At 35.3% G+C, this 124,196-nt stretch overlaps 13 protein-coding genes, 3 long non-coding RNA genes and 1 other non-coding gene across 36 annotated transcripts in view; 11 read left to right on the top strand and 6 right to left on the bottom strand.

The window, feature by feature from the left end:
• LOC113709412 (starch synthase 3, chloroplastic/amyloplastic) overlaps positions 1 to 2,913 on the top strand; it is a 14,106-nt gene extending 11,193 nt beyond the window's left edge. The window contains exons 13-16 of one of the 3 annotated variants that reach the window (XR_011821472.1): positions 1 to 35; positions 119 to 230; positions 975 to 1,138; positions 1,711 to 1,780. The exon at positions 1 to 35 is cut by the window's left edge and continues 97 nt beyond it. Coding sequence is in view for 2 of the 3 variants with exons in the window: in XM_027232174.2 (XP_027087975.2) it covers positions 1 to 35; positions 119 to 230; positions 1,711 to 1,834; positions 2,213 to 2,342 (401 nt within the window). In the remaining variant the exon portion in view is untranslated. Of the gene's footprint in view, positions 36 to 118; positions 231 to 974; positions 1,139 to 1,710; positions 1,835 to 2,212 lie in introns of those variants that run through there. The other 2 variants (XM_027232174.2, XM_072066231.1) reach the window with 2 other exon arrangements.
• Positions 2,914 to 7,077: 4,164 nt separating this feature from the next.
• On the top strand, positions 7,078 to 8,707 carry LOC113709266 (uncharacterized). Its single transcript, XM_027231989.2, has one exon. The coding sequence runs from the start codon at positions 7,550 to 7,552 to the stop codon at positions 8,171 to 8,173; it is 624 nt and encodes a 207-aa protein (XP_027087790.2). The 5' UTR covers positions 7,078 to 7,549; the 3' UTR covers positions 8,174 to 8,707.
• Positions 8,708 to 26,928: 18,221 nt separating this feature from the next.
• Positions 26,929 to 30,140, top strand: LOC113710746 (autophagy-related protein 8C). Of its 6 annotated transcripts, none has more exons than XM_027233868.2 (7): positions 26,929 to 27,133; positions 27,247 to 27,354; positions 27,526 to 27,594; positions 28,427 to 28,482; positions 28,586 to 28,638; positions 29,624 to 29,742; positions 29,823 to 30,140. In XM_027233868.2, exons 3-7 carry the CDS (start codon positions 27,558 to 27,560, stop codon positions 29,924 to 29,926), a joined length of 369 nt encoding a protein of 122 aa, XP_027089669.1. In that variant the 5' UTR covers positions 26,929 to 27,133; positions 27,247 to 27,354; positions 27,526 to 27,557; the 3' UTR covers positions 29,927 to 30,140. The 6 variants fall into 6 exon arrangements, with proteins under 6 accessions (XP_027089669.1, XP_071922269.1, XP_071922270.1 ...); XM_072066168.1 differs by having other exon boundaries at positions 26,929 to 27,129; XM_027233866.2 differs by having other exon boundaries at positions 26,930 to 27,133; positions 27,247 to 27,329.
• Positions 30,141 to 32,581: 2,441 nt separating this feature from the next.
• Positions 32,582 to 35,445, bottom strand: LOC113709501 (uncharacterized). The gene is made up of 2 exons (XM_027232275.2): positions 34,021 to 35,445; positions 32,582 to 33,335 (listed from the first exon to the last, which is right to left on the bottom strand). Exons 1-2 carry the CDS (start codon positions 35,443 to 35,445, stop codon positions 32,946 to 32,948), a joined length of 1,815 nt encoding a protein of 604 aa, XP_027088076.1. The 3' UTR covers positions 32,582 to 32,945.
• Positions 35,446 to 36,201: 756 nt separating this feature from the next.
• On the top strand, positions 36,202 to 39,281 carry LOC113709500 (uncharacterized). Of its 4 annotated transcripts, XR_011821550.1 has the most exons (5): positions 36,202 to 36,340; positions 37,954 to 38,070; positions 38,278 to 38,491; positions 38,753 to 38,865; positions 38,957 to 39,281. It is a non-coding gene; the product is annotated as an uncharacterized lncRNA (long non-coding RNA). The 4 variants fall into 4 exon arrangements; XR_011821549.1 differs by having other exon boundaries at positions 37,954 to 38,491; XR_011821551.1 differs by having other exon boundaries at positions 36,205 to 36,340; positions 37,921 to 38,491.
• Positions 39,282 to 62,126: 22,845 nt separating this feature from the next.
• Positions 62,127 to 65,371, bottom strand: LOC140014516 (uncharacterized). 3 transcript variants are annotated; one of them, XM_072065448.1, is made up of 4 exons: positions 65,187 to 65,371; positions 63,575 to 64,655; positions 62,814 to 62,992; positions 62,127 to 62,724 (listed from the first exon to the last, which is right to left on the bottom strand). In XM_072065448.1, the coding sequence occupies exons 2-4, from the start codon at positions 64,650 to 64,652 to the stop codon at positions 62,137 to 62,139; spliced, it is 1,845 nt and encodes a 614-aa protein (XP_071921549.1). In that variant the 5' UTR covers positions 64,653 to 64,655; positions 65,187 to 65,371; the 3' UTR covers positions 62,127 to 62,136. The 3 variants fall into 3 exon arrangements, with proteins under 3 accessions (XP_071921549.1, XP_071921550.1, XP_071921548.1); XM_072065449.1 differs by having other exon boundaries at positions 62,814 to 63,661; XM_072065447.1 differs by having other exon boundaries at positions 62,814 to 64,655.
• Positions 65,372 to 69,296: 3,925 nt separating this feature from the next.
• Positions 69,297 to 75,837, top strand: LOC113710155 (arogenate dehydratase/prephenate dehydratase 1, chloroplastic). 6 transcript variants are annotated; one of them, XM_072066499.1, is made up of 13 exons: positions 69,318 to 70,192; positions 70,506 to 70,562; positions 71,099 to 71,166; positions 71,239 to 71,331; positions 71,417 to 71,430; positions 71,515 to 71,617; positions 72,029 to 72,109; positions 72,177 to 72,272; positions 73,673 to 73,750; positions 73,826 to 73,915; positions 74,002 to 74,069; positions 74,899 to 74,980; positions 75,430 to 75,837. In XM_072066499.1, exons 1-13 carry the CDS (start codon positions 69,898 to 69,900, stop codon positions 75,484 to 75,486), a joined length of 1,182 nt encoding a protein of 393 aa, XP_071922600.1. In that variant the 5' UTR covers positions 69,318 to 69,897; the 3' UTR covers positions 75,487 to 75,837. The 6 variants fall into 6 exon arrangements, with proteins under 6 accessions (XP_071922599.1, XP_071922600.1, XP_071922598.1 ...); XM_072066497.1 differs by having other exon boundaries at positions 69,323 to 70,192; positions 71,417 to 71,617; XM_072066501.1 differs by having other exon boundaries at positions 70,058 to 70,192; positions 70,445 to 70,562; positions 71,417 to 71,617.
• A 387-nt stretch (positions 75,838 to 76,224) lies between these two features.
• On the bottom strand, positions 76,225 to 79,523 carry LOC113710157 (lactoylglutathione lyase GLX1-like). 2 transcript variants are annotated; one of them, XM_027232997.2, is made up of 9 exons: positions 79,365 to 79,523; positions 78,584 to 78,708; positions 78,346 to 78,470; positions 77,849 to 77,913; positions 77,553 to 77,765; positions 77,362 to 77,409; positions 77,160 to 77,267; positions 76,918 to 77,070; positions 76,225 to 76,483 (listed from the first exon to the last, which is right to left on the bottom strand). In XM_027232997.2, exons 2-9 carry the CDS (start codon positions 78,700 to 78,702, stop codon positions 76,433 to 76,435), a joined length of 882 nt encoding a protein of 293 aa, XP_027088798.1. In that variant the 5' UTR covers positions 78,703 to 78,708; positions 79,365 to 79,523; the 3' UTR covers positions 76,225 to 76,432. The 2 variants fall into 2 exon arrangements, with proteins under 2 accessions (XP_027088798.1, XP_071922603.1); XM_072066502.1 differs by having other exon boundaries at positions 78,584 to 78,713; positions 79,365 to 79,520.
• A 1,984-nt stretch (positions 79,524 to 81,507) lies between these two features.
• LOC140014541 (uncharacterized) lies at positions 81,508 to 83,787 on the bottom strand. The gene is made up of 2 exons (XR_011821317.1): positions 83,080 to 83,787; positions 81,508 to 81,851 (listed from the first exon to the last, which is right to left on the bottom strand). It is a non-coding gene; the product is annotated as an uncharacterized lncRNA (long non-coding RNA).
• A 2,826-nt stretch (positions 83,788 to 86,613) lies between these two features.
• LOC113710732 (5'-adenylylsulfate reductase 3, chloroplastic) lies at positions 86,614 to 89,421 on the top strand. Its single transcript, XM_027233847.2, has 5 exons — positions 86,614 to 86,846; positions 86,939 to 87,103; positions 87,215 to 87,341; positions 87,922 to 88,726; positions 88,829 to 89,421. Exons 1-5 carry the CDS (start codon positions 86,777 to 86,779, stop codon positions 89,057 to 89,059), a joined length of 1,398 nt encoding a protein of 465 aa, XP_027089648.1. The 5' UTR covers positions 86,614 to 86,776; the 3' UTR covers positions 89,060 to 89,421.
• A 2,081-nt stretch (positions 89,422 to 91,502) lies between these two features.
• On the bottom strand, positions 91,503 to 92,000 carry LOC140014547 (uncharacterized). Its single transcript, XR_011821336.1, has 2 exons — positions 91,917 to 92,000; positions 91,503 to 91,823 (listed from the first exon to the last, which is right to left on the bottom strand). It is a non-coding gene; the product is annotated as an uncharacterized lncRNA (long non-coding RNA).
• Positions 92,001 to 95,895: 3,895 nt separating this feature from the next.
• Positions 95,896 to 99,192, top strand: LOC113710273 (glucan endo-1,3-beta-glucosidase 1-like). The gene is made up of 5 exons (XM_027233187.2): positions 95,896 to 96,030; positions 96,135 to 97,415; positions 98,214 to 98,241; positions 98,420 to 98,604; positions 98,695 to 99,192. The coding sequence occupies exons 1-4, from the start codon at positions 95,952 to 95,954 to the stop codon at positions 98,589 to 98,591; spliced, it is 1,560 nt and encodes a 519-aa protein (XP_027088988.1). The 5' UTR covers positions 95,896 to 95,951; the 3' UTR covers positions 98,592 to 98,604; positions 98,695 to 99,192.
• Positions 99,193 to 99,335: 143 nt separating this feature from the next.
• Positions 99,336 to 103,844, top strand: LOC113709307 (uncharacterized). 2 transcript variants are annotated; one of them, XM_027232049.2, is made up of 4 exons: positions 99,336 to 100,972; positions 102,119 to 102,267; positions 102,392 to 102,502; positions 102,898 to 103,844. In XM_027232049.2, exons 1-4 carry the CDS (start codon positions 100,432 to 100,434, stop codon positions 103,489 to 103,491), a joined length of 1,395 nt encoding a protein of 464 aa, XP_027087850.1. In that variant the 5' UTR covers positions 99,336 to 100,431; the 3' UTR covers positions 103,492 to 103,844. The 2 variants fall into 2 exon arrangements, with proteins under 2 accessions (XP_027087850.1, XP_027087851.1); XM_027232050.2 differs by having other exon boundaries at positions 102,122 to 102,267.
• Positions 103,845 to 104,624: 780 nt separating this feature from the next.
• TRNAF-GAA (transfer RNA phenylalanine (anticodon GAA)) lies at positions 104,625 to 104,697 on the bottom strand. The gene has a single exon. It is a non-coding gene; the product is annotated as a tRNA-Phe (tRNA).
• Positions 104,698 to 109,111: 4,414 nt separating this feature from the next.
• LOC113709306 (L-ascorbate oxidase homolog) lies at positions 109,112 to 113,572 on the top strand. The gene is made up of 8 exons (XM_027232048.2): positions 109,112 to 109,619; positions 109,750 to 109,859; positions 111,440 to 111,710; positions 111,820 to 111,922; positions 112,015 to 112,360; positions 112,536 to 112,901; positions 112,983 to 113,061; positions 113,171 to 113,572. Exons 1-8 carry the CDS (start codon positions 109,470 to 109,472, stop codon positions 113,384 to 113,386), a joined length of 1,641 nt encoding a protein of 546 aa, XP_027087849.1. The 5' UTR covers positions 109,112 to 109,469; the 3' UTR covers positions 113,387 to 113,572.
• Positions 113,573 to 116,597: 3,025 nt separating this feature from the next.
• LOC113709350 (uncharacterized) lies at positions 116,598 to 118,957 on the top strand. Its single transcript, XM_027232097.2, has 6 exons — positions 116,598 to 116,926; positions 117,029 to 117,105; positions 117,262 to 117,298; positions 118,069 to 118,336; positions 118,421 to 118,529; positions 118,628 to 118,957. The coding sequence occupies exons 1-6, from the start codon at positions 116,707 to 116,709 to the stop codon at positions 118,796 to 118,798; spliced, it is 882 nt and encodes a 293-aa protein (XP_027087898.1). The 5' UTR covers positions 116,598 to 116,706; the 3' UTR covers positions 118,799 to 118,957.
• Positions 118,958 to 123,056: 4,099 nt separating this feature from the next.
• Positions 123,057 to 124,196, top strand: part of LOC113709460 (uncharacterized) — a 4,029-nt gene continuing 2,889 nt past the window's right edge. The window contains exons 1-2 of the mRNA XM_027232231.2: positions 123,057 to 123,570; positions 124,184 to 124,196. The exon at positions 124,184 to 124,196 is cut by the window's right edge and continues 644 nt beyond it. Coding sequence (XP_027088032.1) covers positions 123,169 to 123,570; positions 124,184 to 124,196 — 415 coding nt within the window. The 5' untranslated portion in view covers positions 123,057 to 123,168. The remainder of the gene's footprint in view (positions 123,571 to 124,183) is intronic.

A 124,196-nucleotide genomic window follows, 5' to 3' on the forward strand; every position in this document is an offset into this window, starting at 1 on the left:
TTTGCCTGACCTACGATGAACCTCTGTCTCACTTGGTATTCACTTGTGGAACTTCCTCTCCAGTTTCACATATATTTTCCAGTTGCACTTGTATTAAATGGTTCATTTGAAATTGCAGATTTATGCTGGTGCAGATTTTATTTTGGTCCCTTCAATTTTTGAGCCATGTGGACTCACTCAACTTACAGCAATGAGATATGGTTCGATCCCTGTTGTTCGTAAAACTGGAGGTGTGTGGATAAATTCTGGTCTTCTGATATTTCTGGTGATAGAAAATGGTGACTTTAATCTGTTACCTTTTCTTTTTGCTGAATCCTTGTGTTTGGGAGGTTTCTTTTTCTGTTGTTTTTTTTTTCTGAAAGTTATTATTGAACTGAGCCACCAAACTTTGGCTCAGTGGACACCAAAAAGAGATCAAGTCCCTCTTTGGGTTGTAGGTTGGGGGTTCGAAACGCACCTGTAGTGAAAAAAATTCAAAGGAGGTGCCAGAGCACTCCTTTGGTTTAGTCGGGTCTGTACAGCTGCTAGCTTCTTATACAGCCTCTTTTAGGCTCCCTCTCCCTGTAGAATATGATAGATTAGGTTGTAGGTATGTTATCGTTGCAGCAAAAAAAAAAAAAAAGAAAAGTTATTATAGAACTGTCTATTGCATTCTAGGAGTTCAGTCGAAAGTTTTTGCGACTCTATTATGATTAGGATATTGCTCTCTCTCAGAAACTTTGCCGAACAAATTTCTATTCAAATGGAACTGCTATGCCACCATGATATTTTTTGGTTCGTCTAAAGTTCTGCTCTATTTTTTCTTTTTTCTCTTTCTTTTTCATCTTTGAATTTAATCTCCTCAAAGAAATTTTTCTGTACGGCATAGTTTTGGAAGATTAGGACAAAAAGAAAGCAGGAGAAAAGAAAAGAGAATCTTGCTGAATCATTACCCATCTTGTTTGGGTGTTCACTAACAAGATGTGGCCTTGTAGGACAAGAGTCGACGTGCAGTGATCCCATTTCTGCTCTTTTATTCCTTCACTAAACAAGTAAGAGTGAAAGTGGCAGGCTTTCTCTTCAAATAACTTTTCTTTGCTCCCAAATGAGCTGCAAATGTGTAAAGGATCTCTACACCAGCAGCACAAAAAATTTCAAGGCAAGACCTTTCACAGTTAGGATGTCTTGCAAATTGCTGTTGCAAACCTCATCTATTCCATTGTTTTTTTTTTCTTTTAAATTTTCTTTGAAACTGATAATTTTCTAATTTCAGTGAAAGGGCCAATCATTTTAAATAACAATCATCTTGAGTTTAACAAGTTGTAAAATGTGCTTTTCCCTGAATCAAATGAAGCAAATTTGGTTTGAACTGGCGACTTGCATGTATAATGAGATCTCTGTTGTGCCAATTTGAATGTTGTCCTTTTATGGCCACAAGAATTTTGCCTCTGTCATATGTCCAGTAGTTGTGTGACATCACCTGCAGCTTGTAATCCACCTTGAGGTTCCCTAGCATAATTTCCCAAATCTGGAATTCTGGGTACTCCCACTGTGAGGTATTTAGGCAATGTGTCAGATCATATTTAAGCTTTTCAAGTGACTAAATTCTTTTCTTTCTATGTCATGAAACTTTACTAGAACTGGAATGTTGAGTTCCTTAATCTGCATTTATGGCAGTTTTTGATCTTGGATTTTATTTTACATTGACTGTCTTTTTCTGCATCATTCTAGGGCTTTACGACACTGTATTTGATGTTGACCATGACAAAGAAAGAGCACAAGCTTGTGCTTTGGAACCAAATGGATTCAGTTTTGATGGAGCAGATGCTGCTGGCATTGATTACGCACTCAATAGGTAAAATTAACCCGATCCTATTGGGTTGGAGTCCAAATTTGGCACTCATTCCTGCAGTGATAGTATGCCTATTTTCTTCATATAAATAGGAATAGTTAGATCCTTTTTCTCTTTACTTCCTTTTGGAACTTCGTGGGCCAGTCAGAAAGATTAGGCAAGACAATTCTAATGTTTGAGCGTCCAAGTGCTGTCGTAAAATGCTCTACGATTTTTATTTCCATATCAAAAAATGGAACAAGAAAAAATAGTAAAGGAAACTATGCTGTGGGAACAGAAATGTGTTTAAGGGGAAGATAGGAAGCAAGAAATAAGGGGCCTACTTAATTGCTAGTTAACTTGGTTATGAGATGTAACTTGCTTCCTGTTTCTGTTTCTCAGAGCTTTGTCTGCTTGGAATGATGGCCGAGACTGGTTCAATTCGTTGTGCAAACGAGTAATGGAGCAAGACTGGTCTTGGAATCGCCCTGCTCTTGATTACTTGGAGCTCTATCATGCAGCTCTAAAGTAAAACAAGAAATAGTGAGATGGTTCAACCTGCAGAATGGGATGGGCAAACGGTTTAGTACAGAGAGATGGATGTACAGTTGAATACTGGTTCCTGGTCTAGTTTTGCTTCAACACAGACAGCAATGTAGGGCTGCATATAATTCCATTTACTGTAAATAAAGCAAAGGCAGTGCCAGTTGAAATTATGGATGTGGTTCCTGCAAGTTGTGCAGCATACAGGAACACAGCTGAGGTCAGATAATGTAGTCTTAGTACATGGTACATATTATTATCAACAATCCAATAACGACAAAGTTTTTTGGGGGCATCATTACGAGAAGGGTGGCAAATTATTGAGGAGAAGTTTGGCGTTGCCATTTTGAGCTTGATTTCAGATATAGGATTAACAATATCGATTTGTACAGAGATTGAGAATTTTTTTTTTCTGTTCCTCTACCAAAAAACGAAAAAAGTGTTCTTTTTTTGTTTCTTGGTGTATGTTAAGAGTTCGTGTTGGTGGCACCAGTCATTCTAAGGTTTTGACCGGATAAAAAGTTGGCAGGCATGAAATGTAGATTTGCAGCCTTCGTTTCCTCTATGGCCCCCAAGGTTCTACTTTCTTCTGCACTTCATTTGTCAAATGCTGTAGACTTTAGAGTTGCTCTTAAGTTCCCATTTCTACACCCACTTTGCCAGTAGTCTCCCACCTTCAAGAATATCAGCTTAATGGGGTTGGCACTTGGCACTCTAATCTTTCCCAGAATATTATCATTTCCAAAAACACTTTTCCAAATATTGTCCAAAGCAATTTGATAGCCCACATTTCCTCCCCGTGGAGAAATTGTAATCTATCCTTTTCTTGACTTTTAGCATCTTTCCCCATCAATCAATCAGCACGATTCATGACACGACGAAGAAGCATGTGTTGTCCACAAACATGAAACCTCAATTGCACCAAATGGTCAATAATCTTCTCTGATTCAATCATTTATGCGTTTTTGCTAGATTTGCTTGCCTTTTCCTTTTCCCTTTTTTTTTTTTTTGTTATTTTTTGGGTAATATGCTAGATTTACTTTCGCGGTGTGCTGTCTGATACGATTTATCTACATGCACGTACGACATAATGCAGCAACCAGAAAAACGGGGAAAAAAGAAGAAGAAGAGGGTGCAATAGAGATGTTCTAACAGAGAATTAGAGATTGTAAACGCCTGATGGAGTGGACTAAAAAACATTGAAAGAGATTAAAGGTGGATGGGTACATGGCAAAATCTAAATTTGAAGTGACATGAGAGAATATATCAAAGAGTGAATAATTAACAGAATCATCCAAGAATGTCGTACGAGCACAATGGCAGAACCTGAGAAGGTTAATGCTTCTTAGTCATGAGTATTGATAATACATACATATTGATATTGGGCAATCGAATCTTTACTGATATATATATTGGGGTAATCGAATCTTACTGATACATGTTTGAGTGATCGAATCTTAGTTTATTAACCTCACAAACTTTCAAGTAATAGAAAGTTTTGGCTAGCACTGAAGCGACCAACTCTCTGTGAAAATGATAGTTGTGATTTGTGAAGTCGACTGTTGACAGAAGTTGGCATATTCAGTGGACGATTTCTCTATTGGCTTTAAGGGACTCCCACCTTTTCTCTTTGCATACTTCTCTATATGTTATGATGACGAGAAAGGATAAATCTATATCTTTATGTTATGGTGACCAGAAAGGATAAATCTGTATTAATGTTGTCCACGAAAATCAAGTTAGTAGTAGATAGTACGTGTTGTGCTAAATTAATGAAATGGTTACTGTGATTAACAGAGCCAATGAGTTGGTGCGCTTTGATTATTTACAGTTAATGTGATGCATCTTGGCTCTTGGGTGTGGCAGTAATGAAGACAACTTTCTTAGGAAAAACTGTGATGCTGAACCAGTTAACTGTATCTATCAAAATTTAGTTTAAATTCTCTAGAAGTTTGGCTGGACTCTCATCAGTTTCGAACTTGAACAAGCATTTGCTGTAAATCACTTGAGAAGCTTATTTTCTTGCATGCACTAAATTAAGCCGTACTTTAGGCTTATCAATCGTGCTTAGTAACTTTGCTCATTTTACACTTGAACTACCTACAAACGTTTTATCCACCCCATCTTTTTAAGACCTAACACTAAAATAGAAATACTGATGTTAAATGTATCTTAATTTCGAATCAAACTCCGAAACCTTTCAAGTCTTCATTGATGTTACATGTAATTCCAAGTCGCAGGTGTAACTTGAGGCTTTGAGGGAAGGTGAAATTAGTGTCTACTATACATGTATATGGACTCGGGGCACGGACGGCAACCGTCCCTGCCAATTTTGGTCATTATCAACACCATGTAACTTTCTTTGTACATCGTGTAACTTTTTTTTCACAAGATGTATTTTCACAACAGATAGTGGTGGGACCCACACTTGGCACGGAAATCGAGTTACATGGTGTAATCTCAGCCGCACAAAATTTTGAGGGCCAAGACCGTGCAGGGACGGTCATACTGATGACCGTCCCTGCCCCAAATCCCATGTATATACTAGTTAAGTAGTGATAGGGTGGGAGCATAAGGCAGTGGGACAAAGATGTTTAGGTATGACATGAAGAGCATTTGTCTGAGCTCATTTGCATGTAGATTAATTTGGTTCATGAAAGCTAGTGGGCATCTGGTGTCATTGAGTATGACTCATGAGGCAGGTTCAGTCATATTTGGTATTATTACTTATTGGACCCAAAAGAAAGCTATATATATATATATGGCCCCTCAACGTCATTATCTCAAATTGCATTTACAAGCAATAGTAATTCTTTTTCTTCTCCTCCTTTTTTTTTTTTTTCAAAAATTTGAGGCACTACCTTGCTTATTTATAAGGGATATTTTCAGAAACCTCCCTTTAGATTTCTAACAATTTCACTAAACTCCCTTCAGATTTGAAAAATTACACTTAACTCCTTTGACATAGTAAAATTTCTATCGTCGAAAATTTTCCTTTTTTCTTTTCGATGCCGCATGCATGAACTTTAGACATGAATAGCTGGTCCCAATATGGGGGGGGGGGGGGGGAACACACACACACATTCCACCATGGATATACATACTGTCTTGTTACCACCAGTTCTCAAATCAATGTTGCAAATGCATACAAGAACATTTTCACTCCAAAATCGCCATTAGAAAGGTGCCAGTGGACCACCTCTTTCACGAAAAGGAGAGGGAAAAAAAAGAAGTGCCACTTAATTAAGTGGCATAAACTGTTGTTTTTGCCTTGTTAAGGTTGTTCAGTGATAGAGATTTGAATGCTTTCTTTCACCATCTCAGTCCACAGATAACATAAAAAATGTTCGTCACAAATCATATTTAATATCACCTCGCTGTTAAGTGTCGACATGATTGAAAATTATTGGTAAACCGGTAGACAAAAATACAAATTGGGTAAGAGTCACTCAACTGCAAACATACTCTAATTGCACTAGCATTTTCATGCACAAAAAAATGTTGAGCAAAGTTGACCCACACAACCTATTGTGATGTCTCCATCCATATAAAGGGTATCTTGCTGATCCAAAGTTGAGAAGACCCATCCTTCAACCCCTGTCCCCCCTGACATATAATTTCCACCACATTTTTTATGAAAATTCACAGTACCCTAGTTCACCATTAGGTAAAAAAAAAAAAAATCTAAACTTTGGAAATAATTTTTTAAAAAAAATTTGATTATGTGACCCTGTTCATTTCTCCTGGTATATGTTGTGCTGTCATATGAGCAACGCTATAATCCCAAAACTGAGGACTTTCTTGATGATAGTGTGAAATTTCTCCATCTCTATGAATCTAAGGCCTAATTAAGAAGCTGACTGAACAATCATCTCAGCAAATAATCCAAAAACCCAGGAGCATTGAAGAATGAAGAGTAACTAATAGTCGAGATATATCCACAGCAGGGCCAGTAGTGATGGATCAAACCAAAACACACACACACACCACAAATCTCAATGCAGCATCAGCCAACCAAATGCTTTTACTGCATTAGCACCTTCTCCTAGGCACAAAAAGAAACTATAATTCATTTCATTTCATGGCTGGCCTTTCTCTGGTTTAATGCAAAGTCTTTTATTAACTACGACTAACTACGACTGAGAGTTGGATAAGGGCAGAGGGAAGAGAAGGCTGCCTGCTACAGAATTCAGTGTGAGGTTGGCTGCATCCACCAAGTGTTCTTTTCCACCTTACCCAATCACACACCAGACTTTTTTGATACTTCAGAGGAATTTATAGCCTTTGATAATGTCTATGTATTTAAGCACATTTATGGCCTTGTACTAAATTACTAATAACCTATTGCAATCAATGGATTCCATCAATGTCAACAGAAACCAAAAAAAAAAAAATCCCTACATCAAGAGTGGGAAAAAATTGGTGCCACGACAGTTGGCTATATGGTCTTTCCTGTGCCTCCTCCTAAGTCCAGAATGCCCTTATCCTGATGCCCCTCACCACCGCTTCCCTAGTGTGTCTATCTCTTCTCTTGTCCCATATGGTAGCTACAACTTCCTGTGGGCGTTTTTAGACCCCTTTTTCGTACTACCAAGAAAGCAGCTTTCAATATCAAAACTGTTTCCAGTTACATGAGAAAGTGGTAGTATGTATGAACCATAACATAAAGGTACAACAACAAATTGCGGGAACTGAGATTCTGATCCCTTTTCCTTTTTTTCCCCTTTAACTCGGCTTTTTATTTATTTCAGTTACGTATTCTTCTGATCTGATCTGATGGCCAAGATAGTTCACAGCCCATGTCATTTACTAGTATTTCTGTGGTGATTGTCTTTTTCCCACTGATACCGCAGCAGACTCGTTTTGAAGTCCCCTTGAAATCTGTGAATTATTTTGGAGTTTTGCATGCCAGAGAGGTGGTATTAGTTTCTGGGGCTAGCTAGCTCTCACAAAACTTCTTACTCCTACTTTTCTTTTTTGGTTGGTTCTGTGAAGAGGTGCACCAAAACCCGTTTCTTTCTTTCTCTTTTTTCATTTCCTATTTACCTGCTGAGCCAAAGCACATCAAGCTAGATTCCATCCTCACCCTCCTCCTGACCCATCACGCCAAAAACCCAACCCTTCGTCCTATATATTTCATGTGTTTCGGTGGCGGTGGGGATATTGGGAATTCATCATTTCCCTATCCTTTTCTTGATGTTTTGGGTCTTAAAGTCTGAAGGGCTTTTGACAATGGCTGAGTTTTGCACTGGGGGAGATGGAAAGAAGGAGTCAATGTTGGAAGAACAAGATATGCAAGAAGAAGATGTGTGGGGAGCGATGAGGGAAAGAGACAGCTCAGGTTTGAAGTCCAGAAAAGCTAAGGAGTCTCCATCTGCATGCCGCATTCCTCCTCTTCCAAGAGTGGTTCCGAGAGTTCCCAGCGGCAGCTTTGATCCCCGGGCGGCGGTGGAGCTGGTGGTGCATCAACGTTATCATCACCCTAACCAATCATCTGCTCCTTTGGACATTCCCAACTGGTCCGAAATCTATGGTACCAGCAAGAATTCACCGGATATCAACAGCCACTCGAGGAAAGGTGCATGTGCTGTGAAGACTGATGATCATGGCCGTCTTTCTGCTGATTCTGCGAAGTGTGATGATGATGATGATGATAGCGAGGAAATGATCCCACCGCATGAAATTATTTCAAGGAGGATGGCAAGGAATCCAGTTGTTTCTTACTCCATGTGTGAAGGAGTTGGGAGGACTCTCAAAGGAAGAGACCTTTGCACATTGAGGAATGCCATTTTGGCAAAAACTGGTTTCCTAGAGTCATAATCTTTTCACTAGATCGTCTTCCTGACAGGCTCTTCCATCACCGTCATTTTCATGAATAAGGAAGGGAATCAGAAAAATGCCTCCATTAAACCAATATCATCATCCTCTCAAAAAAGAAAAAATATCATCATCATCATCACGAGTCCTTTTCATTGGCTCTTATCATTAGATCAAGGGCCCAATGTTTTCTTTTCTTTTTAAATTTTAGTTGCATGACTAAATAGGATTAGGATTTATAAAAAAAAAAAAAAAAAAAATTCATGCTGGAAGAGGTGAAAGGGGGGCATAGGTTTTTTGTCACCTTTCCCTTGAACAGCTTCTTGTGACAGAGAAAACAGTTTTAGAATCTGGAATTTTGTCGGGAAGATTTGTATCCAGCATCCAGATATCATATATATATATATATATATATATATATATATGAAAAGAATTTAGTGCTGACTAGCTTATTGTACTCTCCCTACATTGCAAATTTTTTTCATTGATTTTTCTTTTACTTTATGTATTAATCCTACTTATCATTTGCAGTTGGTATATTCTCCGAGCCACAACAAAGAACAACAGAATCCTTATGTACTTATTTATCTCATTGTCTGCGCATAATTATCATTGAGTTGGTCTCTCTCTATATCCCCAAACAAAAATATAGACAGGCATGTAATTAAGGACTACATTTGTTCGGAGGTTAAATATTTAAATGGTTTCACAATGTCCTGCTTGAAGATAGATAGTTTCTTGTGGATTTTATGGTGTTTAACCAGATAATTCCCAAAAGACTAGTTTCCAAGCACACGTGATGTATGTTTTACCCTTGTAAAAACTATGGATATGGAAGGTTCCAAAAAAAAAAAAAAACTATGGATATGGATATGAGTGTTAAAGATATAGCTGACTAATTAAGCACCGATAGCTAGCAGCAATAGGAAACTGTATCTTTCCATTTAACAACAAAGGGAATGGATTGTGGAAGTGAATAAACGCTGTTAATTATGACCGAACAACAACTTTTTATGTGTGGTCCGACAAATTATTTGTAAGTTACATTAGTCCCCAAAAGCGTTGAGATGTTTTAGTTTGAGAGTTGCCACCATCTTTTATCAAAATAAAGAGGTCATAATATGAGATGATCTTGCCATTGACAGTTAGGGAAGTTCTTGTTTTGGTGTTTTTTTTTTTTTTGTGGTGAAAACTAATTGAATGAAGCATGTACTGCTTCGAAATGGGTATTCTTCACAGCCAAGAATCATGTATGTCTAATGTAGCATGTCACTAAGCCTAGTTACATGTGAACTCGTTGGCTGGATAATTCTGTTTGCCTTTTCGCCCTAGCTCTAATTCTATATCGATGGGGGAAAAAAAAGGCAAGAGATGTGCACTATCTTGTTTTCTTCGTCATCTCTCTATGTGGATCACATTCAGTTTCTGATGTGGGAAGGCAATCGGAAGCTTTGAACTTAAAAAATTGGCTTAAAGATCACACGCAGAGAGTAGGACACAAAGCTCGAGTCTCTTGCCAGATGCCTCGCCAGGCAGCTCGATCACCATTTTTGCTGATGAATATTTGTTGACATGTGTCAAGCATGCACAATAATAAAATCCTACCCGTGAAAAGTATATAACTGAGTATAGCGGTAAATAGGTTCGTCTTCATGCGAATTAAAAAAATTGTTTTCTTTTAAGCAAAAATTAAATGGGGAGTTTTTGCGCAGAATGAAAATAAATTAATTCACTTAATCAAAAATAATTAAATAAAAAAATAAATTAAAATTAATCAATAATAAAAAGATCTCTGGCCAAGGATAAACTTTAGAAGTGAGTCACACAATTGCTCATTAATACAATAATAATCTTAGTTATTCATTAATAAATAGGTTATTATTGCCAACAAACTCTGACAATCAACTTGGTACGACCATTAACTATTTCTCTAATCAGCAAACAACCCTAGGTATGACCATAGGATTCAATTTCCTAGTTGTCTTAAAAACAAGAAAAACACTATTTTAATCAATAAAAATAGTACGATGGTTCATTTAACTTAGATCATATGTTTACCTGACACAAGTTCAATCATACTAGTTACTACTAATTTAAGGTAGTCAAACAATTATAGATTAAATGTCTTAATTGGGAGTAGGTTATTCCGTTAATTCAAATACCGGTCTCTTGATATTCAACCAAAGTAACAATCATGAGAAATTAAATCAGAAAATATATAAATATCAATGAATAAAAGAAACTAATAAATTCAATTTCATATCGCAGTTGTAATTGAATCAAATCTTCCGTTGTCCCTTGACTAGAAAGAGAGAATTAATTGTTCCTCATTGAAGAAAAATTCCACGCGTAAGTGTCAAGAATTATAAAAGTCATGCGGCCAAGAAGAGAAGCAAAAGTCATTGTTTTACTTCTTGGAAAGAAAAAAGGAAAAAGTCTCCACCCTACTTCTAAATTGCTTTCTACTGATCTAGTTGTTAGGATAAAATCCCTACTCTTACCGGGATAGAATAGAATAATTTGGACTAACTCCTACTCTAATATGGACTAATCAATTTGTTTCACATGAAGGGCACTCTTGTATTAGGAAAGAATCCCACCAACATCCAAATTAGAATAGGAAACCTCAATGAATGCCAAATCCAGAATTTCCCGGACTTCGAAGGCTGGACTTAGGTGTGCCCATACTGAACTGGTTAAGAGTCTTTTGCTGGAAAATTTCCTCATTTAACCCCTTTTTACTCTTTTTCATTTCAAATTCCTACCATCAAAATTAACAGTCAAATATAAATAGAATCTATCAAATAATGTAATATTTGATCAAAATCACAAGAAAATAATTGCAAATTTGCTAACTAATATGCACCCTATCATTTGTGTCTACCGCTTTGTAGCCTTTGTATGCAAACATATCATACACCGGGCAATGTTAGCTACAAATCTTTTCCCCTGAAGTGAATTGAACACTAGGTAAAGCACAGAATGCACTCTTGATTGCAAGTTATTGATGCGGTAACGAAAGCGCAGCAAACATCCTTCAAAAGATAAACGTTGCATGAATGGACTTCAAATATAATACCGTACAAAGGAAAAACGTTAGGCGAACATGAGTCAATGATTCATAAAAACGAGAAAAACTCTCAATAATTGAAATAATCATTTAATATTCCATTGATATTTGATAAAAGAATAATGATTACAAAAACCCCTATATATACCTATTTATAGAGTTTATTTCCAAAGTCCCCTTGTTTAGAAGAAATATGCCTAGTGTGATGCTTTTTTACAAATTATTACCTTTTTAATCTTTTTTATGCAACTTGAACTTCCATCTTGAATGTTGTGAGACCTCGTATCAACAAACCTCCTCCTTGTTCTAAGGGATAATATCATAAACCTGCTCTAAGATTTATGACAATTACATTTAGCTCCCTTCGCCTCTAAAAAATTATGCATACCTTTCCTGAATAGTAGTTGTGGGTTTTATGTGGCTGATGTAAGGGAAAAATTTCATATCAATACCTCAAATTTTCATTATGGAGTTTGTATAGTTAAATCAAATTATTCAATGAATATATTTTTGTTTTTCTCCTACTCTTGAATAGTCTTGCCTTAGGCCTAAATCATTTCCTCCATATTCCTTTGGCCAAATTTACAATTTAATATTTGTGTTTGCAACTGTTTATTAAACTTTGATAAAAAAAAAAAATGAGAACAAATAGAAAGAGTAAGAGATGAGTCAATTAAAAAGCATGATTAACACTGAAATTTGTGAGACATGGAGATTTGGATTATGGAAAGGATAAGAAAACTTGTATAGGGAAAAAAAGTGGATTGAAACTATAGGAAAAAAGTAGCATGGGAGTGATACAGTATTTGGTGATGGGCAGACTCTTGGTGATATGTTTTTTAAGTTTGATAGGCATTTTATTACTTTTTGTAAAGTTTGGGAAGATTATTATAATCATTTAGAGTCCTTAAAAAAGCATTGTCAGTACAATATTTGAATATAGAGGTGTGCAACATGAGATTATTAGAAATCTTGGAAGAGGTTTTTGAAATTATTCTTTACTATAATACTATTCACTTTTTTCTACCTCATAATTATTGATTTCCACATTTGCACTTGAAATGCAAATGTAGAAAGCAAAATTCTAGGATGAAAAATAAAAAAAAAAAAACCGAGGCAATAAACATAGGAAAAAACTCTAATTTGATTAACGCTTAATTATTGTAAAATGATTATAGCATTTTCATTTTTTATGAGTAACTTTTTTTAAAAAAAACATAGGAAAAAACTCTAATTTGATTAACGCTTAATTATTGTAAAATGATTATAGCATTTTCATTTTTTATGAGTAACTTTTTTTTAAAAAAAAAAAGTTTGGTAGTGGAATGATGGGACTTAAGAAGCGAAAAGAGTATAGGGAGATCAAAAGTCAGGATCTCTAATTCTTGGAAGTAACATGATGATTATTTCCAAAAAACCCAATATCGAATCCTATTGGCTTAATATAAAGGAACTTGAATGGTTGAAGAGTTTAAAATATAAAATACATCTTAATTATAATATCTTATCTGTTAATCAAATGTGGAATCTTATGTTTGTTGCCCTTTTTTTTGCTTTGGATTTGGTTTTTGGGCATTTGAATTTTGAGTACGAACTAAGTAAGATTACAGCAATGAGAATGTTCATTTAAGTGAGACCTTCCTGCATTTAAAATGGGAGCTTACGTGGCATAAAAAAGATAAAAACGGTAATAATTTACAAAAGAACATCATGCTGGGAATGTTTTTTTCTAAAAAGGATTACTTCAGAAATAAACTCCCTATTTATAGACTAAAAAGTCATGGACTAAAAAGGATACAAAAACATAAGAAAAAACCTTAAATGAACTAAACTTGTGCCTAACCATCGTGGAAGCTCAGACAATGTCCAACTTAGGGCTGCAAACGAACCGAGCCGCTCGCGAGCGGTTTAAGTCGAATTGATCAATATCGAGCTCGAACTGGCTCGAGTTAAATTCGAGCTCGAACTCGAGCTCAAAATATTAAACTCGTTAACTCGCGAGTTCGAGTCAATATATATATATATATATATATATTTTAATTTTAATTATATATATATATATATTTTTTATTTTGATAGTAAAATTACATATATATCCTTAATATTTTATTATTTATTAAAAAAATATTATTTTATCTATTTTTTTAAAAAATAAAATAATTATTTTTTATTTTTTTCGAGCTCGAACTTTAAATTGTCAGCTCATCAAGCTCGAGCTCGAGTTCGAGTTCGAGTTCAATAAAAATAAGTTAAGACTCGATTCGATTAGGCCAAAACTCGACTTGGATCGGCTCATTTGCAACCCTAGTCCAACTCAAAATTCGACTTGAAGTCCGGCACTGGACTTCATCGGAACCAACCTTAGGACCGGAGCCGCAGACAGATCCACGAGACCTCACTAAGGGATCCGTCTTAGTAAACAGCCATCGGAACATTTTTCCTTTGCCAGCACGTCAAGCGCTCCAATTACAACCAACAATAATAATAAAATTATCAATTAAAATAGACAAAACTACGTATAAAAATATAAAATTTACCCTACATAATTTCTCGAGATACAGACGTAGGATCCTTGAACTTAGGGGTTCTCGTTCTGTATCCGTTAAGGGTTTAAATCCTTGCACTCGTGACTCGTCCTTATATTCAAAAGGTATGCAGTACTGCACTCGTTTAGTCTATAGGTGGGTTTCTTTCCCCCTGAAATCTTATGCTGGCATACACCTTGCCATTCACTTTAGCGTCTCTCCCACTATTAATTAATTGTTATCGAGTTTTTGAAGCCCAAAAAGTACGACCAGTCACACAGGTGTCTCGGTAAAATGTTAAAGACTGGGTTAGGATGATTGCCTCACAAAGGTCTAACACTTTCATGGGTTAGTTATTGTTTGGCACTTGGGCTTATAGGATAATCTTGAATCCTAGATAACTCAAATATCCTCCTGCAATAATTTAGTAGTTTACTCTTTTTTTTTTTTATTATTAAACCTCCCACCCTTCTCTACAACCTTTCCATCCCATTCAAACTTTCAATCTCATAGCAAGAAAAACTCTAATAGTGCATTTGGGAGGAGAGATTTGATCAGAAAAGAAAAGAAAGTAACCGAGGGAATTGATTTTCCACTCTTTGGGAGGTTTTTTATGTCAGAAAAGAAAAGAAACGGACTGATTTGATCAGATTCATTTTGAAGCTATAGTAGAGAAAAGCTTTCCGCCCATTTTGCCCCGATTTGGACAGAAATTGGAAAGTGGCTACAAATTTTTTTCAAAATGCCAATTATGTCCTTAAATGGTTATTGAATAAATTTTTAATGACATGTATATCCAAAATCTTTCCACTTCTTTCTTTAAACTCCCAAACAACATCAAAATCTCTTCTTTTCTTTTCTCATCCTTTCTTTTCTTTCATAACTTAAGGTTTCTTTTCTTTTCTTTTCTATCCTAAACTCCCAAACTAGCTATAAGTCTAGTAGTTTACTGCTTCTTACAGGAAACTAGGCGTATCTTATTTCTTTTTCTTTTAATGAAAGATATGGTTGTGTTATTTATTTCAGCAATTGATAGTGGCATTCCTAAGTTCGTTAATAACATATCCTTTATTTTTTTAAGCATGTTCTCACAATAACCAAGTAGTAATTTTTGCCCCCCACTGCAATTAATACCGCTCCATATTCTTAATTAGCATGCAATTTCAATGAAGGATTACGGTATTTTTTACTTTTTACATCGAAACAAAAACTCGAGTATGGTGTCGATAACAAATTTTCGGTGTGCCAACATGAATTTCAATCTCGTTTATATTTGCAATCATTCCATTTTTTTTTAAAGGGTAAAGTTGCTAACTGAAGTAAATGACAATGTAAAAAGAAGTTTACACGGTTTGATTGTGCATAGAAATGAAGATGCAGCGAAACGAAGTGTGGAGCTGAAAGATTAGGAAGCACACATATAAATTGTGGTTGAGATACAAAGAAATATGTTACTGGTACTTGTCTATGTTGCCTAATCTTAAACGAATGGATTCTCCTGAAGTTTTCCTTATCTCAAGTTTTCTGCAGAGAAATCTTAGAAACACTATCTAATAAGTACTATTAGTTACAGGTATCAAACCTAAACCTGAGGACAGAAGAAGTGAAATGAGCTGTATACACTTTTCCATATCTAGCATTTCCTTAGCTGATTATTTCAGTGTTTCTGGTCTTGTGCCCATGGTTCAAAGTAGTGGTAGCGGTTGCGGTCGTGGTCTCGGCGAGACGCAAATTTTTGAAATATTTAATATTCTAAAAATTATAAAAAAATATGATAAAAAATAATTAAAAAAATTAGTAAAAATAATAAAAATTCGAGCTGACTCGGGGTGACTCGGCCGTTTCTATCCGTCTTGAAGACGTCTCAGCCTAATTCTAGGCGATTCATTATTTCAGAGTCATCTCGTCCCGATATCGGATCGAAAAGCCCCGTTCCAATGACGACTCAGCCGAATCTTTGAAGCATGCTTGTGATAGAGTGCTGCAACTTGATCCATTGGTCTCCTATCTTTCAAAGAAGAGATTATTTTACTGAAACAAGAAAATAGGATATGATCATGATGTCTAGGCTCTGTAGCTAATGGTGATAATGGACATATCACGGGAATTGATCTCTCTCTTACCATGATTTAAACTTTAAATTTGTAAAAGATTTCCCTATTGGCATCTACATGATCTTGTGAACTTGTACATTCCAAACTTTGAATGTATATCATGTCTCCGACTCTCCTTAAAAAGATTCTTATGCAGGGTAATTCCATCTGCAACCAAGTGAATGTAGGATAGATTGTAAAGCTGACACAGGTACGCAGCGAACTCCAAGCTCCATGTTTCACGTTTTGTTCTGATTATAAGAAAACAAAATTCCTGTTTGCCATAGAAACGTATTACTAAACTACTTAACACGTAAAACCGGAAATGACTTTTCAACACCTGGTAGGATCTTAGCTTATAAGGGACAATATGAAAATTCTACTTAGAATAATGTCAATTGAGCTTTCATGATCACAGAAACTTAATTATTTGCTGTTGTAATAACACTCTTTCTTTATCACATAATGAAATCTTAGTTCTTTAAAAGGAAGTCAAATTTTGTATGGTAGACACATTTATTTTGTCCAACTGAGGCCATCAAATTACAATATATTGCACCAACATACAAAATGATGCATATGGCTATATCTAACAGAGCTGCAGCTTGAGGAGAAGTTCTGTGTCAAATTCAATGAAGAAACTAATTTGCTAGATTGTAATGGGGTGGAACTATCTGATGCACCACACCTGCAGCTACATTTGACTAGAGATGCGGTAGAATTTCCACGTCTCCTTGGAGAATCAGAGAGATTCAGAGGCACTGAAGAAAAAAAAAAAATCACTCCATGGTATTAAATTTTAAGTAGGCAAGAACAATGTGCTGTTCTCTTCCAAGATAATAATACTAGTTTCTGGTATCGTTGAGGCTGTTCAAGCTGCCTGTAATATATAGCCCCTGCCAAGACACAGAAAAACTATTTGTAGAAGACTTCAGTATTTGGAGGTCTGTAAACTATTACTAGTATAATTCTTTCTTAATGTGAAGATCAAGCTTAGATCTAAATGACACTAATTTCTTGGGAATGCATGCTTTCAGAAAGCTGTAATTAATGGTTATGGATCTCTTCAAACACAAGCTATACTCATTCTGACTTCCATACTGGTTACCTTGTAGCATCTCTGAAAATCCTCTCTACCACAGGTAATCGTAATTTTTCTTTTATATCTTCTAAGGTAGTAGATATGGTTTTTAATTGAAGCTGTTTTAAATGTTATTGTCTTTGCCCTTATTTTCCTTACATGCGGCTTAAACATATGATTGATATTCAAGCATGCTTGATACAAAGTCATAAACGGATACAAGAAACAGATGACATGACCATGTTGGTGAAGATTCAAGATTTGAACAGAATATATATATAGTGTTGAAGAAAAATAAATAAATTTTTTTGAATTGCTAGACTTCTCAATGGGGATCAACCTGGCTTTTGCGTTATATCTGCTGTACATTTACATTAATGGCAGTAATATAACAGGAAAATTTTAAGCTAGAAAAATGAAAAGATGAAAACTGAATCCCTTGCAGTGATTTAACTTCAAAATGAAATTTTATTGCTATATTGACTGACAAAATTTCAAGGAAATTTCAAGTCTAAAAATCACTTAAAGCTTAGATAAAGAATCAGTTGCAGATTACGCCAAAGTTGAGGACTCCTATAGGGTACGAACAGCAAGAATTATGTTAAGATGGGCCATGGGACAGGCTAAATGGTAAAAATGGCAATAAGACCTAAAACTAGAGCATTTGAATTATTATTTTCTGGAGCTTTTGTAAAAAAATGTGTTTGTAACGATTTAATAGATGTGAGATAAAAAAGTGATTATGAAATGTGTCCACAAAGAATGTAAATATTTTTTGAGAAAAAATGGTAATCCAAACAAGGATAGAACTGTACTATTGTATCGGTGATCACCTCGTTTATTTATTTCCAAAATAAAATTGAAGATTACTGTCAATAAACTCACAAATATTTTAGATAACATCACTGAGAATGACAGAATTAGGCGCTGTTCCTTCATTCAGTGCAACTGTGCAAGTACATTGCAGAAACATATATAATGTTCCAAATTTCCATTGTCTCCTTTCGTCCATTGTGGGGTCAATGCTCAATATAAGTGCAGGCCCTAGTTTTGTTCAGGAATCACTCAGCAGTTTACCTTCTGAGAATTCGAGATGTCGTAAATTAGTTAACAGCATAATGGGGAGCTGTACCTTTTATAATTCAGTGTACCTTTTTCCTCCCACGTTTTTTCATTAAGAAGGTGTTCATCACTTCTTGACTGATTCCTGTGCTGTTTCAAGGGATGGAGCCCCAAATGCTTTATGCAACATGATGCTGTGTAGTAAAATTGCCCTTGCATTGTGGGTGCTATGTTTTTGTCATTGTCTTTCTATTGTCAGCATCATAATTAGGCATCACGCATGCTTGAGAATACATTTTGAAACAAGCAAATGATCTCCATGATCACTAGTCATAATCGATGGATCACTGGCCTTTTCACACACACACACACACATATATATATGTATACATATATCTATTTTTCGTTTGGTTTGAACTACACATCTGATTTACAGGCTTATAATATATGTCACCTTAATCATGACTTCTAAAATGTCATGGATATTCGCATTGGAGATGAGGACTGCCATGTTAGTGCTGAACAGTTGAGACTAAATCAATATGGGGAGAGTTTAATTCCCATCAAACTGCATGCACGCGTGCAGATGAATCTCACACGACATGCAACTGTGACTCCTATGTTGCTGCAATATTGTAAACGACAAAACTTGTGCTCAGAAGCTAAACACAGTGAATAGATAAAGATGGTCATTATTATCTTGGATTTGCATTATAGATATTGCATATGGTTCACTTTTGCAAACTTTTTCCCCTTAAGTTAGCTATAATAATGAGAATTAAAAAACAGAAACAAACAGAATCTTCCACCTGCCACACCACTTTCTAAAAAAAAAAAAAAAGTGGACAACCCTTATGGGGTAAGCAAATTAATGCAACGCCAAAGCATTGTCAATTCCAGCTTCATTTCCACCAACTACATGACAATACCCTTTCTCATAATGGGAAATCGTGGTTAACTCTCTTCACGGCTTGAATAAAGTCATGATCAATAATTCTTAATATTTTAGTAAAAGAAAGACCAGTAGAAACTAAAAGAAAGTTGAAAGATGGTACATGTTTCCATTGCCAAGAGCTACTTGTGGGTCAGATGCATACTCAATTTACAATTGCTGCTCAACTGCATAAGTAAGCAAGGAGCTTCTCTGATACGCTTCTAGGTTCTCTTGCATTCAACTGATGATTCCCAGTCCTGAGGAGTGACAAAATACATCATGGTTGATTGATTTAAAGTTTTTGCCGTAAGATTACGCCAGATGTTCCAGCTTAAGCACCCCGAATATTGCCTGCTGCTTCCACTTTCTGCTATATTGCCTGCTGCTTCCACTTTCTGCTATATTGCTACGAGATTATACTCCTCCTGTGTTCGTTGCCTGGAAGCAGATAGAGAAGGAAGAACAAAGAAACCTCTTTTGCAACTTGGTAAGTAAGTAAGCTGGTTGATGCAAGTTTTGAAGGCCTATATGGAGTAGTACTAAGCTAGTATAGAGATACATTTGATGAATTCAATACCTGATGAGAGATTCCATGTACAGCTAGCTCAAGATTTTGTAACAAGCAGAGAAATGTTGTTGTGATAATTAGCAGTAGAAGCCATACGTGATATTGGCACGGCTCAATCAAATAACGGGGCTCTATGCACAAGAGAGCACGGTTTTCTAATTGAACCGCACCAATATCCCGTATTATTGATGTGCTAACTATCACTAAACCCGCCTTCTGTTTTAGTTGGACGTTCCTGCAAACAACGCAAGTAACAACTGATTCAATTTCAATGTGAAGGAACATGACAGCCTTCTTCATATTATAACTGATGCAAGGGTGAACAAAGAGGGACTACACACAATCCTTGTGACCACAGATAAGCCAACATACGCTGAGAAGACCTAATCAAATTTTGTGATAGTAGTAAACAATATAATGGCTTGTGACCCTCTTCTAGGAACTTTGTGTCTGGGAAGGAATTAGTACATGTCCACGAAAAGTCAAGAGAAATACAGGAGGAGAAGGAGGAGGGGGACAATATGAGAAGAAAGGAGCAAATTATTTGGGATGAGATATAAGAGAAGCTGGGCATTGAATTTGCCAACAACCCAACAGCAAAAAGGCGGTTGGGGATATTTACTCAAAAGCTAAGAAACGATGAAAAAGCTCACTGAAACAAATCTGGAGCTTTCAATTATGCATTTATGAGGTCGGAAAAAGGCATATTGGTGGCCATGACGCCTGCATTTGAATTTCAAACCCATCAAAGGTTCTTTGGTCGGTATATTTACTCACCTATACTGCTGCTCACTAAACTGTTTAATTCCTGGGACGGTTTCTATCAGCCTTCAATTGCATCCCAGCAATCTACGAATTGAAAACCAAGCTTGATAGCTACCGGGCTTCTTTCTTTAGCTTTGCTAACAAAACATAATAATAGTGTTCTTAGAAGTGATGTTAGAGTCCAAGGGATGATTTTTATCCAAATTGCTTGTCGCTAACAAAATGTCTACTGGTCCGCATACTACTGTCTTACTGTTGGAAGACTTGTTGCCTTTCCACACACAGCAACATTTCATTATAGTTTTCACTAGTTGCACGCATCATGAAGTGCAAGAACCCCATCCCACCCCCATAGACACAGATACAATAAATCAGCATCTTGATGTTACGAAAAGAGTTAGAAATATGTTAAGTGTTTATCACTCTATACCAGTGGCAGTAATAACGAATAAATACACTAGTCCTCTATAGTGCAACTATTTACCTTATAAAAATTAAGGATTGTATGGATGAATAATTTGTAAGTACCATGTAAGTGACCTAAGGTTCTTAAAACCTATTCTGAACTGTGGTGATAATCGAAGTCAAAATTATCTAAATTTTTTCCTTTAAATAAAAAACTACGTGTTCTTACCAGTGGCAGTAACTAATAAAAACAAAGTGGTTCTCCATCGAGTAACAATTTTTTGATTGAAATTAATATTTGTTAGAAACAAAATTCAGTGCTAAGAGTTGGAAAATCAAATGAGGAATGTTGTACCTTTTTTTTTTTCATTGTCTGAAGTACTACTGATCAGATTTGCGTGGGAGAAGTATTGAAGTGGTCAAACAAATAAGCTACGTACATTTTTATTACTTGTCTTGTATCTGAATTAGCTGCGAATTAATAATATGACAGGCGATGGCCCCCTTAAGAAGGTGGAATACTAGAAGAGACCCAAAAAAGAGCAAAAAGGAGTTTCTGAAACAGGCATAGTTATCGATGAGATGAATTAAATTCTACAGAGTACGGTATACTACTTTTGAAGAAGATCCAAGGGTCTGGTATTTATTTCGATTAGGTCCTCCACAGAAAGCAAACAGATTAGATCCAGAATGGACCAGCGGCAGGAGCGGTTGCAGGTTATATACATTTTGCAATCGTTCCTGAAGGTTATATGCATTTTGCACACAGCATAACTCTCTTTTTACATGATGTAACTTACTTTCAACAACCTGTAATTTTAGAATAAAATTTTGTGAGTCCCACACATGTTGTTAAAAATGAAGTACAAGATAAGATCTGAATCGTACAATTTTTTTTTATCAAATCTTGACCGTGAACTACTTAGAGACGATCTGCCTGATGACCGTACCTGCCACAAATACATCCAGAATGCCGTAACAGTGAGCCATGATGGAAATAGAGAAAAATGCAGTTTTATTCCCTTAAAAGGTTTTAGTCCTTAGAGTTTTGGCAAAAGTAAATCTAGTTGTTCGTGTTTAGCACATGTGCAGTTTTAGTCCTTAAGGTTTTCGCAAGAGTAAATTTGGTCTCCAATTTAAAGCAGATTTTGGACATTTAAAGAATTTTTTCCAATTTACAACAGAATTTAGTCACGTCTAGTCATGTGTCTGTTAAATTAAATTTCAAAATAAAGAAGCAAACTAGTAGCTAAATTTAAACAACAAAATTAAGAACTAATAACTCACGTGCTAACTAACAAATTAGTAAAAAACGAAGAAAATTTTTAAACTAAAAAACTAAAACTAGTCAGAATACCCTGTTCATCCATCAAGAACTCCTCTTCACTTTCTATCCCCACTGCCCCCAAGCAAAAAATCGCAAGACCTTGTTTGGATTGCTTGTTTCCGTCGGAAAATATTGTCGTTTTTCGTGATCACATTTTCCTATCACCTTTTTCCCTCACATATATCAAATCGTTAATTTTTCCATGAAAAATGACGGAAAATGCAATCCAAACACAATTTCTCATATAGATTAACAAATTTCTTTTTTTTTGTTTCTTAATTAATTAACTACTTATGTGCCATCAAGTGAGTTATTCTTATTCTTATTGTTTAGATTACCTGCTATATTGCTTCTTCTTTAAGATGTTTAATTCAACAAACATGTGATAACACGTGATTGATTCCATTAACATTTGAGAAAATCAATCAATTGCCCTAAATCTACTTCAAATTGGTAACATTAGGAACCAAATTTATTTTTGCCGAAACTTTTAAGGACTCAAACTACACCAGATAACAAACATTAATGATTAGATTTATTTTTACCAAAACCTTAGCGACCAAAATTGCACAAGTGCTAAATATTGAAGATCAAAATTGCATTTCTCCTAATAGAAACATCCCAAACCAGCTAGAATCCTGCACAAGTTCACACATCTTCTTGTTTAATTCCTGGATCTATGAGAATGACAAAATGATAACCAAACCATAAATTGGGACTTTCTGAGTGTGAACACTGCCTTGACCAGCTTCAGAGACGTATTTAAGTCTTTCTGTGAACGAAATTTGACATGTGAAAATACAGAATTTGGGCTACATCATCATCAGCAGTTAACTTTTGTTGTCATGTTTGCATTGGAAATCCCTGGTGGAGTAAAATACTTTCGGTGCAGTATGTCTTGTTGTGACCTTAAACTCTTCAATTATTTCATTTGTCCTACAGCATTATTTCGCACAGCCAAAAAAGAAAAAAAAAATGATGATCTCAACAATCGTCAGTTTTAATTATCAGTTCCAAATGTGAAACCAGAGATGAGATGAGGTGAGAATCTTGACACATCTCCTTACCATTTTATGGAACTTTTGGATTATTATGTCCTTGCCATCTACTGATAAGCTTTAAAGGAAAGTGTATAAACAATCAAATATCTATCCCTTGAAAATTTTCCTTGTACTCTAATCCAAAATTATTTTTTTCTAATTTGCTTATGCGTATCAAACATCAGTACTACATCAGATGCTGAGTTGTGAGAGTAGAGCAATTAGATGGCATCCAAGTTAGAGATTAAAGCAATGGTTGTTTGTTTTTTTTTTTTTTTTTTTTTAAGGGCAAGTTACATCCACCATTGACAGGGAAATGGTCTTCCTCTTCCTTCATTGAACCAGTACAGTCCTATTATATCTCATCATCATAAAAGTTTACAAAAAAAAATCAAAATCAAAATCAAAATCAGGATCAAGATTAAAGAAAGAAACACCAGCTGCTTATGCTCATGAGCAGTGACCTTATCCATCCAATAAAAGCCCCACAGAGTTGTCCCTCTCTTGATGTGGGTTCGTGTTGACATCTCCAAGTAGCATCTTTACACGGCACAACATCTAATGAATGATTATTTCCCCTTTAATACCATGAGACCATATCAAGTTCTTGCTGATATCTGGCATCCTTGGTGGTACTTAACTGCGGTTTTTGTAACTTAGAAATTAAAACGAAATTTAGCCCCTGATCCCTCAAATCTTATTGTAAAAGAAGTGAATCAAGAAACCTGGAAAGAAATAGGTATAGAAAACAAAGAGAAGTACTGTTATTATATATTTGTTACAGATATTGGACAAGTAATCAATCAAAATACATCATACTTATCCCAACGCACTAACATGGTGATGCATTTCCTAATTATGTAAAACTTTGTTCTCTGCTCCTTTGCAAAAGCAAGGCACCTTTTTCTCAAGCTTGACGAATCTTCCACCTGAGGCTGTTGTCTCCCATCTTCTTCTGATGGTCTAGAAGACCAATGGCCCATTCTTCTAGTAAACTATTTTTTCACACTGAAACTTTACTGTCCCAAGCTTACATGTTGAGAAGTAATCAAAGTATATGATACTTAAAGGAGGCCACGGAGGAGGTTCAAGACTTCAAGGGCGGCCATTAATAACGCATATAAATTTTACAGTTGAAACTAGTACCATAAATAGTTTGAAATTGTGATTTGGATTATGGTAATCTGCAGGGAGTTTTATTAAAAGTGGGTGCTTAGCTGGATTTCCTAAGTAATTTGAACCGCTTCAATATCCATCACTGAGGTACAGGCATGAGAGTACCAAGAATTTTTGTTTTGGGTAGATAAATGTGTGGATGGGTTCAATTCCAATTACTACTACAGGTCATGGGATGCTTCCGGTATCATTAGGTCACTTATGGAGTTATCACGGATCGTCAACCAACACAGCACTAGTAAGTAGTAACGGTAATGAGATTCGAACATACGAACAAACTTTCGAGAGGAAGTGGTACGTTTTTACCAATTTAACTAATTTTTTTTTTTTGTTGAGAAAGTGACGCGTTCTTACCAATTAAACAAATTTGTGTTGTCACCAAGAATTCTTTATTACTACGAGGGATGCAAATTATAAGTTGATTAATTTACATAAATGTATCCTAATCTCATTTTATGACCGTGGGCTGTCAGTTACGTTTGTTTTCCTCCTAATCCCATTTTGACTTGACACATTTGTCTTTGACAAAAAAAAATTATTAACGAAGAATACGCAGATCATACTTGTACTATGTTTGAACAATTTCTTGCTCCTCACCGTGAGTGAAATGGTTGAGCTTTTGATCTGTGGTCCAACCGTTTGGTTCATTTCATATTTCAATTATTTTATTCATTTTAGTAGTAAATATTTTGGATGCCACTGAATACAAAAAAAAAAAAAAGAAGAAACTAATTGAGAAAAGCAAAAACAGTTCGTTGGTTTAATTTTTACCGGTTTAACCAGTTTTTGACCGAATTTGCCAAATTCTTTTATTTTACAGGTTAATATGGAACTGAATTGATGCCATTGCCACTTCGCGATTGACCAGTTGGTCTGGTCCGATTTTTCAAAACTTTGAATTATTTGTATAAATCTCGTAAATTCAAATACTACTACTTTCTCATGTTCAACTTTTCTTGGGGAACGAGAATACCTGCAATACTACTACGAGAGTTCTACTAAAACAAATGAAAACAAGCACACTCTTTAAGGAAAATTTTTTTATGTTTTTTATGAATACAATTTTTAATTATTTTTTATTTACATATATAAAATTGCTACAATATATTTTTTCTACAAAAGCTCTAAAAATAGCAATTCAAACAGCCCTTGTACGTTTAATAACAACTTAAATGAAATTAAATATAAACGGGGAGAATAAATTATTGGTATTAATAGAAAGCAACATATATTTCATTGGGAGGGGCTTCTTTAATATGCTTTGCTAAAAATACTAATGTTAAATTTATGATTTCGCCTGAAAAAATCATTTTCGTCTTTGTCGATGCAAACTTTTAAATCATAACAGGCTCAACAAATTTGTGATAATCCTTCAACAATTTTTAACTGAAGACTTGTAATTATCGGGTAGATATCTTTAAGAATGTGATTTTTGAAGGTCTGTTATTTCCTCTCTTCCACAATATATTTTTTCTTCTTGAATTAATTATTTCATGGTCATCTAATAAAAACATTCTTTTTGAAACTATGGGCAAAATTTTATTAACCTAATTTCTGAAAACACAAATGGTTGGATGGTTTCTTATTTCGAAAGAACCTGGCTTCCCCCTTAGATCTTCGCTTCGTCTTGCATTCTGTTTTTTCTCATGTTTTTTATTAGCTTAAGAAAAAAGAACAAGATTCATAGAACCAAAGAGTTTAGAGAAAAAATAACAATAAATACTTTTGGACAGAAGATTAATTTTTTTTAAAAAATTGCTATAATATCATAATTCTTTTTGTGGTTTGATTTATATGAGTTAAAACAATGATTGAGAAGATAAAATAATAATCGAAAAACATGTTTTCAATATAAATAAAGGCCTTCTTCTTAACTAATTTATGAAACATGATTTTAGCTTTTGATTTTCAAAAAATTATTTTATTGTGTTCCAATCCCTGTTTGGATTGTCATTTTCTGTCGGAAAATTGGGTCGTTTTCTGTGATCACATTTCCCTATTGCATTTTTCCCTCACATACGTCAAATCGCTACAGTAATTTTTCAATGAAAAATCATGGAAAATGCAATCCAAACGGTACCAATGGTGCAAAACGGTACCAATGGTGCAATCCAAACGGTACCAATGGTGAAAAATCATGGAAAATGCAATCCAAACGGTACCAACGGTACCAATGGATTGTCATTTTAGATTTTTTGGTGCAAAAAAAATTGAAAATGAGAAGCAGTTCGCTTTTAGATTCTAATTGTAACTTATATTTTCATGCGGACAATCAAATTTGAACATAAGCACTAAACTACAAAAGGTTATATAAGCTTTCATGGTCTCCCTACATTTTTCCTAATTTTATCCCATTTCCAGATTCATCTGTGTGCCTCTTTTCTTCTTTTTTTTTTTTCTTCTCATCCAAAATTCAATCTTTACAAGAAAAGAAAATAATTATATAAAAATTATTTAAATAGCACAAAAATTCATTTATGTAACATATAACGGTAACTTGGTCATCTTTTGTCAAAATTAACTTTTTAAACTTTTTTGAGAATACTTAAGCATTTATTAAAATAACTTAAATGTCTAATTTTCAAGAATCAATTTGCAAAGTCAACTTTTATGAAATCAGAATTAGTTGGGAACAAGTCCAAAATTTTTCCCACCCAAGTTATCACCTATCGCCTTGGCCCACCATATATATATAAGTTTCTTGAATCCGAGACTATTGAATTGACAATTCGCAGCACGCAAAAGCAAAATGGTACTCAATCTGGGGACAAAGCACCGACGTCGTCTGACCGTCTAACTCTCCATAAACGACAGCGTATCATCTTCTTCCAAATTCCAATCCAAGTTGTACACAGGAAAATCTTCCGGAGTCTGTCAGTTTCCTTCTAAAACGAAACTTCTAGTCGGTTTCGTGTGAGTAAGTTCAGTAATCCCAAATCCCAATTTTTCCCTTTTTTCTTTTTTATTTATTTTGAACTAATTCTCCCTTCCTGTATTTAGCTGAAATTTCTGATTTTCCTATTTTATTAGATTATCTTTCTGGATTTTGACAGCAGCCCTCCCAATTACTTAATAGTTTCATCAATCAAAAGCCCTTTTGTCTCTCTTCTTCGGTAAGTGAGAAAGAAACCCTTTTGCGTAAGTTGCCTGTTTTCTCCGTTTTCGTGAGAATAAAAATCATAGAGATTGGATTTTTCTTAGTTTATTTGTTTGATGTATTTAAAGCTATACTCGGCTTATTTTTATGCGGGTATTCGAAAAGTTTTGTGGATTTTTTTGTGATGTTGTTTAAGTGTTTGAGATTTGCAGAAAGAAATCATCAAAGTTTGAGTCTTGCTACCATGGCCAAGAGCTCCTTCAAGCTTGAACACCCCTTGGGTAAATATTCTTGTCTTTGTTCGAAGAGTACTTTTATTTTTAATTATTAATTTCTTTGGAAGCCGACGAATTTGTTTGTAGTTGATTTTAGTGATAATGGGTTTGTGCTACGTTGATGATTTTTTTTTTTTTTTTTTAAGTTTGGCTGTGATTCATCTATCCTACTAATTTGACATTCAGTCGCTTTCGTGGATATTGTGAAGATTATTCTAGGTGTATATCACTGGCCTAGTTTGTGGCAAGAGTGGTATTTGACATAGGGTTTTGTTTCCATATAACTGAAGTTTCTCGCTTATGAACATAATTCAGAGCTATAAATTTTGGTTCTATCTTTTTTAAGTTAACTACCTGAAGTTTATTGTTTTCCTTAATTGGAGAATGGGGATTGAGAACTCTTCATTCCCCTTCCTTCTGTTTACTTGTCCATTTTGGAAAAAATGTATGTCGCAGGGTTGTTGTGGTATAACAGCTGAAATATGAATAAAGTTAATCCATGAAGGTTTTTAGCTGGTAGTATAGTTAATACATATAGTTCAGAAAGCATGGAAAAGGAAACTTTTTTGTTTTCCTCAACTTACTTTTAACCTTCTGTTTTTTCTTTTAATTTTTTGGCTATTGCATGCCTCACAAGCAAGAGATATGCATCTGCTATGTAATCATTGTTCATTGTTGTTTTGTAAACTTGTTCTCATATCATTTTCAAGGAAATTATTGCAACTTTATTGAAGTTCAAATTCCCTGGGTTATCTGATTCTCTGTGTGCCTTCTCTTTAAATTGGAGGATTGAACTCTGCCTTTGTTGTTAACTAAATCTTTTTCTTCTGTATGTCAGAAAGGAGGCAGGCAGAGTCTTCTCGCATCAGACAGAAGTACCCTGATAGGATTCCGGTAAGATCTTTTGTCTGGTCAATACAGGATATTGGTGATTTGTGGCTTTATAGCAATAAGTAATGTATAGTTTCGAGCCTTTCTGACGTTGTTTCTGATATAGGTGATTGTTGAGAAGGCTGAAAGAAGTGATATTCCTGACATTGACAAGAAGAAGTATGTTATCCTTTGTTCCCTTCATTGCATGTGCCTGTTTTCCCAGTTTAAGCATTGAAGTGTCTTCATTCAGAATTGATGACTAGGTCATTAAATGTAATCTATCACAAAAATGGGCAATCTTCATTCAGCATTGATGACTAGGCCATTTAAGTCTTAGGTTAGGAAATTTCTTGAACCACCTATGTGAGATCTTTGCTGATGCTTCTTCAACAATAATTTTTCAATAACCGAATTTAAGACACAATTTTGATGCTGTTTGTTTTCACTTTATATGGTCCATGATGAGCAGTGTACTTTCGTTGCTTCGAATGTAGCTTAAGCTGTGGTTAACAGTAATATGTTCACCATTGGGACGCTTGTTTGTATTCATCTCAAACTTTAAAAGGAGATCATGATTATATCATTTGAGAACGGCAAGGTCTGTAGTTCTTCCTGATAAGTTGTTGAAAAACATATAGTCCCTCCTAGAAAACATCAATGCTCTTGGCATTTTTTCTGGATTTGCTGATTGCCTGAAAATACGTGTTGGGCAGTTTTTGTAAGTTTGGCAGCTTAATAATTGTTTAATATGGCCAAACTGAATGTTTCATTGTTCTTTCTGCTTTATATTCTCTAGTCCTTAGTGTAATGGATAAAGTAGAAGATGTTTTTGAAGCCCCACTCAGTTGCATTTTCCATGCTGCCTGCTGAATTTGGGCCATTTGATTCCTACAGCTGTAATTAGGGAAAAAAATTATGGGAAGTTGAGAAATCATTGCACGCTTGTGGAGTTTGAAATCTATACTTTGTATTTCCTGAGTGAACAGTTGGACATGGTAAATAATCCTGTATTGACATGAGTGAAGAGTCTTAAGGTTGTTTTTGGAAATCACTTGGATTTATCACATTCAAAGATCAGTCCTCGTTGTTGTAGTGAATATTACATAACTTTGGTCTTATGCATCGATTATCCACTCATGTCCATCCTACCTTTTGCATGCAGATACCTTGTCCCTGCTGACTTGACTGTTGGCCAGTTTGTTTACGTTGTCCGGAAAAGGATCAAGCTCAGTGCTGAGAAGGCTATATTTGTTTTTGTCAAGAACACACTCCCTCCCACTGGTTAGCTCTACCCTTTTGCATGTTTGATACTACTAGCGTTTGTCTTGAGCTGTTCAGTGAGTAACGTCTGTTTCTTACAGCTGCTCTGATGTCTGCAATTTATGAGGAAAACAAGGATGAAGATGGTTTTCTTTACATGACTTACAGCGGCGAGAACACATTCGGATTCCCTGAAGTGCAGTGACATCCAAGTTCTGTAAATAGAGTCCGGAAGTGTAAATTTCCGCTATCCCCTACATATGGCAAATGTCTTGCATGCTTTACGTTGTTATCTACGGTCTGATTCTGCCTAAATTGGATCAGTTGCATCATTTCTTTCCTTTCGAAATGTTTGATTACACTTTGTCTTAATGAATTTACCTAATATATATATATATAAGGGATAGCATTGAATTTAATATCAATTTGTCTTGATGTCTCCTGCTTTGTCTGTTCTGCATTGCAAAGAAAGTATAAAAACGTATACGGACCGCCAGAGAGAGTTGGTGTTTTATGTATATGAACAAAAGCGTGACGCAGTAACTGCCTTTTGGATAAGCAGCAGCCCTTTTCAGTCTGTTGGGAGGACAAAACTATAATGGTTTAGCAGTGCAAATCACCAGTACGTCAAAAGGGCAGCTTACCTTCATATTTCATTGAAGCTCCTCCAACCACCCCAGTTGGTTTTGGGCGCGGTAGGTGAAGTTGGTGTTAATTTACTTTCTCGTTTCCTGCAACTGTGTTAGGCATCTGGCCCAGCCTTTCACAAAAAAACATTGATCAAATTCTGCCTCGGAAGTAAAGGAATATCGCAAGAATAAAGTGAAAGGGGGCTGCTGATTACATTTAACATGACGATGATAAAGTTGCCTACAAGATTACAAGAGATTGATTGGCTTCCAGGTCGAGAATTAAAGCAAGTTTACGGGCAGAAGAACGAGCCAATTGGCTTTCGATCATGTGGAAGAGTTTTTCTTTTGGCATTTGTTCTTGACCCACCTAAAACTCAGTGAGGTGCCGCTCTTAAGCTTTTGCGCGCCAGCAGCGGCTATGGATTTGGCTCTACTGAATCCTGAGGCCGGTTTCTTGTTATTTCCAGCGTCCTTGGTTGCAGCGGAGGTGTCACCTTCGTCCATGGCACCAATTCCTCCAGCACCCCATTGATCTGCCCAGCTCGGTCCGTCAGTAGCCATTTTTTTCTTTTCTGGATCTAAAAACACAGAATTCAAGTGAGTCCACGCAAAAATCAGGTCATCAAGTCTTTAGCATCCGGACACCAGGCTTGTTATTGAGGAAAGAAGAGATGGTATATGATAAACCTAAACCTCTGCTTTCCTGAATGGAATATATATATATATACTGAAGCCAATAACGAATTGCAAGATACATACATAATAATAGTAATGAAAGTTGAAGAGGAAGGCCCTAAAATGATCCAAAGATCTCGAGAAGAATTGGAAAGATATACAGAAAGAAACTCTAAAGGGAATTAATTACCTTGCTTGGACTTTAATCTGGAGGGCTGCTGATTCCTCCTATCCTATGAAGAAGAAGAAAGCGAGAAGAGTTGATGATGAAAAGCTTTACGGGAAGATGGAGAGATTTAGGCCTTAAATCGTAGGTTGCTTAGTGGGGAGGTTGTACCTTTGCATGTGGATAGGCTGGCTCGTAATTTGTCCGATATTTATTTATTTATTTTTATATATATATAAAAAAAAAAAGACATGCCAACTCACGAATTACCACCTCTTGAAGCAAAGTTTGTACGGCATTGTTTTCCCCTTTTTTTTTTTATCTTTATATTACTGTATTAGTAGCAATAGTACCAACCGTATCCACCATTTCGACATAATGGCCCTGTTTTGTATTTGAAAACAGTGGGGGATGCCTCTTTCTTCTTCTGATTTGCTGCTTTCATTTCATATATTATTATTGTTTTCCCCAACATAGGATAAATTGGGTTAGTACAAATGGTCAATTTAGTGAGTACCAAAATACTATATTATACGATACTAATGTTTACTAGATGACTAATGTTTACGTCTCAAAATTTAATATGAATATATCACTATTTGCCTACTTAACAAAAAAAAAAATTTTTTTGTTGTGGTATATATAGTGCTTTGAAAAAAAAAAAAAAACCTCGATTGCTAATTTTGTCAAGTAAACATTGAACTTGTTCTCGTAAACATGAACGGGAAGCCTAGTTTCACAGAGATTATAGGCTGGCTATCTTCAGTTCACCCACCAGCCCTCATCAGCTTACAAAGACAAGTTGACTTATAATTGGCAAGTCGTTGATCTACTCTCAGCATTGATGATACGTTTTTTTCCTTTTTTGGTCAAACATTGATGATACGTTGCTAGGTTCAACTTGCCATCAATCGTCATTCTATGTGATTTGTTCAAATCCAAGGGATGTCCTTCCAATCGGTGACCTTTTTGGTTCAAAGGTGGTTTAGTTCTCTCCTGTTCCCAATGAACGAGTTGGGTTGTTCCCTTTTCCGTGATATAACAGTAAGAGTACGTGTAGATCATTGATGATTAACAGGAAAAAAAAAATTGTCATCCCTGTCCTGTAAGTTTTCGCCATACAAAAACAGCTGCAATCTCTATCTGAAGATAAACCAGTATAGGCTGGTAGCAGATCACAACCTTAATTAAAAAAAAAAAACTTTTCATTTTTTGTTTTGCGTTTTGTTGAGCTTTCTATTAGTGTTTTTTTTTTTTTTGGGTGCTAATCATGCTTTTGAAAGTACTTTGATATTGAACATAGTTTAGAGTTCATTCATACCTGGGGCTTGAATTATCACAGCAGTGAGTGGTACCTCCTCCAAGTTCCAATGGTCAGAAAAGCATGTAAGACATACAACAGCATACTCTATCATTGTAATCAAAAGTAGAAAGATCATTAGGAACAAGAATTCAAAGTCAAGTAAAGTAGTGTTCTGTGATATGAGGTTGCTGCATTGAAAAGCATGCCTGCCATTCCTTTCCTTTTTATCATTCAGCAAAGTTGTTGGTCACATTAGTGCATGGAACTGCTAGTAGTATCTTGTTCCTCGTCCAACAACTTGACTGCCCTTATGATTTAATAATCCATCTACAACAATAAGTCTATATGGTCTTCTTCTTCTTTTTTTCTCCCTCAAATCAAGAACCATAAAACCATATTCAGGTGTTTCCATCAACTTCGTGAGTATCTTCTTCAGATGCATATTCTATCATTTAGCTCTTCTAGTAGACTTGGACTTTTTCATTTTCCTACTTTTCTCCTCAACCCTACTCCAACTATATCCATTTGGTATAGCAAATGGATCTGATTGCTGCCCACCATTACACAAACTGCCATTCTGCTGCTGCTTATTCCCCGTAGAACTTGACCGACCACTGCTCCTCGATAGCCATGAAAAGGATGACGATGATGATGAGGATGATGATGATGAAAATGAGTAGTAATTACCCTCTGTACCATCGTCCTCAGAGCTTCTTCCACCATTAACAAAATGTCTAGGACTCGAGAATGGGGTGTAGAACTGTTCAATTGGTTGCAGCTCAACGAACTTGGTAAATGTTATTACCACCCTCACTGTTGGAACCACCGGAATTGCAACCTGCAGTCCCCACCAATGACACACCAACCAACCACCGTTGGATCAGTACAATCATCAATCGAAACAGTCAGCTAAACGAATCACATAGGTCTATATTTATTGAACCGATTTTGTAAGACCAAAATTGAACAGAAACCATTGGACCAAACCAATCAATTTTCAGTTAAAAGAATCGCATAGGTCTGTATTGAACCGATTTTGTAAAACCAAAATTGAACATAAACCATCGGACCGGACCAAACCAATCAATTTGCTAAATTGGACGAGCTGCGTTAAAGCGACAATACTATGGACTATGGAGTAATCTATTCCACCAGATTGGGAAAGTCGGCCCCACACAAAATCCTTAAGACTGTCGGGGAACTAGGACCCACAAGATAGATGATACCCCATAGAATGAGTACACGTCATCATGCAAGTGGGTCCGACAAAAGCTTCAATTGTCTCCAGGGTTCAAGTATGTTAAAGGTGTTTTACTTGTGCATCAAAAGAAGAAATAAAGCAAATTCAGCAGCTCCATCAAAATTCAAAAACCGATGATTAACGCTTTCAAGGAAAATTAAAAAAAATTTTGGTAAGATTCAAGGAAAATTAATTAATAAGCAAAATTAAAGCCTCCAAAACAACAGATCATGTGGGTCCGTTAAAGATGTGGCTGACAGATTTGCCCTTTAGCAGCATTTACCTTCACGGGGAACGTGCCGGGAGGAAACGTCGTCGTTAGGAGCTCCCTCATCCGCCTAACGGCTTTCACTTTGTTAGCTAGGATGTCGAGTAACGGCAGCAGCTCCTCCGTCTTCAACGGGAACTGTTCCGTTAACCAAATTAACGGCCGTAAATTCTTCACGTACTCCTTCTCCTTCGTCTGTGGAGGCGGCGCTAATGATATTGAAGCGGCCGCGGACGGCGGCAACCTCCTCCTAGTCTCTGGAATGATATCCACACTCTTCCTTGACACCATCACTCGCTCCCGCTCATCCCTCACGAAGCTACTGTGCCTTCTCGCTTGCCAATCATCGCCGGAAACACTAAACCGCGGATTCTCTGCTACCAGAAATCCTTCTTCCGAATCCTCGTCGAGCTCTAAGTCTAGCGGTAGAATTTGCTCGCTTCCATCGACTGCGGTGATTTTTCGTGACCGAAAACTGAAAATCACGTTGTGCACTTCGTAAACCCTAGCTTTCCATTCTCCTACATTCTCTGTCTTCTCTTGCCGTCTCCAATTAGTACGGCTAACGAGCTCTGCCTTGGTCACATCCATTCCAGGCCTATACACGCTCGTTTGATTGCAGAAGCTGGCAATGTCGGCATCGCTCAACGGAGTCCCACCATTTTCGAAGGCGTCGAAAATTTTCTTCTCGTCGTGGTTCAAGACGAGCAGTGAACCAGAAGGAATGTCGAGGCTTTGATCGCCGTCTCCGATGAAGAGAAAGCTTTGATTAGCGCGCTGGATTTTCAATCCGTCGTAGCCGGCGAGCGAAGTATCTGCTCGGAGATTCCCGTCGCGTTTCCAGATCTTATAGGTGTCGGAAGGGGCGACTTTTCCAATGAACGGAACGATAGAGCTCTCGAAGTGGAAGGAGATTTCCATGTAGAAGTCACGCATTCGGCGGAGAGCAGCTACTAGGCGGGGAAGGCGGCGGCGCCACTTGGACCAGGAGGACATGTGATGGTGCTGAAGGAGAGTTATCACGATCTCCGAGCAACGGCGGAGGAGAGCTTCGTGAAGCGGATTCCATCCGGCGGCATTCTGGAGTGAAATGTCAGCTCCAGCCACAGCGAGGGTGCGGACGGCGAAGACGTCATTGAGGCGGACGGCGAGATGGAGGGGAGTTTCTCGGTGGCGGTTGTCGCGGCGGTCAAGGACGGCGGAGATTTGGTCAGCGAGTTTCTCTTGAGAGAGCGAGTCGGACTCGGTAAGAACACGAGTTGGGTCGGTGAGTCGCGGTAAAGAAGAAACGATTTTCGAGAGACTAGAATGGTCGCCAGTTGCTACGGCATAGTGGACTGGACTGTGAATGTAGTCTTCGGGCTTCAACGTCGTCGTTGACGAAGATGACGAAGAAGAAGTCGAAGACGACGCCGTAGAATTGCCTGAAGATTTCGACATTTTGGGACATCAACAGTTTTTCTTCGGCGGGATATGAATGCAAGAAATGGTGGAGTGTGTATTCGGTATAGAATGTTTTTGAAGATGGAAAGGCTAGGGATAGGGATAAATAAGTCTTTTCCTGTTCTCCTCGGGGACACCGGGTTTAGAAGTCCAATTAACTTCTTGAATTCCCATAAGCAAAACAAATATTTACGATAGTTTCAAAAAATAAATAAATAAATATTTACGATAATTTCTCATATACATGTATATTATATATATATATATGGACAGTGCTACAGTGCCTATAGTTATGGTAACGATATTAGGGAAACCTGCTATTATAGGTTTCTATTACCTTTAGTGACAGATCAAATCTTTTAGTGACTTTTTAAATATTATATTAAAATAATTAATATTAACTTTAGTAAGTTTTTAATTAAAACTAGTAAGTATATGCCTGAAAGATAAGATTTAGTCAGAAATAAAAATTTACACTTTGAGTAATTTAATTTACTTATTATTTGATAAAATTTACTTATGTTTAAATTAAACTTACCAATACTGAAAGTAAAAAATGTACATATTTAAGTAAAAAAACGGTTTTGGGTTCCTGAAAACGGTTTTGGGTATCACCTTTCTCTTTAAAGTTATCTACCTTCTTCTTATTCAGTTCCCAGTTCCAATGATACGATTGAATTCCCAGGCAAAGGTTTCCACTTTGATCCACACTTTCTCTTTGTTACAATTGAATAAATCTTCTCACTTCAAAATTTTCATCTTTAGTTCACACTTTGCTTCTATCCTTTCTCATCGTTCGGTTGGGTTTGAGTGCTGCCATATGCAAACACAACAAAAGGGTTAGCGACGGTGGTAGCCAGCCAAAGAGCATATGAAAAATAGCAGTGACGAGGTTAGATCATCATGTTCTCTTGAAATCGTTTGATTATATTGCTGTAATTTATTTATATTTCATTTGTTTTGTTTGTCAAGATTTTCTTGGGAAATCAAGGCTGAGAATTTGAAGATTTTATTGCAATTTTGGGGCCGAAAATGTCCGTTGAAACATCTAGGAAATGGTTGTAGTTTTGATTGTCTACGGGTAAAATATGTTTAATAGCCATGTGAAACATCTAGGAAAGGACTTGAGACCAGGCGTTTAAGTTAAATGTGATTAATTTGTGAATGCATATAAGATGTTTGGTGAAATGTCAAAGAGAAATTTGTATGTTGTGATTGCTACTCTGTGCGGGTGAGAATTACTAATATATTAGTAACTCAACATGAGCTTTATAACTTGAATTCTTCAGGCAAGAGAGGTTTCTCCCGTTTTGGAATTCTAAGTTGATACGCTTGATGGAGCATATGTTATTGAACTGAACTGATCTAGAATCATTGTTGCGAATCTGTTGTTTCTATGGAAATTTATTATCAGCCTCTTGAATTTTTTACTCCATTGTAACGTCTGCAATGCCACGGAAATTTGGCCATTATTACTCTTGTAAATCTGTGTTGCAGAAGCAATTCTTATTACCATCCTATGATACATGTAGATTTTGTAGAATCACATCTTCCCTCTTCTTCAGTCAGGAAAGGAGAGAAAATTCATAGAACAGTTTCCGACCATCAATCAATTATGGTGTTATACATACTTCATATTTTTGCATTTTTTTGTTTATTTTTCTTTTGAATGGTGTTGCATGGGGCAAACCTGCAGAATCCAGTGGTCTTTGAGCAAAGGATTGTCAAATACTGGTTGTTGATACATATAGACACAATCAATTATATCACCGTCTTTGCTCTGTCATGAGAAAAATTTTTGAATTTCATTGTAAAGAGCCAAAGGCATTCAACATAATCTAATCTACCTACCCGCAAATTTGTGACTTTCATTGAACTAAGGATTAGATTATGCTGGTTGTTTCGATATTTTGGACATGTGAATAACTCATCTTCCTCCTAAAAAATTACTAATACGTAAACCCTTACCGGGAGAGTCAAAATAGCTTGTTAATGCCATTGCTATATCATAACGATTAGACTGGAACATAAATCTGTTGAATGGGTTGATTGGAACAAAATTCAGATGAATGGTTTATATGAGAATTGAGGTTTTCAATTAGTTTGATGATGGTTTGTAATATAGAGAGAATGGAGTTCTAATCATAAAATACCTAGAAAAGAAACGGGTTGCCAAGTCGAGAAGATAAGTAAGTTTTTAATTCAAACTAGTAAGTATATGCCTGAAAGATAAGTTTTAGTCAGAAATAGAAATTTACACTTTGAGTAATTTAATTTACTTATTATTTGACAAAATTTACTTATGTTTAAACTAAACTTACTAATACTAAAAGTAAAAAATTTACATATTTAAGTGAAAAAATCACCGGGTTTCTAAAAATGATTTTGGGTTCCTGAAAACGGTTTTGGGTTGCTGAAACACTTTTGGGTATCACCTATCTCTTTAAAGTCATCTGTCTTCTTCTTATTTAGTTCTCAATTCCAACGATACGATTGAATTCCCAGGCAAAGGTTTCCACTTTGGTCCATACTTTCTCTTGGTCCAATTGTTGTTGCTACAAAGGGACAAAAGGCAAAACAGTCCACTCACAAGCGAAAGCGAAGACGATGCAAAAATGGCAAGTAATCACCTACTCTTAAAATTGACTTATTCTACGGTTAGAATAGCTTTGCAAAACCAGATATGAATGAGCAATGCTAAATTTCATCCACTCATTGGCTTTATGTTAGAAGGCCAAAAATGTTAGTTATATATGTACACTTCATATACGCCTTTATAAATTCAATCTTATTGTTTATGGATTGTGCTTGGCAATTTTTTTCCCGCAGGTCATTTGGACATGATAGACGAAAATGTACTAAAGTGTGCACAGATGCATATGAAACTCACAATTATGATCATGTTGGGGCACCCAATAACGTTGAGAATGTAAATTTGAATCTGATAGGATCATCCGATGGCCTATTGCAATCAGATTCACAGCATGGATGCAATAAGGAATTAATGGATAGTAATTGGTTTCAGATCATTCCTCCTGGTCAGGTAATGTATAGCTTGCTTTTATTTATTTTTGTGTGAAGGCATGAAATATAATGGTGCTCTATTTGCATTTGTATAGGCATTAATGTGGGCATGCAATCCTTCATTAATCCAGAGTCATGTACAAAACACTAGCTTGTTAGGAGATGAAAAGTATTTAGGTACATTTTTCCTTCTTCACGCCTAAGTTTTATGTTATTTATTTGCTATGATTATGTGTTGTTGTGGCCTTTTTTTAATACAAATCTTATGATGGTTTTGTAGTGAATGAACCAGATTTCAGCCAAGACCATTAAGGAATTTTATTCTTGAGAGAGTACAAATGTTTTTGCACGTCTTTGCTCAAAGCTTTTAGGATGATTTAAGTTTCTTCGAATGTAGTTTAATGCGTTTTGATTGTAAATCTGAACATAATCTCCTTAGTTTGCAATTTCTGGTGTTTACTTGTTTTAATGTGAATAATTTCAGCTTGCTTGGAAAAAAGTTTGGTGATCAAATTTCAGATATTGTTAGCATCCAAGTGCTCTTGGGTTTGTAAACCAGAAATGTCAATCCAAACTGAAGCTTTTGATAGTGATATCAGAGCCCTTGATGCTGGTGATCAAATTCTCAAATCAAGTTACTAGCCTTTTGATTGCTTCAGATTTCTGAAGCCAAAGTCTTTGTGCTCTAAATTCAGTTCTTGGCCATGCAATCTTGTCATGCTTAGATAGCTATATCTAGTGTCCTGCCAGCTTAATTTTGATGCGTAAGTATCAATTATTAAAAGTTAGATTCATTCTGATGCTCAAAATGAGCCGTTTTCTCCTATTTTGAAATACCAATTTCATATCAAATGTCTTGTGCATGTAGATTTTGCTGTTTACTTCAAATTGGACTGGCTTACTTGACGAGCAGAACTCGAAAAGCAACTCAAATACTCATGTTATACAATACTCAGCACACGATTTTTTAGGCTTTAAAACGTCATTAATGAAAGTTACCCATTCGGTTGTTTAGGAATGTTAGGAGATTCGTCAAATTCAAATGACGATGCCTGAAACTTGTACTTATCCCCAAATTTGTGTTGTAGTACAGTATCAAGATCTTGCACCAATTCCATTCACCTATAAAAATTATGATTATCATAAAATGACATTTTATAATAATTTACATACTATTTGCCAATTAAAAGCAAGTTTCATAAAAAATGTGCATGTAAATCCATATTGTGAATGATACGAAATATATTTGAAACTCACGAAACTTAATATATGGATAAATTTACTATAATTTTAAAAGATTACGCTACATTAGATACGATCACTTTACCTTTTATACTTGTGACCTAGAAAATAAATTTATTAAAACACATAACATTTATAAATGATACATGCATTTATTAAAATGCTTAAAACGCAAAACATTTATGAATGAAACATACAATCATTATTATACATTTATGTTACCAACAACTACTAACTATAATATTAAGTTTCAACCATTAATAAAAAAATCTTAGCACTAGTTTAAATAAACTTCTTAATACTTGTTTCATATAAGTTTCTTTAAGTAATATAGTAAATTTATGCCACAAACTAGTAAGTTTTGATGATTAACCAAATTATTATTCTTTCAACAAGATTTACTATTAATCTATAAAAACTTACTATTACTTGAACTAAACTTACTCCCCACAAAACTAAGTTTCGAATGTATAGTAGTAATTTAATTTTTAAAAAAAGTAACTTTCATTTTTATTTCGATTTACTTTTTGAAACATAAATAGGATAACACTTATATGACCATTTTCGATTTATTTTTTATTTACTTTTAGCGGCCATTTGATTATTTGATAGGCCTATCCACCTAAATAGGATAACATTTAAAAATAAGAAAGTAAGTTTTCCATCTAAAATAGTAAGTTAACAGTAATAAATTAGTAACTTTTATACTTCAAAATGTAAATTGGAATAAATATTAAACTTACTTTTTAAATAAATAAATTACTACTTTATATCCCAAACTTACTTTTTATAGTGTAAGTTTAATTCATGTAATAGTAAGTTTTAATACATAAATAGTAATTCTTACTGATAACATGGTAAAATTGATTAATAATCAAAATTTACTGATTTATGAGACACATGTACTATTTTACTTTAAAACATATTTCAAACTAGTGTTAGGGAATTTATTTGAAATAACGATAAGATGTTTTATTAATGATTAATTTTTAGTACCTTAGTTAGTAAGTACTCATAATATACCTGTATAATACAAGATTATAGTTAACATTTAAAAAAATTTATTTACATATTTTAAAATACTATGGAAAAAAGTTTGACTTTTCACATAATCTCGTAAAATATGTAATAAAATTTTGTCGTATTATAAGTTTTTAATTATTTTCAATTTTTGAAAAGTTTGAAAGTTTGGATAATAATAACAACAAATCTTCCTAGTTATATATAGAATATTACTTGTTTATATATCAAAATTTTTATAAATTAACACCTATGAATATAATAAGATGATAAAGTTTTAATAAATTTACATCTGAGACACAAGAAATAATAAGAGTAAAAGCCTAAACAAAATGAGAAATAATATAATAACAAAAATTATAAATTTAGTATAACAATTAATATAAGAAAATTAAATTAAATTTAGAAGGTAAATTAAATAACAATGTCAAGGTTAGAGGTCATGGTAAATGTTACAAATTTTAGGAGAAATTATGTACTGTAAAAATGGTTTAATAATTTTCTATTAAGCATAACTATTGCATACAAAAGGAAAAGATATTTGATTTTATTTTGCTTTGATTAGAAGAACTTGTACTAGTAATAAAAGAAATTTCAATTCAACAATCAACGTGTACATGATTACAGTAATTTTTTAGTCATTTAGACTAATATGTGTCATAAAGTAGTCAGATTTAGTCGTTTGTGAATTCATAATTTTAACAGTTTACATAAAATTCATCTATTAAAAATTATGATTATTATAAAATGCCCTTTTATAATAATTTACTTACCATTTGCCAATAAAAAAAGAGTTTGATAGAAAACATATGGATACAAATCCATAATGTAAATGATACAAAGTATGTTTGAAAGTCACAAAACTTAACATATGGGTAATTTTACTATAATTTTCAAAGATTATTCTATGTTAATACAACTTTAATTTTTATACTTGTGACCCAGAAAATAAATTTATTAAGATTTTACCATTTTATTAAATTCATAGGCATTAATATATGAAAATTGCGTACCATTTTATTATATTCATCGGTGTCCATATATGGAAATTGTGATGTATAGATACGTGCAATTCTATATATAACTCAAAAGATTTTTTTTTACTGTCATCCAAACTTTTTAACCTTTTACAAATTCAAAAATAATTCAAAATTTATAATATGACAAATTATTCTTACATATTTTATAAGGTCATATGCAAAAAAAAAGTTTTCATAGTTTATTTAAAATGCTTAAAACATATAACATTTATAAATGATACGTACAATTGTGTATCATACATTTACATTACGAATAATTACTAACTATAATACTAAGTTTCAATTATTAATAAAAAATCTTAGCATTATTTCAAATAAACTTCCTAATACTTGTTCCATATAAGTTTCTTTAAGTAAAATAGTAAATTTATGCCATAAACTAGTAAGTTTTGATGATTAACCCAAATTTACTATTCTATCAACAATATTTACTATTAGTCTATAAAAACTTACTATTATTTGAACTAAACTTACTCTCCAAAAAGTAAGTTTTAGATATAGAGTAGTTTTCTACTTAAAAAAAAAAGTAAGTTCCATATTTCTTCAAATTTACTTTTTGAGACATAAAAGTTACTAATTTCTTGAGTTAACTTACTATCTTTAATGTAAAACTTACTAACCATATTTTTAGGTACTATTTTATTTAGATGACCAGTATAACAGGTAATCAAATGGTCGCTAAAAGTGTTTTTACCTGTTATATCAGGTAAAAACAGTTTCGTTATCATAACGCTCGTTACTTCAGACTTTTCCTATATATATACACACGTGTATATGTGTATATGTGTGAGTGTGTGTGTCTTCACCTCCAATTTCGGGTATAAGATTCGATTCGGAACTTGATAAACATAAAAGGCTCTGACGACTCTAACAAGTAATTATCAATATAATATTAAATAGCTTGTCTTCTTGTTTTACCACTTTTGAATTGGTGTATTTTCACGTCAAAGCTTAATTTTAATTAAACTAATCTTGTTTTATAGAGACTGTGAGAGGGTTTTACTAACATAAAACAACAAAGTAAAAGAATGTGAGAAAAAAGCTTGTTATAATGCAAAGTTTGAGTGTGTTTGCATAGAAGATTATTTGGAAAACTTTTACAGTGTGATGTGTGCAAAATTAAAAAGTGTTGAAAAATTAGAAAAAAAATCTATTGAAAAAGTGTATTTTATAATGTAATCAAAAATTTTTTCTTAATAATAACGAATCCAAAAAAAGTTATTCTGAACTCTTTTTTTTTTTTGTAATGACATTCAAGTTTTAATAGTAAAATGACAATAATTACTTTTTTGAAAAAAAAAAAAAGAAATTTTGAGAGTAAACAAAGATAGTTATAGTGCAACATTTTTTTGGAGAATTATAAACTTCTTAATAAACATAAGTTTTGTAATATAGACATTTTTTCATGAACTCAATTACCGAGTGTCCAACTTCTAATCAATTGGCCATGTATAAATTTTTTTTTTTTTTTAAAAGAAATAGCATGTGTGTTTGGATAGGAGATTTTTTGAAATTTTATTTGGAATAATTATTATTATACTATTTTTTATGATATGACAATGTGAGACACAAAAAAAATGATCAAGAAGATAAAATGGTTGACACCAAAATGTATTTATGATGCAAAGAAATAATAGTTTTTTGTAATTAACTTTTCTTGTCTAACATAATAATTACTAGATTAGTGATTAGTGCACCGAGAGGTCTGAGAGCTTTTGTTAAATGCAAAGGGACAAAAAGAGGGCAAACTCGACCTCGTAAGTAGAGGGGAGCACAGGCCTACAGTAGAGTCGGCCAATGAGGTGGACTTTTATGGGTGTAGGAAATGTCAGATTGGGTACTCATCCTCCTCAACTCAGGCATGGACAGTTGTACCAGTTCCACAGTACTTTTTCAGCGTCCTCTGCAATTCTATTTTGTCGTTTTTGTTGCTTTTAAACTTTTCCACATTAACGTTCTCTTCAGTCTTCCCACCTATTTTTTAAAATTTTTACTTGCAGGTTTTAAAAATTGTATAGGTTCTCTTTTTGTTTCCCTGAATTGCACCGAAATGCGAAACATTATTGGAAGATTGTGTCCGGTGATGTGATTTAAGGTAAGCCAACAATCACGTGCTTCTTGGACAGCTCCAAGTCTGTTCTTTCTTACACGTGGAGCAGTACTAAACTTGCTTCACATTAAATTATTGAGCAATCGAGTTTCTCAAAGGGAAAAGGACTGGAGTTTTGGATTGCAATTTTCTAGTTTTTTTTTTTTGTATAAAATTATATTATAGCAATTTGATATATATATATATATATATATGAGATAAAAAAATGATAAAAAATATTTTTACAGAAGATGTAGAGATTTTTTTGATAGAAAATCCCTTTCCAAAGAAGGCTTGTTTTGTAGGGTTTCGTCCAATCCAATCGCTCTATATTTTTAAATTTTTTTTATACAAATACATCATAATATTATATGAAATATATGTTAAATAATTTATTCATATATATATATATAAATCACTTTAACTCAAATACAATAATGTAATGTAATTATATATCAAATAAGAAAAAAAGTACAACAATCAGATCGAATCATACCAAACTTCAACTGCACTGGCCTTGTACCCAAATGGTTAAAAACATGATTTTAAACAAAACATTTTTAACAAATTTTTTTATATTTTTAATTTTTTAATTTTATATATGTCATGTGCAGAAAAAAGTGTTATAGTAAATATTTTAAATACCTATTTGGCAAACAAGTTTTTGCTCAAGTTTGTTTTCTACAAGTTTTTTTAACAACTCTATCTATAGTAATCTCAAAAAACTCAAAATTTTTAAATTATACATTTCAAAATATCCAAAAACTTTTACACACTTCAAAAATTTTTCCTACAACTTCTACCGTAAGTTTTAGATATACACCCAAAAAACTCATTTGCCAAACGAGACCAATATTCTTTCAAAATACATGCTTGATTTTTATGACATGAAAGCCAATTCAGTTCTAGCTTCAGCCTTTTATGCTCAGACTTTCGAAATTGAATCCTAACTACTTTTTTACTTTATTGGTTTATTGATTTTTTTTTTTGAGTTTATTGGTTTATTGACCATATTTTTCTAAAATAAGAATATCCTTCAAAAAATGTAGTTGTTCAACCACTATTCCTCGTTAATTTATGAGTCTGACTTAGGGATTAAAGAACAAAAAATGGCTTATAATGTTCATATATATTTTATACACCTAAAATTTAAGACTTGGGATTGTAGTACACCTTAATTGACAGTAGTATCATTAATTGTATGCGCAGTCAAGTTTCCAATATCAGAACTATCTTCATTAGGTTCAACCAAAGCCTAAATAATTCTCGGCGCATCCCTTTCAAATATGATTGATTTACTCTAAAACCCCATTATGAATGCCTTCTATTGCAGCAAAGGCTTCAGCATTCTCTGGTCTTTGAATCACTAGAAATTTTTGAGAGTTCCAAAAATAAATTCATCCTTGGGGTTAAGGACAACTGCTGGAACACCCGATGCTCCTATATATACAATGTAGCTCCTTCAAATGATTTCAAGTGTGTCAAGAGAGAAGCAAGTAGTAGGGTAGCATGTTGATTACAGTTCCATGTTGCAACTTGCAGAGATGTGTCCCAGTTGAAGTAATATCAAAAGGAGGGGGACATGAAACTTTAGACTAGAGATTGTACCAAGTTCTTGCTACCTGCTTAACAAAATAATAATCTTATTATACACTAGGAAAAAGTATAGAAATCCGGCAGCAAATCTAGGACACAAGTTCCTCAAAAATGTACGTATTTCATCCTTTTCTGCCTGCATTTGACCAGAGCAATCAAGTGTTGATTTGGGGGTAGACCAGTGTGGCTGTAAAGAGAGATTTGGATGCCACAAGAGAGGATTATGTTGGAATGAAGAGGGGAAAAGAAACTGATTTTGGAAAGAATGGTGGGTCAAGTGGGGATGGCTTTGGTTGTGGGAACAGATGAGAAGAGAGGGGAATCTGCAATCTGCATTCGTCAGCACAGCAGGCTGCTTGGTGAGAGTGTATGGTAGGTAACCATTGGGCAGCTAAAGACAGGGGACGTGTCTGGGTCAATGCAGACCAAATCCAAACGGATTTCACACATTACAAGACAACAATGTCGAGACACCGGACTCCCATTGTATTGTAGTTGTATTTTAAGGATGTGTGTGTGATAAGAAAGGTACGGAGTGATTGGAAGCAGGCAGCTTGGTTTCTGTGCAAAAGAATTCCTGGATTTGAGAGCTAATTGCCTTCTGGATATGTTGACAACAGAATTAGAGCATTTCCAGCAGACAATTCTTTTTTGGTTCAGGAAATACTACACTGTGTATGCATTGACCGGAGGAGAAAGGCTCAGGGGATTTGCTTTAAATTCAAGGGAAGATTCTAAATCTTGTAGGGAAAGAGAAGACGGGAGAGTTTGAGGGTTAGACTAACAATTTTATGCTCGTCTAAACAACAATAACGTCCATCCTAGTTAGATTGGATTTTAGAAACTGATGAGAGATTTTTATAAACTCGTAGAAAAATGATAGTGAAGGTTTTAGTGCTAATATGGGTGTGTTCAGATTGAAGATTATTTGAAAAAAGTATTGTAGCATTTTTTATGATAATAAAATGTACGTGAGATTAAAAGGTGGTTCAGAAGAAATCAAGATTGATTGAAAAATGTGCTTACGACTGACACTTATGAGAGAATTCTTGCCCCAACTAATGAACCACATAATACTTTTCCGCAATTTTGGCTTTTAGGCTAACTTTTTGATGTCACCAATGATATTTTTTTTCTTAATCTTAATTTCTTTTTATATATGAGGTCCATACATCTAATGTGATGCTATTTTTCATGCCATCCAATCCAACCCAATCAAACCCTCCTAGATATTGGTTAAGTAACAATGAAGATGAGATAAGGCCCTACATGTGGCATTTCTTTTTAATCAAATTGAGTTTATGTTTCCAATTTAGTTAGTGCACCATGAGATTTAAATGTCATGTTAATTGCTAAATTTCTTGATCCTAAGTATACACATACACACACACATATGTATGCCCTACAATATCATGCCATACCATATACTAGATGGTTAATTGCTAACAAAAATAATCTAATATAGAAAACTACTAAAATTTCTGCTCCTGCACCTCAACTCAATAATATTATTATTGCAATATGTTTTTGAAAACACATCATGAGTAAAGTGTATATGGATAGGATTACTAATTGTAAGCCTAGTATGGAAACAAATTTAAATAAAAAATTTCTTACTAATTTTAGCATGTTTCACAATTATTAATTCAATCCTAATTCTTCTATATCATTTTATTTAATTTGATTTCGTAATATGCCTTTAAGTTGATCTTCTATTAATCACTACTCATACGTAACCAGGAAAATACTTGGACAAGCTTGGTCCACAGGATCACTTATAGAGCATGTAATATAATAAAAAACCACAAAATATATAATAATGTTACATGTGTAACAATTTGATTAAGATGATTCTGAGTAATATATGATGACACAAGAAAATACGTGTGGCTAACTTTTTGAAAAAAAAAATATTATAACACTTTTTTAATGTGATATTTGTGAAATAAAAAGTTGGCTGGAAAAATATGTTGATGATACAAGTAAATAAAAATTTTGGTAAATAATAGACTATAATAGCACCAAAAAGAAGGAAAGAAAATAACTCTTCAAATCTTTCGTTCACTATAAACCAGAACTGCTCTCCGTCATGCTTGGCCTGCAAAGTTTCAAGAAATTAATTAAGACAGTAAAAACAATAGCTGAATCTTTAGAATGGATGGTTGATGGGCATCATGCCTTTGGATTTGATTGCAAGCCCAGTCAAGGCCGATATTAACTGTCCTGGCCCTGAACAGCAATTATCATCCAGATCCAGGGGGCATTTTCCTTTTACAAATAGTTTTCGGTATACCTCAGAAACTCATCCAATCTGTCACAGGAACCAAATCTAGAACTTATCATCCATAGAAAGCAAGGATATTGGCCTGATGGTCAGAGGTTTCTCAAACAATTTCTAATGCATGGAGGTATTCTCAAGATTGAAAAAGAGAACTCAGACGATTCTAGGAGTCAAAAGTAAGCAAAATTGCGGCATCAACCTCTCCAATTGATGCCAACATTAGCCTAAATCAGAAAGCAAAGATGAAATAACTTCATTCAGCTTATTAGAGATGAATGTCAGAAATAATCATCATTCCATGATATCCAGAGCTCGTGATGGAGACGAAAAAAAAGAATGAGATAATTTGAAAGATCTGGCTGCCTATAGCCACAAGGACAGTTCAATAATTTGCAGGCACAGAAACTGGTCTTCATTGGAAAAGTATATATTATGGATAAGAACCTTGAGCAAGCATTATTCGATCCAAAAAAAAAAAAAAAAAAATTTTTGTATCATCTTAATTTGATTAAGCTTGTTATTATATAGTACAAGTGTCACCTTAAATCATCTATGATTTCATCTTCTATGTTGGTTTCATAAAATTTGTAGGCATAGAATTACTCTTTCTGTTTCATTATCCAGGCTAATGTCTGCAAGTAATTGGGCTTAAACCTTGCAAATTAATAGCATATATGCTCAGAGAACTTGGGCTAAAAGTTTTCCAGCTTAGCTACCTATGACTAGAATTTGTGCAATTGAATTAAGCTCAAGATATACAGCTTGACTGGACACAATGCCAAAGGCTACACGGCATGATTAGAAGAAATCAAGATTGATCTATACCTGATGGCATATGCGTTATGGCGGACCTACTAAACAGATCAGAAAAATGAAACACCAGATACAGTATAGGATGTTTTCTCGTTGGATATGGAGATCACAACAATGTTTTCCTACTCAAGTTTGTTTGGGACCTTAAAAAGACGATTCTCCTTCTCAATTGCCAGCAATAAGCTACACCCTCAAAAACTTTTGCCATGTAAAGTCCTTTGTCATGCATATTTGTTACGACATCATACACAGTTCCTATGTACCATTACTTTTGTTAAGGCATCAATCGGGTAGATAACAACAACTTCAATATTAATGGTGTCAGAACTTTAACCCCGAAATATACATATAAGTGAAAAAAAAAGACTTGCTTAAATTCAAAGGCATGCTAACTCATGATCAACTTCTGAATATGCTATATTTGGTTGACAGCAACTATTTCAACACATTTACAAAATAAATATTGAAGTGTCCTCATCCATTAACTACTTGATACAATTCTCGATACTCCAAAACGAATCAAGAACGTGAACCACAAGCCCTGGACTTAGATTAGGATCAACATTTGGAGATGGATGTTTTTAATCTATATTAGACCACTCAAGAAGGATCAAAATGGATAGGACGACGCCACAATCAAATTAAATACTTGATTGATAAGTCGACGAAACACCTTAGACCAACTCTAAAATATTCAAGAACGACTTTCACAAGCTCAAAGAACTATTTCTCACAAAAAAGAGTTCTGAAAATTTCTCAACGAAATTCTTATTCCATATCTTGTCTTCCTTACCAAGGTATAACTAAAGCTTTTATAACTTTTACAAGACTTAAAAACCTAACATGACTATGACTCACCTAACTTTTAAGGCTCAACTATGGTCAACATGACCTTGTCTTTTACCGTCAAGCTAACGACTCAAATAACTCCTTAACTAACACGAGTTAACCAACTAACAATCAACTAATATTGCTAGAATTTAACTAAAACAAACCACACTAAACTAAATAACAATTAAAACTTAAATAAACACTCTAAAACTAAGGAAGGGACGTTGGATTGTTGGACTTTCATTAATCAACTACTTGTATGACTTGAACATAAACCATCGGGTCCTATGCTCGCATCACTACTCAACAAATAAATTTCCATCAAACGACATTATTATTTGTTTAAGTCCAGCTTAACTTTTTTTTTTTCTTTTGACATTCATAACCACTATTGCTGTGTGACAGTACACCAAATTGCCATTTTCTTGAAAATGCTAGCTGAGCAGATAAACATGTCTTCAATATATACTTAATCCAAGATACTTCCCGGAAAACATTTGGCAATCGGGAAGCCGAATTTGACCAATTCTTCATAATCAGGACAATATACGTGATATCCAAGAAATTAATCATTGATAATCTATTTTATTTCAGAGGATAGTTTTTCATCCATCTTGGAACCTACGTGCATAACCTGCCACATAGAGCATACTTTATGGTTAGGTCCCTTCCAGAAAAGTTCAAGTATACTCCAGTTGACTCTTGCGATTATAAATAGGCCAAATAGCATTTATAACTCGAAACCAAGTCTTGAAGAGCGACTTAACTTGTTACAGACTAGAGAGCTTATTCTTGTAATAGAGCTTCCAAGTACGTTACTTTAATCATGGCTTTCTCGCTCAGTTTCTTTGCTTGCTTTTTGGATTCAAGAAGGGTTGCTTGTGAAGTAGATGGAATGGACAGTAACAAAAGCAAGCCAAGCATCGAGGTCGAAGCAAGTGGTACACGAAAATTGGAGAATATATCCAAAGAAGCCCCTATTCCTGGATCATACTTCCCCATAGGATCGGGATTATCTCGATTGTGACCTGGATATTTTACATATAGCTACGTCCAAGGTTTAGCTCATCTGGAAGTAAGCATCTTGCATGTCAGGACCACCAGTTTATGGCAATCTTGGGGGTTCCGAACATATTACTAGTAACTTTTTCGAACAACTCTGCACAGCCGGTGTGTTTATTTATTGATCTGTGGTTAATATGCCGCAGTTTGGATCTCATGTTTAACAGTTTAAGCTTAGCCAACAGACCAAATTGCTTAAGAATGTCAATTTTCGGAGGGACTTGTGATTTGTATTTTGGAAACGTTGCCTTCAGATCCCTTATTTGGTTTGATTTATCTCGATCATTATCCTATTTCTCCATACTTGCCGAATCAGATCGATATGTTTTGTCATTCTTCCCTCTCCTCTTACTTTCTTTAACTCGCTTACCTGGTCTCTACCGTCGGACCGTGGGAGCCTTACCTCTGGTTCTGAGACGTAAACATCTGAATGAAAACCAAATAGAAGTTAATTTTCTTTATTACTTTGCTATCACACAGAAATTGCACTGCCACCCTTCTTTTCATTCAACCAAGATTTTTTTTTTTTTTTTTAGGCAAATAATCAGCTTTTTGGAAAATGGTTATACGAGGCATACGTCCAAGTGTCAACGTAGATTAAGGGGACAAATGCTGTTCTTTTTTTTTTATGTATATAAATGTAAGAATTAATTACAACTGTTCTCGATGAATCCCTGCAAATAATTTTGATAAGCTTTATCACCTATGTACAGTTATCAACCAAAACAGAGTGAATGAAAAGAATGGTTATTGCTGACGGCTCTGTTTGGATTGTAAATTATTTGAGATATTTTTACTGTAGCACTTTTTGTGATGTGATGCATGTGAGATAAAAAGGTAATTGGAAAGATAAAAAGGTGTGTTGAAAATTGTAATAATGATGTAAGTAAATAAATTTTGGCAAATAATCCTCTATCCAATGATTAACTAATAATGATTTACATAGATGTGATGTATGCAATTTTTCCTAATCCAACACAGATTATGAGCATGATATCCCTCATTCAAAACCCTCATCATTCCAAAGTTGGATTAAGGATTGAATTTTATGCCGACTTATTTTTAGACCAACTAGTCCTAATGGTTTCATCGCTAATGATTGCTGGTGAGAGTTTTTTTTTAGTTTTTTAGTTTTTCTTGCTTTTATTGGATTTGTGTTTTTTTTTTTTTTTAGATTTGGTTATCAGTTTCACAATGTAATTCATTTATCAAATTTTCTAATTTGTAGCATTCATTCTTTCAAATCTATTATATTCTTAGCTTTATCTTGTCAAAGCTTACCATAATATGGAAACTTGAAACTATTTACCATAATATCGGAACTCGAAACTATTAATTAGCACATCTGGTGTTGGCATGTTCTTGATGTTGTAGTATTTACTTTTTGAGTTATACTTGCAGTTTCACAATGTAATTTATTTATCAAAATTTCAAATTTGTAGCATTTATTCTTTCAAATCTATTATACCTGTATACATCTGATGTAATTTATGCCAATAGTGAAGAATTAAATAAATTATGATTTTTATCATGGAAAAAAAGGTATAGGCAAAATTTACGTAATGAACAAAAAGAGTAAAAAATTGGTAATTTTGATGTGGCCTTTTTTTTTTCTTTTGCTATTAGCATTAACTGTCTTATTTAACTTAAGATTGTCACATCTTTTTTTAAGATCACCAATTCGGTGACCCCTCAAATATCTATTTTCTTTTTATAAAAGAAAAGCCAATATTATTAATAAACTAGATGGAAATCATTCAACACAATATACTTGACAAAGAAAACTGCAATATAGTAGAAAATACATAGAATATGTCATAGATATATATGATTCGAAAAATCTATACATTTAATAGAGTTACCAAATTAAAAAAATTACACTATGTATCATAAACTAATCCGATCAATTGCACAAACCGGTCAATAAATATATGGGAAAATGATCGGTTTCATCCTTCACATTTCACAAAAATATTCTTTTCGTCCCTCACTTTTAAAATGAAGCAATTTCGTCCTTGAAATTTAAAAACTAAAATTATTACATCCCTGAACCCATATTTCAATCTGAATCAAACCACCAATCAACCTGATTACAAATTTTGGGGATGTAATTGGTAGATCACTTGGTTAACTCAACTTGATATTCATGTAAAATTTAATGAACGTAAAAAGAAAAAAGAAAAAATTATAATATAAAAAAGAAAGATTAATCTTTTCTACATTATCATTGTATACACTGACGGTTTTATGTACCACCATATCATTTTAATTTAAATTTAAACACCAAATTTTATATTTATGATACACATCTAGATTCGCAAGCGGATATACTAACACTGCATGAAAAGATTTATCAAAAAAAAATTTTACTATTCCAAGACAAAGAATGGCCTTTTATGTTATAATTTTTATTTTTTTGGTTTAATAAATGTCATGTGAATACGATGAAATTGACCGGATGATCTATCAATTCTATTTTCGAAATTTATTACTGGGTTATTGGATGCTTTGATTCAAATTGAAAATTAGATTCAGGAATGTAATAGCTTTAATTTTTAAATGTCAGGGAAGAATTTGCTTCATTTTAAAAGTGAGGGACGAAAAAAATATTTTTGCGAAATGTGAGGGATGAAACATGTCATTTTCCCTATATATATATATATATCTATATATGTATGCATGTCTATTATCTCAGATCTTCTATCCAACTGATTCAAACTCAAAGTTGATGCTGAGATTTGATGAGAAGATCCAAAAAATTTCAGATCTAATACATAAATTTGAAAAAAACTTTTAAATACGAGAAATATAACAAAAAATTAAATAAAATTCCCACTATGATAGTTTAGGAAAGAAGAAAGCTCCCATTAGTAAAACACTAAAAAAGACAAAACTGTCACTAAAATATCCTAAAAGTGGCTTTATTAAACATAAAATAAAAACAGAGAAGAAGAGGCCAAGGTCTCCCTCATACGAAGAAAGAACCGCTGGAAATTGAAATTTGAAAGTAGAAAAAAGACAGAGACAACGGATAGGTACCTCTTAACTTGGTAGCGAAGGTAATTGCATACGAAATGAGTCACCAACGATATTTCTATCATCCGGGAAATAAAGGAAAATATCTCTTGATTGATTGATTGAGAGTGCGTTGTAACGTACTTCGAAATCATTGAACAACGTGTGGTCTAGTCCAAGAAGAATTTGGAATTCTCTCAGGAAATTGTTTGAGCAAGCGGGACTCGGGGCACGGCCAGACGGTTTTGGTCATTATCAACTGCGCGTAATTTTTTTTGTACATCGTGTAACTTTTTTTGTACATCGCTCTAACTTTAGAGCAAATTTTTGTGAGACCCACACATAACATGGAAATCGAGTTACAACTTGTAATCTCAGCCGCACAAATTTTTGAGGCCAAATCATGGCCATTAACCGATCAGGACGGTTGCGTTGCCCCTGCCCCATTTCCGAGCAAGCGACCTTCCTCAGCAGTGCCCAATGATTATTCACCAATAAGTACGTGAGGACCAAGAAATGTTGAATATTCAACTTGTTCCCCTTCCTTTGGGGATACCCAGCTTGCCGCGTCAGATGCTTAGTCAATGTTGAATTTTTTTACTATAAATAGAGAAACAACATTCGACCTCGTCACATCAGTTTGAAGAAATTAAGCAGCACTGTACTGCTACTACTAAAAATTCATCAATTTCATCTTTGAGCTTGAGCGAAAAAACGATTACCATGGCTTTCTTGTCCTCCTTTGTTGCTTGCTTTTCGTATTCTAGAAGGGTTGGGTGCGAAGGAGAAGATGGGAGCAGTCAAAACAAGTCCAGCAAGGTGCAAAAAAGTGGTTCAGAGAAAATGAAGAAAAAGTCCGATGCCGCCCCAATTCCGTTGTCGTACTTTCCCGTTGGAAGCCGATCATCTCTATTATAGATCCATAATTAAGTCAAGAAATTTGCTGAATCTGCGCCATTACTTACTTCTTCGATTGTTCTTGCGAGGGACTCTGTCCATATCTTGATGAGGGGTTGAATGACTCTCCTCTTGGGTCGAGACTGATTAATTTTGTTCATTCTTGGGGATTATGGAGATTGACTGCAAATTGATTTCAAGTTATGGTGTTTTTCTTGCCTACTTTAGGTGCCTCGCCAAATGACTTGATATGTTATTTGGGATTAATTTACCATAATTAATATCCCATCAGGGCAAAATATTGAGGTGAAATTATACTCTCCTTTCGCCTTGAACCAGCACATATGGCAACAGAGGGACAGTTAGGGGTATCCTATTCCAGTTTCTCAATTTGTCACATGAAGTTGTGATTTTGTCGAATCCAGATTTTATGTGTAAAAGTCGGATTTGATTTTCCATCTCAGTACAAATATGTTACCTAAGCATTTTGACTGTCAACTGATTTTAGATTACCTTGTCTTAGGCTTAGATATCGTGCATTGAGTTTCTATTTAAGTTGACGTTAATTACTATTGTCATCCAATAGTTGTAATATGGTTTAAACGAAATTGTTATGCAAATTCTAAAAAGGTAATCATTAATTAATCCCTTAAATGATTTAATTGAGTTTGTAAAATATGAACGTCCATGGGAAATTTTATCAGATTGTCATTTTCTATCAAAAATTTTTTACGTTTTTCATGAATAGATTTTTCAATCGCATTTTTATTTTACATGTATTAAATCGTTACAATACATTTTTCTACAAAAACTTTCAAAAATAACAATCCAAACGGGCTGGCCCCAAAAGAAGTTTTGAATTGCCAAAAATCAGTTAGTATTAGGTCATGTAGCCTTTTGCGTTCGTCAAGATACGAAAAAGAAGTTGTTCTTGGCACGGCTTCATCGAAGATGGGCGGCAGCAGCAAGGCTCATGGCTTGCTTCTGAATGTTATATTATTTCATGTTGACATTTAGGATTGTGGGGAGGGATAAATCTAAATTAAATGTGTTTACGAATTAATTACTCAGCATTAAACCACATCATGTTTGAAATTCCAAACCAAGCACAAATTAAACGGCAGCTGCCTAGCTAAGTCCACAAATTGCATATTTTTCAAACTGTCGCTATTAACTCTGCACTGTTTCTGCTTATGATCTCTGAAAATAGAGCCGAAAATTTGACCAATTCTCCATGATCAGGACAAATACGTAATGGCCAAGAAATTAATCATCGATAAGATATTTGATTCAATTAATAAGTCGTGCTCTCCAATTAAGCTGCCAAATTTAAGTAATATATAAAGTGGCAAAACAGCCTCTGACTCTTTGGGCTGTAATTTATCCCAATTTTCATTGCTTCCTGAAAAAGGCAAACGAATCTGAATGGAATGGAGTATAAAATTGACAGGTTTTTCTCTCTTTGACCAACATATATGATGTATCACTTCATGATAACGACCGGGGTAGAAGTTATCCTTAATTTCATTGTATTGTTTAAGCTCTTAAATAAGTTAATGTGTAATTATTTAGTCATTCTGTCAATTTCTACTGTATCATCTAAACTGAATGGAAGTACAAAATTATGCGCCAACAAAAAAAAAAAACAAAGGACGAGAAAACGAGTAAAAGGATCAAATCACCATATTTCTTGTCATTCTGTTAGTTCAAACAGCAAAAATTGACCCAAAAGCTTGTACATTAACTTGTTGAGGGACCTAAACAATACATAGTATAGTTTTGGGGATAAAAGTGTGTAAAGTCGCCAAATATCCTCATAATATCAAGAATTTTTCCACATCTGTTAACATACACTCAATATATATATATATATATATATATATAATGAGATTGCTGGAATTCGTGAAAAATTGTAGTGTGATACCCACACACACCCTTACACGTATTGTCTAGATGTTTTTCTGATTCAATTCCACTATTCTTTTTTTTTTTTACTAAACAAACACATTATTGTCCTTTTGATCACATTGTAAAGGTTTGTTTGGACAGAGGATTATTTGCCAAAATTTATTTGCTTACATCACCATTACAATTTCCAACACACATTTTTATCTTCCAAATTACCTTTTTATCTCACATACATCACATCACAAAAAGTGCTAAAGTAAAAATATCTCAAATAATTTACAATCCAAACAGAGCTGTTGAATACCTGTTAGACAAACTGCAGTATGAAAAATAGTTTTTTCATAGATGAGCAAAATGATATGTGAATTTATGATTTTCAGTAAATTTTTTGAGCAAACAAATCAGTCAAAACAATCACGATTACTTAATAGCAAAGGATGTTGAGGGACCCTCAAAAGCTTTCAGTTATTGCGCGGTAATTGCGGACTAAATCAGGAGTGATAACGACTTCTATTCTTCCTCAATCAAAACGCTGGACTAATTAAGTACTAATTACTTTATTAAACGTTCTTTAGAAATTCTAATCATTGCATGGGGCCAGCCCAACAAATTAAAGGATTGACACAGTTAATGCCTGGCCACTGATTAGTAGCCGAATGTTGTGAGTGTGTTTGGATGGTAAATTATTCGAGATAATTTTGTGAAAAAGTACTGTAGCACTTTTTTGATACGATGTATGTATGTGAGATAAAAAGGTGATTAAAAAATATATTGATGATGCAAGTAAATCAGTGTGTGTAAATAAACTATAATATATATCTTCGGAAGAAGAAATAAGTCATATGAGCTTTAAACTGACTGTTACAAGTCTTTGAAACTGATGGTTGAATCATCCATCTAAGTTTTAAATTTTAACTGAACTGACAGTGACCTGAATCCTACTGCTCAGTTTAGTTTTTCAAGTTATACAATTTTGACCGAGGTTAGGTTTGTTCTTTAATTGCCTTATTTTCTTTCTTGTGTTTTTGTTTTCTAAAATCTTTTAAAAACTCATTATTTTTTTTTTGTTGATCGTTCAACTAAAAAGTTTAGCGACAGTAGTATCTAACGTCTGACATCTCTATTCTCTATCAAGAGGTCCTCTCAATCCAATGACTTGAGAACCTGCGACACGTCTAGGTTTGGGACAAGTAGGATTAAGGTTTATGTTCGATTATCTGATTATTGTATATTTTACATGATTTAATAAAATTAATTTGTTATACATGTAAATTTTGTTTATACACATCAACTCAATATACCAATATGACATTGACTTTAAACGTATACTAACTTCTAAAAAAAAAATACAACAACATAAATAGTTGCCAGTCAAACTACACATTTAAAAAACGTAAAATTAAACTCTAAATTCTAGAATTTTTTTTTTAATTTGAAATTTCAAAACAATGCGTGGCCTGGTCCACAATTTCGATTATTACTCCTAGAAAGAGTCACCAGTGAAGCTATACCTTAAGGATTAAGTACCTGACTAAGGTACCAAAAATGTCTGGATTCAGTTGATCTAGGAATTCCCAGGAAGCTGCAATAAGAAACTATTGTACATGCGATTGCACCAGTTCTTGGAAGTGTAACGGCCAAGAAGTCTTGGATGTGATCCATCATGTCTTTTCAGGCATTGGGGATGTTTCCCAGATGCCACGTTCACAAAATACAACCAGCTCGGTCTGGAGCTGTGACTATAAATAGAGGAAACAACACCAGAGTAAAGCATCAGCGGAAACAAGAACCATTTTTTGCTGCAAGCAGTACTAAATTACGACTCAGTTTCTCGTATACTCACTACTCTCCATTAGCTAGAGTATACTACTAGGGATTTCATATATAAAAAGCTTCTTTGACAAACATGGCTTTCTTGTCCAGCTTCTTCGCTTGCTTCTCTGATTCCCACAAGGTTGCTTGTGAAGGTGATGGTCATATGACTAGCAGCAGCCACCCCAAGCCAGGCAAGACGCAAAAAGGTAGTGAAGACAAATCGAAGAACAAATCTGAAGGTGCCCCAATTCCCATGTCATACTTCCCCATTGGAAGTGGACTATCTCGACTATAAATTCATCCAGATAGCTCGGTCTTTACTTAGAAGCATGGATTTGCTATCCAGTCCGATTTGCTTAGTGGGATTGATTCATTCATTCTTTTATGTGTCAGAATTGTATCTTGATGTTGATGTATTGTTTTGAGGGGTGAATATAAAAATTGGAGTTATTTGCAGTTATGGAATATACAGGGTTCATTTAGTTTCAGATTGCATTTTATTATTGTCATCTGTTATTTTGGCTTTTCTTTCGGCACACAGTTGAGAGGCTCAGCCAAAAACAATTATGAAACCCCTTTTAATCAGCACATGATCAGCCAATGAGGCCTTGGTCTTGTGTTTATGACAATCAAGGAGGTGTACGGATGAGAATGAACAAATGGAGTGACGTTCTGAGGCAGCTATAAATACAGTAGTATCTGTTCTGAGACCTTCTTGGCTCTCTGAAGGTTCTTGTAGTTAAGCTATTGATGATAAGGCTAAGGATTGGATTGTTGCACTATCAATAGATCCTAACTCTCTACCTGAATTTGCTGCCAAGCGGGATATTCTCGGATACAAAGGAAGGATCTATATTGTGGATCATTTGGTGAGCTGAGAAGTCAAAAATTTCTCCTGAGACAATCTTGCTAGGAGAGAAATCATGAGGAAAATGCAGAAGGTGGGACAGGTAATGGCTTGAGTATTGAAGATGCTACATAGGAAGTTGTTGCAGTCATCCATTCCCAGTTGAAGAATTCCAGATTAATCCTGCTGATTAGGATTGTTTTGTGGGGCGAACATTGCTATGATCATAACGATAGAATTCGCTGACATGGCATTGCAGCTAGTTAGAATTAGACATATTGTATATGGTATTGAGTGGAAGCAAAGTCAGTTAGAACTCTTCTGAATTCTTGCCCCAGTTCTTTCTTCCTATTCTTCTTTACTCTTTTCTGTTTGATTCGTTTCCAGCTCTCAATCATTACACTATCAATTAATACACATGATCGTTAACTATCTTTTTAGTTCACATACATTACATTTCAAAAAAAATGTTACAATAATTTTTCTCCAAAAAATACGATTCAATGGGGCTGTTAGTTTTCTGATCAGCATTTGTCAGGAAGAAGAAATAAGTGAAATGTGCTTTAAATGACTGAACAAGTCTTTAAAACTGATAATTGGTTGAATGATCCCTCCTCCAAGACTGAAGTTTTTAACTAAACTGACTAAAACCTGAATCGCATACTACGCATGAAATGACAATCAAAGAAAGGGCACTATTCAGTTTGCGCGGAGATTGGTGAATACATGGCACATCCTAGTCAAAGTCAAACCACGCAGTTAATTGGCTATCTTAATTTCTTTGACATTTCTTACTTATGCGCGTAGCTTTTTAATCCACAATGCACAATTTGAAATTAGTAATTCCTAAATGTCACTGTTAAATACAAAAGACAACTCAAAATGATGTCAACATATACAACTACTTTTTTCTTAATTGGACCAAGTTTTGAGCCTTACAATTTTGACCCAGGTTATAGGTTTCTTTTTCTTGACTTGTTCCTTCCTTTTTCCTTTTCATTGGTTGAATAGACCATCTGAGATCAGCTAAAATGTCAAACCTTTGGCGTCTCCTCAATCCTATGACTTTGACAACATAAGACACGTATCTATATAGTAGCCAGTCAAACCAGAGTCACAATTGAACGTGATGAATCGTGGAGTTCCTTGAAATTTCATAAGCAATCCGTGGCCTAGTCCAGAATTGGAGTGTTACTCCGAGTTGTAGAATGAGTCATCGTTAAAGCTATTACTTGAAAGGTACCTGAGGCAACATAACTGTCCGGAATCAGTTGATCGAGAGGTTACCTACCAGGAAGTTGCGAGAAGAAACCACTGTTCTGGCAATAATTAGGTACGTAATGGCCAAGAAATCTTGGATAAGTCATTTCTGGCATTCGGGGATGTTTCGTAGCTGCCACATTCACAAAATACATATGAGCTGTGACTATAAATAGAGGAAACAACACGAGAGTAAAGCATCAGCGGAAAGAGCAACAATTTTTTGCAGCAAGCAGTACTAAATTACGACTCAGTTTCTCGTATATTCACCCCATTAGCTAGAGTATACTGCTAGGGATTTCATATATAAAAAGCTTCTTTGATAAACATGGCTCTCTTGTCCAGCTTCTTCGCTTGCTTCTCAGATTCCCATAAGGTTGCTTGCGAAGGTGATGATCATATGATAAGCTGCAGCCACCACAAGGCAAGCAAGGAGCTGCAAAAGGGTAGTGATCAAGAAAAATTGAAGAGCAAGTCCAAAGGTGCCCCAATTCCCATGTCATACTTCCCCATCGGGAGTGGATTATCTCGATTATAGATCCGCCTGTTTCAGCCTGATCAGAGCTAGGTCTTGCCAAGTTAGCTAGTTGGAAGCATTGATTTGTTATCCAGTATGATTTGTTTAGTGGGATTGATTCACTCATTCGTTTATGTGTCGGAAATGTAGGTTGCTGTAGACTAATTAACAAAGCCTTTGTTATTCATGTAATGTTTTGACAGGTGAATATGAAGACTGAAATTGTTTGCAGTTAATACACAAGGTTCATTAAGTTTGCGACTTGTTTTCTTTCTTTGTTTTCTTTTTGTTAGGGTTAGTCCCGAGCAAATAAATCAAATAGAGAAATAAAGCAAACGCAAACAAATCAAACAGAGAAATAAGCAAATAAATCAAATAGAGAAATACAAAAATTTTACGTGGTTCGATCCAATTGACCTACGTCCACTTGTGATACGTGGTTCGGTTCAATTGACCTACGTCTACATGCGATACATCCACATGCGAAGTGTGATTCGGTTTTCGTGATTCGGTCCAATTGACTTAACCTACATCCACGTACATCGTGCGATACGTGGTTCGATTTCAATCCAATTGACCTACGTTCACATGCGATATATCCACGTGCGAAACATTAGCAAATTAACTATAACAGAAAGAGAGTACGAAAGAGAAAGTACAAAACTTAGAAAATAATTCTAAGATTCAAAAGGCACCTAAAATTGAATACACAAAAGAATCTAAATAGTATAAATTGCTTAACAGTCCAAATGTTCATAACCTACTCTTTTGATTTGATACCTAACCAAAACTTCTTTTAAACCGAGATTTGATACCTAACCAAAATTTCTTTTAGACCGAGACATGAGCCCTACCCGTAAAGCTCTCTTCAAATAGTGTCTATGGCCCTTGAACTAGTGCTTTTAGCACATTTAAATTCAGTTAAATTCACTATATTTATAACCACTAAAAGGAGATACTCTCTATAAAACTTTTGATGTGAAATACAAAGAGAAACTAAAATTTTTTTTTTCCTAACACAATAGTTGAGGGCTCAGCCAAAGACAATGAACCAAAAAACAGCTTTAAATTAGCACACACGATCAGCCAATGAGGCCTTGATCTTGTGCCTTCAGTATTAGACTATAAGTATAATGCGTGCTCGAATTTGAATTTTTCATCAAATCTTTCAATTCAATTCAAAGATTGACAACAATCCTTGAAAATATATTATGTTTAAAATCTTTGTTTCGAATGTGCTCTTTTTTCTTAGTTAGTTATGATGATAAGGATATTTGTGCTCAGGGACGGAGCCAGAAATTTATTTTTGGGGGGGCTGAAGTGTATTAAAAAATTTTTTTTGTGACGAAATAATATATTTAATAAGTAAAATTTAGAATCAATAATTATAAAAATAATAAAAACATATAATTATACATACCCAAAAATTTGTTATTGATTAACACTTGAAGTATTGGTAGTTGTTGCACTCGAATAACGAAGAGGAGGCAATTGCATTCTGCGAGTCTTCATCCGTTGAAAACGCTGCAATATTTGCTCATTTTCAATTGTTGCAAAAATATCCTTCTCGATGTATACAACCAGACAGTCATTCATCCACTCGTCTCCCATTTTGTTGCGCAAATCAGTCTTGACAATATTCATTGCAGAAAATACTCTTTCAACAGAAGCAGTCGCAACTGGTAGAACTAATGCCAACTGGATCAGATGATAAACCAATGGAAAAACTGTATTTTTACCAGTTTTAACCATTTGTTGAGCAAGACTTCCCAAATCTCCAACTTCTGAAAATTGAGGATCGCGTTGCACATTATAAATATAATTTCGAAGTTGAGACTCAAGATATAAATAATCGTTACTTGAGAAGTCTTCAGGATATAAATCAGCAAGACGGAGTAGTTTCTGCACATTGAATTGAGAGAAAGAACTTTTTGGATCAAGACATGCTATGCAACTAAGCAATTCCGTGCTAACTTCCGAGAAACGATTATTCATCTCTTGTATAATTAAATCAACAACCTGACATCACAACAATAATAAAATTAATAACTAAGAAAATCTGCTAACAAGTAACAAATGTAATGAAATAATAATTTCAAAAATAATACCTCACAAAAAATTTCCACGCGATAATGATGAAAATTAGTGATGGTTTGACCTCTGCGATTGCGCCTGGCATTGCCACGGATTGCTATACTGTCTTCCATATCAATCACGGGAATCATATTCAACTCACAAAAATTGTTGACTTCATCTAAAATTATTTGCCATCCCTCTTCCCTAAAGTCTTGCAATTGAGATTTCATAGTATCAATCAAACTCATGGCTTGGACAATATTTTGATCCCTTTGTTGCAAAACAAGTGACAAGTCATTTGTGATTCCCAATAAATACTTCATCAGGTGCAATGCAAAAACAAACTCATAATCATTCATTCTATCAATCAAACCCCTGGCCATACCTCTATTGTCAGAAGTGATGGCATCATCTTGTATATTTCCCAATATTTCAATCACCGAAGCCCACATAGAGGATAGACGAAGTAATGTTAGATAGTGTGATCCCCAACGAGTATCCCCTGATCTTGCTAAACTAGTTTCTTGATTTTTGCCTTTTCCACTAATAATATCTCCACTGTCTAAAAGTGTAACAATCTTATCATATTCTATTTGTCTTAATTGATCTCTCCTTTTACATGATGCTCCAGTTAAATTGACAATCATAGAGACATAGACAAAGAATTCACTGACAATGATATTTCCCTTAGCAACAGCAACAATAACTAACTGGAGTTGGTGAGCAAAATAGTGAATATACATCGCATAGGAATTTTCTTGTAATATAAGGGCCTTCAAACCATTGAACTCACCTCGCATATTTGAAGCTCCATCATATCCTTGACCTCTCAATTTGGATAATGATAATCCGTGTTGCGCGAATAAAGAATCAATTGCATCTTTCAAACAAAGAGATGTGGTGTCAGACACATGTACAATTGCAAGGAAACGTTCAATCACACGCCCTTCTTTGTTCACATATCTCAAAACAACTCCCATTTGCTCTTTCACTGAACTGTCTCGAGACTCATCAACTATTAGGGAAAAATAATTGTCTCCAATATCATTGATTATAACACTTATGATCTCTGAGGCACAAGCATGTGCCCGATCTTTTTGAATCATTGGAGAAGTTAGTTGATTATTTGCAGGAGCATTTTGATTTACAACCTCAAAAATCTCAGTATTTCGCTGGCTATACCACTCAAACAATTCAAGAAAATTGCATCTATTTGAAGAGCTAGTTGACTCATCATTTCCACGAAAAGCCAATCCTTGCTTCAAAAGAAAGCGGGTCACATCCAGAGCAGCAGTTAAACGGGTGCGATATGCAATATCTATTTCGCGCCCACAAGATCGTAGCACATTTGACACACTATGCCTTTGATCTTGAAAACTTTCAAACTGTATTCTAGCATCATTATGGCAACTATTCACAGCTCCAATATGTTCATTAAATCTTTCCATTGCCTTTTTCCAATTATTGAATCCCGTTTTTGTAAAGGCATCCTCTGCATATCGACCTCCCTTATTTTGTGTTTTGAAAAGAAAGCACCAAAAGCAAAACGCCGCATCTTTCGATATGCTATACTCTAACCATACAAACTTTTGATACCAACTATCTTGGAAACTTCTATGTTGTTTACCAAATGATGTTTTTGGATACATATGGCCAATCGGTTGGCAAGATCCCCTAGTCAAATACTCTCTTCGGACATGGTCTCGAAGAGAAATATCAAATTTCTCAACTGATTTTCGTAATCCCGGATCACTAACAATATCATTTAAATTCAATTCCACACAAGATTGATTTTGAACTGGTTCACTAATATTAGGCTCATTTGAAGATTCACCACTACGGACTCGTTTAGGTTTAAAGAATCTCTCCATTTTCTGTCACAATTAAATAATTGTGGTTAAATTCAATAAAATTATGCAATTCAATAATCAATTAATTTAAAATTCATATAAATAATTCTTTAATTTAATAATAAATTCATATTACTTATATTTCTCAATTTATAAAATTCATTATATAAAATTATCAAAAAGTTAAAATAAGGTACAACTAAATACCCATATAATCTCTAATTCAATCTCATAAAATTTTGAATTTATATTTACATTCAAAATTTCTAATTCACATAATTAATTCTTAAAATTTCAAATATAAAACTAACAAAATTTTAAAAACTAAATACAACCTAAAATCTATACAATTTCTAAACTAATTTCTAATTTAAATTTAATATCATTAAATTTTTTAATGTAATCTTTCAAATTCTTAAATTACATTAACATAAACTAAATAAAAATTAATCTTAATCAAATTAATATCAAGATACTCAAAATTCAAAAATAATTTAAACATATAATTAACAAAAATATAAAGATGAATATTGTAATTTAAACCAAAAAACTAACCTAAAAGATTTATGTGAATGGAATGGTGGAGAGTTGGAGTCTTGGAGCCTTGAATTGAAGGCTTGAAGCAGGATGGTAGAATCTCAACTGAAGCTTCTTGGAGTTCTTGGAGCCTGGCGTCTTCTTCTTGGAGTTGGAGTCTTGTTTGCCCTTTGGCACTGGCGGCGTGCTTTTGCATCAGATGAAGCCTTGTATTTTTTTTCCCCTCATTATACAAAACGACGTCGTTCCACTAAAAGTGAAACGACGTCGTTTTGTATTTAGAGGGCAAAAAAAAAAATTCAAAATGAAATGGGTCATCTTCTTCCTCAGCAGTCAGCACGGCAGCGGCTTTCCAGCTCTTCTTCACTTCCTCTGCAGCATTCATGGAGCCATGGAGGATGGTAGATCTGGATCACCGTGGGGGGGCTGGGCTGGGCTGGGCTGGCCGCCGGAATCCCCTATATATAGGGGGTTTTCCGGCGGCTTGGGGGGGCTTAAGCCCCCACTTAAATCCGTGGCTGTTTGTGCTAATGTTAGCTTATATGCCTTAGGCATTTTGTTGGATGAGGAATCTCTTGTTCCTTCGTGTCATTGAACACGTGTTGTACATATGATGGCCTTTGCTCGAATTGTAAATTCTCTTTTTATAGATCAATGCAAGTAAATTAACGTTTCGAAAAAAAAAAAATTCAAATGCAGTCTAAACTAATTTCTCTCGTATCAAATGTCATGGGACCAAGTCAACAAGAACAGTGATCTATCCGCCGCTCAATCTTCATTGGAGACGTGTACTATCTTTCTTCTTTACTTACTTTTGTCGCACTCAAACACATCAGCTGACAGCTAGTCACAGCCAGAACCATGAACCAAAGAACAAAGAACAAGTGAATCACGCCTTTTTCCTCAGTATCTTCCATGCCTCGCTCCTCGTCATTATTTACCGTACATCAGGACCACAGCAACCCTCCATTTGTTTCAATTGTTTTATTATCTTAGCCTCTGTTTGGATTCAAGGGTTTTTCAAAAATTAATTTTTTAAATATTATTAAAATTTTTTAAAAATACTTTAAAAAGTAGTCTAAATTTTTTTAATGTTTAAAAAATATCTTAAAATATATTCTAAAAACTATTTTACTGTTAAATATCCCAAAATATTTTCTGAAATATATTATAAAAATTCTACTACAGTGAAATTTTTCAAAAATACCCTCAAAAATAGCTAATCCAAATGGAATTTTTAATCTGTTCACCTAGCAAAAAAAAAAATATTCAAGTTGAATTATTTTAAGCATGCACTTTAAATGTCAATATTGTCTTGTTGCACGTTGTGCAACAATTGGAATTGTTTTCGATTAACACGTCTTCCTGGCTAAATTGAAAATGACTTGGGCCATGCTTGGATTGCTTGTTTCCGTCGGAAAATATTGTCGTTTTCCGTGATCACATTTCCCTATCACCTTTTTCCCTCACATATATCAAATCGCTACAGTAATTTTTTCTTGAAAAATGACGGAAAATGCAATCCAAACACAACCTATTGGCGCTGGAGAACAAAAGAAAGTAGTAGTAGTGTCATCGTGGCAAAGGACCACAATTCCAGGATTTTTGGATCATTCTTTCAGTTTGATTTATACAAAATTGAAGGTGAATTTTGCAGGCTTAATCGTGAAGGGATAGATTCTTACCCGGACACAACAGTCAAATAGAGAGAATAGTTTTCTGTAGAAAAAATTTTATGTTTTTTATAAATATATTTTTTAATCACTATTTTGTTTTATATATGTCAAATCACTACCGTACATTTTCCTATAACAGCGGCCGAAAGAACGGGCTTAATTAGCCAACCCGACGACTATTTTGTTCATCTTCCTGCAATGTCTCTTTTTTTTAACTTTAAGAAAGCCTTCGTTCAATACACAAACACAAGGGATGCAAACTCGAAACTGATCATCAATCTTTTCTCACTAGACAACTTGAAAGCAATCAGGCCATAACGGAGGAAGGAAGTCTTAAATAGGAAGCTGATCATAGCTCCTAGGAAATTTTTATCCAAGATCCAACTTATCACTCTCTTTTTGGAAGACTTGCAGCAGTCCAAGAAAATCAACATTGAAGTTGCTGGTAACAGTAGTAATCTGCAGTTGCCTTCTTCCCACCACAATCCAAATTTAATACTATCTGCTAGCAAAGATTCAAGAATTGGAACTTCATTTCGTGAGCGAACAGGAGACACTTGAATCAACTCTTTGTTGAATCATATGAAGTAGCTAGTTGACCAAGACCTAGTCCGCAAAGTACTATGAATAAAGAACTTGAAAGATTTCTTTTTGGACCTAGTCCGCCAGCAGATAGTGATGCAGTTTGTCTAATCATTCATTATTAATCAGATAGTAGTAGTATTACAGATTGACGTATTGATAACTGAAGAATTACATTTACATTTATAAAAGTTTAGTTGAAATGTCACAGAGCTAACATTGGCTGAATGTCTCCTCTACCAAACTTTCCAAATTCGCGCAGTGTTGAAATGCAAAAGAAAACACAGATCTTTCTTTTTCTTCCACTTCGAATCCGTCAGCTCAATGTGAATAGTGTCATTTGAACACAACCCAAAAAGTTTCCTTTTCTCCCCATGAATTCTTTTTGTTTGCCCCATGAATGCTTATGTTGTACGATTCTGCTGCATCAGATTTGGACTCCTGGATGTTGAGGGTAAACCACAGCATAACACATAGACAAAGCAGAGCCATACGCCAACCTCTCAATGGCCCCCATTCATTTATTATTGAATGACTAGCAAAAGGGTGTAAACTAAGCTAATCAAATCCAATGCCCTAGTGTTAGTGTTCAAACTTATGTGATTGCGTTAACGAACTTAAAATTTTATTCAAATGTAACTTATTTATTTGATGAATAAAACTCAAACGAGTGAGTTTTTTTTATCGACTTTGAATATTATCGAGTGTAAAACACCGTTCAAATTTAGTTTGATTGATCGAGAAATCAAATTTGATTGAGTTTTTATCAAGTTGAACTCGGTTCGAATATCGAGTAAGTTGATTCATCTTTCATCTTAGACTCAAAACATATTACTCCTCTATTCCGGTAAAATTATACTACTTACCTTTCATCGTTACACATATTAGCAAGTTTAATTAATTCAATCATTCTTGTTTAGTAACATCCCTCCGCTTATATTAGCTTTAGTGTTATATTTACGTACCTCACTAAGATAATTGATTAACGAAGTAACATATTTATCGATCAAGATGTACGTTAAACATTAGCGTAGTAGTGAAATGGTGTACATTTTGTCCTTCTATTAAAAAAATAATAAAGAAATAGATCTATAATTTGAACCCGCAAGAGCAATATAACAATTAAATTTGGATACAAGATCATTACATAGGTACGAGTATATTTCTTCGGAATTAACAAAGATTATTACATGTCTTTGTGTATACTGAAAGTTTGGATTGTTTATTTGCATACTTTCCGTACTCTTATCAAATTAGCAGAGATGTCAGAGAGTATATGCAAAGAATATGACTTCACTATTGATTTTCAATTTGAGAAAATTAATCTAAAGACTAACGTCTCTGCTCCAAAATTCTGGTTTTTGGGTTAAAAAATCGTAATATAAGAAAGCAAATTTTGTCAAATATTTTTTTATTGTGTTAAATTGTAAATGTCGCAGAGTATATATTTATTGATTTGTCTAACGAGTGCTATATACGAGATTAATTAGGAAAAGTAAAATAAATTTAAGAGACGATAGACAAGATCAAATAGAAAAAATATATAAATATAAAAATAAATAATAATTATATATAATAGGTTCGACCAAAATTTTTTTTGAATTTGGTTAGACGCAGATTAGGTGTGTTAATTTCCTCACCACTTTTAATAATAATATATATCACATGGATAAGGTTGCCAAACTTAGACTAAAAGTATGATTCTTCCAGATAGGAAAGAAGAATAGTTAAAAGTCTAAACCATGCAAAAACTGGACTGCATATTAATTTTGTTGCCTTGTCTAAAAGATTGGGTATAGAGAGAATCTTACGTAGATTTAGGATTTTAACTTTTTTTTTCCCAAGCAGAAAAAAATTAATCTTGAATACACTTGACTGCAGCTGCATTTTTTTTCGCATAAAGATCCAAATCCAATCCCATCTTTTCTTTTCAGCCTCTCTCCCCAATTTCCACTTGAGAACCATTGCCGACTGCTGCTGCATTTTTTTATTTTTTTTTTTAACTCTTCTTTTCTTCTCTACTCTTTGGAAACGTGTTACCAACATTCTGCTCACCGACTCCCTCTCCCTGTTCCTCTCTAATTACTCATAGTCAGCAGTCTCAGGTCTTCTCTACAGCAAATTCTGTGCAATTAAAAGTTTCTTCCATATTCGATACGTCTCTTACCCACATTACCGCTATAACTCGGGCCGCCACTCCTCTGCATTTACTCAACAACCATTTCTCCTAGGTCCTTTCTTCCTCTTCTTATGTTGTCAACAATGTCCTTTTCTCTCCAATGGGTTTTTCTTAGAAACGTGATCACTTTTGATTGAACTCAACCCCACCAGAAAAAGAGAGGGCCTTTTACTGAATAAAACAAATAAAAAGTGTGTCTTTTTGCCTCTCTCATGAATCTCTGCTTTGGGATTGATACTGTAGCTAGTAATACCAGAATAAAGAATTTGAATAGGGATTGGTACAGAAACTAATGATGGCTAGTATAAAGGGTGTACCAATCTGCAAGGCTTGTTGTGCGACCAATAATAATCACCGTCATTGCTACTATTACTCCAAACAAATTGGTCTTTCAGAATCTGGGTCTAGGAATTTGTTGAATTTGAGAGTGCAGAACAAATGGGAATGTAGATTGGGGGGTGTATTGACAAAGACGCAGACGGCAACTACACCAGTAGAGGAAAATGACAAGCCTTCTGTTGATGGAAATGGAGAGACTCAGATCACAGAGGCAAGGGGATTTCACAGAGATTTACAATCTCTCCCAAGTGAGTAACTTAATTAAGAAAATATCAGCCCTTTTATGTTTTGGCATTTAGGTGAAACAATTCTTTAGTTTTCTGGGGGCAATTTTGATTTGTGAGTTTAAAGTGCAGCTGACCGTGTTTAATTCTTAAAAAAGATTGGAACTTTCTGTTGTAGATTGTAGAATAAGCTTGATAGTTGTATTTAGATTAGAATCTGAATGTTTGCCTTAGTGGAAACGTGTGTTGATTAGTTTTCTGCATAATTCTGTAAAGCTTATTGGATTCCGGCAGGTCTCTTGGTCATCCAAGTAATTCATGTCATGTCTCATGCCAGGTGAGGATTTTACACTTGTTGTGGTGTTTCCTTTGTGGCCCACCTTCCATTTGGTTGGTACTGTGCTTCTTGCTGCTGAGAAAGAATTGTACTAATATCCTGGAGTCCCCTTCTCTACCAATTTTAAAAATAGTAAAGAATTTCAATTTAGCAATGTTAGGTGGAAAAAAAAAGTTGTCTATTTATAATTTTTGGCATGCACATGACAGATAGCATAATGTGTAAGGAGTAAGAATTGATTATTTGCAGCCACGATGAGCTATGAGGAGCAAAATAACTATGTTTGGGGCACCCGTTCCAATGCTCTGGCTCCAATGCTTGATATGGGAACTTAAAATTTCTAAGCAATATTCTATCCACATTTATAACTAGCGATGAGTTCGATATTCTGTTATATCCTACTTGTGAAGTTTTTTTTTTTTTTGTCAAAATACTTGTGAAGTTTGTTAGGTATATGTTTGATAGTATAGCTTCAGTAGCAAGAATGCAGGACTATAAAAATCTCATCAGTTAGTGCATCTGATTACTTGCATTTATGGTTCACATTTTCCATTTAAGCTTATGTGCTTTAGTTAAGAAAGCTTCAATTGCAGGACCATTGTCTGCAATTGATCTTTCTTCTTCTCTAAGTGATGGTTCCAAGGTGCGGGTTGCTTATCAGGTAGGCTTGGCACATTTCATCACCTCTTCAGAATGTTATACTTGCATGACTGATCTTTCTTGCCTCGTGTAGGGGCTTCCAGGTGCATATAGTGAGGCTGCTGCACTTAAAGCATACCCCAAATGTGAGACTGTACCATGTGATGAATTTGAGGCTGTCTTCAAGGTTTTGCTGTTTGCAATCTCTGTTTAAATATTGTTTGTTAGTTGATGTTTAAAACGTAATTCTTGTATCAATTTTCCTCTTTCAGGCAGTTGAATTGTGGTTAGTGGACAAAGCTGTACTACCCATCGAAAATTCTGTTGGTGGGAGTATCCACCGTAATTATGACTTACTCCTTTTTCACAGGCTGCACATAGTTGGGGAAGTGCAGTTGGTCGTAAACCACTGCCTCCTTGGATTGCCTGGCGTTAGAAAAGAGGAGCTAAAGCGTGTTTTAAGCCATCCTCAGGTAAGTATTTCATTCTCATGAGCAATATTCTTCCCCCTTCTTCTCCATGCTGGTTGAGAAAAAAGCCAGTGATGCACCATATAGTAAGGTTTAGGCCTCATCAATGTGAATGAAGTTAATTAGTAAATATACCCAAGTTCATATTTCTGAATTATTCATCTAGACGCCAAGGTAGTTGCTTTTAAGATACCAGAAAATCATAGTCTAATTAAGGTCTACCAGTATTGATGACTATTATTGTCTCTCTGAAAGGGATGAATTTTCATAGAAAAAGAAAAAGTGTTTGAAAAAATAATGTACAAAATATTTTACTTTATAGCTGCAAATTGGATCTGTTGATAGTTAGTTTCAGCACTTTGACTCGGATACACCACGAAAATGAGAAACAAAAACTATTTGTTGTGTTTTCAGGCCCTTGATCAATGCGAGATGACACTAAACAAGTTAGGTGTTACAAAAGTCAGCACCAACGATTCTGCTGGCGCTGCTCAGGTATTCTGTTCAAGGCTTCTTACGTGTTTGAGCTTTTGACAATAAATCAGATTAATGCCTGGGACAGATTACAGCAGCTGAACGTGTGAGGGATACCGGAGCTATTGCAAGTGTGCGAGCTGCAGAAATTTATGGGCTTGATGTTCTAGCTGAAAGAATTCAGGTGACCACAGTATCTGATCTTTGTATCCATTACTTTGCAGTATCCACATTTTATCTTTTTATGCTGCTCATTGCTGGTGAACTATATGATGGCATCATGGCCCTTGCTTTAAAGTTTTCTGCTTCTAAATTTGCCACCATGGTTGCTTGAGATAAAGTGACGTTCTTTAGGCTTTGACCAGTTGTTCTATGTACCAAAGCCAATGACCTTGGGCTTTTTTTAGGCAGTATATAGAGATGTTCTGGTCTTTGAGTTTTAGAAAGATGACAATGCTTCACATATAATTTGAGGATCATTCTGACTGCAAAAGCATCTGGATTTCATGCATATTAGATTGGACTGATGATCCCATGTAATGCATAACTCATCCATTAAGTGGATAAGTCATTTTTTTTAAGTTTTGTCATGTATTAAGCTGTACAGAATTTGAAAATTTTGAATATGTATAGGAACAAGGCAAGTAGAAGGACTTGGTTAGTTGTAGGTTTGCAAAGGAAGAAATAGAGGGTGGGATCAACGCTTTATGTATCTTTATGTTTTACTTTTGCACTTTGAGAGTTTTTTTTTTTTTTTTTTTGGAATTATGGTAGACTATACCACCCCAAAATAATGTAACTCAAATAGAAATGTTTAGAATTTTTTGTTTGGGGGAGGGGGGGTGGGTATTCCTCCAAATTGAGATTTGATACTTATCTTTTTAAAGAGTAATTGGTTCTTGACAAAAAGGGGTTTAAACATGTAAAGTGGAATGTGGTCCGTTAATATTGCATAAAATAGGCCAACTGCTCTTGCTTTTGTTCTACTCAAATATCTGTGAGTATGAAAACTCTAATAAGTTAGATAAGTTATTAGTTCCATTTCTTTATTTACTTTTTCAGCCCTCTGAAATTGGGAGTATGGAAAAATGTAGGTTCCAAGGCTCGCATTCCTGTTCTATTGTGGTTTTTTTTTTTTGGCTTTATTGCCTTTTCCTTTTTATTCGTCTCCTTTTTTTCCACGGTTTACCTTGTTTTTGCACAATAGCTGTTGATGTCACGTGAAATTTTGGGTCATGAATTTCACACGTATGTCATCAACATAGTAATCACATTTACAGTCAGAGTTTGTGGTTTAGAACATCCAAATAGACATTAATTCACATATAGGTGAAACTAACGAGGGCATGTGTATTTCTTCTAGAAGCACCTGATGCATGCGAACTAATCCTATGTTTACAATATCCAGAAATATTTAGATGTCAGGATATTGCAAATTTAACTGGCATTTAATAATTGACAAGAGTAGATATTAGTATATCAGTGAACGGAACTTTTTGAGTCTGCCATGCTTGAAATTCCTTTTCGTCAATCGATTACATTTATTGGTTGATCATTAATATTTGATTGCAATGCACTGACCAGGATGACACTGATAATATTACCCGTTTTCTGATACTTGCGAGAGAACCTATAATCCCAGGCAGTGATAGGCCCCATAAGGTATAATCATACCAATGATGTTAATATATGTTTGTAGTTGCATGGATTGAAGATATTCATTCGTTTTACTTCCAGACTAGCATTGTCTTCAGCCTAGAAGAAGGGCCTGGGGTACTATTTAAAGCATTAGCAGTTTTTGCTTTGAGGAACATTAATTTGTCCAAGGTAACCTTAAAGTCATGGTATATTAAGAGTCATTTTTTTTAATACCAAATTTTTGACATTGATTTCAATGGAAAATGCAAATGCAGATTGAGAGCCGACCACAAAGATATAGGCCGCTAAGGATTGTTGATGACTCTAACAAGGGTAGTGCCAAGTGAGTTTTTCCAACTGAGTTTAGAGACCTCCGTGGAGCTATGTGGCATTTACAGTTCTATGAGTAAATTTGATGCTGTATATATATTGGTCATAGTTTCATGATCTGACTTAGAGAAGTAAGGTGGATGAACAACTTGTAATGGTTAGGGAGGCTAAAATTAAGACTTTTGCATCTTAATGTAACAATCATCTTGACAGTTGACAACAATGTTTTAGTGAAGATGTTTCTTTATGACATATAAAAATTATTCAAAATTATGAAATGTTAATAATTTCTTAAAGTGCAATAGTTTCGTTGAAACTTTTGATAATTTCTCCTCATCTTTTTGCCTTGACGCTATCATGAGATGCATTTATTACCATTTTCTTAAAATTTTCCAATATCAGGGTTCACATTGCAGCCTCCTTTTTCTAGGGTTACTCCAGTTTGGAAAGCCTTAATAGCCTCTAAAATTGTGTCTCTGGTCCATGTGACGCATGAAAGCATGTCAAGTTTCTTTCCCACAAAGCTTGTTAGCAAAGTGATGTATTCCTGACAAATACTTTTCTGCTTACACTCAAAACTTGAGTTGCTTCTTCTATTTGCCTTAAATCCTGTATTTATCAACTTAAAAAATGAGAGAGAGAGAGAGAGAGAGAGAGAGAGAGATTAGCTGCAAACTCGGAGTGACTCGTAACTTCAAACAGCCTTTTCTTGCAATGGCCGGCATAAATGGACGATATGATGCAGTGAAACAAATTCCAAAAAATGGCCTGTTTTGCTTCGCTTTGTATACCCAAAAGATTCATCCATTCTTATGTGGTTCGATTGTCCAATCTGATGGCAGGTATTTTGATTACCTCTTTTATGTCGATTTTGAAGCATCTATGGCAGAGCCTCGAGCCCAGTATGCTCTGGCACATCTCCAGGTTGGTATTATGCCTTCCTAATGACTTGTTGCTTTCTCTGTCTATCATATTCATATTCCTTAAGTGGATGGGCAAATACCATGAGATAGTCATCTGTGTTCCAAGATCTGATGTATGTGTGTTTTGCTGCTTGAAGAGCAGTCAGAAGATTGTTTTCTCTTTTGATTTCTGAAAATGAATGTTATAATTATGAAGGCTTATGGACTGTTTTCCATTTGTTCCCTTCTGACTCTGAAAGGCCGAGCTGCCGCCGATAACTGCTGAAAGGCTTGGGGGTGGGTGATGAAAATAAAGATCATTTATACTGCCATTTGTTTAAATGTTTGCTTTAGCCAAATACCTGGAAATTTCTTTCTACACCATCTCTCGTGTTTTTTTTTTTTTTCATATGTTTTTTGAGGCCTCATGTAAGCATGGTTCTAAGTGCTTTCTTTCACTTCTTCCTGCAGGAAATTGCAAAATTCCTTCGTGTCCTTGGTTGCTATCCAATTGACACAACTCTATAAATGAATGCCCCTACAAAATTTGATCAGACTATTACTTTGATTTCCATGGTACAAAGGAAGGTTTCAGCTTCATATCTGTGCGTATACAGTCTTTCAAGTATTCTGGGAAGACTTTTCCCTACATATGATAAGAGCAAACAAGATTGGATGCCAAGCTTACCCTGACAATATATCTATCGTATTTAATTCTTTTCATCTTCCTAGGAAAGTTTCAGTCTCAATGTGTAAGCAACAGAATGCTCATACTCTGCAGAACAGGATTTTCTTATGTTGTAACTCGAGGCAATTCATTGAACTTTGTGCTCCTAAAGAAGCCCCAAAATTGAGGAAATTTGGCCCTTCTTCTCTGAAGCAGCTGGACTCTGATGTCTTTCCTGTTCTAGAGCCAGATAACTCATGTTGTCTTGACCAATTGCATCTTCCAATGGTAGGGGCTGGGGAATTCCTTGACACATGGAAGTATCCAAGGAATGAAAGTAGACAACTGGTTGATAATTAAACGTGTAATTTTTGGTGCTGACGAGCCATCGCATGTCCATATTCTTAGTTCGTCTGTTAAATGTTAGCAACAATACAACTATTTCCTCCACTGCTTGCAGACTAAAACAACTAAATCAGTCATAAGAATCAAGAAAGATGGTCATGGGCATGCACCAGTTTTCAGTTGTAGAGATGGTGATAGAACATTCACTTCAATTTTAAATGAAGTTACTGCAAATCATCGGCACTATTTTACCATCACAAGAACAGCAAACTAATATCAATATCAACAGAGACTGAAGTAACTGTTCCAAAATCATATCTTTTAAATACAGGGCCAGTTGACATAGCATCAAAACACAAGCATTGCACTGCAGTTACACAATAGCTAAAGCTGCAGGCATTATTTATCTCCTAGTTCAAAGCAAGTCTATCTGATCCATCCAGAAACATTTTCATAACATAGTCAGTCTTTCTTTTCAAGCTCCTTCAGAAAATCTTGATTGTCAACCAGAACCTGTTAAAAGAAAACAACGAATTTGATGAGCTTTCAATATGATGATGGTAGCGCATTTTAAAGCAAAACTAGACAAAGAACATAGACCATACAAAGATTATTTATACAGGATCTTCAATCATTAAACTATAAAACACATTTGACAAAGAACGTGTGCACTGTGCATCCTATGTGTTTCATACAATAAACCTTCAAAATTTAGCCATCTCAATTGTTTTCGCTTGTTCTCTTTTTAGGCTTTCAGAATCAAAAAGATGTATTAGCTCCAAAGAACCACTTATTTTCGCCAATTTAGGAGGAAACTCAAACAAAAGATGATACATTATAATCTGATAAGGTAAGACTTGTAACTCAAATGTGCATGGCAACATTCAAACCGTTCAACCTCCAAATTTTGGTTGCAACTTGGTTCATTTAATGTCTAAATCACTTACTGTTTTCCAACCATCTGGGTCAACAAAAGACACAATCTTGGTATTGATTCCAGGAATTGGTCCCGGTTGCCTGGTAATCTTCCCTCCAAGCTCTTGAGTTACAACATTTACAACCTCACCACTTTTATAAACATCATCAGTGCTTATTGCAAGCTGGTGCAAACATAACAGCTCTCAATAAGGTAGAAAACAATATGCATCCCGACAAAGAATTACTCGAGTTTCAGAAGGCAAATAAAAACCTGTGCGTATGCATTGCCTTTTGTGTATTCTGTCACACCATAATTATATGTCAATTCCAGCACAGTTGTCTCTTGCTCCTCAGCATATCCTAGCATTGCTATGGTGTACTGCATGGAGGTTTAGTTTGGTAGGTAAGATCCATATCCTAGGTGAAAAAATAAATAAATAAAAAATAAAAATCTACATTTAAACAAATACAACCTTCTGTTCCGGTCTATCAGTCTTCTTCACCACCTTCATCCCCAATGCCTATGCAAAACCATACACGTCATTACATTGGACAGTGTAATATTGAAGAACCATTGAATATGGAAGATGCAATCCAAGTGAAACAGTAAATTGAGAAGCAGCTTCAATAAGGAGTTGTAATAGGCACTTTAACTTCAAGATACCTTTTCATAGAACTTGATAGAGCGTTCAAGATCACCCACTCGAAGCATTACTTGACAGAGTGGTTCAGGAGTAGGCCCTCTTTCAATGAGCTCAAAGAGGTAACCGTCTGGATCTTTGGCAAACGCAATGACACTTTTACCACCTTTCACAGGTCCAGGCTCCCTTGTGATGGTTCCGCCCTTAGACTTTATATCTTCAGCAAGTTTGTATACCTTCAAACAAATGCATCAAAAGAAGTCAAGCTAACAAAAAACTAGATTGCAGAAAGTAAATCAACCAATAGAGAGGCACTTACATCTGGGGTTGCAATGGCAAAGTGGCCAAAGCCACTACCAATATCATACTTGTCGACCCCATAATCTGCAGGTAAGCACCAGAAAGAACAACCCAGAGATGACATCAGATCCTTTACATAAAAGGTTTTGTTCCCAATGTGCAATGACGACACACTTCTAATTGACGCTTGATCTCATAACCCTTTTCTCTTATATTAAAAGCACCATCTGCAATTATTCACTCACCATAGGCTGAAGAAATGCATAAAGAAACCAATTCCCCTCACATACAGAAGACATGCAAGATTGCAAGTAAATACCAAAGCTACTTTCCCCTAAAAGTTCAATTTTTGCATACCACTTGTTGTATTGATCAATAAGATTCAGCATACCCCGCTACAAAAAGTAGGAGCAACAATAAGCACAATATACCGCAATCAAGTGCATAATGTATACTATACCCATCCTCATGGCAGTAAGCACCAAATTACCAAAAACATTAGGATCCTAAACTTACTGTATGTCAACTCAACCACAAAGTGAGAGTCTTCAGGGCCAAAACCAAGGAAAGCATTGGCATACTTCTCCTCAGGAACATCTCTCTTCCTCAGCAGCTTCATCCCAAAGCATTCCGTATAAAACCTACGACGCCAGAGTCACCATTCAACACATTAAGAACAGAATAAAACTACAAAATCCCATATTCAACAATGGTCAGCTACTTTTCTTTTCCCATAAGCAGTAAAACTTCATACTTGATTGTCCTATCAAGATCACCAACGCGGTACACAGCATGTAAAAATCGACGCTTATCCTTCTTTGGCCATTCCAACAACTCGTCACTTGGAACTGCTGGTGCTGCAGACTCGGCCATATCCACCTATACTTCTCAGCAGCAGATTAGTACCGATTAACGAAGTATTCACAGAAAATAGGACAAAGAGAAAACTTAAGTTTAATTTCATCAGTTTATGCTTTACATTGACCTTTATTTTTATTTTATTTTTATTCACCAGGAGATTCAGGCTTATATGTTGAAAGAAAAAGTAAATGCAACCCACTTTTCATGATCAATATAAGAAAAAGAAATTCCTCATCATATTTTCCCTTGATTATCAGTCTTTTTTCATCATGACAATTATAACGTACAAGTTATTTCCTTTTCTTCATCATGACCATTTTATCACCTAAAATCCAAACAAAGGATTTTGAGAAAAACAAAAAAAAAAAAAAAAAAGTAAAAGCAGTAAGCCAACTCCCCAGAAAACTCTAGCAAGATCACAACTTTGTATCACCAGTAAAAAAAAAAACTCCTAAAAAAAGTAAAAAAGCAGAAAATTACTTTTTTTTTCAAAATATAACAACTTTAAAAAGAAAGAAAAAAAAAAAGAGGCAGACAAAGTTAATACTTAATCACCAATAAACAAAAATTTACTGAAGCATGGCACAAAATCATAAGGAGAAAAAAAAAAACAAAGAAACCATATAAATGTAGAAGCACGAAGATTGGATTATAATTGGAGTGAGAGAGCTTACCAGAGAAAGCGTGAAATAATAAATCCGAGAAATGGAAAATCTATGGATGAACTTCGACAGAGTAACCGGCTGAACTACAGTCTTCCTTTTATTTGCTGTGAAGCGTGAACCTCCTCCTCGTACATAGCCTAGAATGTACTACAGATGCGTTAAAGTTACGGGCTGTCCATGACGGCCCATTTATACTGGACCGCGGTTATGGGATGTACTCCTTTTATTTTATGACATAGCAGCTAAAATGTCAAATAAACACCGAAACATCAATCCATGAAAAAAAAAAAAAAAAAAAGAAGAGGCAGAATTGCATTCTTATCCAGGCTCCTTCCTGTAACATTTTGTTACAAAGTGCATAATGCACTTCAATGACAATAAAATCCCCTCCAGATCTTTATGAATTCCTTTGGTATATCCCTTTCCTTTAATGTAAAGTAGGAGCAAAGTAAATTATGAATTATCGTGTTGGATGAAATAAGAGCACCAAAACATTAAGGTAGGGCATGGGATTAAAACAAATCAGGTTCATACTTAAGAAAGTATCAATTATTAGACCATCTAGAAGAAGTATGAGTAAAATATGAACTATTGTGTCGATTAAAAAGAAAAAAAAAACACGAAACATCAAGTTGGGCATGGGGTTAAAACAAATCAAATTCATAGTTAAAAAAGTATCAACTATTAGATCATTTAGGAGTAAGAGTAAAATATGAATTATCGTGTCGATAAAAAAAAAACACCAAAACATCGTGACGGGATTCATACTTAAGAAAGTATGAACTATTAGCCCATCTGTGGTCTATCCTTGATGAATGTTTGTGTTATGTTAGTTTCATATTCGAATTTTACTAAAATGGAGTTCTTTACGGGATTTTGGAATTTATTTAAAGGCAAAGTTCCAATCTTTCAACTTGATCTTGATGGACCGAGCAAAGAGAAAAGCAAAAAAATAAAACAAAATTGTGGTTGATATGATAGACACACTTTCATCAATGATTATTGTTTTGTGCATTTGGACACACACATGGATACCTTTCATTCCTTTAGATTGTGATGCCATTGCTATGAAGTTGTCACGCCATCAATCGCTAATGAATAATAAGGACTAGGTTTGTTTGGATATCATGTTATTTATAAAAAGGAAAGGAAAATTATTTATTTGCATCACAAACACATTTTTCTATTAACTCTTTTATTTTTTTGATCATCTCTAAATCTCACATATATTATATTATAAAAAATACTGCAGTAAATATTTCAAATAATCTCCTGTCCAAATCCACTTTATTAGTTTGAAGAACTTCCTTTAACCACTTGTACACACAAAAAAAAAAAAATTCCTACCTAACATTTAGGACAAGGAATAGAATGCACAAAATTGATAGGTATTTTCCCCTTAGAATCAGTGGATTACAACTTTAGATTTGTTCTAATATCAATTACTAGCTTAAGGATCCCTCGTTCGATCGTTAACGATTAAAAGATTGATTTGGGCCTGGAGTTGAAACTTGGTGTCAGACAAAGAAGAGTTTTAGAATCAGAACCTTGTTATTGTTTTTGACGAAACCCAGAGTAGTAGAGATCTAGCTCCCTAAATTGATTTGAGAAAATAATGGGTCGATTCTGTAGGCCCTAGTTTAAGGGACTGACCCAATTTATAGCACGTTGGGGCATTTGGTTCACTTAGCCTTGGATCAACGAAACTGAGGCCCGAAATTTAACTAATCAAGATTACCATTCGCATAATCAGAATTACTTGTGCAGCGAATTGTTTTATGACTGTGTTGGAATTGAAAGATGAACTAAACTATTCGATACTAGAATCAAATCCAATTTTGTAAGAGTTCGCCGAGTTTGGTTTGCTAACTAGTCAAGTCAAGTTTGAACAACTTTTTGTGTTTAATAACTTTCAAAACAAGTCAAATTTAAATAAAATTTCAAATTCGTTAAGATAATCAAACAATTCTGAACACTAAATTGTTCGACTTGATTAGACTCATTTACATCCCTAATGACTGCAATACTGCTTAAAAATTAGATGATCAATTTCAAACATTGAAAACATTTTAAAGGGGAAATGCAATAAGTAAGACCACACACACATATATGTATGTATGTATGTTAGGCTATCTCATTGAAAAATAGTTGGTAGCTTGAAGGCTTATTTCATTGTTATTTTTGGCACAACCGTGAACATGAAGAGCAGCATTTGAAAATCATTGATCTTTCAACGCTTTTGTTTGAGAAAAGTTACATGGGGTTTTGTTTATTCATACACCTTCAAGAACAAACAAATTCTGGTAAATCAATGCCACGGTCCACATTTGCACCTTCCAGGATGATCACGCATCGGAGGCATTTCGCAGCGTGGAGCTTTCAGAAACGGACACCACAATACATCGCACTCCGCCTGCACTACGCAGGGCCTGTCAATCCCCAAAATCCAGTCCTTAAATGCATGCCAAAGCACTGCTTCAGTTCCTGATGATAGACCTGCCATAATTTCTTTTTATTTAGTTTTTTGCAAGCAAAAACAAAAAAAAAACAAAAAACAAAAGAGAGTAAAGAGAATTGCTGATATACGTGAGAACTAATCATGGTACTATTATACATTTGGTCTGAAATTTGTCTGTATCATACGGTGTCTTATACAAACAAACACTAATTTAGTCTGAAAAGAAAAGAAAAAAAATAAACACAAGATGAGTGGTGTGGTTTTGGCAAACTACTATATATAGCATTTTCCTGGAAAGAAAGAGATACTTACAAGATGCCATAATGCAAAGCACCAAAAGAAAAGAAACCATAGATTTTGAAGCCATTTTTATCCTCTTTTTTACTTCTTTAGGCAACAAGACAAGATGCAAACACGAATAAAGGCCATACTTAGGTCACCCTTGCTATTTATATCTAAAAGCAGAAGTAGAATCGGGGACTAAAAGCCTGAAACTTGGGTTTTTGTTTTTGTTTTTGTTTTAGTAATAGACTAGGTTAAATGGTGTGCGGATTTAGCCTCGTAACTACAAAGTAAGATAACTAGATAAGCAATAACACCCGTTAAAACTAGTTAAAGCTTCTACATTAATTTACTTCCATGACTTTAAGCAGTTAGATATTTCTATTTAAGAGTCTATATCTACGTTACTTTGTCTTGAAAAAATGTTATCTACTATTCTAAAATCGGCCCGAATTTGACCTTGTTTGGAAAGTCATTTTTTTAAAAAAAAAATTTACGTTTTTTGTGAACACATTTTTCAATTATCTTTTTACCTCACATATCAAATCCCTACAATGCATTTTCTACAAAAAAAAAATCTAAAAAATTATAATCCAAACAGGTCACGCAACTAGATTGCAGCCAGAGGGAGGGAAAATGTGGCGGGGGAGGGGGAAGGGAAGGAGAGGGGGAGAGAAAAAGCAAAAAAAAAAAATCTCGTTTTTCTTGTTCCAATTTTCGACGGAGAGAGGGAGGAGTGGTGGGGGAGAGGAGAGGGAGAAGAGGTGGAGAGGAAAAAAAATCCCATTTCTGGTGTTGCAACTTCTGGCAAAGGGAGGGAGGGGTGGCGGGGGAGAGAGAGGGGGAGGGGGAAGGTAAGGAGAAGGGAGGAAAGAGGGAGAGGGAGGGAGAGGTGGCGGGGGAGGGAGAGGGAGGGAGAAGGGAGGAAAGGGGGAGAGGGAGAGGGAGAGAGAAAAGGCAAAAAAAAAAAAAATTTTTTTGCACCTGCTCTTCCTGCTAGGGGATGGTGGGGGAGGGAGGTGGGAGAAGGAAGGGAGAAGAAGAAGAGAGAAAATAAAAGAAAAAGAAAGAGAAAGAGAAAAAAAAAAGAAAAGGAAAAAAAAGCTTTTCATATTAAAAATATTTCCTACAACTTTTATAATAAATTATAGTAAAGTTTTAAATAAATACTCAAAAAACTCATTTGGCAAATGGGGCCTAAAAATCTTTAAATTTTTTGCTAATTTAAAAATTTTAAATGGTTATTTTTTAATCCTTCCTCCTCTCTCTATACCCTTTCTACTTTTAATTGCTAGTTTTAGAACCTTGAACCTAACAATAATGAATGGAAACAACTCTAAAAGTTTTCTCTTGGCCAATGCACCATTCTCGGTAGCTTTAAAATCTTTGAACTAAATTCTCAGGCCTGTTTGGAACCTGAGTTTTTTGTGAGTTTGTCTAAAACTTTACTGTAGTGCACTGTAGAAGTTTTTGAAAAAATTTTGTAGAAGTTTTTATAAGGTGAAAAAAATTTTTGTAAGGTGCAAAATTTTGTAGAAATTTTTGTAGAGTGAAAAACTTTTTTTTTCTTTCTCTTTCTTTTTCTTTTCTTTCTTTCCTTTTTCTTTTCTTTCCTCTCTTCTTCTTCTTCTTCCTTTTTCTTCTTCTTCTTTCTTTCTTTCCTCCCCGTTACCTCCCAGCAGCACTCACGCCCGCCACCCCTCTCCTCCCTTTCCCCTTCTCCTCCCGCCACCTCCCCTCTGCCACCGTGACACCCTCCCCCCGCCACCCCTTGTGCCCCTTCCCCCTCTGCCACCGCGACCCCCTTCCCCCGCCACCCCCCTGCCCTTTCCCCCGGCCACCCCCTGCCCTTTCCTCTGCCAACATGACCTCCTGCCCTTCCTCCTCCCCTGTCCCTTTTCCCGAAACTCCCTCCCCCTCCCCCGCCACCCCCTGCAAAAGTTAAATCCGCCGCCCCCGCAAAAGCTCCCCCACCCTGTCGCTCTCCTCTGCCCGCAACCCCCCTCCCCCACCCCTGCAAAAGCTCCCCCTCCCTCTCCCTCTGCCCGCAATCAAACAGGAAGGCAGCCGGAAGATTCAGGTTGGTCTGGGGCGGCCGGAAGATTTAGGTCCAAAGACAGGAGGGCTCTTGGCTTCTTGACTGCAAATTCTCGAGAACCCTCCTCGTCGTTACTGCTGGTGCCAGTTAGCGTGGGCAGAACCTTTTTTATTTTTTATTTTTTTTGCAAATTTTCTTCTCCCCAAGTTGCGGGAGGGGGAAGATGGCGGGGAAATGCAGAGGGAAAGAGGGGAGGGGGGAGGGAGAAAGAAAAAAAAAAGAAAAAAGAGATTTTGGAAACTAACATATCGGTCAAAGGGGAAGGGGAGGGAGAGAAAAAAAAAAAAAAAGGAAGGCCGGCAAAAGTTGGCCGGAATAGTTACCACAAAGTTTTTTGAAGGGAAAGTTTTTTGTGTATTATTTTAAAGTGTATAGGTAAAAAACTTTGATAAGTTTTTTGGGGTTCCTGTAGCAAAAATTGTTAAAAAACTAGTAGCTAAAAAACTTGACCAAAAACTTCACTTCCAAACAAGCCCCTCATATCAAGAAGTTGTCTCTTTTGGGGTCGTAAAAGGTCCTAAGGCTATGTTTAACTTACGAAATGATACTGCACTAGTGCCCTCCCATGCATGCTGAAGTTCAATGGATGTATGATCATTGGATGATGGAATACTCATTGTACGGATTTTCATTGTAAAAATCCACCCTCTCCGGCCATTATAACTATACACATTTTATACATTAAATTTGTACTAAAAGTTTTGATAGTTGTTCATCATTTGAATCTTATGATTGAGGGTTGTCCCTTCGTCAAATTCAAAGGACCATTCCTCCATGTGTGATGATGCAAGGAAACACGAGGCAACTTGGGCTGAAACTGAGAGAGAAGGACTTGCTGTTTTGAATATGGAAGAAAAGACCGATCCAAAAACAACAGACAAAAATTAAAGGGTTAATTCCACTTTACCCCCCCAAACTTTGGACGATTACCCACTTTAGTCCCTAAACTTTAAAATAGGACACTTAAATCCCTAAATTTATAAATACCTCCCAATTAAGGAAAATTGTTAACAGAATCCTAAATGCCGTGGTGGTCGAAATGTTCCATTTTATAAAGGTTTAGAGATTTAAGTGTCCCATTTTATAAGTTTAGGGACTAAAGTGGGTAATCGTCTAAAGTTTGGAAGAACAAAGTGGAATTAACCCAAAATTAAACAATAGTAAAAAAGCATAATTAGAGTATTTTCCAAAAGATTAAGTGTTTTGGGACATTTATTAATAGGATTGCATGGATAGATCAGTCTTTTGATAACTTAAAGAGAATATATTCATACTATCTTCTCAATCTTTTGATAAAAGCTTGGCATTTTAATTCCATGATTTTATATGCAATTAGATATTTTTTTTTCTTTTTTATGTTAATCGGGTTTTTTGGCCAGTTGTCTATCTACGTTACTTTTCCCCAGAAAAGGGAGAAAGGTTCCCACTCGACTATATTTGGATCCCCTCCATTTAGCTTCATTCATTTCTAAAAATTTCGAGAAGAATTTTATCGTGCAAAGGCAAGTGGACTGCAATTTATTCATTCTTTTCATAAAAACTTTGAGAAGAATTTTATCATGGCAAGGAGAGTAGACTGAAATTTAAGGAAAAAAAATTCACATCAAGACAAAAGAATTAAATAGTTTCTTTTAAATAAGAAGTTTTGAATTCAAAACTATCGTGCCATCTAATCTAATCCAACCCTGCCTCGAATTAAATAGACTCCACCGTCGTTTCTTTTTTCCACAATTACTACGGATCTATCTTCTACTTAATAAAAATTTTCAATTTTTCTATATACAAAAAAAAAACTCTATTCAACACGATGTGAAAATCCAAATCGCCACTCCTCCGTGTTGCAACAACTCTAAATTGAATAGGAAATCAAAACAGACAACAAAATTACCTCTTAATCTATTATTTTACTAATTCTTTTACCAAATTAGGGGAATAACGCTCAATCAACTTGTCAAAGAATGCCTAAAAAAAAGCCATCATATATATTAAAAATTTTGAAATTAAATCTTCGAATATGAGGATTGAAAAAATTGAGAGGATACAATCATACAACGAGTCAATTATCCAAGAGATTAGATGCAAATGATGAATTGTTAGAATCATGAGGCCCTCAATAACCAATAATAAGTCAGAAAAAGTGTTCCATAAAAAGTAAAGAATATTTAAAATAGGAAGAAAAAGAGATCCAAGTTTGGAATCTAAGGAGATGTGCCTTTGACCGGTGCGAAATCCGCAGCCTCTCAGTGCACCACGACTCCCCTCATCTTCTGTCAAATGACGAAAGTGCTGACCCAAACATAATTAAAATCGTTAGCCAATCATCATTTGCCATGTCAGAATTTAACCGGACTCAAAATCACGTCCAGGTTCAATGAACCTGGAGAGCCACCTCCTCCCTCGCTCCCTTCTTATAGCTTCTCATGTTTTTCCTCTCCCATAACTGCCTGTGATTCTCATTTCTCTCTGATCCTTAGCCGCTCCGAAGAAAATCATACTAATTCTTTGCAAACCCAGAGATCAAAAACCTTAATTTTTACAGAATTTTACGTCGTTCCTCATTTTCTTGAAAGGAGAAATAGTAGAATGGCTTTGGCTTTTAGTTCTTCACCTGCCATTCATGGTTCTTTATCTTCTTCCCATGAGCAAAGTAAAGGTAAATTTTGGCTTTTTTTTCCTGTAAGAATTTATGTTGGTTTCTTGGGTTCTCTTTTAGTTTTTAATTTGTGGGCTGTTCTTTTGCACCAGTGGGCTCGCAGTTTGGTTCTTTTCAGCATTTGGATCGGCCGCATATTTTATCAGCTTCGCTGAATGTTTCCAGGAGGCGGTCGGCGGCGGTTAAGCCGTTGAATGCGGCTGAGCCGAAGAGAAATAAGTCCATTGTTCCATCCGCAGCAACCATTGTTGCGCCAGGTAATTCATGGAGTCTGGTTATGTTAAAAAATTTTGCCTTTGTTTCATTTTTCATTTTTAAAAAATTTATTTTTTGATCAGTTTGGGCTTAATAATGTGGTGCAATTACAGAGGTCGGGGACAAAGTTGAGGAAGAGGATTACGAGAAATTGGCCAAGGAGCTTGAAAATGCATCACCACTTGAGATTATGGACAAAGCCCTGGCTAAGTTTGGAAATGATATTGCTATAGCTTTCAGGTGAAGTTGTGTGTTACTTTTATCTTACTGGCTTGTTTTCTGTTAGTTGCATAGTGATTTTAGTCCTTTCATATTCAGTCTTAGGGTCCGATTGTATTACTACTTTGTGATACATGTATAGTTTTAAATGGAGGAAAATCATGGTGTTTGTGAGTATGTATACTTGCTACTACATGCTAATGTTGAACAGACGATTCCCCGGTTTTACTATTAGATATCAATATATGGCGAGGTCTGCCTGATACATGGTAATTCACTTTAATATGGTTCTTGAAGCTCAAGGTGATTTATGTTCTTGTATGATCATTTTCGAACAGAATTCTTGTGACATGCTTGCATGATCCTGTGGAAAGATTACAAAAATTTGATCATATCAGTAATGTGAAAGGATTATAAACACTAGATTTAGAGGGCCTTGCAGTCTGGCTTGATGTATTTAACTTAGTGCCTTGATTTATGGTTATGGCAGTTTGATGATTACTTGCTTTGGTATTTTAGACCACTGGGTTTTGATGAATTGTAACTTAGACACATGTGGATTTTTATTATCTTCTGAATGAATGCGGATGTTTTTGTGCAGTGGTGCAGAAGACGTGGCTTTGATTGAGTATGCACGATTGACTGGTAGACCATTCAGAGTATTTAGTTTGGACACTGGGAGGTTGAATCCCGAGACATATAAATTTTTTGATACGGTTGAGAGGCACTATGGGATTCACATTGAGTACATGTTTCCTGATGCTGTTGAAGTTCAGGCTTTAGTTAGGAGCAAGGGGCTTTTCTCTTTCTATGAAGATGGTCACCAAGAGTGCTGCCGCGTGAGAAAGGTCAGGCCCCTGAGGAGAGCCCTCAAGGGATTGCGTGCCTGGATCACTGGTCAGCGTAAAGATCAGTCCCCGGGTACTCGATCTGAGGTCCCTGTTGTTCAGGTGGATCCTGCTTTTGAGGGCCTGGATGGTGGATTAGGCAGTTTAGTTAAGTGGAACCCTGTGGCAAGTGTTGATGGCAAGGATATTTGGAATTTCCTGCGGGCCATGAATGTGCCTGTCAACCTTTTGCACTCACAAGGTTACGTCTCAATTGGATGTGAGCCGTGCACAAGGCCTGTCCTGCCTGGGCAACACGAGAGAGAAGGAAGGTGGTGGTGGGAAGATGCCAAGGCTAAAGAATGCGGTCTACACAAGGGCAACCTGAAGCAGGATACTCTGAATGGCAATGGAAATGGGGCTGTCCATGCAAATGGAAGCACAACTGTTGCTGATATTTTTGATACGAAGAATATTGTGAGCTTGAGCAGGCCTGGGATTGAGAATTTGCTAAAGTTGGACGATAGAAGAGAGCCTTGGCTTGTTGTGCTTTATGCACCTTGGTGCCAGTTTTGCCAGGTGATTAATCTCACCATACCTTTGAAACATTTTATTTGCCTACATTTTGACCTAATTAGATCATCATTCTCACTATAATTTATATAATATAATGTCAAGCAGGCAATGGAAGGATCATATGTCGAGTTGGCCGAGAAGTTGGCCGGTTCTGGTGTGAAGGTTGCAAAGTTCAGAGCAGATGGTGACCAAAAAACATTTGCACAGAAAGAATTGCAACTTGGCAGCTTCCCAACTATTCTCTTTTTCCCCAAGAACTCCACTCGGCCCATAAAGTATCCAACCGAGAATAGAGATGTTGATTCTCTGATGGCCTTCGTGAATGCACTCCGGTAATGGCATTTAGAATGTCAAACTGATTGAGGAGCTTATTAGGTTTACATTCCTCATCTCCTAGCTCAACCAATTCAAGTTGGAAGAAAGGAATAGGACTCTGGTGTTGCTTGAGGGTGGTACAGGTTGGATGATGGCAGACTAGAAGTTTTGGAGAAGTTCACGTTCGCAGTTGCCTTTAGTTTTTGTCTGAGTATCTTATTGTATATTGTTCATACGTAGATTTTAGCCCCTTCTGTTTTTGGACTTTCCATGTTCCTTTTAAGGCCTGTTGGAGCTATTATGGACAATATGTTCCATACGTGGTTCATTGCAGCTGGCCTTATGGATATGGAATTATTATGTCTGAATCCTGAGTTTCTCCATTTCTCTGCTCGCTTGATTTTCGATAGTGAATCGTTTCATCTTACGATGAGAGGACCGAGGAGAGGCCTTATAAAACATGATATCTACATTCATTATCAATGAGGTGGACGCCGAAGCCGTCTAGCAAATACTAGGAATTGGGATCAAGAACTTAGGTGGCACCTGGATTGATTTATTAATATGTTGGCACAAAGGTTTGCAACTCTTCTGTCCGGATAAATGCTCGCTGCCATGGTGGAGCATTAACAATATACTAAGAGGATCAAGTGACAGTAACAAAATTGGAGTGTTACTTGGAATCATCTGCCCTATAGGAGAAATTTTAAAGAACTCTTTCTTTTACTCTCTTGAAAATAGTAGGATGATCAACTGATAATTCCAAAAATTGGAGGGTCACTTAACTTTGTGTATCATCTGCACTAAAGAATAAATTTTAAAGAATAAAAGCAAAAAGCAAAGAGGTTGTGGAAACTAACGAGGAATTCGATCACACCGCCAACGCGAAAGTAGCTTTAGGGGTTTAGTCCATTTTCAGATTCTCAGGGACAGAATACAAGTGTGATAGAACTTAGGAGGGAATCAACTTTAAAGGTGGCCGTTACGTTTTCTTAAGAGGCATAATCTTGAGGGGCTTCGTGGAGTCGCCAAGTCATGTTCCAATAGAGTTGAGTGGAACTTTAGTCTAATCAAGTCCAATTGCAACTTAGTTTTATCAGGCTCGAATTTGACAAATTCTCAATGTAACAACTCGAGCTTAAAAAAATATTAAATAATTATTTTTTAAAAAAATAAATAAAATAATAATTTTTTAAACAAATAATAAAATATTAGGAATATATATATGTAATTTTACTATTAAAATAAAAAATAAAAATATATATAATCGAGCCGATTCGTGAACTAACGGACTGAATATCTTGAACTCGAATTCAACTTGATCAGTTTAAATTCAACTCAAATTCAATGTTGATCGAGTTCAAATCGAGTTTTGACTCGAATTGCTTACGAGCGGTTCGATTCATTTGCAGTCCTAAAGTAGACATAGCCATGGTTCTAAAATCCTCGGTTCCACTTTAAAAACTGATAAATTTGATTCTTTTGAAAGATGAAATTTGAACCGACCCTTATAGGGGATAGTTACGGTTACAGTTCTTGAATCTCCAGTTACGGTTTCGATTCCTTTTGATTATGATTTTAGTTCTTTTAGTTACATGTAAGTACTCGTTATTATAAAATTGATTCTAAGTAAATATGACAACGAATATTGAAAAAATTGAATTTTATTGTATTATGATGTGACAAGGAAAAAGAAAAATACATATTTTATAAAAAAAAAATACCTCAATTTATATTGAATGTTTTTAATAAAATAAAAAGATACATAATTTTCTCATTGTTGAAATAGAGAAAAGGGAAAAAAATCTCAATTAATTAATTATCGTCATTGCTTGCAAATGTACTAAAATCCATTGTGTTCTTCATCTTCATTTTTTTTCCATTTCTCGAAGTCTGTATTTTGAACTTTAGTCCAATCATCTACGCTAGCTCGAAATTTTAATAATTCTAGATATAATTTTGCTCTTGATTCATCTATATTCTATTTCTTGGAGTGTATTTTTAAGAAGGTTTGAATAGGTCTTGAACCGTCAGTTCCAATTCTAGTTTTGGTTCAAATTTTTTTATGAATCTGAACCTAAATCTTTAGCCACGTTCATGGTTTCGGTTCCGATTTCTCAAATCCGGTTCCGGCTCTAGTTCAATAGATTGATCCGATTCAGGTTCAAATCTCAACCGTGACTGCTCCTAAATGCTGGAGTAGATCTTTTCCCTAGGCTTCCGTTATACAATAATGTCCCTACCTTATATCCGTTCATTGATTACTAATTATCTCATTTTCAGAGCTTTAAGAATTTCAGGGTTTTAATTTCTTACTCTTGATAACGCTATTCTTTCTAGAATCTTATTAGAAGTATTTCCATTAATCCTATTTCTTTATAATTCAAAAATTGTTAATGAATTAGGAACAAACTTTAATTTCCAATTCAAATCATTGACAACTTGATAAAGGAAATCAAAGAGATACTCGAAACCCTTGATTTGCATTGAAAATTGGAAGCAACCCATAATTCCTTGAACTATAGAATTGAGCTATTTTATAAACTATGGTCAACTACGTGTTACTTCATACTAATTCATACAGCTTCTTTTGGGCGGGCATTCAAGTGTTTGGCATCATTTGCAGTTTCAGGCTTTGCCGCAAAATTTTCTGGTGGGTGGCATTCGCAGATCCTGCTGATACACTTGAAGTAGGTGGTTCCGGGAGGACAAATATACTGGCAATCGTCGTCCGAATTGCAATGGACGAAAACAACTCGCCTTGCTTCAACCCCGAATAAAACACCTGCAAAGTTTATTCAACATACTCTTAATTAAATTCTTCAGTGGATAAACAACTAGGAAAAAGCTTTTAAATGGAAAAAGTAGAGATACTGACAAGGTTCCATCACGCAAAGCGCCAGGAGAAAAACAACTAGGCTAAATGCTGTCTTCATATTTTTCTTTTTCTTCTTGTTTTAAGTTGAAATTCTAGGAAGAGCTAATGCAAGCGGATATATATATATATATATATAGCCATACAACTCACTGGTTAACTAATCCATTAATTGCTAACCAATTCTGACACTTACTATAACTGCTGATGTTCATTGTGTTTTAATTTGGCAAATGGGGGTATTTTCCGGTACATAGAACGTATTCGAATCTTTAGTTGACCACAAATTTGAAAAGGAAAAAAAAACACATAATTATCTCCAAATACTTGTGCAAAAAATAAAACAAAATAAAAAATAATTTCAAATTAATACTCTTTTAGTTTTTATTCTCTTATTAATCCATTTATTGCCACGTAGGCTCCCCATCAAAAGAAAAGAATCACTTGTAATTATTTTCTTTCTTATATTAATTATATGGTTTTTTTTCTTCGATTTGGTGCACTATAGGCAAACTAAGAAAGGAAAATAAATCCATATTAAAGAATGCTTTAAAATTATCAATTATCCCTTGAATTGCAATAATTTTGTAGAAAAAATTTACTCTTTCACGAAAACAATAACGCCATACCCATTATTGTAATGTGTACTCTTATGACGCCAAATCTATGTCACATATATATCCTATTTCCTGACAATGTCGCTTTTGTTTTTTGGATACCAATATTATTCCTCCCTAACATTATTTTTGATTGTTATATCGCAAGTATCTTTCTTTATTTGTTGTTATATGCAATAATTTCAAGATAATGATTATAATTTCATATGAATTATAAAGTTCCATTTAAAAGGAAAAGACAAATGACAAAAAAAAGATTCTTCCATTTTTTGACCCATTATAGAAAATCTAAGCAAGTCATAATTAGCACCAGATTCAATACCAAAGTTAGTTAATAGTCAACTTTTGGAAGAGTTATATTAATTGTGCATTCTAAGAGTGAAAATATTATGAATTAATACAATAGATCTCCAAAGATTTTCAATTTATCTATATGGCATTTCATCATACACATGGCAAGAAATTTTTTTTGAGTTATTATCACTATTTAAGAAATTTCCAAATATATTAAGAATTTTCTCGAAATAGACAATCAATAATAAATAGAGAAGAACTTTTATTCACTTTGGAGATTGTAGTCAAGTAGTAAAATTTGAACTATTAAAAATAAGGATTAACTTTTTATGCATTGACAATGTAGTGATTTTTTTACACGAGCAGATTTGTATGTATACCTCATGTGCATAATTTAAATTTCAAATTTGAATTCATTTTATGTGACATGATCTAATATTGCTCATGTAAAAAAAAAAACAAATTATACATTGATAGTGTATAAAAAGTCATCCTAAAAAAATTGTGGATTCATCTAATATGAATTAGCAATTAAACTCCTAAGAGTTGTTAGTAATATTTCAATGGGGATTGTACCTCTCAAAAAAAGAAAGAAGATAAGAGAGAAATTTTAAGCGTGATGAGATTTCCATATTTGAGGTGCACATTGCATCAAGTCGATTAACAAGGAAATAAATTTTGAAACCAGATTAGTTTAGAAAATTTTTTAAGAAGAAGATTATTGTGGCAATAAACTCCAAATTAGTTGGATGCATGAAAACTAATCATAATTTAGATTTGAAATTCAAATTCATCATATGTGCCATAACAATCTTTCTAGTGTGAGGGTCACCATTATAGTAACTTTTAAAGAAAAAACATCTGATTTTTGAAAAAATCTTTTATGTTACATCATTTAATTTTAATTCAAAGCTGTCTATTAAAATGAATGACGGCAGCCTAGTGCATGTGATAATGTGATTTACTATTTAAATTAACTTCTAACACTTTTCTTTCAATAGTAAACAATCCTAATTCATTCTTTGTAATTCAAGTGACATATTTTTCATGGGCAATTAAGTAAAGGAAATGGAAAGGAGATAAAGTAAATATTTAGGAAAACAAAGTTCAAGCAAACCATAAATTCTTGAACCATGATTGAGCTTCAACAAACTTCTAAGCCTGTAATACTTATAGATTTTGGTCAGTTACGTATACTTCATTTAGCTTCTTCTGGACAGGCGTTCAACCTCTCCTCCTAAGGACAGCTCTGCTGCAAACTCTTCTGCAATGTCACATTGGTAGAGCATCTTGGCACAGTTGTAGCGATGAAGATGAGTATGGGGCGGACAAATGAACAGGCCGCAATCATCGTCTGTATGGCAATGAACGTAGTAATGTACAAGCCTTGCTTCAACCCCAGATAAAACCACCTGCAAATGTTGTTGTTTCAGTACTTTTTTAATATAATCTTCGATTTCAAGAAAATCAAGTATATCTAATTGCTGCTATGTGTATACGCACATGATTAGAGACAATCAATCAATTGAGAAATCTTTCGAGAGGAATGGTTGAGAGAAAGTAGATTAGAACGATTCCAACAAGATTCCATCACCAAAAGCTTCACAAGAAAAGTTACGAAGCATCTTTCTTGGTTTGGTTTACTGTAGCAATGCAAGTGTACGATTTTAATTTTTGTGATATCAAAAATTGTGACCCAGGAATTTGATACCAGCGAATACGAGGAGGACCAAATGAGCGTTGCATTGCAAATTTGCAATTTGCACGTGCACAATGACAGGATTCTTTTGGAATTACCGCCTACTCTTTTTTGGCATAATGGATTTCAATTTATATCCTCACATCCTTTTTTTTCGATAGATAACTTCTATTTTGCTCGTACTTCTATTCTATACTAACTCACTAAAGGGAAGGGGTGGATCCAAAGAATCCAATGAAAATTATGAGAAAACTAAACCGCCACTGAACCAGAATAATGCAAGTCTGATGAAATTTTTCAGGAAGGACATGAGTCCCTAGTGGTCGTCTCAGCTAGGCTAAGTTGGTTCTCACATCCTCTTATCTACCTAGCAAAATAGTCATTCAAAGGGGATTTAAAATATCAAATTCCGTTCTCGGTTCCCCATTCCATACCCAACCGACTGCTTCCTTCCAGAGGAGTTGGTCACCAAGGAGAGCTGTAAAATTCTCGTTGGGTGTAAGTTAAGGGATCGAAACCCTTGACTTGTATTCTTGTTCGAGATTTCTTAAAAATTTTATCAGAGGCATTTATTTAATCTGGTGACGGTTCAATCCTCTCTAAGTTCTCTCATTGACTCCTTTGAGTTCACTCATTTCTCTTAGTATAGAGTAGGAGTAGTTGTAGAATAGAATTTATCAAATAAAAAAAAAATCCCCATTCCATACCCAACAAAATCCAGCTAGATTTATACACATGGGGCTATAGTCCTGTCCTGTCTTCTTTTTTTTTTTTGGTAATATATATTCCTGTCCTGACTCCTGTCACTCAAGAAGTGAGATACTTCTCCAAAGAAAAAAAACAAAATAGGGAAAACAGGAGAACTGGAACGGAATCAGAGATCCAGGCTGGAGCTCAGGATCAACGCCCTGAGAGTACAGAAAAAAAAATCCAGAAGAAGCTCCAAGCATCCTCAAGAAAAAAGAACTGAACCACATAAAAATCTTGATTATTTACGCCATACTATTCAAACTTTCTCACTTTTTTCACCAAACGTATGATGAAAAAGCTGAAAGTACCCAAAGCTCCCCCAAAACACCTTTCACCTATTTTAATCGGAAAAGCATGTCGGTCCCAAGGCCATTATAGTCATTTGGACGCTACGAATTACAATCTGTAATGTCCTGTACCGCTGTCTAGTAGCAACTAGCAGACCTCTTGCTAGAACAATGTCCCATTTTCTATTTTTCTTATCATTCACTATCAATCGAGTTCTACTTTTTCTCCTCTATAACTCCAGATCTTGGAAGTCAAAACCACCCCCAAAAAACAACACAAGTTTTCCCCAAAGATAATGCAAAGTTTAGCTGACCAAGAACCAGAAGATGATTCAAGACATCCTCAAACCTTTCTTTTTTTTTTTTTGGTAATAACTCAAACCTTTCTTTAATGGCAAATTCTGAGCTAAGCTTCTCTGTTCTCTGCATTGTCTGCATTATATTCGCATCACTGTCCTATCTCATCCCAGGTAAAAGTAACCACAACCCATCTTAAAAAAATTCAATCTTGGCATGTTTGAACTATTTATTTTACTTGATGTCTTTGGATTTATGAGTGGGTTATTTCTTGCAGGGATAAAGGCACAACAAGGCCACGAAGAGCCATATGTCGGAGTGAACCTAGGCACAGATGTGTCGAATCTACTTTCGCCAGCAGACTTGGTTGCTTTTTTGCAGTTGCAAAAGATTACTCACTTGAGGCTTTATGATGCAGATGCTGATATTCTCAAAGCACTGGCTAAAACCAAGATTAGAGTCATCATCAGTGTGCCCAATAATCAGCTTCTTGCAATTGGATCGTCTAATACCACTGCAGCCGCTTGGGTTGGTAGAAATGTGGCAGCATATTATCCACAAACTTTAATCACTGCCATTGCAGTTGGTGATGAAGTGTTAACAACAATTCCCAGTTCAGCCCCTTTGCTTGTGCCTGCAATTGAGTCACTTTACAGTGCTTTAGTGGCTTCAAATTTGCATACTGAAATTAAGGTTTCAACTCCTTGTGCTGCCTCTATTGTTTTAGACCCTTTTCCACCTTCTCAGGCATTTTTCAACCAATCCTTGAGCTCGGTTATTTCTCAGCTGCTGCAGTTTTTGTCGAGAACCAAATCACCTATGATGATGAATTTGTATCCTTACTATGTCTTTATGCAGAACAAAGGGGTTGTTCCCTTAGATAATTCACTTTTTAAGCCCTTGACACCATCCAAAGAAATGGTTGACCCCAATACTTTGCTCCATTACACCAATGTTCTTGATGCTATGATTGATTCTGTGTATTTTTCAATGAAGAATCTTAATGTTACTGATGTTGTGATTCTGGTTACTGAGACTGGTTGGCCTTCAAAGGGGGATTCGAAAGAGCCTTGTGCTACAATTGACAATGCTGATACTTATAATTCCAATTTGATTAAGCATGTTTTTGATCGTAGCGGGACACCATTGCATCCAGAAATCACCTCTAGTGCTTATTTGTATGAGTTGTTCAATGAGGATTTGAGGTCACCGCCGGTTTCTGAGGCTAATTGGGGGCTGTTTTATGGGAATTCGACACCGGTTTACTTGCTTCATGTCTCTGGAAGTGGTACATTTTTAGCTAATGACACTACTAATCAAACTTATTGTATAGCCGCGGATGGAGTTGATACAAAGACTATGCAAACTGCTTTGGACTGGGCTTGTGGACCTGGAAGGGCGAATTGTTCAGAGATTCAGCCAGGAGAGAGTTGTTATCAGCCTAATAATGTGAAAGACCATGCTTCTTATGCATTTGATAGCTATTACCAAAAGGAAGGGAAGGCTGGTAGTTCTTGTGATTTCAAGGGTGTGGCCATGATAACAACCAGTGATCCAAGTAAGTTCTCAATAAGTATAGATACTGCAATCCGACTCCCAAAAGCTACAGATCCAACATTGTATTCTGAAACACCTTTTTTTTTTTTTTGGGAAGACAGAGCATTCAATCATGGCCAGTAGTTCATTAAGTGAATACGGTATAACATTATTGTATTGAAATTTGAATGTGGACATATGCTGTGGTTGTTGGTTGAAATTAGAGTGGCGTGGTCGGTGCCAAGAGCTTTATTGTTCACTGACTTTGTCATCACGGCGCACTGCCTGGTTTAGAGATGATCCCTAATGAGGAGGACAGTGTGGTTTCTATCTTTATCGATGCCATGTTGTTGCGCTCAGGCAAAATCAGTAAATGTTAGTACGCCCGAAAGAAAAGGGCAAAAACAGTAAAAAAATCCTTATATTCATGAAAGAAAAGGCTGGAGTAGAGGTTAAGATGGTGGTGGCCTAAAGGTAGGAAGCCCTTTGTAATTTCGTCACTTGGGAGTGCAAAATTGTCTGTTTCATTTTGGTAGCCTTAGGTGACTAGGCTGTCAATTGAATTCTTGGTCTTCCTTGCTACTGCCATATTGTCTCACTCCATGTTTCCATGTGTGTAAGTGGGACAGGAAAAATGAATTTACCTGAGTGTTTCTTCATTTCTTTTCATACCTTTAAGCATTTGACATTTTTTCACTTATTTTCACTGTTTTTTGTTTGATCTATGTAGGCAATATGTGGTTCCAATTTCTGCTCTGTAATATTCCTCTCTCATAAATTATCATCTGAATTGTGTTTCTTTTCTGGGGAAATTTTGCAGGTCACGGGAGTTGTATATTTCCTGGAAGGTGAGCTGATTGTCTCTGCTTTGTTAGTACATATATTTGTCCTTATCTTGTACATTACCCCACAATAAATTCGAGTAGAACGATTTGCATATGTCTATGAGTTTGTACTTTTAATAATCTTTTCTTAGTATCTTAATTTTTTCTAATTTGTCTTGTATATATAAAATTTTGACTGCAGCAAGAAGTTAAGCAATAAAACAAGCCAGCAGGTAGTGAACTCAACACAAGCTAGTGGTGCAGTTACAATAAGATTCAGCAGTCTTCATGGTACCAGATTAAGTGCCTCCATGGGCTTTGACATCATCTTGGGGGTCACTTTTTGTTTATTTTATTCATTGCTCCTTCCATAGAACAAAGTTGAAGGTACCAATGAATCATTTACTACATTAATCTATTGTTTAAGTTTAGTGTTTGTCTGAATTTATATGGACTCATCCTGATAATGCATTGCAGAGCTACTTCTCATTCTTTAGATGCTTATTCTTTTGGGGGTGCACCACATGAGCTATATTTGATGGGCCCTCTGTGAAATGTTGTATTTCATGTGATTCTTGAAAAGGCTGATGCAATAACAGTCCAGACCAGAGGCAGAGGTATAAAAAAGAAGTGGGGTTCTCGAGCCTTAATTATGTGAAACTTGAAAGTGGTTGCAACTTCGAGAATCTTTTGCTTGCACCCTTGTTCTTTCTTCTTAATCAGACATTGCTTGAGAAATGGAGAAAGAATAACTGTACCTAGCTGTGGATTAGTTTTCTTGAATGGAAGGAAGTGATCAAATAAAGAAGGATACCAGAGCTTGGCCTTGGCACTTGGCACTCATTGTTTTGCTTCTACTACTTTATTTTGTGAATGTATAACAAGTAGTGCCAGCAATTATTGTACTTGGGAAAGGGCAGGAATGATCTAAAAGTTCAATCATAAAGATAAGTGGAGGATCCATGTTTTGGTGTGTGTTTATTTGTGTCAGTTAGTAGGGGAAGCTTTTCTTAAATTCTTGCACTGAAGATAGACTACTGTTACTTGTCTGGTTCTGGTGTGTTGAGCTAGTGAAATGCTCCTTTAGTTTGGTGCAGTACAACTTAGGCATCATTTTTTTAGCAAAATTTCAACAACCTTTCGGCAAGGTTTTTAGTATCGTATTTGCCCTCATAACATTTATTAGTAATCATCAGTGAAGATTGATCCCCAAAAAAAAAAAAAGAAAAGGTATTAATCATCAGTGAAGAAGAAGTAAGTACATTGTTGTTGTGTCTGGACTCTAGACATCAGGTTTGAAAAACAAGGGCAAGATTTAAGTCTGTTTTAATGTTCAAGCAAATACTTGGCCTAGATTCTCACACGCGACACTTTGCCTTGTTTCTCCAAAGTGTCCAAGGAGTTAAAAAACAACGAAAAGATAGGAAAGTGATAGCTAGTGAAACATGAAACTTACTTCAATGAAAAATACCATTTGTAGTTCAAATGGAAGGCTGATCTGCTCCATTTCTCGGTGAAAGAATGCCTCTGGAGATTTTTGTGTTACAATACAGTTTCATAAACTTCAAGAATCAGTAGACTAAATTGAAATACTATTCAACAACATGGAACAACAGGTCATGTGTAAGCTAAGCAACACATGAGTAAATTTGTGCCAAACGGTACTACCTTATCTGGATTGCGAGTTTTTCATGATTACTTTTTTTATCTTATATATATTATTACGTCACTGTTATATATCTGTAAAAACTCTTGAAAGCCCAATTCAAACCGGTTTGGATATCACTAGTGAATTGCTCAAGCATTTTACATTGTCTTTAATATGTAAAATTGGGGTCTATTTTTCAAGCTAGGATGGGCTGGTTCATCTTATTTTTACAAAAGCTGTTGTAGAAATGCAGAGAAAAAAAAATGTTACGCTGCATTCTTTGTTAATTTTGTCTTTATCCCAACTGCTATAAACTGCAATATTAGAGTAATCCAAATTTCGCAGAATAGTATGGGAAAACAAATCCAACATCTCTAATTTTTTTTCCCTCAAAATTTTGTCAATTGAGGCTAACTGCCTGAAAGAAGAGAAACCTCAAAATAGGAGCCCAAAAATTTGGTAGCAGAACCGTGGCTGGTATTGGATTTGATTTGATAGCGGATCCATGTAGTAGTCTGCCTAGAGCAACCAAAAAGCGGCAAAACGCCTACGCGTACGGTTTTAAAATGCGCCAGTTTCTCTCCCCAAAAATCAAACCGACCCCGGCCATCTTCTTTCCCTTCCTCCTTCTCAAAAGCTCTACTGCAATTCCAAAGACTCAATCTTTACCAATGTCTTGGACGTGTTCGGTCTGCACTTTCATCAATCCTTCATCCCACCAAAAACCCACTTGCCAAATCTGCCTTTCATCACAGCCCTCATCATCGTTAGCATTATCACAGTCACCATCGCCCACAAAGCCCAAATGGGCTTGCAAAGCTTGCACCTTTCTGAACCAGTATGATAATAGCAGTTGTGAAGTATGTGGGACCAGGGCCTCTGCTTCATTGTTATCTATTCTTGAGAACGATGATGATGATTTTGATGAGCTTGGTTCTGGTGTTGGCGATGTTTTCTTGCCTTTGAGGGCTTGCAATAGTGGCAGTACAAGTAATAAGAATAAGAGGAAAATTTGGGAGAGCTCAATTGGGGATGCTAATGATTTGGCTGATTCTGGTAACGATTTTAGGGGTGTCAAGGCTGCTAGTAGGGAAGTTCAATGTGTAGGTGCGTTATTTGCTTTGTTCGAATTTCTTTTGGATTTTTGTGTGCTTTTAGGATTTCATTTGTGGGTGTGATGCTTTTGTTGATCTTAATGTTGATTTTTGGTGAAAAAGATTCTTTTTCATGTTCGCTTGCAAAAGCATTTTGGGAAGCTCCGATTGAACTTTGTGTTTCATTTTGCTGGATTTTAGTGAGCGTGGTGTATTATATGATATTGTGGCTCGCGTGCGTAGTTTCGGATTTTTGAACTTTGGCTCTGCTTGATCATGCTTTTTATGTCCATTCTTGTCGGATTTCTGGTTTCTTGATTTTAGTTTGTTCTACCGTGCTAGTTTTTGTTAGTGTTTCAGATAAGGAAAATTGACGTTTTATTTTTGTTGTAAATTAACAATGTACCTTTTGTTTTGCTTTTGTACTCATATTCTGTACTTGCAACTGTTGCTAAAAAAATTGATTCATGTAATTGGCGGTGATTTATGTATCTTTTTGGTGTTGTCTTGGTGAAATGCTCGTACTAAGCATAGCAATCACTTGTTTTCCCGTTTTCTGTGGTATCGGTTCTAGATCTTCTTTCACATGTAGATATGACTTTGAGATAAGTTTCCAACTAAACGAGGAAAGGTGCAATTTTGAATGGTAAACCTGCGGGCAAATTGCAAATCCCATGCCAAATTATGAATTAGAGCTATAAGTTGGCATTTGCAGTTGGTAGTGGGTGTTTCTTCAGGAGTCGGGAGAATTTGATTCACAATTCTATACCATTTTAAAAGGCTATGCTAAGTGCTCAGTAATTAGACTAGAGAGGATGATGCTTGAGTGCTAGAGCTTAGTTTTTCTTGGCTTATCCTCCTGTGGATGATACTGCTATATTATTTGTGATATAAGTAATTCTCAATCAACTTGCACAACGGTGATCCTTGTACTAGTTTTCTAGTTCAAGTAAGAATAAGTACTTTTTAATATCTGTTTTGCTTGCTTTCCTGGAATTTGAGTTTTCTGATGATTCCCATGTGTATATCTATGGCTAATATGCTGATATTGTTTGACATGTAACTGGTTTTGGTTTCCTCTTTTTATTTCCTCTAGATTTGTTTCTGGTCCTTTATTCCTGTATATGAAGTTATGATTCATGCCCTTTGGACTTTGCAGCAGGTGAAACTGGCTTAGATAGAGGCAATAAACCAGTTAAAATTATGAGTTACAATGTTTGGTTTCGAGAGGAATTGGAGATGCATAAGAGGATGGAAGCTCTGGGTGACCTTATTCAGCTGCATTCCCCGGATATAATATGCTTTCAGGTTTTCCACGGCCCACCTCGCTTCCTTCCTCCATCCTGAGGCACAATTATAAAAAAAATTACTGAAGATGATTCCTTGCTCCAAAATGAGTTTGTGCTATACTAACAGATATTTAATCCTGCAGGAGGTTACCCCAAACATTTACGAGGTTTTCCAGCAATCCAGCTGGTGGAAGTTGTATCGTTGCTCTGTCTCAGATGACGAGGCATTTACAAGGGCATATTTCTGCTTGCAGGTAAAAAATTATTTCTCCTAGAAAGTATAAACTCCTTTAATCTATGCTTATTTTTGTGTTTGTAATGGAGAAAGACCTCACATCAGGATTCTGGAAAAATATGGTGTTAGTTCATGTTAAACCTGGACCAGGTCATTGAGTTTGATATGCAGTTGTTAGAATGCTGAGTTTATCTGTTTGACAATGATTGAGCTTATCTATGTATGACAAGTAGCTATGCTCTGGTAGCCTGTTAAACCAACCTCCTTAAGGATTTAGTTCAATCCCTTTAGTAACTGGGAATACAGCAGCATGCCTTCCTAATTCTTGAATGTCTCTGCTTCATTTCATTTTACTATACCTACATTTTACGAGTTCTTTTTGAAGTTAAAACCTTGTGTGCATATAATTTGCAGTTATGCAAGCTTTCGGTGAAATCCTACAGCTGTAGACCTTTTGCTAATTCTGTTATGGGAAGAGAACTTTGTATTGCTGAAGTAAATGTTCAGACTGAAAGGACAATGATTGTTGCAACTAGCCATCTTGAGAGTCCTTGCCCTGCACCTCCCAAATGGGATCAGATGTACAGCAAGGAACGTGTCAATCAGGCAAAAGAGGCCATAAAATTTTTGGAGAAGAATCCCAATGTTATCTTTTGTGGTGATATGAACTGGGATGACAAATTGGATGGTCAGTTTCCATTATCTGATGGATGGGTTGATGCTTGGGTGCAGCTTCGGCCTTCAGAAAATGGTTGGACATATGACACCAAGTCCAACAAGATGTTAAGTGGCAATCGAACTCTACAAAAACGCTTAGATCGATTTGTTTGCAATTTACGAGATTTCAAGATAAGTGAGATTGAGATGATTGGGATGGATGAAATTGCCGGCTTATCATATTGCAAAGAGAAGAAAGTGAAAAATGAGGTGAAGAAATTGATGCTTCCTGTTTTACCTAGCGATCACTATGGGTTGCTCTTGACAATCTGTCCCCAGCAGCGCAAGTAGGCAGTGCTTCCGGGCAGAAGATGTTTTGCTGCTATATCTTTTTGTTTGAGAGTTCGTTACCTTGCTGTCCAGGTTTGTGTACATAACATATGGATGGCGCAAAGGGCTAAAACCCTTCATGAGCATTGCAACATTTTCAGGGTAACTGTTCGAATGCAATGGAATGCTCGAACATATAGGACCAAATTTATGCTTCGGACAGCTGTTATTATGTCTTGCTTGTTTTTGTTGTGAAATACTCCATCTCTAGCTGATGCATGTGATACTTGTATGTCTCCATCTCTCGTTTTGTCTTGTATGTTGTGGTACTTGTTTATCAATGCTTTGTAATAGCACAAAATAACGATTTTATCTTTGCATTAGCACTTTCAGAAGTGCTGAAGTTTCTTTCATTTTTCATAGTTTCAGATGTTGCTGGAGCTTCCAACCTAATATAATCATACATAACTCCACAAAGAACATTTCCTGCCCTGGCCTGGGTGAGAAATCTGATATTATGTCCCCTGATCAGCAATGAGGAAGTAATGTCAAATACGATATATCCCATGTTTTACACAAACTGTATTATCTGTTCCTAAATTCATCACTTGGTTTTCTAGATCTATGTAGTTAATATGGACCTGTCAGATGGTAAAATTGGATTAGCAAAGCATACTCGAGGAATTCGAAACGTGCTTTGTATCTTGCCATTCTCATGCGATGAACCTTACCTTGAAGTCAGAACGGGTAGCTGATGAAGCTATGGCCAACCTCAATTTGTAGATTCCGCTAGTTAATGAAATGAGGTTAAACTTGATGCCCCATGTAAAAATTGGCCACTCTGCATGGTAGAGAACTTGTGATGTATTTTACTTTGCATACCAAAAGTTGCAGAAGATCATCAATATTTCAGTGAGCTCTAGCTGGACGAAAGATGGAAAGTTCAATTTATTTCTTCTGCTCAATGAATAGTATGACACGTCCACTCAGTGCTTTTTCACAATCTACGTATGCATTGATAATGTTGATAAGAATGGCTGTTGAAAAAAAATTTATAAAAGGTATGCAATCAAGATGTACCATCATGGAAGGAAGACTGATACGAGACTCTGCATGGAAGAACACGTAAAAATAGGCCACTCTGAAAAAAAAAATGCGGTGAGCGTGGATCGAACACGCGACCTTCAGATCTTCAGTCTGACGCTCTCCCAACTGAGCTATCCCCGCTTGGTTGCCAGGATTAAATCGAGTAATCTTCCATACTGCCAACCGATAAGCAAATCGAATGACTTGGTAGCAACTGAGTAAAATGACATGAGATGTTTACTTGTAAGAGATATTTTTGTTCGATCAATCAAAATAAGCAACAAGTAAAGGGTACGTAGATTAAGCATGTCTTTTTTTTTTTTCCTTTCTTTTTATACATTTTACCTTTTCTTTGTCTCTAATTATCGCCCTTTCACCAAGGTATATGTCCTCTCCTCATACTCAAAATAGTCATATATGAACGTAGAGATGTGAAATCATAAAACTTCCTTTGCCCTCGTAAAGGCAAATTAAAGAGAGAGAGGTTTCCAGCCTGAGCCTGTCGCCCGCGTCCTTACAATTACATTTCAAATTTCTGAAGCTATCTGCCGAAATTGCTGAAATAAAATTCATAGGTCAAACTTGACAATATCTTTCCTTTAATTCTGATTATTTAGCGTCCACTGGCAGAGAAAAAAACGAGCAAAATGGACTAAAAAAGAAAAGAAAAGAGAAGAGAAGAGACAAGCCATTTGCAGGAGAAGCTGCTATTGAGTGCAGGAGAAGCTGTTATTGAGTGCGTTCTAGCATTCTTCTCTGTTGCTGTCTGCTTCACAGTTACTTCTATTATTTCAGAACATGCCCAAGCAAATAATAATAATGTTTGACAATCAATTCCTGATTCGTTATGTATGTAAGAATGTGTTGCACAGGATATACACAGTGGTGAAGTTGATCCAATACACAGTTCTTTACATTAGGTCAACCCTTTTCACATATTGTTATTATTTACACGAAATATTATTTTACACAATTTGTTTGCACATAGGGGTAAAAACAAGTTGAACACTCCAGTGTTCAAGTTTGTTTAATTATTTTGACAAGTTAAAATTTTATTTAATTTTGAGTTGTTTACGTCTCGAGTCGGGTTCTATTAATGAGCCTTTATCGAATCGAATTCGAGTTGAACTCAGGTAACTTATGCTTTTTACATATAAATTTCACTCATACAAATTGAGCTGATCTTACTTAATAGTTTATCAAATACAAAATACTGTTCAAATTTGATTTGATTAGTTGGCGAACCAAACTCGAACGAGTTTTTACCGAATTGAACTCGATCTGAGTATCGAATAGTTTAGTTCATCTTTCAGCCATATTTGCACATCTCTATTTTTTTTCACCAAAAGTTTTAAATAGACCCACGTGGCTACAAAATTGTTCAATCCTTTGGTACAAAATACTTTGTGCTTTTATTCCTCTAGCCAACTTTGATTGTAGCTGAGCATCGTTGTAATCATTAATGGCCAACATTATACAAGTTGCATAAATTATATCAAGAGCAATCAACGGAAAAGGCAACTACTCTATGTTCTTAGGTGACTATGGAGTGTGGTCCATGCCATTACGTATTGAGGGTGCATGTGCATTAGGCATTAACATGCGAAAACATATGATATGAAGAATTTAGTCAAGCTTCAAGAATTTGGGACTTTAATGATCGCCATTAGTTACATGATTCTACGAAGTAAACGCGTTTTCCAGTGTTTCTCATTTGCTTAAAATATTGAACGAATTCTGGAAGCTTAATTCTTGTTAATGTCATATTACTCGCAGCTGAAGAATGGTCTGCGCTGGCATGCATGATTGATTGTTTTAGCTCTGTCATGCAAGAATGATATGCAATATACCTATTCTTGTTTGTTTTTTCAATTTCCAAAGAAAATCCCATCTGTTCTTTGGCTTAAATCATTATAGCATAACCAGTTTAATTAAAAACTCTGCTTACCAAGAGTACTGGAAATTATGAAGAATTCCTTCAAGTTAAAGGTTTATTTTGCTTAAGATGACGATTTCCCTTTCTATGGTTGAAATTACTGTCGTTGAGAGTGTATGTCATATCCCACATGCTTCTTTAGATCAAACTATTTCTTTAGAACTTCAAATTTCCTGCCATAAATGAAATGTGATGGTGAAAGTCGAAGCCATAGAGAAACGTGAAGGTTTACATGGCAGGTTAATGTAATATTCTTCCAAATTATGATGGAGGTTCCTGAATTATTGCAAACTTTATAAAGCCAGTTTCATATTACTACTATTACCTAGATTTGTTCGAGTTTCTTAACAGAACTTCACCTTGGATCTCCCTAAACATTTCTGAGACAGCTCATGTAACCCTTCAGTAAACGCACCAAGAAGTTTCAGTAACTAGAGATTAGAGCAATCCTCAGTTTGGATCTTTGGGTACAATTCACCGTCAAATTTGGCTCCAAAAATGCTAATTATATATTTCTCTGACAGTACAAGTGTAGTTCATTGCATAGACGCGTTTTCGTATAGTGTATAATTTCATTGATAATGTATAAGATTTACATTTTACGTATTTAAATCTACATCATGAATATGTTTTCTAACTATGTCGCTTGTATGTTCTCAACGCCTTTTTATTTCACACATCAAAACATAAAAATGTTACAGAATGTTAGTTCAAGAAATTTTCCCAAATAATTTTCTCAAATAAAAATTTTTATTGTAGCATTAATCATAGTTAGTAAAATTCGGGACTAATATAATACCAAATATAATATGCACTTGCATTATACATTTTTTTTTTCTATAGTACGACTAAAAGTTCAGCATAAAAATACAACTTTGACAAAATTATGTATATCAATTCATACTTGAATAATACAAATATATTCGAACTTTATGCAACTAAAAATAACAAATAAAATTGCTACAACTTTCAAAAATTATGCTACATTAGTACAATCTTTAACTCTTATTATTGTGTATCAAACATTAAAATTTATTAAATTATATTACTTTGCTATGTTTAGAAATTATGATATATTAAATTTATAAAATGTGTTAAGTAATGATATATATATATTACGTGTATAAAATAATGATATATGTAGACACTCACATATACTAGTGGGTGAGGCACACTCTATTTGTGTGCAGATTTTGTGGAAAAATAAATAATAAAAAATAGAGAATAACAAATTAGTTGCAGCAAAAGAATTGATTATAGAGTATTGGGATTTTCTAATTTTTTTTATTTAAGTTGGTAGGAAAACATGGGATAAACATAGTAATAATGGATAAGTATACTAGTAGCTATTATGGTACAGCAGTAGCATAGTAATAATAGCTAAGCACACTAGTAGCTGTTACACAATAGTAGATAAGTATAGTTGTAGCAGTTATATATAGGGATAATTTCAGAAACCTCCCTTGAGGTTTCTAGTGATTTCAGACAGCTTCCCTCACGTTTTTTGAAAAGTACACATACTTCCCTAAAACATAGGTTTGGGTTTCACCTTGATGATGTAAGACCAAAAAAGTATATCAATGCCCAACATTGCCCTCATCTAAATTTCCTTAATATAAACAATCATTAAAATATTTTAAAAGTCGAGAATACACTTGTACACTACCACAATTATGAGTTTTATTGCTGAGTCAATATCTTGATGTTTTCCACGCTCATGGTTTTCTACGTCCACCCAAACAAAGGCAGGGATGATTGCTTCCATCATCATCAACAGCAGTAGCATGATAATAAGATTAGTGAGGTAAAGGTTTTTAATGGGTTTTCTATGTGAAAATTTTAGATTTCCACTTTTAATGAATTTTCTGTGTGAAAATTTTAGATTTAGATTTCCATTCTATTTTAATTTACGGATAGAATTACCAAAGTTATAATAAGTAGGGTGGAAAAAAAAGAGTTATAAGTTTTGAATTAACATTTAGGAGATCAGGAAATCAAAAAGCACTTTGAGAAAGGTGGTAGGGATGGTGATAGTAGGTTTACGATAAGAAAGACGATATCTACCTTGATTAGCATATTTGAGTGATAGAATGTTGTAATTTAATTGCCATGGCTGAAATAATTTGGTCACAATATATGGTCTGATCAAGAAGAATTATTTTCCTTTTTTCTGTTATCTTTTTCCTTTTTTATCAATGGCTTGTCTTTTGAAAAATTATGAAGGTTATTATAGTCATTATCTACCATCAAGGGAGGTAAGTGTAATATTGAAAACCTTAAAGTAGCTCAATGAAATCATCAGAAATCTCAGAGGAGGTTTCTGAAATTATCCCTTATATACATTGCTCACGCCACGCGTGCATGTGTGTGTACAATGTGCAAAAAATTTATTATGTATTTTATAAGATCACATGAAAAGTACAAATAGTTTTTAGAATACTTTTGAAATATGTGAAATACAAAAAAAAAATTAAAATTTTTAATGTATACTTACTTATGTGTATTATGGTACTTGTTAACTAGGGTATTAATAGTCACTTATGTGTATTATAGTAGTACTTATTAACAAGGGTATTAATAGTCTAACAGGCGGTGGATATTAGGAGGCCCTGGTTAACTTTCATAATTCGTACAGAAATGGTACCGCCCTAAGATTCCAGTTATGGCCGCACGTGACGACGCTAAATACGCCATTCCAAAAGCTTTTCATCACACTTTTTAGCGGGTAACTAAAAATCACCTCTGAATTCTGAATTCTCTGACCATCTGACCTCCTTCACCGCAATTTCTTAATGCTTTTAATCTCTCTTCACTGACAACTCACTCACAAGCCTCGCCTTACATATCTGTCCCGAATTTTGCCAGAAGACAGACTGACCCATTCATTTTCTTCCTCCCCACCCTTTGGCCTTCACCGAAGGAATCCAAGGATATCTTTCTTTGAGAACAAAATTCTTAGAGAAGGGGAAAAAAAGGGATGAGGGACTGCAAGATTTTTTGTTCTCTCATTAGCAGTTGCATTCTTCTTGTTTCTGTTCTCAATGGAGCAAATGCTGATAACCCATATAGGTTCTACACTTGGAAAATCACTTATGGTGATATCTACCCATTGGGTGTCAAACAACAGGTAATGTATATGCACTAAAACATGTTTTTATGTTGTTAATGACTTGTACTATGATATGCATGTGGCAATGTGTTTCTTGGATTTGCTCGAATTTTTGGGTGGTTAAGAGTCGGAAGTGTATATGCTGCAGGGAATCTTGATAAATGGGCAGTTTCCAGGGCCACACATTGACTGTGTCACCAATGATAACTTGATTATCAGTGTTTACAACTACTTGAACGAGCCTTTCCTTATTTCTTGGTAAGTTTTTCACAGTAATCTCAAAGAACTCTTTCTCTTAATTACTACTTAAGGATAATGGGGGATGTTGCAGTTTGTATGGAGTAAAATGTGCAATGTTTCCCCTGCAACAATGGCGATCTGCTTGGCTATTTTCCTTTTTTTTTTTGTCTTTAACTTTCATATATTTTTCTGCACAAAGATTGCAAATTGTGCCCCTTAGCTCTCAATGAAGATGATGACACTCTCAAATGTTGAGGTGTTAAGTGTAATTAATATCAGAATGTGATGGAGCTCGATTTAATTAGGACTAGTAGTGCAAAAAGAAAGCAACTTTATGACGGAATTGGTAAGCCAAGCCTTGGAAGTATGGTCGGGCATACTGCTATTGGCCCAGTGGGGCTCGTTCTGGTTAGCCTTTACTTCCCAGTTCCCACGCATTTGGTCTGAAAATGGTGGTCCACGTAACTAGATGTTATTTTCTGACTATTGTTTCTACAATTAATGATTTTTACAGTGAAGTTAACTCGAGGAAGTTTTCTACGATTTTATGGACAACTGTACACTCTGCACATGCTAGATCTCCAGATCTCGGACATATACCACATTTTCTTTCTGTTATTTGCTTATCAGTGTATGGTTGAGCAATATAAATTATGCCATGAAGTGTTCCATATGTCTATTGTCTAAAGGCAATATTACAGTTGACTATGTATGCCCATTAGAGTCATGGGGAGTGGGACGCATCACATATGCTTGATAATATCATTAAACATTAGGGTATCATACCTCATTTGTCTTGTTGTTCTGGTGAGGATAAGTTGTAGTTTAACATCATCATCCTTACTGGATGTATTCTAGTCTATATTGCTACAAAGTGAGATCTTTGCCTGTTGGAAGGGGCTTCTTGGCTGTGAAACCATGTCGATATTTAATTGCTAACTGACAAAAACAACATTTCTTTCCTTCTTCTTCTTTTTTACTTTTTTTTCATCTCGTTCACTCTCTGCTTTACCTCTAATCCTGATATTACATTCTTTTGTTAAGTATGGCTTTAATTTCTTTTTCATGGAAACATGAATAACTTGAATGGTAATCTAAGATATGTCGATATTGATGTGTTGACTAGCTTGGCAGTGTTACAATTATTAAAAAAAAAAGAACCTTAAACGTCTCAATGTTGCTAAGTCAAAAGAAATGTTAAGCGTCAGTTTTTTATATTCCAGCAAATGGATTAAATTGGTGGTATTTACTTAATTTTGGATTCAACTGATTACCAGGAAGGCTTATGCTTTTCTCCAGTCCGAAAGTTTTTATTGGAGGCATATAAATTGGAAGTGGACTTCTCTTGTTAATGAAGTGCATGTTAATGAAGTGCATATACTAACTATGCAGCCCGTGAGCATATTCAAATAAGATTAGCATCCAATCTTCCCATTTCTTGCACCAGTGACTTTCAGAGTGGAGATTTTGCCTTCGTAATCTCAATCACAGACTTACCTAATAGCATCATCATACCTTTATGAAATACAAGAGTTCATGCCATTGAATGTGCGAAATCAAGAGTGCTTTGTGATGTGCTTCAATTCTTGTTACTTTAGGAATGGCATACAGCATAGGAAAAACTCGTGGCAGGATGGAGTTCAAGGCACCACCTGCCCAATACCGCCAGGGAAAAACTTCACTTACATACTACAGGCAAAGGACCAGATAGGTACCTATTTCTACTTTCCATCGCTTGGGCTCCATAAGGCTGCAGGAGGTTTTGGTTCAATAAAAATTTATAGCCGTCCTCAGATACCGGTACCATTCCCTCCCCCTGCTGGTGATTTTATTGTACTAGCTGGGGATTGGTTCAAGAAAAGTCACCGAGTAAGCATATCTTGGCTTCAACATATAAGAGACATTTTGTTCTGAATTCTGAATTCTTACTTGGAAACTATTTCGAACTGATATGTGATATTCCATTGTGATCTTTCAGCAATTAAGGTATATCTTGGATAGCGGTCACAGTCTCCCCTTCCCGGATGGGCTTCTGATTAATGGTCGCGGATGGAATGGTTACACATTTACAGTTGAGCAAGGTATTTGTTCTGCTTTTAACTGAAATGAACAGGTCTTGAATGCCTGCAGATTATGCCTTCGTCATCTCAATGTGAAATTTTTTTGTTTGCAGGTAAAACATACCGGTTTAGAATATCAAATGTTGGGATTGCTACTTCCATTAACTTCAGAATCCAGGGACATTCAATGAAACTGGTGGAGGTTGAAGGATCTCATACGCTCCAAAACTACTACACCTCCCTTGACATTCATCTTGGGCAGTCCTGTTCTGTCCTAGTCACAGCAAACCAGCCTGCAAGGGATTACTATATTGTAGTTTCTTCACGTTTTACTTCTCGTGTGCTCACAACTACTGCTGTTCTCCACTATAAGAACTCATTTACCAGAGTTTCTGGTCCTCCCCCTGGAGGACCTACAATTGATATTGCATCGTCCCTGAGCCAGGCTCGCTCCATACGGTAAGTCTTGTTTTACCTAAAATTTATGGTGAAAGCTATCGTTCCTATGGTGGATTGTTATATAATATTCCTATCTGCCATTTTGTCGGGTCAGTATTGCCAAATGAAAGTTTTGGATGGTGCTGTACCTCATAACAATTCTTTTAATTTGTCATGTCATGTCTTGTGAGATCAGCTGGAACTTAACAGCAAGTGCACCAAGACCTAATCCACAAGGTTCTTACCACTATGGACTGATCAAGCCTTCGCGCACAATCATTCTTGCAAACTCTGCACCATACATAAATGGGAAGCTGAGATATGCTGTCAACAGTGTCTCTTATGTTCCTGCAGATACTCCTCTGAAGTTGGCTGATTACTTCAAGATTGGGGGAGTCTTCAATCTTGGGAGCATGCCTGATAAACCTTCCTGGGGCAATGCCTATTTTGCAACTGCCGTAATGCATGCAGATTACAGAGCTTTTATTGAGATTGTGTTCCAAAACTGGGAGAACACTGTCCAGTCATGGCATATAGATGGCTTCAATTTCTTCGTTGTGGGGTAAGTAAGATAGTTTGCTTGACTAACAATTTTGGTCAAGATTTGTTTCCCGCATTTGATGCTAAATTATGGATTGAACAGTATGGATGGTGGGCAGTGGACACCAGCAAGTAGATCAAAATACAATTTGAGAGACACAGTTTCTCGATGTACCACTCAGGTCTGTGAAAATTTACGCGCCAAAAGAACTTAATAATATGAACTAACATCAATGTGAAGGCACACTTGCTTGGACACATATCAATTTACTGATGTTTGGATTAATTCAGGTATATCCCAGATCATGGACTGCAATTTACCTGGCTTTGGACAATGTGGGCATGTGGAACATTAGGTCTGAGAACTGGGAAAGGCAATACTTAGGTCAGCAGTTCTATCTCAGAGTTTATACTCCTTCAAATTCATTGAGAGATGAATATCCAATCCCAAGGAATGCCCTTCTTTGTGGCCGAGCATCAGGCCGCCACACTAGACCTCTTTTTTGAAGCTGCGCAGGTCTTCAGAAAACCAGTCACGAGAGGGTGACTACTATTGTTGTTGCAATATTAATTCATCAGCTTCACTCAAGCTATGTATCAGGTTTATTCCTGCCCTAGCATTTCCTCAATTCTTGGAAAATTTTGGAATTTATTCCTTGACAATTTTCAGTAGAAGGTTATTACTTCTTGGTCTGTATTGCTTGCCATCCTAGTCTAAAGGTGCAGCAGCGCACAAGTGCAACAGTGGCCAAACCGGATTGTTCTTCATCATAAATCATAATCATCGAGAATGAATATATATATATATATATATATATAGTAGCCAGCCATTACCGAAGTGAAATTGCTGTGGATGCACAAAATATAAGAATCACCACCTAATTGTCTGTTGCGTTTTCTCCTTTTTCTCTAGGAGGAAGGCACTGGTACATAGTAATATCTATTTTAAACAAATCCGTACAGTTAGCCAAATAGTAAAATATATATCTTCAACTAGAAGATAATAAAAGATCAATATACAGGAGCTCGAGTCAATATAAGGCTCTTAAGTAGCAAAGTAATATCTTCCGAGTTATATAAATGAACTTAATTTGCTGCGAATTTCAAGTTGTTCTAACCTTCTGGTTCCATAGTATATCTTGAAAAAATATGAACTATTTCAGGAAAATGTTTGTAGTATTTATTTTTAGAGAAGAAAATGCCCAAGAAGTTGGGGTTAAGACGACACAAGCAGGAGCTCTTGAGTCTTGATTGAAGCCAAAAGACCAAATTGATTTGTTTAATGAATTTAAAAAGCTCTTGTTATAAAGGCTTTGATAATTTGAGGACTAAATTGAGCATTTAAGAAAGTTGAAGCAGCGCTGGAGTAATTAACCGCAGTTGACACCATTGAAGATTGAACCTCGTGATGGTTACGTAACACACAATCACGCATTCGACTTGAGAACTTCTCTTCTGCAAAGTTTCCAATGAGAGAGTTTCTTTGCTGATTTTGCGCAAATACAAACGACAGATTGAGGATAACAACGAACGTCAAAGCACAAAAAATTTGACCCAAAATTTTTCGTAGTCAGCAGAGAAACTGATGAAACTATAATTCTTGTTTTGGATTATATACGCACTCATAAACCTGATCTGCCAAGAAAGAGAAGAGAAATGGAAAGGGATCGGAGTAATATCGATCCTGACGAAATATCCATCTCTTCTCATTCCACCAAACTTCAATTACTCCATACACATACATGCTTACGATATCTCAGACACTTGTCCATGCTTCTGCGAAATCCATCCAAAGAATATTCCCCATTTTGGAACCGCTTCTCTGCATTTTCTTCCAAAACTCTGTCAGCATGGAATTCCCCACACCACATCCCGACGTCCAAATTTGGTTTCAGCCATTTTGGCTCTAAGCTAGCTAGCCTTCAGGAAACAACTACACAGCATCCTCGAAACTGGAGATGTTAATCTACACCATGTAACGCTCATAATCTTTAGAAATTGCACTACCAGTCAGTTTTGATTTGTTCTCAGGCTAAACGGCCATGACGTCTAGCCGTGGACGTGTCTCTCTCTGGGAAGAATGTGTTACATGCGAAGCATGTTCGGAGAGGGAGATGCTAGAACTTGCGAGGTCCAGGCATGTCATGAATTATGATGATGATGATGACGATCAAGGGGTTGGAATTTGTTAGCATTTCTCTTCGTGTGATGTGAAGAGGGGGTAAAAGTTTTGAGATTTGATCAATTGTTGTGCAAAATTTTAGACGGATTAGATGGAATTAAGAGCTTGTCCTGAGATTAGCCTCTTTTTCATTGCATTGGAGAGAACTTCTCTCCATTACACCTAATAAAATTAATTTAAAAATTATTCTAAAAATCAACACACGGTTCATAATATATTTCATTACTTGTGTTCGTTCTATAAAAAATTTTGTATGAAATTAAGCAAGTTTTGCCTTCCGATTAATCATTGCAAATTTCTCACAATTTTGACCCATTTTTCACCGTTCAAATGTTTTGTGTAAATTGAACATCAAAATATTTTCAAAAAATACCATTTTTTTAGTATGTTGATCTAAAGATTGAAAGAAAGTTAATGATATAATCACATAATTTTATAACCTTATATAAATTTAGATATAAGTAAATGGAGATACTCATGGAGGAAAATCCACTTGAGAGGATCCCAACCCCGTGTCCTCAAGAGTGAGGAGTTTTCTTGGGGAGTAGGATTTTTGGTATGTTTCCTTAAGGACATGCGTTTGCTTATGTCACCTCATCTTTTTTCATTTCTCTCACGTATGCAATTTGTTGTTTTTTTGCTTTTGTTTACTAATTAGCTTCGTGGATAAGTCTTGACACACAAATTGAACGGTAAAAACAGAGATAATTAACTACTCTATGTCACTAGTTATTAACTACAATTTAATAAATCTTTGGAAAACATTTAGATTTTAGAATTCCAAATGAATGAATATTATTTGTCCTTTTTAATTGATTTAGCTCCGAAAATGGTAAAATATTTCATTTACAAATTAATGAAAAACCGCGTTACACAGTTAAGCACAATGGAGACATTAATTAGATTTTTGTTCAAATCAGTTAAAAGTCCTCTTATGCCCTTTTTCGTTTATAATTTACAAATTGTTGAGATGTAATCTACGTATCAATAAAATTTATCTTACACTTTTGCGCGTAATTCATGAGAAACTAATAAGATTCAAGGTTTAATTAAAGTCATCTTAGACTGCTGCTCATAATCCAAACTAGTTGAGTTGATTAATTTTGCTCTTACTCAACCACGATTAACAATATTATTAAACGCTTTAATTTGTCATTTGACAAAATGATCGATGCCTTGTACAAAGTACTAGCTAGTTGTACTTAATATATAACCAAGAATGGAATGTTTTGATATTGACATAAAGATAGATATAGCTTGTCCTTGAAAAGTGATACCACTTATATGTGTGTGTATATATATGTATATATCATCAATGGGGGAACCTTTCCGGCCGGGTCGAAATTCTTTTGTTGCACTTTATCCTTCTCTGCAGATGAACTTTCAACAAATCATGAATGCAATTTCGAACTTATCAGGAAAACTCTGAAATTCCGTGAAGAATTTTTCTGCTTCATAATGAAAATTTAGAGACTTAAAAACTGACTCCAAAAAGCTGCACATACCGCCAAAAATGTGACCACAGCTTCACTCATATTTATTCCTTGCTTGTTTTCACATATATGATATACCAACCAACCGAGCCGTGCACCCCTCTTTGTTTCTCTAGCTTCCTCTCTTTCCCTCTTCAATTTCTTTGGGAGAAATGAGCAATTCTCCATCTTTTCAATCCCTTGATAATTCTGCAGATACCGATAAGTCGTCGGTTACCATCTTGGAAGAGAAGATGGTTGAAATTCCATCACGGAGTAGTGTTAGAAGTCGTGTGAGACCATATGTCAGATCGAAGTTGCCTAGGCTCCGATGGACGCAGGATCTTCACCAGTGTTTCGTGCATGCTGTCCAGCGCCTCGGCGGAGAAGACAGTAAGTCAATTTTCTCACATCCTCGTGTGTGTGTGTGTGTGTGTGTGATTGATGCTGGCTTATTTTTCATCTTTTTTCCTTTGTCTCTTGATGGGGTGGTAGGGGCAACTCCTAAGGCAGTGCTACAGATGATGAATGTTAAGGGTCTCACTGTATCTCATGTGAAGAGTCACCTGCAGGTTTTCACTTGAGCTCTCCTCTACCGGAATGTGGTAGCTTGAAAAAATTCTAATACTTGCATGACGTCAATGAAACATGCAATTCTAATAGAGAATCGAATTTGGGAATTTTAATGCTATCGTTTCTGATTTCACATCTTACTTTGCTATGGACAGATGTATAGAAGCATGATGCAAGAGCAGACAATAAAAGGTATGCATTAATTAATCCTTAATTCTTACCTAATAAGGAAAATTCCACCTAAAAAGGTGATAAAATGGCAAAACGTACTTGTGTACATTTGAGATGGTAGTTTTTGGTAAGTAAAGTTCAACTCAAATACTATACTACCAAGTATTTCGTGTTGTGAATTCAAAATTGAATTTGATTTTTATTATCATGTTTGTGTTATTATGAAAAAGAGGGGGAAAAAGGACTTCATTTAATGAATAGTTTTTAATTGAATTTTTTTAACTTTGGTTTCCAATATGTCAACACAATAGGTGCATGCACGTGCGCGCACACACGTGTACATATATATATATATATATATATATATATATATATATATATGAGTAACGTATGTCCACGAGCGTGTTATCTTTATCTCTATAATCTTGAAATTACAGGTACACTCACTTACTGATAAACATTCCAAAAAGGGATCATTTTATATTTCACAATAAAGAGCAATTTTTATATACATCAAAAGTTAAATGGATTTTAGCATTCAACGTTTTTGTGGTACAATTAATGTCAAATTAGAGAAATATTCCTTTTTAATAGGCACCTTAATTAGTTGATTCTATAAAATCCCAATCGGTAGACTAGTAGTAGGTTTTAGCACAACCGTACAGTAGAAATTTTCTTTTTTTCCGTATGATTTTCAAATGAACATTTGCAGATAGATAAGGGCGATAAAATCACAACCCTAGTGCTAGTGATTTGACATTAATCATTACATAGTATGCTGTTGTTTTCAGAAGCAGGAGTTGAAGCAGGTAAGGGCAACAAGATGCAGAGAGGGATTCAGCAACCATCATACTTCTTCCTTCACCCCACCGGCCCTCCTCAGCCACAATATTACCATTACCAGTACAAACATCGTTTGGGTTTCGGGTTTCCTAACTATTACATGAGTACCCCATTTTTGTACCAAAATAATACTCCTACTTCAATTACTTATGGAGCTCAAGTCTACAAGGAGCTGCTTCCCCCAACGATCACCCCTGGGCTGCCAAATAATACATGGTTCGTACAAAATCCACATTAACTTTTTCCTTGCATAATTTATATATTCTTTTGTTGCATTGTTAATCTTGGCAATCTTTGTAGGAAAGAGATGCCTGCAGCAGCTAACATAGAGTATCACAGGAATATGTTCGATATGCAACTTCCCCTTCCAATTTTCTGCAACGATTTCTTGGGTCGCATTGACGGCCAAGTAAATAATTTGTGTCTCATTCTTCCTGTTGTCTTTTAACATGAGGTACAAACGGATATTTCTGGTTCTAAATTAGACTTATTTCGCACAATTGTCAGGCTGGTGTGAATGAGAAAAACGAGCAAGTTCCGGATGAAGCCAGCTCCAGTTCTAAGAAGATGAAGAAAATAGTAGAGGGTGGATGCAGCACCATATTTTACAAAGAAGCTCCAGGATCATCTGCCACCAAAGATGAGGATGATATCAATCTTGAGCTCACTCTTGGTTGACTTGAATTTTGTGTAAACTAAAAATTATTTTAGATGACTATGTATTTTAGATTTAGAATATCGCTCAGACTTGACTGAAACTTTTTTTCTTTTTATTTTTCCGATTCAACTGAAACTTGGTAGAACTATGGTAAAGTTTACATGGTTTTCTAGACATAAGGGATTTATAATTTAATTTAGAGTTTTTTATTTTTTAAATAATTTTTTTTAGCAATGACGACATAGGATTTAAGAAGCGAAGAGGAATTTGAACACAATATCTCTACTTCCTGAGATTTGTAGTTGTTTGACTGTTTTATTTTAATTTTTTGTGTGGTAGATAGTTGTTTTTTGGCAGTAGTTTGACATTAACCTATTTATTTGAGATTTATTAACATTTCGTAAATAAATAAGAACGGCCATATAGAATTATAGATAACCAGTACTACATTTTGGGACCATAAATCTTGTAAGTTGATAGCACTGTTTATGAAGTAATAATTATTTATTACTGAAATTTTAGTTTTTTTTTGGAGTATATATTGTTATTCTTTTTTCTTTATTCATAAATTGAATACGAAAACCACTTTTAGAAAGTGTAAAACGTTCTGGTCCTTAAAGATTTTGTATTACACTCTCCATGAATTTCATATTCTTTTTGCTAATTATATCCCCTTGGTTTTTGCCAAGTTTCCAAGATTATTAGTACTCCGATCCTATCTAAAATTTTGGCCAAATGAAGTCTCTAAAATGATAGAAGAATACATTAATCTTGTAACCCTTCATCTTAAGTTCATCTTAGTCGCTCCTGCATGTATTTCATTGGGCTTGCTCTCTTTATTATTATTATTTTTTTGATAATAAAGCATATTTCATTAAAGGATTACTGGAAATCGTCCAGCACAATTGATATACATTGCTGCCCTGATGGCAGATAAACATGCACTAAAATTATAGATCTGTAATTTAACAAATACATAAGATTTGAGAAATTAAGAACAGATCTAAATAGTACCATAAATTTGAAAAACATTTTATCATAGAATAAGTCGCTGCAGCTCTCTTTGTGCATGCTGTAATCGTCAGATCTGCTAATCAACAGTTGTAAGATCCAATAAGAATGATGAGATCTGTCGAGATAGATTCAAATCTGAAATATTCCCTCAGATCTGCTATCCAACTGATTCAAGCTCAAAACTGAAAGTGAGATCTGACGAGAAGACTGAAGAAATTTTAGATCTAACATATAGATCTAAAAAAACTCCAAGATCTGAGAAAATAAAGAACAAAAAACTAAAAAAACTTTCACTAAGATAGTTTAGGAGAGACGAAAACTCTCAATAGGATACCCTAGGAGAGAAGAAAACTCTTACTAGGATACCCTAGAAGAGACTTTATTGAATGGAAGGAAGAACAAAGGACAAAGGAAGAGGAAGGGAGACCTTGGCTCAAGGCCAAGATCTCCCCTCTATGGAGAAGGAAGAGTAGAGGAGGAAATTTAGAGAGAAGGAAGAGAATGGTGGCTGCTCTCTTTATTAATGTTAGGCTTTTTGCCTTTTTGTGAAATCCATCGTTGCTTGTCCAAAACATTTGCAATCATACTTAAGTGGAATTAGTCAATTGCATCACACTCCTTGCTCTTCAAAATCATTTGGGAAAAAAAATGGATAGTATAATTTGGAAAAAAAATTTGCAAATATTATCCCGCTTACATCATTAATATAATTTTTATTAATTAGTTTTTTATTTCACATACATTACATCAACAAAAACGCCATAGTAGTATTATTTCAAATAATCTCATATCTAAACACAGCATTTGCATTTGTTTGACAATGTCATATTGGTGTAAAGTAGCTTATGTGAGACTTTTACTGTGCATCTAATGCAGAAATTTTGATCAGAAACTAATCTTTCTAGTGTTTAATTTACAAGTACAACCAGCGCAGCTACATATGCTTCTTCTTCACTTAAATTACATGAAAAAAAAAAAAATCATGTGCATCAGAAACTTGTCTGTCTCATACAATTGTCAACAAATAAATTCTTAACTCTTAAGAATTTTTTTTGCTTTACATAATAAATTCTGCAAATAACCAGGCATCATATGCAAAGCAAATCCCCAAGCAGGAATATGGAAAAATAAGGGAGGAAGCCACAAACCAATCTGCATCCGGGCTTACTAGTCACCTTGATGAGTGCTCGATCGAGTAGAATGCAGGCAGGAATTTGGTAAATCATGAGAATAGTACCAATACTTTCACAAAACTGTTCAAACACGAAATATAGCTGAAAGATTGACCAACCAAATTCTTTTTAATTGTGATTGTGCCAAATTCCATTTTTGGTCCGCCTTTGTATATATATCCTTCTTTCGAGGTACGTATTTCTCGCTCAATTACGTTGTGTCCTCGTAGAAGTCGAAAATGGCAACCAAAATTCCGTCTCTGGTGCTGATGGCTGCCCTCACTTTCACCATATGTACTGCTAGGATGCTCCCCGTGGGAAAGGCCAAGGCCATCGACCTACAAAAGACTTTCTTTCACCCCTTCCTCCCACCTTTTGGTGGAGGGTTTGGTCATGGCGGTAAATTTGGAGGTGGTAGCATAGGCAACGGTGTTGGCTTAGGAAAGGGGTTCGGTACTGGTTTTGGACGCTTCGGTCCAGGTGGCGGGTTCACTGGTGGGGTTGGCGGTGGTCTTGGTGGTGTTCGTGGTGGTGGAGTAGGATCAGGTTTTGGAAGTGGAGATGCTTCTGGTGGGGTTGGGATTGATGGAGGCCAGATTGGAGGACGTGGAACTGCTGGCCGCGCTGATCGTGGTGGCAGAGGTAGTAATGGTGGCGAAGTTGGCGCCTCCGGAGCTGCTGCTTCTGGTGACCGCGGAAATGGGAAGCCTTGATCTGCCGGAAGATAATATACAGTAGTAGATGTTTGCTGCATGCTTAATCAGTCTGTGACGTTACTATGTTATGTTGTTTTTAACATTTTCGTACCCTCAATACTGTTTTCATGTCGAAGAAATTATGTCACATGTATGAATAATTAATGTTTTCTAGCATTGCTATATTGATCATTGGTTTCTTCTTTGTTCTTTAGTCTATCCCCTAAATTTGTATTTGTCTAGTGCTGATATTCCTTCAAACGATCCATTGGTTCGTAGAGCTATTTATTCTATCGCAGACATTTCTAAAAATTGGGGACAAATAATCGATTTTGAAACAACTTATTGTCGGTCTTTTTTTGGATATGAATCTATCTGATTTAGAAAGAAAGAACTTAATTGGATCTCAAAAAGTTACTACATAAATGAGCCAAAATTATAGTACAATACATCAGAGACCTGCAGTGAATAGTTTAGCATCACAAGTAACCGAGACAACAAAGCCTAAAACCACATGATACATTCACGTCAGAAATTTGTTTGGTTTCATGCAATTCAAAAGTGCATCCTCCAGCTAAAGAAGCAAGAAGGCGTGGGTCTTACACTTTCCCCGTTAACGCCTTCAGCAAATGTATCAAGAGCGTGGACTCAACCTTGACAATGCGCTGCTATGATGATGATACTGCCACGCTTCCCATTGCCCTTTTTAATACATTTATTATTTGTGAATCTAGCTTCCATCTCATATCCCATTCAGAACAAGTTATTGCTTCCCCAAAACGAGTGAATTCCACTTATACTAGATTTCCATAATTACAATGGAAAATTGACCAATTGTAAGTTAAGAATTTGATAGATATTAGTAGATTCTTTTTCTCTGTGTGTGTGTGTGTGTGTTTTTTTTTTTAGTTTATGTTATTACCTACCAAGTACTAACAAAAGACTTCTAGTAACTAGAATTGAAATTGAACATTTCTTCTTGACCAAAATGTTGAACTTTAATAATAGAGTTTATTTTATATACATTGACAGTGTATATATTATCATAGTCGGATGTATGATGCATGAACAAAATTTGGATTTTAAATTTAAATTTAGATGAGTTTCATGCATTTAATAGTGATAGTGTATCCCTCTAATAATGACGGTGTATACTGTCACTGTATAGAAGATTAATTCTTAAGAATAACTTTTCACATATTTTCAACTTAAAAAGGGAGGGGAAGAAATAAGAAAAAGAGAGGGAACTGAAGAAATGGGTCCTAACAACTAAATAGGGAAGTAGGCCCAACTCAGCCCAGTTATAAGGGAAAGAGATCAAGCCTTAACCCCCTCAAATCTTTTAGTAAGGGGACAGCCCAATTTCTAGGCCCAATACCACCTCCGTCATCTTCCTCCTTGGAAATCAGAATCAAATAAACCCCTAACCGCTAAAACCTTCCCCTCCCAAAACCCCACGAAACAGAGAACCAAAAAAAAAAGAAAGAAAGAAAGAAAGAGAAAAGAAATATGGCGGACGTGGTACAGTTCAAGCTGGAGAGGATGCTGAATGAGCTGGAGGATCTAGAGCGGCGCGGCTTGTTCAGCCGGCGGGAGATAGCCGAGATAGTGAAACAGCGGCGGAAGTTCGAGTACCGGCTAAAGAGGCCGAGCCCATTGAAGGAAGACTTTTTGGCATATATCGAATACGAGAAGAAGCTGGACGAGCTGCGGCTGCTTAGGAAGAAAGCTCTGTTGAAGCATCAGACGGGGAAGGATAAGAAATGGAAGAAATCAGTGGCGGATTACGCCGGTGTCTCCAGAATCGTGGAGATATATCGGCTGGCTACTAATAGGTTTAAGGGAGATATTCAGCTTTGGTTTCAGTATTTGGAGTTCTGTAGGCAACGAAGAAATGGCAGAATGAAAAAGGTATTTTAGATATGTTTTGTTTGGCTCTGTTTTTTCTTTTTGGGCTGGCTAATTCAATTTAGAAAATTCATTGTTGGTGGTGGATTGGCTTCAAATAGAAGACGGACTCTTGTAACTCTTTGATGTGAAAGGAATGGATGAATGAACAGGGATATGCATCCTAGACATCTATATATGAGTATCTAAATTGATGTATAGTCATGTCTAGTTGAGCGCCTGAGACAATGTATTGTTCTTTAGGAATCAAGTTTTAATCTTTTTAGAGGAAACTGGGTTTCTTTTATACTATTTGGTTCTGATGAAAAATTAGTGGAAGACTAATCATGTGCTCTCCAATCTCTGGTTAAGAAGCCAAATTTGCTTTCATATGGCACAAGTTCTAAAATTTGGGGATTAGGGGATATTCAAACCTAAGTTGTTTGTGGTTTTCAAAGAACTAGGAATTCAGAATTGAGACTGAGAATCATTTCCTTAAGTCGAGTGTGTAAATATCACACACAGCTCGCTTACGCATGCATAGCTATTTGTTTACTAACATGATTATGTAGTCATGCGGGATGCTAATTTTGATTCACACATTTTAACATTCTTGTTTCTTCTTATTCTATTCTAGGCACTAGCACAGT

The sequence above is a fragment of the Coffea arabica genome, chromosome 9e (assembly GCF_036785885.1).
Source record: "Coffea arabica cultivar ET-39 chromosome 9e, Coffea Arabica ET-39 HiFi, whole genome shotgun sequence".
Lineage (NCBI taxonomy): Eukaryota > Viridiplantae > Streptophyta > Magnoliopsida > Gentianales > Rubiaceae > Coffea > Coffea arabica.

Excerpts from the sequence above, each read along its gene's own strand:
- LOC113709266 (XM_027231989.2), top strand. The coding sequence starts at position 7,550 with ATGTTTTGGGTCTTAAAGTCTGAAGGGCTTTTGACAATGGCTGAGTTT.
- LOC113710746 (XM_027233868.2), top strand. The coding sequence starts at position 27,558 with ATGGCCAAGAGCTCCTTCAAGCTTGAACACCCCTTGG. Across the intron at positions 28,639-29,623 it reads CCTGACATTGACAAGAAGAA|ATACCTTGTCCCTGCTGACT; the intron begins GTATGTTATCCT and ends TTTTGCATGCAG. Across the intron at positions 29,743-29,822 it reads GAACACACTCCCTCCCACTG|CTGCTCTGATGTCTGCAATT; the intron begins GTTAGCTCTACC and ends TGTTTCTTACAG.
- LOC113709501 (XM_027232275.2), bottom strand. The coding sequence starts at position 35,445 with ATGTCGAAATCTTCAGGCAATTCTACGGCGTCGTCTTCGACTTCTTCT. Across the intron at positions 33,336-34,020 it reads CCGGCACGTTCCCCGTGAAG|GTTGCAATTCCGGTGGTTCC; the intron begins GTAAATGCTGCT and ends TGGGGACTGCAG.
- LOC140014516 (XM_072065447.1), bottom strand. The coding sequence starts at position 64,652 with ATGGAGAGATTCTTTAAACCTAAACGAGTCCGTAGTGGTGAATCTTCA. Across the intron at positions 62,725-62,813 it reads GCGTGGAAATTTTTTGTGAG|GTTGTTGATTTAATTATACA; the intron begins GTATTATTTTTG and ends TTGTGATGTCAG.
- LOC113710155 (XM_072066497.1), top strand. The coding sequence starts at position 69,898 with ATGATGGCTAGTATAAAGGGTGTACCAATCTGCAAGGCTTGTTGTGCG. Across the intron at positions 71,332-71,416 it reads AATTTGAGGCTGTCTTCAAG|GCAGTTGAATTGTGGTTAGT; the intron begins GTTTTGCTGTTT and ends TTCCTCTTTCAG. Across the intron at positions 72,110-72,176 it reads ATTCTGCTGGCGCTGCTCAG|ATTACAGCAGCTGAACGTGT; the intron begins GTATTCTGTTCA and ends TGCCTGGGACAG.
- LOC113710157 (XM_027232997.2), bottom strand. The coding sequence starts at position 78,702 with ATGGCCGAGTCTGCAGCACCAGCAGTTCCAAGTGACGAGTTGTTGGAA. Across the intron at positions 78,471-78,583 it reads GATCTTGATAGGACAATCAA|GTTTTATACGGAATGCTTTG; the intron begins GTATGAAGTTTT and ends CTGGCGTCGTAG. Across the intron at positions 77,766-77,848 it reads TTGCCATTGCAACCCCAGAT|GTATACAAACTTGCTGAAGA; the intron begins GTAAGTGCCTCT and ends ATTTGTTTGAAG.
- LOC113710732 (XM_027233847.2), top strand. The coding sequence starts at position 86,777 with ATGGCTTTGGCTTTTAGTTCTTCACCTGCCATTCATGGTTCTTTATCT. Across the intron at positions 87,104-87,214 it reads AGCAACCATTGTTGCGCCAG|AGGTCGGGGACAAAGTTGAG; the intron begins GTAATTCATGGA and ends GTGCAATTACAG. Across the intron at positions 88,727-88,828 it reads CTTGGTGCCAGTTTTGCCAG|GCAATGGAAGGATCATATGT; the intron begins GTGATTAATCTC and ends AATGTCAAGCAG.
- LOC113710273 (XM_027233187.2), top strand. The coding sequence starts at position 95,952 with ATGGCAAATTCTGAGCTAAGCTTCTCTGTTCTCTGCATTGTCTGCATT. Across the intron at positions 97,416-98,213 it reads GATAACAACCAGTGATCCAA|GTCACGGGAGTTGTATATTT; the intron begins GTAAGTTCTCAA and ends GAAATTTTGCAG. Across the intron at positions 98,242-98,419 it reads AGTTGTATATTTCCTGGAAG|CAAGAAGTTAAGCAATAAAA; the intron begins GTGAGCTGATTG and ends TTTTGACTGCAG.
- LOC113709307 (XM_027232049.2), top strand. The coding sequence starts at position 100,432 with ATGCGCCAGTTTCTCTCCCCAAAAATCAAACCGACCCCGGCCATCTTC. Across the intron at positions 100,973-102,118 it reads TAGGGAAGTTCAATGTGTAG|CAGGTGAAACTGGCTTAGAT; the intron begins GTGCGTTATTTG and ends TGGACTTTGCAG. Across the intron at positions 102,503-102,897 it reads GGGCATATTTCTGCTTGCAG|TTATGCAAGCTTTCGGTGAA; the intron begins GTAAAAAATTAT and ends TATAATTTGCAG.
- LOC113709306 (XM_027232048.2), top strand. The coding sequence starts at position 109,470 with ATGAGGGACTGCAAGATTTTTTGTTCTCTCATTAGCAGTTGCATTCTT. Across the intron at positions 111,923-112,014 it reads CACATTTACAGTTGAGCAAG|GTAAAACATACCGGTTTAGA; the intron begins GTATTTGTTCTG and ends TTTTGTTTGCAG. Across the intron at positions 113,062-113,170 it reads TTTCTCGATGTACCACTCAG|GTATATCCCAGATCATGGAC; the intron begins GTCTGTGAAAAT and ends GGATTAATTCAG.
- LOC113709350 (XM_027232097.2), top strand. The coding sequence starts at position 116,707 with ATGAGCAATTCTCCATCTTTTCAATCCCTTGATAATTCTGCAGATACC. Across the intron at positions 117,106-117,261 it reads ATGTGAAGAGTCACCTGCAG|ATGTATAGAAGCATGATGCA; the intron begins GTTTTCACTTGA and ends TGCTATGGACAG. Across the intron at positions 118,530-118,627 it reads TGGGTCGCATTGACGGCCAA|GCTGGTGTGAATGAGAAAAA; the intron begins GTAAATAATTTG and ends CACAATTGTCAG.